Source organism: Gigantopelta aegis, chromosome 10, assembly GCF_016097555.1.
Source record: "Gigantopelta aegis isolate Gae_Host chromosome 10, Gae_host_genome, whole genome shotgun sequence".
Taxonomy (NCBI): domain Eukaryota; kingdom Metazoa; phylum Mollusca; class Gastropoda; order Neomphalida; family Peltospiridae; genus Gigantopelta; species Gigantopelta aegis.
Window position 1 is genome coordinate 71016117 of NC_054708.1, and position 144179 is coordinate 71160295.

Genomic DNA, 144179 nt, shown 5'->3' on the forward strand with positions numbered 1-144179 from the left:
CTAAAAACTGGACTTTTTACTTTCTCATGGGTGTCTGGTTTAGAGGGTTTCACTATACATGATTCTGTTGAAGAATAGCATGAGGCTACTTTATAAACATATTGTTCCATAATATAGCATATGCTACTTGATAAACATATTATTCCATAATATAGCATATGCTACTTGATATATGAAAGCAGTTGTGTGCCATTTTTGGAAGGAAGAAAATGTTTTATTTAACGACACACTCAACACATTTTACTTACGGTTATATGGCATCAGACATTAAGTACCACAGATATTGAGAGAGGAAACCCGCTGTTGTCACTTCATGGGCTACTCTTTTTGATTAGCAGCAAGGGATCTTTTATATATACCATTCCACAGAGAGGGTAGTACATACCACAGCCTTTGATACGCCAGTCGTGGTGCACTGGCTGCAATGAGAAATAGCCAATGGGCCCACTGATGGGGATCGATGGGGATTTTTTTTCAATGCCACTGATAGGGCACATTGAATAATTAATCATTGGCTATTGGATGCCAAACATTTTGGTACTTGTGACACATAGTCTTCAGAGAAAACATATTTTATTAGCATATGCACTTTCCCGCAGACAGGACGGCACATGGGCCTTTGATATATCAGTCATGGGCTCACTGGCTGGAATGGCAAACACATGATCAGAGAAGGTAGAACTGTGCATGCTGTAGTATATATGTGATGATGCAAGAGGGATGAAATAAACTTTGTGGTGGTACTAAGTGGGTAAAATCCCCAGTAAAAGATTCCTCAGGTGTGACTGTCCTCCTTTACATGAAGCATGCACATGTGCAGTTAATTTGGATATTGTAAATGCTACAATAGTAGGCTACTAAAAAACAAAAATAAATCTGTGAAAATAAAACCCAACAACATTTTACCAAAATATACAATGTACTTGGTTATCACATTACAAAGCGTAAAAACATATTTATTGTTTATTGCAATAATATTTGGACGGTTATGTAATCATTTAAGTCTTAGTGTCACTTTAGATCTGATCTGTTATTATTTCATGCAAATCACTTAAAACTAAAACAATACTGACAATGATAATCAATTAACCAACCTTTGTAATACGCCCTGTAGTAATGGAAAATTACATTGTTATTTTTATATGCATGCATATGCTCACGTTAGTGTGAGTTAAAAACTACAAGATAGATTTTTTATTTTGTCCTGGAATAATATAAGCTAATTAAATATGATTCGATCCTTTTTACCATAACATTGAATAGCAATTATCACCAATAAGCCAATGACTTCCAGATTTAAAAAATACAGTCAGTGTCTTCAATACATTTTGAGCTCTATTTTGAGAAGAACCCGGCTCAAAGCCACAGAAGCTGAGTCTGGCGCTGTCAGAATATAGCACATGTTCTGTGTGTTTTGCTGCCACATCTGTAGTTCGCACCAACACAGATGTGGTGTGTTTTGTCACATTCAATTCAGTTTCAGTGTCTTTCTTTTTCAACTGGAATCATACTCGCTACAGCCTAAAATCGATGCTCGCCCAACGGACTACCGTTGTAAAATTCATAGTCGCCCAGACTGCTAGTTTTCAACCCTGTTGTTTTGTCGATACTTGAAGCAAACTATAAATATGTTTGTGAGGGATATCAATGCTGCCACTTGATCTTTAATTTCTTAATTGTTATTTGTCAATCGTACCCAGTCATATGTAACGGCGATTACACCGCTAATAGCCAACCTGGGCATGTGCATATTGCACCAACTATGTTATCAGTCAGGTAATCCAGACAAAGACCATGAACTGACAGTAAACTAAACAATTGGTGGCGCCATAATGATTGATAACGGTCTGATTGTCCAGTTTTCAGAGGTACAATTTTCATGAAATAAAGAGTTTGGTACTGAATTACTCATCCGGTGTGAGAGGTTTCCTGTTTAAACAGGTAAACTTTAGTGTTAAAAGTTACGTAAATCACAGTACCATGGAAACATCCGGTTTTGAGAGAATTCCGGTTCAGAGATGGTCAGGGTCTTGAGGGGTCTCACTGTATATGTTAGAAATACCTGATGATTAATAAATCAATGTGTTCAAGTGGTGTCGTTATACAAAACAAAACAAACTTTAACAAACTTTTTTTATTAATGCATCAGTGACACAGATCTTAATTTTTGTGGTTAACATTAAATTTAGAACATCTTTTACATGGACATAAATAAGGGGAGGTGATCAATCTACTTTTTTTCGGGTACAGGCCAAAATTGTGCATTAAAGTGAAATTCAACCCCACTGAACCACCAAGATTGCCAAAATAGCAATAAATAGGCTTAAATTGACCATATTACCAAAATAGCCCAAAAAGAGAGGTCATATCTAATCATCTAGATATCACATTCAGTGCCTAAATATGAAGAAAAACCCATTAACTTTGTGAATGTGGGGTAGGTTAACCCTTAAAAAAGGTGTCTGAAAATGGCCAAAATAGCAATAAATGCTTAAATTGACCATATTACCAAAACCTTATAATGCAAATTTTTAGTTCTCAGAGACATGTATAAAGCATCCCCCCCCCCCCCCCCCACCACCACCACCACCATGTTTTTACATGTAATCTACAAAGCAATCGGGACTAGTGTACATTAACTAAAGATTGTACTTTTTGTACCAGTAATACCTGCAACCGGAAAGAGAATCTTAGACAGTTTATAACTTAAGCATTTACATGTAGCTTGCCTGTCTGTGGGATGATGCATATAAAAGATCTCTTGCTACTAATGGAAAAATATCACAGATTTCCTCTCTAAGACTATATGTCAAAATTACCAAATGTTTGACATCCAATAGCCGATGATTAATAAAATCACTGTGCTCTAGTGGTGCCGTAAAATAAAACAAACTTTTTTTTCCTTTTTTTATATGAAAGCTATACAGTATTTAAAAAAAAACCCCCAAACATTACAATTTCTTGTTGAATGGTAAAATCGCTCACTTTTACTTTGTTTATATGAAAGCCATGCAGTATTAAAAAAAAAAACCCATGATAATACAATTTCTTGTGGAATGGTAATATTGCTTATACTTAAAGGGCTATTATGGGTATATAAGTATTACTAAACTGTCACTGAACAAATGCTCATTGTGCATAGACTACAAAGTAGATCTATAGTGCACCTGCACAAACAAAGATCTGTGTATTATATGTTGTTTTGGAAGAGCATTCATTTGGAATGGTTAGTTTCAACTTGGTTTGTCTATAGTAAGTCCGTATTAATTACATATAATCAAGGTGGGGGAGGGGGTGTCTATAGTAAGTCCGTATTAATTACATATAATCAAGGTGGGGGGAGGGAGTGTCTATAGTAAGTCCGTATTAATTACATATAATCAAGGTGGGGGGGGGGTGTCTATAGTAACTCCGTATTAATTACATATAATCAAGGTGGGGGAGGGGGTGTCTATAGTAACTCCGTATTAATTACATATAATCAAGGTGGGGGGGGTGTCTATAGTAAGTCCGTATTAATTACATATAATCAAGGTGGGGGAGGGGGTGTAGCCTAGTGGTAAAGTGCTCGCCTGATGCACGGTCAGTCCAGGATTGATCCCATTGATCGTCCATTGGGTTATTTTTCATTTCAGCCAGTGCATTGCGACTGGTATATTCCCTTGCTACTAATGGACAAATATAGCGGGTTTCCTCTCTAAGACGATATGTCAAAATTACAAAATGTTTGACATCCAATAGGTGATAGTGATGGTGTTGTTAAAGAAAAACAACCATTAACTCTGGAATTGTTGGTTTGAAACTAGTTTGTCTCTAATAACACCGTTTAATTGCATATATACAAGGTAGCATATGCAGCCATTTTTTGTGTCTTGCTAGGTATTCAGTAAATAAACATATATTTTAATTGTGTGTTGGATTTCTTTACTAATGTTTTTAAAATTCATGTGAATTTAAACATTTACACTTCAGTGTTCATTTCTTTTAGTATCCCCAGTTTATCTGATGTTGTGAGTTGATTATATATATATATATATATATATTAGTTTTGATTAATTTTTGTTTCACTTTTACGAAGTAAAAAAGCGAGACACCAGTGTTACTTTTTTGAAGGTTACGATGGCATCAACTTTTGTGTTAGGTCTCACTACACAGATCACTTCTGGGTGACATGGGCAATCTTCGCTTGAAGTTGGGCAGTTTAACATGGGTTTCAATGGCAGATGACATCTGTGTAGTGAGTCCATAATGTAAAACATGAAATTACTGTTTATCCCAAAATATATAAGTTTAGCAAGCCAAAATGAAAATGTACTAGTGTAGCATCCTTATAAAAGGTAATTACATCGATGTGGATTTCAGCCAAGTGTATGGGGGCCCTATTTGGGTAAATATTGCAAACGTCAATTTTATTTATTTTATTTTTTTTCTTTTTCTTTTCTTTTTATTTTTTAGGGGAGTGTGTGTCAAAATATATATTCTAGTATACTTACATGTAATAAATAAATTGATCTGAGTGTCTAACACTGAGTTTCTCATTGTAAAAGGTCAAAATTCAAGGTCACAAGGTCAATATCCAAATTCACCCTAATTTCTGTGATTTTGTGCATAATGAATTTTTTCGAATGTACAGTCATAATGACACACAGTTTTGATGGTATTGTGAATATATAACATAGTATTCTACTATGAAAGTAAAATTTGTATCTGCCATTAATAATATCTGGATCTTCATACTGAAATATACAGAAAAAAAACAGGATTTCAACACTTCATTATGAAACAATTATTGCCCATAGCAACAATTGATGGAAACTAATATTTTTAATGAACTAACTAGATAATTAGCTTCTTTGTGTGTTCCCCATATCAGAACTACCAACAAGGTCATACATTACCATAGAGTGGCTGCTTGTTTGATGACCATCTATTGTGTGGATGACCAAGGAGTAACAATGTGATATGAATTTTATTGGATGGTATGGTGCATCTATCTTTTGGTGTATTGGTTAGAGTTCATAAGTTACATGGCTCTAGTATAGCTTTTCATGGTGTAAATGACCCAAATTATCAAACTGACTTCAAACCAAGTTTGACAAAATCGGTCACTAAACTTTAAGGTCTCACTACACAGATCACTTCCGGGTGACAGTTCATTCATCACGGTCCACTATAGTTCCTAATTGGGACACATGTTATGGGTCACATATTCACTTCTAGCAAATGGTGAAGAATTAAAACAATATATATGTTTAATGGTAAGCCTTCTGGCTGTATTTTGCCCATGTTATTTTGTAATATTGTGCATCGACCTTTTGGGACATGGGTATATAGCGCAAGTGACAGCCGGAGTGAATCGGTTAATTAACCACCTATTCGGACCGGTACTACAGCCAGATGCGGTCATATAGCAAAAAACTGAGACGGAAATGTTCTCAATTTTGGAGTGAAAATAAATGCTTATATAATGTATGTTTGCAATGGTGTATGTTGTTAGTGCCAACAAGAACCCGTTCTATGGGCAATCTTTGCTTGAAGTTGGGCAGTTTAACATGGGTTTCAATGGCAGATGACATCTGTGTAGTGAGACCTTAAAGTTTAACGCAAACTACATGTATAAATTCTAGGTCAGTGAAAATTGATTTATAGGTGCACATATGTGTCTTCGTAACAGTACAAAAAAAAGAAAAGAAAAAAGAGAGAAATATTTTAAATTAAAATACTAAAAATAAAGTTTGTTTTGTTTAACGACACCACTAGAGCACATTGATTTGTAACCATCAGCTATTGGATTTTGACGTATAGTCTTAGAGAGGAAACCCACTACATTTTTCTATTTGTAGCAAAGGATCTTTTATATGCCCCATCCCACAGACAAGATAGCACATACCACAGCCTTTGATACCACCAGTCGTGGTGCACTGGCTGGAAAATTAAAATACTTAAATGTATTTAGCTTAACATTAATGTTTTGTATTTAGCTCCATTTTTCACAAACTATAAGTCACAGTTCAATAAAACTTGTTTTATAGTTGTTTCCATGGATTTTCATCACAATGCATGTAAAAATAATCAAAAATTAATTAATGAAACATTTTTAATTAAAATATATTTGCTTTTTGCTCAATAATGAAGTTTTGCGTTAACGTTTTGTGTTTATATATCTGTTCCTCACAAACTATAAGTCCTGCATCAATGAAACTTGGTTTATATGGACGTTCCTAACAGAGCATGTGAAAATAATTTAAACTTTAATTAACTGAACCTTTTTAACTGAAATATATTTGGTTTTTGCTTAGCTTTAAAATTTCGCATTTTGGTCCGAATGAATGAATGTTTCATGACACAAAAATACACATCACCTATTTGATGTTAAATAAAGGTTTAGAGCTGTTCCTTAAACACTATAGCTCCTACATCAATGTAACTTGGTATATAGTTGCACCTACCGATATTCATCAGAGCATTGTAAGAAGAATAAAAAATTAATTAAACAGTTTTAATTAAAATACTTATGTGTTTAGCTGAGCATTAAAGTTTTGTATTGAGCTCATTTTCACACAATCTGTAAGTCCTAGATCGATGAAAGTTGTTGTTTGATAGTTGATCCTATGAATGCTTGTGAAAAAAATTTATATAATTTTTTTAACATCTTATACATTTAACTATCAGTGACACCAAATAAGTTTATGGTAGACGAGACCTTTAATTCTGCAGAATTCTTGTTCTAATATTACATATAGCAAACTGAAGAATTGATACTTGATTTTTAGCTCACCTGGTCTAAAGGGCCATAGGATATTATATGATGCGGCATCCATTGTCCATCAACTTTTCACATTTTAGACTTCTTCTCCAGTTCCACTAAGCAGATTTTAACTAAACTTGGTTCAACTGATCCTTTCATGGCCCTGACCAAGTAGTGTTATATTTTGTGCTGTTTCAAAATCCAAGATGACCGCCCTGGCCTTTGATTGGCTGAGACATATTCAACATCTTCTCAAGTCCACCAGACAGGTTTCAACCAAACGTAGTCCAAATGATCCTCTCATGGCCCTGATCAAGTGTTGTTATTTTTCGGACCATTCCAAGTCCAAGATGGCCACCTAGGCCTCTGACTGAGACATTTATTTTACTTCTCAAGTTCCATCAGCAAATTTCAACAAAATTTAAAACAAATGATCATAACATGGACCTGAACAAGTGGTGTTATTTTTTGGGCTGATTCTAAATCCAAGATGGCCACCCTGACCTCTGATTGCCTGAAACATTTTTGACTTTTCAAGTTCCACCAAGCAGATTTCAACCAAATGTGGTCCAAATGATCTTCTCATGACCCTGCATGTGTTATTTTTGAGGCCAATTCAAAATGGCTGTCATGTTTATCCATGCAAATGATTCTCTTATGAATTGCCTTAACTAAGTGTTGTTGTCTTTTTTGAGACAATTCGAAATTTAATATGGCTGCCCTAGCCTCTGATTTGCTTAGAGAAGTTCCACAATGTAGATTTCAACCAAAGCTGATACAAATGATAATCTGATGACTGACCATCACCAGTTTACATCTTCATTTATTCTCTAATTACAGTGTATGTCATTAGTGAAATTAGAATTCACAAAAGTTTAAGACATATGCTGTAATAAAAATTGATCATTTAGTGGTTTTGGTTACAATACATACATATGCTCATCTTTATTTGTTCGTTTGCTATCTTAATGCCAAATTAGTAGTCACCAAATGACCATTTTTGTTAAATCATTATTAAAATGATTCACTTTTTAAGGTACATGTATAGTTAGTTTAATACCAGATGACATGGGCCTCTTGTTAATCATTTGTGTAAACTTTTTTTTTCTATGTGTAACTAGCATTATTTATTGCTCTGAAATGAAACTGAATTGAATGAAATAGTACAGTGATGCACATAATTCACCACCAGTGTAAATATATTGTATATTCTTACAGCCACTTTTCAAAACAGACAATGGTGTGAAGACCAAGTTGTCACAAGGCACTCGCCGAAAAGTCAGTCGATTAGGTAAGGTGGTGTTTTTGTAGTTACTGTGAGGAGTTAAAGCTTGAGTTTATATTAACTACATGTACATGTATCTATAAAAATTATGATTGGAAAGGAAAGAAATATTTCTTTAAATTCACCTCAGCATATATATATATATTTTAAAGACAGCCATTTTGTTGTGTAACATAAGCTTGCAGGCCTCTGGAAATTGGGAGAACGGTTGTTTAGTTTGCGCGTTGTTCGCACAAATTTTAATTTTGTGTCACCTATTTTTTTTCACACTAAATTTCGAATACCATTTACATGGATATAACAGATTATGCAAAAAATGAAATGGGTTACATGGATTTATTTCTGTGTAACCAATAAATGGGTCACAGATTTTCAGTTCTCGGAGGCCTGGCTTATTTTATACTTGGGGAGGGAGCGGGAGGGAGGGAGGGAGAGAGAGAGAGAGAGATAGAGGGGGGGGGGGGGCTTTGGAAGAAATAATGAAATGAGAGATTGATTGATTTTGCCACCACAGAGGCTACCATTGCCTAAAAACCAGTAAGGATTCTTTTATATGCACTTTATCACAGGCATGACAGTACATACCATAGCTGTTCATGTACTACTGTAATCTAAGGATGGACCCCACACCAAAGTACATCAAGGACAATTGAACTGTCAGCTTATAGCACCTCAAGCAATTGCTGTACCATCAAGCTACATCCCAACATTATGAATGGAGTGAGAATGAAATATGTATCTATGTACGTCTGTATGTATGTATGTATGTATCTATGTATGTATGTAGGTATGTATGTATGTATGTATCTATGTATCTATCTATGTATCTATGTATGTATGCATATATTGAATTAAGGGATTTCTTTTTGATCACCAGAATTTATTAATTATCTATATATTTTGGGATTCTGTCTCACAATCTTACACTTTTGACCCAAAATCTGGGATTTTTGTAAAACAGAATCCTTCTATATTCGCAGCCTGGTAATACACATTTCTGGGAGTGTTATTAAATATTTCAAATTTTTGTAGCGATCATACATTTTAAAGATTAATTATAACCTGTTTGACTAATGATACAATTCTGAAATAGTTATGGGGGAAACAAACAAGACATAATTTTGTGCATTATACTCTTATCTTCCTAAGATGCAAAATACACAGAAGACGAGCCCAGTAGTGCCAGATGGGTGACCTCAAAGAAAGGAATTGACAAAAAAGACCATGCTAGATCAAGAAACCGAAATGGTTACGACCACAGACTGGAATTCCAGCAGAGGCATTCACATGGGGCCAGTGCAAAACGTGTTGATTTTCTGCCAAACTTCCAACTGCGGGAGGTCAACAACGATGGAACTTACTTAGACAGTGTTAACAACCCAGTGGATTCACCTTACACCCTGTGTGGCCTGCAGTCCAAACAATTGGACAGCCATCGTGAAAAGTTTAAACATTTTGCTGGTGGTGACACTGTTGGAAATACATTCGATTTTGTTAATGGGCAAAGGACGTCTTATGGCCTTGCTCAGGTGCCCAGTTTAGGTAACTACAATGACAGTTTGCTAATGGATTCTCCAGGGAGTATGGGTTTTGAGCCAGCCATTATGGGTAGAAGAGAAGGTGATGCTGCCTCCAAAAGAGGAGCTGCTATGTTCACTGATGGAAAATGTAAATCACGACCTCTGAAGAAAAATTTAACAGATCTTCCAGAACAAAGCGGTCAGTTTTTTTTTTTTTTTTCTTTCTTTCTTTTTTATTGAATGTTTTTGAGTGTTTTTTCGTAGAGTGAAACCTGTCCCAAATTTTCTAAATTTAAAAAAGTGACCCTCTAAATACCAGATAGGTTTACACAGGTTTCACTGTATCAGGGGTGGGAATTCTAGGATCAGCTGTTTTCCTCTCATGGAACATTCCGTTTCCTCATCCTTTCCCATGAAATGTGTCAAATGGCACAGATTTTAACCTAGGATTTCAAGAATTCTCCTAGATGTCCTCTTTTTTACAGTTCACCAATTCCCACCCCTGATGTATTTGTACAATAGACTCTTTCCCACACTGAGTTTTAGTGAATTGTTGTGAGGTGGGTTTTTTTTTTACTAAGCACAGTCTTTGAATATACTGTTATAGGTGATGTTTTTTTTGTTGTCAAATAAACATGTTTAAATTTTAAACAAAACTACTGCTTTGCTTTTTTATGTCTTTTACAATGATTGTACAGAACTAATTATATCTTATTAAAATATTTCCTTTTTCAGAAATCCTTGCAAAGCTAAAAGGCAAAATTAGACAGCAACGGTTAAATCATTCTTTGTCTGGTAAGAAAATCAATAGATACCTTTTAGTGATTTACATACCAGTTTGAATCATACATACATGGAGAATAACTGGTTACTGCCTTAAGATATCGGGCTTTATCCTGTGAAAGTTAGAATGGCTACAGTCGACGACAGTCACTATTCGCACCCATGTTTTGGCTTCGTACACAATAAATACAACATATCCAAAGGTTATATTTTGATGTGCTATTTTTGACGAAAGGCACTTTTTATTTCTTTCATCTTTTAAAATTTAAGCTTAATATTTTGTCCAGAATTATGAAAAATAAAAACATACTGACCTGTAAACTGCGTTGTCAGCTCGTTATATAGATTTGTATCTTAATGTGGCGAAACATTTTAATAATACAGCTAGTTCAAGCAGCATTCGCCATTAGACCTGAACAGGACAAAGACTATATCTTATATCTTAAGGCAGTAACTGTTTGTTTTATTTATCCTACAATCCAAGAGGAATAGTCAGGAAATCACTGTCTATTCAGTATAGCAATGCTTTTACAGTATGAAGTCATACAAGATACATGAGGTCATTCTTTGTAAGACACTAGCTACATTTTGTCATGTTTAAAGGGGATTTCTAAACTCTTAATTCAGAAATAAATCTTTATCAAGACACACTGCACTGAAAAAAAGAAAAAAAAAGAAAAGAAAAGGAAACATTATTTAAGAGTATATTTATTGAAAATCTAGTCTGAAATACTGGTGTCAAGTTGGGCTTCTATTTTTGGTCAGTGACCGAAAATATAGAAATTTATCTAATCATCATATCTTGTTAATGTATATATACATGTAGTAATTGCAGGATAGATAGAGGTTATTACCAGAGGTGGGGTTTTTTGGCATCATCAATATCATATATTAGGAATAAAAATTGTATTATGTGAGCCTCTGGCAAACATAATACATTATTTTTATTCCTAATATATGATATTGATGATACTGAAACACACAAGGATAATAATCTCTTTATCATATAATCTCAAGCTTAATACAACGCGTTTTTGTAAATTGTACACGCAACTTTAATTTCAGTTGACCATTATTATATATTCAAATGATGTAAGAAGCGTCTTTTTGAATGGAAATGACGTCAGACTCGAATGACGTCATTTTGGATGTCCTTACATCAAAATAAACTAGTGCATAACGTTTTTTGTTTTCTAAACGCTGGACATCTTTCAGTGTAAAATTGCTATTGAAATGTTTTTTATTTGATAACTATGAATGCATACGTCAATTGTGGAATGTCACCCAAGTATATTTGCTTAAATGTCAGTAAACATAGTGCTGTGACTTCGATTAATTTACATCTAACTTAAAGTATGTGATCTGAAAAATATCACATACTTTGATTGCACTGAAAATGTATGATATTATATGATAAATGTACATACATCCATATTTTGTTTAATTAGCAGACCAGGCCTGGTGCTTATAAAACCTAGACTCAACTCTAAATTCTAATAGAGTCTGAGACAGTAATGTCATGACAATGCCATATAAATTTTATGCGTGTGACATCATTAGAGATTGAGTCTGGACTCTAAAAGTTTTATAAGCACTGGCCCTGCAAGTGTTGTACCCCAATACAGTTTTTTGTTTTTTAACAGTAAAGGCAACACCACATGATACTAGTGCCTTGTCTGAGAATAGCCGATACCATACCAACCAATGAAAACTTAATGTCTTGTCACACTCTTAGGGGCTATTCTCGAAAAAGCCAAACATTTGACTTCTGCTAAACTACTGCTAAGTATAAAGGCATTTAAAACACAAATGCATGTCTTGGTAAAATGGGTTTTAGCTAAAGCAAACTGATTTTCATCCACACCTGTTGGTGAGAACCTCAATTGTTATTCATGATAAAACCCGTCAAAAATACACATGTGATATCGATTTAAAGACATACCACTGATTGTTCCTAGGCCATCACAGCCATTACATCCAATGGAAAAAAGCATGATCAAAATTGATTGCTTTGTTATGTGTAGGTTAGCCTGAAACCGATTAATCTGTTACGAAAAAGTTAACTACAAGTGCAAAGGCTGTAAATAGGTTTTAATTGGAAATGACTTTTAAACTTTATTTGAAACTTGGTTTTTGAGGAACTTTAAGAAATAAAATACTACACTCTTGTCTTAGATACTATTTATCTTGCAACTTGTTTGTAAAAGTAGCCAACTTGGTTTCACTCCTTAGATACATTTTCAAACAACTTGTACGATAAATGATATCAGACGGACAATCATGTAGTATTCTCTGTTTACCTCATCACGGGGCTCGAACTTAATGATGGTATCTCCGGCAATTTCCGTCATTGAGATATAATTTGCCGTGGGTTGGGAGCATCACCAACAGCACTTCTGTGCCACTGGATTAAAATTACTGTTGTCTGTAAAACTCCTCAAAAACAGCAAAATGAATACTGTAGGCAGTTCTTAAGTTCGAGGCCAGTCATCTTTTTATTTTTGCTGAGGCAATTTTCTGACTGGCAAGGGCTGCCTTCAGGTATGTGGTATGTATTTTTCAGAGTCGAGTCGAGATGAAAGTGTGGTTGCGGCAGTGCCGGCCACAAGAGAGTGTCCTAGTGATTCCAGTCTAGATTTCAACTCGCAGTCATTCTATCACGAACCCATCCACTTGAATCAAACCACCATCAAAGAACGCATCAATGCAACAGAAAAATATCCTAAAGGTCGAAAAGTCGCTTCAGGCCCTCCCGTCCCTGTTTATAAAGGTAAAGTACTTCTAACATTGCCACACATTCTACACACATAGCAAAAATACTGTCTATAGTCCTTCCAACAGGAATCACCTTTTTTCATACTATGGAATTTACTACAAGTTGTTTATTTTCTGAACTGATTGTTTTCTAAATTGCACACAAAAATATATATATATTTTTTTGTTATTTCCAAAACACTTTTACTTTTCTTCATACCGTACTATATATTTATTAATGATTAAAATCAGATATTTTGTCTTTAATGTATTGTATCTCATACAGATATTTCATATTTGCCTGTTTTTCAGGTTTTGCTGAAGTTGACAAGAGAATGTTTCCAGCATACTGCAGTACAAGCAAGTCCAGCGTCAAGAGATCAGGCAAGAAAACGGTGACCAGTAAAGTGAAGTACAAGACGAGTGAAGGTCAGTACGGTAGTCCAGGCATTTTGTTGGCCCGAACATAGGCCCTTTCCAAAAATTTCCAAATTTTAAATTTTAGGCTAAAACTGTCCCATATATATATATCTGCAATATCCTGTTTAGGCCGAATGATAAATTCCGCTTGGCAGAGCCTCACAGGATTCCCCAGGATAAAGCAAATATCCGACGTCATTAACTAATATATATATATATATATATGTGTGTGTGGTCTGCAGGATAAAGATAATAATTAGTTAATGTTGTCTTTGATTTATTTTATCTTTATCTGGGTATCAACCAAAAAACTAAATCCGCAACTTTATGAATTTTTTTTTTTTTCATAAAAGAAATAACAGACAGTCCTTAAATGAACAAGGCTTTTGTATGTATTCCACTTGTATATTTTTAATCTTCATCTTATTTATAAATGCATCAAAGATGTAAATGATATAATTTAAATGGCAACTGTAAGGCTCACAGCTTTCATTAATTTAGGGTTTTATCCAGGCCTTCAGTGGATCTGAACATAACCCCCTTCTCAAAAGCAAATGACACTGAATATGACTGTATCTGCCATGACACTGAAAATTATTAATTTCTATGCTAAAATTCCCAAAACATATTTTAATATGTTCTAATCAATTAATTTAACAGTTCTGTACTGCATTATTCAGTGGCCTGGAATTTTTTTTCCCCACGTGTGATATATTCACATTATTTTTCTCAATCCCATCAGCTGTGGGACTCTGGTGAAAAAAATTCTGGATAAATCCCTGTCATTATTGTAACTGTACAATTTGTTTTTTCAGAACGAGATGAAACTGAAAAAGTTAAAAAAGTAACCAGAGTAATAGCCTCTGAAAACAAATCCTCAAAACAAGGTGCTAAAGGTGGGTGCTCAATTTTACACCTTAACTATCCTCAAAACAAGGTGCTAAAGGTGGGTGCTGAATTTTACATCTTAATTATCCTCAAAACAAGGTGTTAAAGGTGGGTGCTCAATTTTACACCTTAACTATCCTCAAAACAAGGTGCTGAAGGTGGGTGCTGAATTTTACAACTTAACTATACTCAAAACAAGGTGCTGAAGGTGGGTGCTGAATTTTACACCCTAACTATCCTCAAAACAAGGTGCTGAAGGTGGGTGCTGCATTTTATACCTTAACTATCCTCAAAACAAGTGCTGAAGGTGGGTGCTCAATTTTACACCTTAACTATCCTCAAAACAAGGTGCTGAAGGTGGGTGCTGAATTTTACACCTTAGCTATCCTCAAAACAAGGTGCTGAAGGTGGGTGCTGAATTTTACATCTGAACTATCCTCAAAACAAGGTGCTAAAGGTGGGTGCTGAATTTTACACCTGAACTATCCTCAAAACAAGGTGCTGAAGGTGGGTGCTGAATTTTACACCTTAATTATCCTCAAAACAAGGTGCTAAAGGTGGGTGCTGAATTTTACACCTGAACTTTCCTTGAAACAAGGTGTTAAAGGTGGGTGCTGAATTTTACACCTTAACTATTCTCGAAACAAGGTGCTAAAGGTGGGTGCTGAATTTTACACCTTAACTATCCTCAAAACAAGGTGTTAAAGGTGGGTGCTGAATTTTACACCTTAACTATCCTCAAAACAAGGTGCTGAATTTTACACATTAACTATCCTCAAAACAAGGTGCTAAAGGTGGTTGCTGAATTTTACACCTTAACTATCCTCAAAACTAGGTGTTAAAGGTAGGTGCTTCGTGAATGCATTGTTAAATAAAACATTTCTTTCTTTCAATATTTTTCTTGTGTTATTGTGCTTATGTATTTTGTATGTGTGATAATGATTGACTGGTGTATCATTTTATTACGTTACACACAATGTACATGAAATTAGAAGACTTTATAAATTATAATAATGGAGAATTGGTCTTTGCAATATTACCATTCAGGTCCCTGTCTCGCAATATATCGCAATACGCAAATTTCGACAATGTCTGTCGTTAATTATACAGTATATCAACATGCATGATGTTTGTGAAGAAGATATTGTAAGAAATGATTTGACATTAACACCACCTCATCGTATTGGATAATCACAACTTGCACATTAGACATTAAATTGACATGCAGCCCAGTTGTGAAGATGATTTTGTCAGAAATGATTTGACTTGTAAATATTGTCATTGTACAATATATCAAAATACATGCTCTTTGTGACTGTGATTTTGTAAGAAATGATTTGACTTGTAAATATTGTCATTGTACAATATATCAAAATACATGCTCTTTGTGACTGTGATTTTTTAAGAAATGATTTGACTTGTAAATATTGTCATTGTACAATATATCAAAATACATGCTCTTTGTGACTGTGATTTTGTAAGAAATGATTTGACTTGTAGATATTATCATTGTACAATATATCAACATTCATGTTCTTTGTGACAGTGAAATTGTAAGAAATGATTTGACATATATTGTAGATATTATCACCACCTCATCGTGGCGGGTTGGACAGGAACTGGTGCGTCAGAAGTTGGGACCAGCAAGAACCAAGACACAGCCAATGAAGATGGATTTTAACCACGGTATATATATTTTTTATTATACACATCCTCGGTGAGGCAGTTTGGCCGTTATCTTGATCCATTAAGCTTGATATGTTTATAGCTGTTTTGTTGGTGTTGATATGTTAAATTCATGACTTTAATGACATTATTTTGTATATTGCATTGTGTTAAATGTTTAATTGTTGCCCAGAAAGTGACAAAACTATAACACACATACTGCTTGAAGTAAGTCTGTATGATCTTTTAGAGTTAACTGTGTACTGTGAATGTAAAGCTTAGAGTTGTGGTTAACTGAGTTCTGGGTGAATATTTCAGAAGAGACTGAAGCTAGAGATTCGCAGAAGCCTGATGGAGCTGCTAGTGATCCTCCAGATAGTGCCGGCACGTTTGGAATTAATCCTGCAGATGCTAAAAATATTTCTGAAGAAAGCAGAAAGATATTACTTGACTTGCAGCTTGACCACAGTAAGTAATTCTGTTCCTAAATACAAGGTACATTCCTGTCTGTGAAATTATTCTACAATGAATAATACTACTGTATATAACCAATGAATAATACTACTGTATATAACCAATGAATAATACTACTGTATATAACCAGTGAATAATACTACTGTATATAACCAGTGTATATAACCAGTGAATAAACTACTGTATATAACCAGTGTATATAACCAGTGAATAATACTACTGTATATAACCAGTGTATATAACCAGTGAATAATACTACTGTATATAACCAGTGTATATAACCAGTGAATAATACTACTGTATATAACCAATGAATAATACTACTGTATATAACCAATGAATAATACTACTGTATATAACCAGTGTATATAACCAGTGAATAAACTACTGTATATAACCAGTGAATAATACTACTGTATATAACCAGTGAATAATACTACTGTATATAACCAGTGAATAATACTACTGTATATAACCAGTGTATATAACCAGTGAATAATACTACTGTATATAACCAGTGTATATAACCAGTGAATAATACTACTGTATATAACCAGTGAATAATACTACTGTATATAACCAATGAATAATATTACTGTATATAACCAGTGAATAATACTACTGTATTTAACCAGTGAATAATACTACTGTATATAACCAGTGAATAATACTACTGTATATAACCAGTGAATAATACTACTGTATATAACCAGTGAATAATTCTACTGTATATAACCAGTGTATATAACCAGTGAATAATACTACTGTATATAACCAGTGTATATAACCAGTGAATAATACTACTGTATATAACCAGTGAATAATACTACTGTATATAACCAGTGAATAATACTACTGTATATAACCAGTGAATAATACTACTGTATATAACCAGTGAATAATACTACTGTATATAACCAGTGTATATAACCAGTGAATAATACTACTGTATATAACCAATGAATAATACTACTGTATATAACCAATGAATAATATTATTGTATATAACCAACATTCATTATAATTTAATGTCATCCCTTGGTCCAACTGTAGCAATGCAAGTTTGTTAAATTTTTACTTGTAGTGGTATAGAAGACATTACTTATAGTGGTACTTTATCTTATTGAGCATTATTATTTAAAACAAAAACAAAAATTCTAAATAAAATATGAACTTTTAGTGTCATTATTAGTAAGTATGTTTCAAATTTAATTATAAGGATTGTCTGTTATTTATTTTACTTTCATCTGGGTATAAAACACACACAAAATCTGCAAACGTATGCGTGAACGGCTTCGCTGATTCACACAGTTTGTGGATAATTTGTTTTGTTCATATCCTGATGAACATAAAAGAAATACCAGACAATCCTTAAAGGAGACCGGACACCAAAAGACATGTAGTGTGTAATGGATTAAGTTAGTGTCAAAGACCGCATTACTCTAACGCCCGGCTTGCTGTGAGGCACCGGTCAGCTGCGCGTCTTAGGTTTGGGGTAAAAACAGAAGTGGGCGGGATTATGCATAGATCTGAACGAAAGCGAGGCAATATGTCATCGGTGAGTGTTACCAAGCAATACCGGTACCCGTGTTGATTCTTTGGTTGTGCCTTTTAGTCATCTTTCTTTTTCTTTTTCTTTTTTTGTCTCCAGGTTTATCGGAAATTTAATTTACAAGATAATTAGTGTTATTATATACTGTCGACTTAATTATATGATGGTTAACTGCGCAGGTTATGGTACATTTACAATGTGAAAATTAAAACAAGTATGTACTTAAGATATACATTAAATAAAGGTATTGCAATTTGTTCACATACGAATATTTAAACTTCACATTTATTTACCTATAATTACCAAATTAATTTTCACTGACAGCCCATAACGACTCCATACTAACGTCTCTTGATCTAGTTGGTTTGTTAACCTCATAACAAAACACCTTCAAAACGTGAATTATTAACGTTAGTTAACACTGTTTATAATTATAGTCAGTTCAGTATATTGTCATTAAAATTAAAATGCTAACACTTCGGCAAGAACAACATATGTACTCTGGCCAGCAGGAATGATAGTTAATTAGTTTTAAAGCTAATGTCGATTATTAAAGCATAATAAAATTTTACTTTTCAATGCTTTCTGTATGTCATATTAAAAATACTCTACACCAAATAATTGTTTTAATACCTACCCTGGGTTTCTGCTAGAGGGTAAACTTACATGTATGTACTAACAAATCTCAGAAATTAATGTATATATATAATGTTTTATTTTTTCGATGGATTATAGTAACATAATTGCTGTTTAAAATTTATAAAAGTGCATGAAATAAAATGTTCAATAAAAAACATTTCAAACCTATAACCACCCAATATACTCCTTTGAATATATTTAGTTTTTACAGGCCTGAAGGAATGACTTTGGGAGGTGGGGGGGGGGGAGCGCACTGACGGACCGGGTATAAACTCTACATCGTGGGGGGACACCCCTTCTTCTCTCCCCTCCCTCCCTCTTCCCCCCCCCCCCCCCCCGGTTCCTATGGGCCTGTTTTATTACGTACCCTCAAATTATTTTCTGGCAGAAAACCTGGTACCTTTGACAGAAGTTGAAACAATTGGTCGTCTAATTTTTGACTGTTACCATAAAATAATATAATTAATCACTTTTGGCATCTAGCAATTTAAAGCAAAATTAACAATAGTTACCACATGGAATAAGCATTATATATTATTTTGTTTTACCTGTAATATATTTTACTTGTAATATATTTTCATCAGGACTTCCTTCTTCCTCCATGAATGATTAAAGAAAATAACACTGGATATATTGTAATTATTTTTATTTTATTCCAATATATAACAAATGTGTTTTATGTCAGTATGTGGAGCAAACTACCTGAAACAGTTGGCTTGAAATCATGATTACAAAATCCTAAAGATAAAAGGAACTAGTTCCTAACCTCACCCTCTACATATTATCTACGTCTGTACAGGCCTGTAGGAACGATATTTGAAGTGCGTGGGGGAGGGGGGGAGGGGGAATAGAGTCTCTAGTGAGGGATACAAACTAGATTTTTATCTTTATATCATCTTTATTTATGCAGAGTAGTAAAAATTTAAAACATACATTTTCATCCTAGAGTGTGTGATGGAGAACAAGCCCCTAGGCCCGCCCCTCCCCAGTTCCTACGGGCCTGTTGTATTTTATATTAATAAATGCAAAGACCACATAATAATATTGTCGATAAGACATATTAGTTGTAAAGTGATTGTCAGTATGTGGCAACAGTATAATATTTTCCAACATTTCTGTGTTTCTGTACCCGGCTGTGGACAGTTTCGGCAGACTGGTAACACATTTTCTTAATAATTAAAAATACACGGTTTAACCAAACACATTAAAACTTGAAGGATAACTAGTTAAGAGAACAAAGTTTTTTGTTAAATTATTATATCTTGCTTTGGTGAGGAGGGGACGCTTTTTGCAAATTTGTGAAATCGGCCTATGGACATTGACGTGTCATATTTACATCTATGCTGAACAAGATTTATGATGAAATATTATTACGTTTGGTGTTCTTTTATTCTAATTAGGTCCATTTGCTTCAGTTTACATTAAAAATGTCATAACAAATTATGTTTAAAAAAATGCTTGTATGCTAGTCTATGACCGTGTGGCTTCCTCGTCTTCGTCGGCAGTTGATTCATATGAATTTTCATCTAAGACAACATTTCCAGGATTAGGGACACAGTCTTTGATAAGTGGTTCAAACTGATACGGTTTGATGCCATTAGCACAAGCTGGACACAATTCTTCGTCACTTGAATCACTAAGTTCGTCCATGCTGCTTGGTAGTTTCTTCAGTTTTCTTCTCATCGATGACGTCATGGGTCTAGCTCATCAATTGTCGACAGTTTCCGGCAAACATAGGAGATTGGCGAAAAAAGCCCCCAACCAAGACTGGCACGCTGAACTTGGTCATTAAGGGGAGCGTGGTAGTTGCATGTTGTGGTTTATGACGGCAAACAAATTCATTACGCCATATATATAAATAACTAAAACATTTGATTAATGTAAGACACAGAAGAATTGATTTGAAATGTTGGCTTGTATTCAGGTATTTCAACTTTGTAGAATGTGTACAGTTCATTATTAGGCCTACTCAGATTTGTTCCTACATAAATAAAGAATATTATTGACATGTGTGAAATACTCTTGATATATACTGAACAAAAAAAGAAACTTCCAATTTGTACATATAGTATTTGTTGTGTTAAAGAATTCATTGTGTAATGAAATTATATAGGTAGTATTAGCCTTGAGCTGTATTATCAGGATTCATGAATTATATTGATTATTTTTGCACTGTTAATTGTCGACAACGTGAAATTCAATTTGCACATGCATGCATGGTTCGACATGTCCCGTGTAGTATTTGATCAATTTGTTTTACTTGTCTTATTGACATTGTTGTCAAGTGAACGAAAACGCTTCAAAATTTGTAAAAAAATTAAAGTTTTTTTTACATTGTAGCATTTTTAGTATGCCAAGAATACCCAATAATTTACGCGAACGGGCGATTGGCATGCTTGATGCTGGCATGTCGACAGAAGACGTTGCAAGGCATGTTGGGAGTTCTAGTCGAGCGATACGAAATCTTCGCGTAAGATTTCGAACGACTGGAAGCACCAACGACTTGCCACCTCGTGGACGTCCGCGTGTTACAACACGTGGTCAAGACCGTTATATCATGAACACACATTTGTGCAATCGATTCCAAACTGCCACTGCTACTGCTGCTAACACACCTGGGCTTCATAATAACTGAATCAGTGGGCAAACTGTTCGTAATTGTCTGCGGGAGAACAGTTTACATGCACGACGTCCTTACGTCGGATGCGTTTTAATGCAACGTCATCGTCTAAATCGTCTTAATTGGGTACGTGTACACACTTGTTGGATACGGCGACGCTGGAATACCGTTCTTTTTTCGGATGAATCCCGATTTTCTTTACAACGTGGTGATGGCAGGGTGCGCATCTACCATTGGAGAAATGAACGCTATGCTGACTGTTGTGTTCTTGAACGAGATCGTTTCGGGGGTGGGGTTCTGTCATGGTCTGGGTAGCCATTGCCCATGGTTATTGTTCACCACTAGTCGACATTGATGGCAATTTAAATGACCAACGTTACCGCGATGACATTCTCGCTCATCACGTCATTCCTCTGTTCCATAACAACGCCAACATCTCGATTTTTCAGCATGATAATGCCACCTCTCGTACAGCTAGAGACACTGTAAATTTTCTTAGGACAAATAACATTGATTGCATTGATGACTGGCCCACTATCTGATTCTCAATCCCATCGAGCATGCCTGAGATAGTCTGGACAGACGATTGAGGCGTCATCCCAACCCACCCGCTAACGTCAACGAACTTTGTCAAGCGCTCATTCAGGAATGGAACAATATTCCACAGGCAGAAATCAACACTTTAGTCAATTCTATGCACCTACGATGCACTGCAGTGGTCAATTCAAGAGGTGGTCATACCAGTTATTAAGTGGGTGTTTTTATTTTTAACCCCTACCACACTTGGTCAAAATTTCTCCCAGTTTCTGTTAACCTATGGCCATGATTTTTGTACCAAACGATGCATCATGGAACACTCTTTAAACACATATATAACAATTATTCCCCCGGTTATGTTCAAGCAAAGTTAGCGGAAGTTTCTTATTTTGTTCAGTATATATAATAATTGCCCTGGGCCACATTGAACTGGTCTTGGGGAAGTGATGGGGCAGTGAGAGTGGGGTCTGATTAATTTTCACTTTTCCAGAGACCGATGAGTTGAAGAAACCAGAGAGAAAAAGACTTACTGTCAAGAGGAAAGCTCCCAGGCAGACAGGTGTGTGTATATATAGAGAATAACTATAGTTTGTCCCATCCTCCTACGAAATGCTTTTTTTTTGTAAATAATTTATTTCAGTTTGGTTTGTTTAAGAAGAAAAGTAAAAGTGTTTTGGAAATAACAAAAAAGTACTATTTGTGTGTGCAGTTTAGAAAACAGTCGGCTCAGAAATAAATTCCATATTATAAAAAAAGGCGTTTCTTGTGGGATGGACTATAGCTAATGATCAAGAATTTCAATTTTATCCTGTGAAGATAAGAATGGGAATTTCCATTTGGCCTGAACACGATAAAGCCAATATCCTACGTCATTAACTCATTATAATTTTTATCCTGCAATCCATCAAACATTAAGCAAAAAACCCCTATTATTTCTGTTATTTTACCTACATTGTACGATAACTTAGAAGTCAAATGCCGTTGATATTGATGCCTAACAATTGATTTTTCTTAAATAATAACCCCATACCGGGTAATATTAATCAATCCAGGACCAGTTTTTAAATGCATATCGCAAGGGTTCAAAAATATACCAAGCATGTATATTCATTCAACCAGGAAGCATGTACTCTTTTGTAATTCTGTATCCAGGATTTTTTTTTTTTAAATAGGTCTATTAATGACATCCTTAATAACTGACATTTCAGAGTGTGACAAAATGCAGCTGTGCGCAAAGCACCATTCGAACAATGACCAGATAAAGAAGTACATAGCCAAACAGAGGGCTGAGCGGGTACGACGTCAGCGCGAGGAGAAGCGGGCCCAGCAGGTGGCCAATCAGAAACGCAAGCAGCAGCTGGACGAACTGAGGAAGATATCGAGTACGGCTGTCAAGAAAACGTCCAGACACAGAGTGACCGCGGACGAACCCAGTAAGAAACACATTGACCACGGGCTGAAGGAAGACCATGCAAAAACACCAGTAAGTAAAGTTGAAAGTTAAAGTTTGTTTTGTTTAACGTTTGGCAAATTAAATGTATTTCTTGTCATTGTTGGGTTTGCATTTTATGGCTTTAATATTTTTTGTACTTTTTTCTTACTTTTTTCTTACGATGTGGTAATCAGATCATCTTTTAAATTGCATATCTCTGTGCTCATAAATATGATACCAGAGCAAGATATAAAAAACAGTGGAATGTATTACAAAATGAAAACAATCTGGTGTTGGATTTAGACTAATGCTCCCTACGTTCATTTTGAAAAATTGTCTAACAGTTAAATGAATTGATTTATGTTTTAAAATACATCTGCGAAGTCACAGTATTGTCTCAACACTCCATTATTTTTCAGTAATGGAGAGATGAAACCCTACTTAATTAACCCACCAAAATCATTGGTGTTAAACTCCATACTAACATATATTCACATAAAATTATTATTTAGTGGTGTATTTTAAGTATGGGAATATCCTCATAACTCTCCATTCCTGAAAAATATTGGGACTCGGCCCTAGTGGGCCTCGTCTCCGTTAGTTTTCAGGAATGGAGAGTTACCCTTTACTTCACTATTCAGAATATGACATACAAGCCAGCATGTCTTTACCATTCTAGTTATTACCTACAAACCTTCCTTAAAATAAAACTGTAAATTATTTTAATCAAAATGATATGCAGTTTATTAAAGGTGAACTTAAATTGTAATTAACTGATTAAGTTACTTTGTTAACTAACTGTTTACGTGTGTGTATTGAGAGTATTTATTAAGTTACTTTGTCAAGTAACTTTTCTTTTCACATTACCTGTCCTCAAACAAGGGCACCTCCCCCCTACGCAAGTGGTCTGGTCCGAACATCCCAATAGCCAATGGGATGGCCTAAATTCTTCTACTGCATACTGCTCTCTAGTTCCGGTCACATGACTGTAACTTCCTTCTTTTTCTCTTCGCTAAAGGGTCTGGACGTCCTTTTGCTTGGCTCTGTTTGGAGTCAAAATTTATTTTATAAGACCTTTGGTTTTGTATTCGTGTTGGGTGAAATGTTTTTCACCTTCATTTTCGTTAGCTTTCGTATGTCTTTCGCGTATTTCGCTTGACTTTCCAAGCGTTTAATTACATGAAATGTTTATGTTGTCGTGTCGGACACCATTTACAAAATGGCGTCTTTATTTACCGGCTTTGTGTTTGTGTTCACAGATTGAAAAATTATTATTATCATGTCTGATAATGTTCAGCGACTAGTTCGAGCGTGTTTACGCTGCAAGAAGTTCACTGCCGGGGCGACCCTCACGACTTATGTCCGGGTTGTCGTGTTCCGTGTGGCCTCACTTCAAGATGCGACCTTTGTTCGGGGTTGTCTGATGTCGAGTTCGCGGCTTACCTGAAGGTGGTGTCAGCGAGGACCAAGAAAGTGGAATCTTCGCCTTCGATTGCTGACTCCATGGCGGAAGTGTTACGTTCCATTCTACCGACCATGCTCAAAGAAACAACGGCATCAGTGGCGACCTTACCCAAACCGGCGGTTTCGGGGTCAGGTCTGGTTCCAGTCCCCTCTTCAGGGGGTGCGGCTTCTTCACCTCCACCGATACCTAAGACTTCGGATGACAGGCCTGCGGTCTCTACGCAGCCCTCTAAGAAGCCGGCTCATGCAGATAGACGTTCCACGGACTCCAAGGTTCACCGATCTTCGGCGGGGAAGTCATCTTCGGCGCATCGGAGCTGGGACCGTAGCCGTTCCCCATGACCTGCATGGCTCCCTACGGGTTCCATGGATCGTCAGCGCCGACCTTCGATTGATGTGACTTCCAGGGCCTCCGAGGGTTCTTGACGGGATCGTCCACGGTCCGGTTCACCGGCGGCTTCCATTTCGGCAGATCGATTGGCCTGTGCTCGAGTGCTCCGGGACTTTGGGGATGCAGCGCCTACAGCGGTTTCTGTCATTGATGAGCCTGACTGTACTAACCATATGACTATGAGGGATTGCTTGGCGGCCGTTTATGACATGTTGCCGTCCTTGCCACATCCACCAACGCCGGCCAAGAAGGGACCGACACCGATGATAGCGACTGATGTCCCTCCGGAAGATGTGGTTATCCGTTCATTGGCAGCCGGTACACTCATATCCAACGTGGCGACAAATTTAGACCGCACCTTTAAAGAGACAGCGTCCTTTGTCGCCTTCCCGTCTTGGAATCACCGTATGTATCCGGTGTTTGACATGCCATTTAAAGATGGGGCTCCGTCTTTGGATGAAGATGTTCACCGTCTTGGGAAGTCGTCAACTGTGGATTTGACGGACAAACAGGTCCAAGCCATGGATATTACCCAGAGACGTTGCTTGTTTGTGTTGTCTTACTTGGACTTTTTCCTTGCTGTGATGGCCACCCAGGCAAAAGATGCACGGTGCTACGTGCTGTTTCAACAATCAGCGCAGATGCTGGCTTTCCTGACGTCTTCGGTTACCTCTATGTCATCGATGTTGATGCAGTACCATCGCCAGGCTTATCTGAAAAAGTCAACCTTGGATTTCCAGCATAAGAAGGAGCTGTTAGCTCAATCGTGGTCCGCAACAAAGCTGTTTGCAGGCAAGATTTCTGATGTGGTTAAGACCAATGATAAAGACCAGCAGTCGACAGCAACTGTCAAAGCTTTACAACTTATTTCGACGTTGGAATCCACGAAGCGAAAGTCTACGTTCACTGCACAACCACCATCTAAGTGCTGGAGAGGTTCCTTTCGAGGTCAACCTTCTCGGTGGTTTCCGGACAGACGACCATCCGGACCTCCCGCTCGGACCCAGGGGAAGCCTGGCCGACGTTGACGCCAGCCAACCAATCTTGGACTGCTCAGATTGTCTCGACCTACGCCCGCCCCTGATTTTGAACCAGAACAACGACTCTGTTTTGACGCTTCCGGTGTGCAACACACCGGTCAAAATATCCATGGTCGGAAGTCGACTTCGCCGTTATTGGTGAAACTGGGAGACACTTTGCCAAGATCCGTTTGTCACGTCGATCTTGAAGACAGGGTATCATCTGCAATTGTCTTCCATCCCTCCATTGACCACTTCACCTCGAGAACCGCAGCATTCCGTATCACAAGTCACGGTCCCGCAGGAGTCCGTCAACAAACTGGTGGAGAAGGGAGCCATTCGCAGCATTTCGGAAGCAAGCCTAACACCCGGCTTTTGCTTGGACATCTTCCTCATGCCGAAGAAAGATTCACCGGAGCTGCGAATGATCCACAACTTGGCGTTTTTCAACGACCACTACCTGCTTCCTCCTCCGTCCTTCAAGATGTTAACGTTGCGAGATGTCCTTGCCGTGATCAAACCGGGGATTGGCTTGCCTCGCTAGATCTCAAGGACGCCTACCTTCATGTTCCGATGCATGCCGATTGTCATCGCTACCTCCAGTTCGTGCTACAGGGTCGGCATTACGAATGGACAGTCCTGCCCTTTGGGATATCCATAGCGCCATGGCTGTTCACCAGAATCACGACTCCGATGTCCCGCTTCCTGCATCGCAGAGGTATATCCTTTTACCCATACCTCGACGATTGCCTGATGAAGTGCCAGAGCAAGACAGGACTTACTGCACATGTTGCCTTCATCATGGATTTTCTCAAGCATCTGGGTTGGATTATCAACATCGGCAAATCTCGACTGGCTCCCACGCAGTCTACAGTTCATAGGCGCTTGGCTTCGACCCGACCTGGGTCTCGTTCAAGTCCCTCTAGACCGTTGGGAGAAGATCCAGACCATGATTGCCATAGCCCTCACCGCTCCAATGACCTTCCACGGTTGGCAGAGTCTCCTGGGTCTCCTCACTTCCGCCCAGGATTTGACACTCAGAGGTTGTCTCCAGTTGCGGCGCTTGCAGATGTTTCTCAACCCGTTTGTTTGTTTCAACAATCCGGACTTGATCATCTCGCTCCCGAACAATCTACGCTCCAGCCTGCAGTGGTGGCAGCTCCGATCGAACATCTTAGACGGTGTCTCTATGCGGCCCTTCCTAGCCACTCATCACCTGTTCGTCGATGCGTCACTGGAAGGTTGGGGAGCCCATCTCAGCAACCAGACTACTTCAGGGCTGTGGTCTCCCGGTGAACTCGGACTCCACATCAACCTGCTAGAGTTGTTGGCAGTCTACTAAGCTATCCTTCATTGGCGACAGATGTTGACAGGGGCCTCTCTCATGGTGGCCACAGACAGTACCACCGTGGCGGCTTATATTAACCGTCAGGGCGGAACCCACTCCAGCAGTCTGCTGCAGTTGACTTATCGTCTCTACAAGCTGGTCGACGAGATTCCGCTGCAACTTTGGTCTCGCCATATTCCAGGGGTTTACAATGTACTAGCCGACATGCTGTCTCGGCTGTCATCTCCACAGCCGACAGAATGGTTGCTCCATCCTGAAGCGTTTCGATGGGTTTGCGACAGACTTTGGACACCAAACATTGATCTCTTCGCCACATGATTCAACCATCAGCTGAGGGTTTATGTGTCTCCGGTGCCAGATCCCGAAGCTCTGGATCTCGACGCCTTGGCCATCAGCTGGGAACAGATGGACACGTACGCTTTTCCTCTACCAATCCTCCTTCCAAGGGTGCTTCAGAGGTTTCAGCTGTACCATTGTCGCCTGTTGCTCATTGTTCCGATGTGGCCATCCAGGATGTGGTATCCAGATCTAATATGTCTTGCCGATCCACATCCTTTACCACTGCCAGACTGGGATCATCTGTTGCTGCATCCCACGTCAAGACTATACCATCCACGTCCGCGTGGACTTTATCTCCAAGAGTTTGAGGAAGAAAGGCTTTTCTTCGCAGTCCACGGTGGCCATTTTGAAAGCGCACAGATCAACTACTACTGCGGCTTACAACGTCAGATGGCTTTGCTTTCACCGATGGTGTGTCCAGCAAAAACTCAAACCTCAGACGATCCAGATACCTTGTCTCGCTGATTTTTTTACTGTATCTACGGACCGCTTTACGATTGAAGGGGTCTACCATCGCTGGGTACGTTTCGGTCATCGCTACTGTTCGTGATGTCGCTACTGGAACGAAGTTATCGGGTATTCTGGAGATCCATAAGATGATCAAAGGGTTTCGCCTTGAGGATCAAGTACATTGGTTTCGGCCACCAAGATGGGACCTGAATCTGGTGTTACGAGTGTTATCGACCGCACCTTATGAGCCGATCGAATCCTCTTCCCTGCAAGACTTGACGCGGAAGACGGTGTTTTTACTCGGTTTTGCCACGCCTGCCCGTGTCTCAGAACTCCATGCTCTTGATGTGGACTTGGTATGTTTTCACCGAGATCGTCGTGCGGTCAACTTGGGGTTACTCATGAATTTTGTTGCAAAGAATCAGTTACCAGATCAAGCACCTCGTTCGTATGTTGTGCAGGCCCTCTCCTCTATCGTTGGTCCAGCGGACGTTGAGGACTTGGTGTTGTGCCCTGTCAGAGCCCTGCACCAGTACATCGAGAAGACCAGATCTTTTCGACAACATCGCAAGAGACTTTTCCTCTCCTGTAACCAGAGTCGGTTGAGGGATATTACCAAGAACACGGTGGCCACCTGGATCCGGTCTTCTATCCTGACCGCCTATCAGAAGGAGGGTTTACCTGCTTCATCTGCTACTAATCCGCATGAACTCCGTGCCTTGGCTGCCACGATGTCCCTGCACTGCAACACACCCATTCAGCACATTATCACTGGTTGTTTCTGGGATACGGACTCCATCTTCACCAACTATTATCTGAGGGGTTCCATCATCTGGGTCCGGTTGTTGCTGCACAGACTCTGTTGAATACAAGCCGTCCTCGTCGCCGTTGATGTCTGTCTGATTCTGGGCTGCATACCGAGATGTCCATCGAATCGACAGGTGAGGATTGCTTAGATTTTTGTTCTTTTGCACAGTTCACGCACTGGTGCCGGAACTTTGTCTCGATAACCTTTACCCTGCACTGCATGTGGTTATTTGTTGTTGTTATTGAACTAACAGTTCTTTGGTGTACTAGACAGAAAACTCTCGGGGGTCTTGTTCTGTTCAATGTTCTGATGGATGCACCTCATTAGGTTGTCGCTTGTTATTACTAACACTTCAATACGTGAGGGGTTACCTAACACCTGCATCCCTGGTGGCTACGTCTTCCCACCCTGTCAGAACCGGCATGAGATGTGGCTACCGCCTCCTAGTCCTTTGTTCTAGGAGCCGCACCTGCCACTGCTGACGGATGCCACCATTCTGGTTGTTATTACTAACATTACCTGCATTGGTCTGTGACGGGCATTCCTAGGAGGAGAGCTTACCAAGGTTGGCCTTATTCTTCCACTAGTCAGCCTCTTTCCAGTTTGGGGAGTTATCACAAGCATCTACGGATCTCGGCACCCACCACCATCTGTTGAATGCTGCCCTTGTTTGAGGACAGGTAATGTGAAAAGAAATGGAGAAAACTTGGAGTGTTTTCTCTTTTATAGATACATTACCTGTCCTCAAGATTTCATCCCGCCCGGGCCTCCCCGCTTCCTGTTCTCCGTGCGATGCGCTCAGGGAAAAAGAAGGAAGTTACAGTCATGTGACCGGAACTAGAGAGCAGTATGCAGTAGAAGAATTTAGGCCATCCCATTGGCTGTTGGGATGTTCGGACCAGACCACTTGCGTTGGGGGGGGGGGGGGGGGGGGGGTGCCCTTGTTTGAGGACAGGTAATGTATCTATAAAAGAGAAAACACTCCAAGTTTTCTCCAGTTTATGTGTGTGTATTGAGAGTGTTTATTAAGTTACTTTGTCAAGTTACTGTTTACATGTGTGTATTGAGAGTGTTTATTAAGTGCACAGTATAACTCTTTCAGATGAGTACCAAGTACATGAAACTTGTGATTGGTGAGGAAAGTCTCGTACAGATGGAGCTGGATGATGAGAGTTCCACCCTGACGGGGGACACTGAAGATGACCTGACGCCGGTGCCCACTCCAAGGTAAGATATCTCCAGCTGTGATCTCGGCACCTTAACATTGTCAGTGACAGTGATCTTTGCACATTAACTTTATCATTGGTCTCAACACATTAACTTATCAATGATCACAGCATTTTAGCATTATCAGTGATCTCGGCACCATAACATTATCAGTGATCTCGGCACCTTAACATTATCAGTGACAGTGATCTTTGCACATTAACTTCATCAATAATTTCAACTCATTAACTTTATCAGTGGTCTCAACACATTAACTTATCAGTGATCACGGCACCTTAACATTATCAATGATCTCGGCACCATAACATTATCAGTTAACACCGGACTGTAACATTATCAGTGATCACGGCACCTTAACATCAGTGATCTTGGCACCATAACATTATCAGTGACAGTGATCTTTGCACATTAACTTCATTAATAATTTACCGGCGTCGTGGCAGGCCATCGGTCTACAGGCTGGTAGGTACTGGGTTCGGATCCCAGTCGAGGCATGGGAATTTTAATCCAGATACCGACTCCAAACCCTGAGTGAGTGCTCCGCAAGGCTCAATGGGTAGGTGTAAACCACTTGCACCGACCAGTGATCCATAACTGGTTCAATAAAGGCCATGGTTTGTGCTATCCTGCCTGTGGGAAGCGCAAATAAAAGATCCCTTGCTGCTAATCGGAAGAGTAGCCCATGTAGTGGCGACAGCGGGTTTCCTCTCAAAATCTGTGTGGTCCTTAACCATATGTCTGACGCCATATAACCGTAAATAAAATGTGTTGAGTGCGTCGTTAAATAAAACACTTCTTTCTTTCATTAATAATTTCAACTCATTAACTTCAGTGATCTCAACAGATTAATTTCATCAGCGATCTCAACTCATTAATTTCAACAGTGATCTCAACTCATTAACTTCATCAGTGATCTCAACACATTAAACTTCATCGGTGATCTTGTTATATTAACTTCATTAGTAATCTTAACATTTTAACTTCATCAGTGAACTCGGCACATTGACTTCAGTGATCTTGACACATTAACTTCATTAGTCATCTTGACACATTAACTTCATTAGTGATTTTATCATATTAATTTCATCAGTGATTTTGGCACTTTAACTTCATCAATGATATCAACCCATTCGCTTCATCGGTGTTTCCAACACATTCATTTCATCAGTGACCTTGGCATCTTAACTTCATCAGTCATCTTGGCACCTCAACTCCGTCAGTAATCTTGACACATTAATGTCAGTAAAAGATTCCAGAGAGTGAATAGTTTAGTTTTGTCCTATCAAATGAATACACCACATTGAGAGTCGACTCACAATCGGTTATCAGTATCTGGTTCAGATCAGCTTAGTCAATATTTTTTTATTGGTGAAACATTCATGATTTGAACATTTTGAAACAAACGTTGACAATCTTTTTTCTTTCTTTCTTTTTTTTTTTTTTTTTTTAAGGGATGAGAACTGGAAGCTTGATGAAGGACATAATAAAGACGAAACATTTGTGTCTGGTGCAGTGGATGTGAAGAAGGTGACAGTGCAGGATGAGCCCATGAAGAAGGTCATAGTTCAAGGCAAGAAGCTGGACATCGATGTTGACAGTGTATTGTCTGTGTTCTCCAAGTACAAACAGTTGGTGACGGGAGCCGCCGCCGCCAGACCCGACCATGTGGCCAGTGTGCCGAGTCGAACTCACGGCACCGCCGACCTCAAGGCTATTTACGAAGCTTCCGCATCACTGCGTAGTCGACTGCAGTCTGAACGTAAGTCTGGCCTCACTGGTAATATAATATGCCATTTTAAAGATTGTTTTGTTTAACGACATCATTAGAGCACATTGATTTAATCATTGGCTATTGGGTGTGAAACATTTGGTAGTCATCAGAGGGAACCTACATTTCTTCATTAGCAGCAAGGGATCTTTTATGTGCACTATCCCACAGACAGGACAGCACACACCACAACCTTTGTTATACGAGAAATAACCCAAATATGTCATGTTGTGCCACATTTATTTGAAAGATGCATTTTGATTCTGTTTTATTTTTAAATGTTTAAAATATTAAAAATAACTAGTAAATAGTGAATCTTTTTTAGAAAAGTACTTTGTTAGCTTTAAACAAATTCATATGTTTTCTACGAAACAAAACAAGACACCCCCCTCAAAAAAAAAGAATCCCCCAAAAATAAACCCAAATTGATGTCTGCCTCTGTTACATGTGATGTTTATTTTGAACAGGAGTGCAGAAACCAATGATCATGTCCACTGGTGGTCAGCTGTATGACAGGATTACTGGACGGCCAACTGCAGTGAATGAGTTTGGTGGATCATTACCAGGTTTAACCTCTAACAATTATTTACAAATTGTTTCTCACATTGTGGGTTAATGAAAATACCACATTTTAAGATATTCATTAGCAAAAGGCAAAAACAAATCTGAGATTCTTGTTTTAGCATACCTGTCAGAAACAAAGCAGCAACTGTTGTGTTTTTTTCAATTAAAAAAACCCCAACCCCCTAAAAAAAACCCACACCCTCAACAACAACCCTTTGAAATAACTGTATATTTATTTGGATAAATACTACAAATAATGGTAACCATGGTATTGTATGTGATCATTATGAACCCTTTTTCTAAACTCTATACCACATTGCATTTGCTATTAAAAGTAAATGTTTTGAAATATTCATTTAAACTATGTTTACATTAAACACTGATTTCAGAAAAACTTGTACAGGAGGTGAATGTTTTAAATTGTTATTTAAATAATTTTACAGTAACTTGAGTGAGTTATTATCATGTATTCAATAATTATAATTACCACTTGAACTTGCAGGGACTACGGACTGGAAGATGAAATACATGGCCCACGATCCAGTTGCTGACCTGGTTGGTTCCAGTATACAGACAGTTCATCGTGAGCGCATTGGTCCCAGTCTGACTTCACACCTCGTTACAGAACACAAACACGAAGGTTTGGTAGGTAAACAAGCAAATGTAGGATTCAATTTGTAGTGTGATAGAGAAAAAACTGAGAAATTAAGTAATCACCTGTGTCAGGTTTTTGTTTTTTTAAGAAGAAATATAATTGAATATTGTTAGTTAGATTAGCACCAAGGTTGTCATCCGCCTATCAACCATCACTAAGATGGAAATGACTGTTTTCCGGATTTATCTGGAATTCTGGATTTTTATTGATCTGTTCTGCGGTTGAAATTTTAAGAAACACTATTTCTTAAGAGAATGTACTATCCCATTAAAGAAATATTGTATAGGCATGTACAGTGCTACTCGCCTAACCAGCTACCTTGTTAAGTTACTCTATGCAAAACAGCACCACGATCAAGTTTTGATGGCATAGATTTTGCATTTTGTTCATGAGATAAGTTGATTAATTCCCTATCTGTCGCACCGGAGGGGACTATAGGTTTCATCTACGTCCTTCTGTCTGTCTGTTTGTCTATCCATCCGTCTGTCTGTCCCACATATAGTTTTCAGACATTTTTTTCACACATTGCCTCAAGATATTGAGCTGAAATTTTGTATATAGCTTTGTTGTAGATCAAGTTTGACTTTCATAGCTATTAACCCATTTTTCACAGTTTTGGCCCTTGAACTTAGGAGGCAAGAAAATGTGTTGGGACATGTATTGCTTTAACGGTACTACTGAAATGCTTGCTTTAATTGTTTTAATTTCTTTTCCATTTAGGAAAAGGCAGAAGAGTCATCATTGTCGGAAACCTCAACATTTGAGGATGTTACAGAGGCTTCTGAAAGTGACTTCGACAACAGCAGGCCTGCCAAGGTACACTTTCAAACTGGTTCTCGACATTTTATCGCTTACCTTTATCAAACAGTGTTTAGCAAATTAGTATTGACTTTAAAAAAATCTCAGTGGGTTCGACAAATCCACCAGCCCTCGGTCCCAACAGGTAAATATTTGGTCTGGGCTTGTTGAAATTATCAATTTTATTATTATGATATATAGAGCACTAGCAATAGCTTCTGTGAGGACTAGTGACTTTCTCAAACAATTGTTGAACACTGGCCAATTACGTTGTTAAAATTACTTCAGTGCGCTATATATTGACCTCATATTGACAGAGGTGTGGGACATAGCTCAGTGGTTAAAATGACTTCAGTGCGCTATATATTGACCTCATATTGACAGAGGTGTGGGACATAGCTCAGTGGTTAAAATGACTTCAGTGCACTATATATTGACCTCATGTTGACAGAGGTGTGGGACATAGCTCAGTGGTTAAGCAGTTGCTTGATGCGCAGTTGGGTTTTTTATTGATCCCCGTCGGTGGGCCCATTGGGCTATTTATTGTTCCAGCCAGTGCACCACAACTGGTATATCCAAGGCCGTGGTATGTGCTATCCTGTGATGATGAATATAAAAGACCCCTTGCTACTAATGTAGCGGATTTCCTCTTTAAGACTATATGTCAAAATTATCAAATATTTGACATCTAGTAGCCAATGATAAATAAATCAATGTGCTCTAGTGATGTCGTTAAACAAAACAAACTAGTTCATATTGACAGCCAAAATGTGGCTGATATATTAATGGCTATGTCATGAAAAATTGTTATTATAAAAAAAAATAGAGAATAACAAGTTAATGTAGCTATTCTGTGAAGAAAAACATGGGGAAACTTTGCAAAGCTTGATAAGTGGAAATCCCTGTTTGTCTTGAACAGAATAAATGTGATAAACTATGTCATTAACGTTATTTTTATCCTGTTTTTCATCCAGAAGAGCTTTTTGCAATGTGACATATGAATTAAAATTCACGACTTTATTCTTGTAAGATGTAAAAATTGTCATGTCAAGGGGGCGGAATCAAGCTCAATCGGTAGAGTGCTTGTGTCGTTGGATCGATACACCGAGGACCTATTATCTATTTGAGATTTTCCTGTCCCAACCACGACTGATATATTGAAGGCTGTGGTATGTGCTGTCTTGTCTGTGGGAAAATACATGTAAAATATCCTTGCTGCTAATGGAAAAAAGTAATGAGTTTCCACTAAGACTAGGAGTAAAAAATTAACAAATGTTTGATATCCAATAGTTGATGATTAATAAAATCAATGTGTTCTAATGGTGTCGTTAAACAAAACTAACTTTTGTAACTTTGTTATATAAAAAAATTGTCATGTTTTGTTTTATTTACTGCAACACAAAACTTTATTTCTATATGTATTGTGATTAATGATGTCAAGCATATGAATTGAATCATGTAACAAGTGACAGCTAGTAACAGGTTATCCCGTCATTAATGTCGAGATAAAATACACAACACGAAGGAATCATATTACATATTTATTACAGACTTCAATTTTATATACATGTTACCTACTACATATTACTTGCCCTCATATTTACTTTATGTACAGGTGAAAACACCCCCCCAAACCCCTTAATGTTTTGGATAAACCCTCGCCGCAGCTATTACCCATAACAGAACCCCCTGGGGACATACTGACTGCCCTCACTAGAGAGTATGTGGCAAGTCAGCGAGCCAAGGTTCCCAATCTGTTAACTGCCCCCCCTAATTAACCTGCCCCCTCGGCAAACGTAGGTGGGCTAAACTCGCCTTCGGCCCCAAAGGTCGAGCGTATCTAATTAACCTGCCCCCTCGGCAATCGTAGGTGGGCTGAAAAAACTCCCCTTCGGCCCCGAAGGTGGAGCGGATCCCTCAGGCAGTCTCGAGTGAATCCTTTATATTGACCTGTCCCCCTACTGTCCAGTAGGTAGGACCTAACCCTGGGCCAGATGAACCTTAGCTCTGTAGCTGTCCCCCGAGGGTCCCGCCACAGGAGTGAGTCTATATCCACTCCACCCATACCCGCAATAGCTCAGTTATGGAAAAACCTTTCCCCCTCCCAAGAGCAACGCTTTCACGGCACCCCGCATTCCATCCAGGTACACCCCATTTCCTTTGCTCGACAGATGCACTCCATCATTCCTGAACAACTCCAACTCTTTTACGGTCACAGCGGGGTGCCCAATCACTGCCCCCCCCTCTGCAAGGACCAGTGCTTTTACTGCACCGTTTACCCTTTTCCGAGCTTTGTCCACCTGCTTTGGATGTTCCGCTCCATGCCAGTAGAGGCACGGCAACATATTCGACCAAATGATCCTTACAGAGGGAAGTAGTGACCTCAGTCGCAAAACTGAACAAGTAATCTCCTGGATAAGGACCCTGTTTTTTACCGTAACCATATCATTGGACCCCAGTTGCAAGATCATGGAATTAGGTGGGGTTTGATGTTGCAACTTGCCCAAGATAAACTGATCCAACTGCGACCACCGCATTCCCCTATTCCCATACCATTTTATGCATATACCCGCCTGTTGTAACCCTAGGTTACCTCCACCTGGTCTGGTTTGCGCCTGGATTCCCGCCCAATGTACAATTGACGATCCTATAATCCACACTTCATGCCTACCTACAATCAATAAATTTACATTGATAAATTACTTATGTGGAAAACCGAATATACCTTTTGTAAGCCCCTGAACGCCAACGGCCCCACAGCTTGATGGTTTCCTCGGGTACACCCCTTGCCGCCGCCTCCGTTGCCGCTCCTATTCTAAAACTATGTGATTTGTAACATTGGCCGTTGCTATTTATAAACTGTAATGTCCGTTTGAGAATGGAGTTAAACTGGTATCTGGTTACAGATACCCCATTGTAATGGGTCAGCAGCTGGGGAGAACCGGTCTTATTTCTTGACTGCAAATATTTGTATACCCCAAGAACTGGACAGATGTTCTCATTTTTGAATCTTTCCAGATACAGTAAATAGCCGTTACCCCTTTGGTCATTCTTAGATTTTCTTATGAGAAGCTTTACCCGATATGGCAGTTGTTCCCCCAGTCTGAAAATTAAACTAACATCATGTACCCCAACAGCCCTGTTTGAATTGTCACCTCGTGTAGCAGATGTTATTTCCCCCACACGTAGGAATGCGAAAAAGGCCAACTTAAAAGCTGTTGCAAAGAGCTCAGTCTCGAACTGAGACGAACAAATATGTGATAATGCTGCCACGATCTTCTCTAAGACTGGCAAAGTGATGGGGCTTCGTACATCCAGTCTAGTATTCCCCCTACTAAATCCCTCCAGGAGCTTTGAAATTACAAAGTGCTTTGTCGGGTCCCCACACCCATTTAATCTATGCCAGTTACTTAATCCGCTAATGTAGGTTCGAATGGTAGATGGTGATAATTGTTCCAGAGACAGATAAGCAATAAAGTGGATTAAGTGTTCTAAAGGTACTGGCCATAATGGAGACAAATTAAATTGCAGTCGAAACTTTTCTAGCCGCTTCTCTGCAGTTTTGTAGGTGTTCCATGTCTGACTTGCCATAGAATTTTTTAAAAGCCTATTTGCCTCTGCTGTCAAAGTTGCCAAACCTGTGGAGGTATCTTGGCGGGAATCCAGTCGGCTTCTGGTGTCAGCTTCCGGAACTTGTCCCACTGACAACGAGAAATAGCATCTGCTATTACATTCTTTTTTCCCGCAATGTGTACGGCTTTTAACAAAATGTTCTTTTGCAAAGTTATCAGGACCAATTTCCTTAATAATGTCATTACCATGGCACATTTAGACGTTTTCTTATTGATCACAACTACTACTGCCTCATTGTCAATGTGAAATAGCAACTTTTTGTTCTGCAGCCTGTTGCCCCAAATTGTTACTGCTACAACCACTGGGAAGAGTTCCAAAAATGTTATGTTTCGAAGCAGCCCCATTTTCCACCATTCCGTAGGCCAAGATCCATATGCCCAATGACCCCGGAAGTAAACACCAAATCCCTTTTCTCTCCCTCCCGCACTATCAGTGAAAAATTCCAGCGAGTCACTACTTGTCCAGAACAAATCAGGCATGACAGTGACCCCATTGTAGTATTTCAAGAAGCCTAACCATAGGTCCAAGTCAGCCTTGATACCTTGAGTAACCCGGATATTGTGGTGTGGTTTTGTAACCCCTCTTGTTGCATCAATCATGCGCCTAATAAAAGCCCGACCTGGTTTTACCACTTGGCATGCGAAGTTCAATGACCCAATTAATGACTGTAATGTTTTTAATGTGATTTTCTTTTTCTGTAAAATAGCAGTTATGAGTTGTGTCAAATCCCATAGTTTTCTCTCTGGTAGTCGTAAGACCATATTTTGTGTGTCTATTTCGATGCCCAGAAAAACCAAGAGTGTACTGGGGCCTTCAGTTTTCTCTACCGCGATTGGAACACCTAACCTGGAACATGCATTCTGAAAACTTTTCATTACCATGTGACATTCATTTGATCCCCTCCTGCCCGCAAAAAGAAAATCATCTAGGTAATGTAAAACCACTGGCGACTTGTGCACACACTGCTTTTCAACCTCCCACTGAATAAAGGTAGAAAATTTCTCAAATATTGCGCAGCTGATTGACGCCCCCATAGGCAGACATTTGTCAAAGTAATATCTGCCGTCTATTTTAAAACCGAGAAGCTCAAAATCTCCTGGACTTACTGGTAGTAGCCGAAATGCAGATTTTATATCAGATTTTCCTAGCAAGGCTCCCTTTCCTAGCATCTGAATTTTTTGCACTGCCTCATCGATGTTTGCATAATGCACAGAACAAAATTTAGGGTCGATGTAGTCGTTTACTGATGCTGCATTGGGATATGACAGGTGGTGGATAACTCTAAAATCTCCATCATTTTTTGGAACTAACCCCAGAGGTGAAATTCTCAAAGTTTTTATTGGACGCTCTGGAAATGGTCCTGCCACCCTACCTAATGAAATCTCTTTTTCAATTTTTACCCTAAGTATGTCAGGGGCCTGCGTTACACTTTTTAAATTATTTGCCTCTGTTGCCTCCCTTGGCCCCTGATATTTTAATGTAAAACCCTCTGTAAAGCCTTCTATCAATTCCTGTGCTGCTATCTTATCTGGATAATCTTGTAACTGCTGAGCCAAATTATTTGTGTGAATCGGGGATTTTCCTAAGGTGTAAAGGTCCTTACAGCTTACAATGCATAGCTGGGTGGCGTCCACCACATTTTCCGCATAAGTGCATGAACTTGCACCTGGCAAAGGAACATTTTCCTTTGTTGAACCCCCAGCATGTTTTGACCCCACTCCCGACGGGGCTAGTCCCTTGGGTTGCCCGAAAGGGCTGGTTGGACTGCCCGCTGGTGCTTGCCTGGCCCACTCCCATTTGCCTAACACCCCCGACACCTGACATGCATAGAAGCCACAGCTCGTTATCAATAACCCCCCATGAATTTTCTGGGTGTCTAGCCTTTTTTATCCGAAATTGTTCGTCGTACCACGGCCAAGACGAACTTCTATTAGCCAACATCATTACGTCCCTCATGTATTTCAACAACTGTTGAGCCTCCTGGGAGCTCCGTTCCAACAGCACACTCATGAAAATCATGAATGCCGATATCCATGCAATTATGGACGTAAATGACCTGGTTTTAGCCTGGTTCTTTATGACCAGCTTCCCCCCCTCAAAAACAAGCTCGCCTACACCCCCTTGACTGGCATCCATTGCCTGAGTGGACTTGTTAAACAAGCACAAATCTACATATTGCCCTTCCCAAATTTTTTCCCTTAATTTTTGGGGAATGTGTATCCCGATCCCTTCAAATACACTTACATGGGGGACAACCTCGATCGCAGGAACCTCAACATGGGGCAAAAAAACAGACTCACCCTTTGTCCCATGTCGGCCGGCGCCAGTTTCAAACTGGATGGAAGTTTCCCCGCCCCGGGCTCTTCGATCCACCTCGATCCGTTCTTCCTCTCTCATGCTTTGCCCGTCATCTCGTTGTTCTTCCCGAAACCTTGGTGCGCCGTCATCTTTTTCTGTCCTCCTTTGTCCCTCAATTTCGATCCGTGCTTCACGTGGCTGCGGCTCCGAAGTCGATCGATATCGCGCCGGCTGGGCGATCCTCCTCTTCGCTCTCCCGGTAGTTGCTTGAACAGCCACTTTTCTTTTCTTATTACCTGGCATGATGCTAGATGGTCTTGTTTTCACTCTGGATGGCGTTCGATTAATTCGTGATAAATTTTAAAAACTAGCTGTCGTGATGGCTGATCGATGGGAGAGACTGATATTTCTATGTGTTGCGCTTATATAGCTAGTATCAATCTATGCATTTAAAGTTATCTCCCTTAGTTTGAAAAGGGGGCGCTTTTTATTGGGTCTCAACCCCTAGTTAACTTTAACGTAGATATATTTTTCTGCCATTAAATGGGATTATTTGGTATTACAAATAATCTGTCTTATAAACAGTGGCTGCAGAATAAATGATATTGGTCTTTTATCAAATATTGTTGTGAACATAAAAACATATGTACCAAATGCTATGTTTATTGGAAGTCGTGAATATCATATTTCCCAGTTCACAAGTGAAGAGTGTTCATTTGGTGAAATAACCTGTGAGCACAACTTGTGAACCGGGGTAGGATTTTCTGTCTCAATCTTCACAACTCATGTAAAAAAAAATGTTGGAACAAACACAAATCATTAGTGCAATTATGAGTTGGGGTGTGTGAGATTGGAGTCACAATGCATATTATCTATTAATTGCCTGAACGTTCTTCACTTGGTGAAATCATGTTGACAGTTTGGAACTTATGAAGTCATACTATTCACAAGCCTCAAATGAATGCAGCAAGTGACATATGACATGTTTAAGTGAGCGGGATGTTGCCCAGTGGTAAAGTGCTTCTTGATGCACAGTCTGTTTAGGATCGATCCTCATTTGGGCTATTTTTTGCTCCAGCCAGTGCACTATGATTGGTATATCAAATGCCGTGGTATGTGTTATCCTGTATAGGATGGTGCATATAAAAATCTCTTGCTACTAATGCAAAAATGTAGTGGGTTTCCTCTCAAAGACTATATGTCAAAATTACCAAATGTTTGACATCCAGTAGCCGATGATTAATAAATCAGTGTGCTCTAGTGGTGTCATTAAACAAAACAAACCTTCTTTTTTTGTTGACATCTTTTAGATGTGCAAACAGCTGAAAGACCGTAAATTGATCAACAACAAGCGTCACCAGCCGCCTGTAGCCATGTACAAGCCGTCTCCGATCCCTGGCTGTGACAAGCCTACTGCTGACCATTACAGCGTTCTCAATGTGTTCAACCGCAAAATGAAACTACTGGGGAAAGGTCAGTGAGCTTATCGGAAACTGAATAAAATAAAGAATGCAAAGGTCCGATTTTACTAAACTTTTTTTTTTTAAGCGCAGGTGTTTAATCATTGTAAATGTATGTGTTTACATGCTTGTAAGACATAAACAGGATTTGTGAATTCGGCCTAATATGTTTTGAGTTCTTAGTTAATATTTCTAAGGTTTAACAAATCCACAAGTCCTTGGTTCCGGCTAGTGGATTTTTGGTCTGGGCTAGTGCAAATTATCAACTGTATTTCTGTAATGCATGGGACACTTGCCAAAGCTTCTGTGAAGGCTATAGTGACTTTATCAAACATTTGTTGAATATTGATATTTATTAACATTTGTTGAATGTTGGTATTTATTATAATTTTCGAACAGCCTGTCTCTATTAGTCCACTGAACCAAATGGCTGTAGTTTAAAATGGCCCGAGGTATTATTAAACAAACATTCTTTTCCTGTTGGTCTTGTTTAAGTAGAACTTAAACCACACCAAATAGCCACAGCAGAGGTATTGTAAAATAAAATGCAAACAGGCTCTTGGGGAAACTCGTAAATTTCCATCACATTAATGCTGGTTTTAGTGTCGCAATTGGGTTTCTCCTTATATACAATGTAAATTATAATACGTATTCAATATCTGTATTATTTACGTACACATGAACACAAACCCAGCATATTTACAGTTCTGCCTAGATTGACAAATATTTGGGAAAACTCGTAAATTTCCATCATATTAATGCTGATTTTATTGTTGCAATTGGATTTCGTCTTATATGCAGTGTAAATTATAATACATATTCAATATCTGTTTTATTTATGTACACATGAACACAAACCCAAACCCAGCATATTTACAGTTCTGCCTGGATTGAAAAATATTTGTTTAACAATACCTCTGCACATTTAAAGCTGTGGCTATTTGGTGTGGTTTAAGTTCTGCCTAGATGGACCAACAAGAAAAGAATGATCTCCGCTTCGTGTCACCAGTAAAATTCAATTTGCGACAGTAAAACCAGCATTACCATTCACAAATGGTCAAATATAATATAGTTATTCCCTAATTAAAGGTAAAATTTGAAATTTGTATGTTAACATTCCTGTAAGTGGATAGTCCCAATAATAGAAATATGTGTCTAGTTCATAAAACTCTCACTGATTGTATAATTGAAAATAGATAAGTTGTTACAGATTATAACTGAATATCGTTGATAAAATTCCAGCTGATTTCCAACACTAATATTTAGTGACAAATACGACAACTTTAAAAGACTTTATAATTTAATAGTACCAAGATCATCCTGTTTATAATTATCAAAGAAACATTTAGGAAGACAATTCTGTATTTATATCCTTTTTTTTTAATAAAGACCTATGTTCTAAACCAGACAATATTTTGTGGATACAAGTAGTAATGACACAAGGAATAATGCTGTGGGGCCTTCTAACATTGGAAATAAGTCATAAAATGTAAATTCTGTTTAACATGAGTGAAGTTTTTCACTGATTGTTATTGTAATAATGCCACTTGCTCAAATACTTCGCTAGTAAATTTGATGCTTCTGTAATAAGTATGACATTGTTATTTTGATAGATTGTTATGCCAAATTTTAGGTTTTTGCTTTAATTTTCAGAAAATATTCGAAACAAATCGTCTGAATCCGAGAGAAGGTCCATGCTAAGTTCTCCAATACTTTCTGATGTTATTGAGCCTGTGCCATCATCGATAAAAAACTTTTCATCAAATACTGCCGAATCAAACTTGTTACTTTCGGCCAAGGGAAGCAACTTCATAGCATCAGGTGCAGCATCGTACAATGTTGGCAGTCATTTGGTACAGGCGGCAGAACCTAGTCGAATAAACATGGCTAGTTCGGTTCAACCAGCGTTTCACCTCACGAGCCGGGACAGCAACCTTATTAGACCAGACATGCCGCGGTTTGGTGAAAATAAGTTGTGGTCTAATGAGCTTAAGGAAAGAGAAATCTCCCACAGTGAGAGACTTCAAGCAACAGGCATTAGGTTGGTTTACTTTTCCTTCTCCTTTCTGCACAGTTTGTCTTTGTTTCACGATCGTAGAGCTTGGTGCATGTACAGACATTTCCTTTCGGTTTCCACGCTAATACTTATGCATAGCTTCTGTACTCTGACTTCAGTGGACTTGGTTTGAGTTTTCCTCCACCACGTCAAGGAATGGACCATGAGATAGAGTTTGTCCTTCAACTTTGGACAGTGTGATGTTTTAATAAACATGTTTCTTGTAAGTTATGCTACATTTAGTTATCTGCAGGACTCAATTGAATGTATTTGAAAGTGTGAGGGGAAGGGGGTTGGCCACACTAAGTGCATTTGCCCTGGGGATTGAAATTTATAGCCCCAAAGGGACTGAACCTGTCACAGGGAGGGTTGGGAAAATTATGCCCCTGAGAAAACGTTTGAATTTAGGTGTTTAAATATTGTATTTCCAGCCTTCAGTTCATAAGTATGCCAACAACTGCTGCCCCTTGTCTGTTTGGTTTAAAATAAGCTGAATCATAACATGAGCTAAAACATGACTTGTGAGTGTTATATTATCTAGTCTAATGCGTTGGGTTCTAAACTACTGTTTTCAGTCGATAAGAAGAATGATGAATGTAGCTAAGATAAAAATCTCAAAATATATGAATGCAATTTATTTCAGGAAGGATAAAGACGACGATTTATACCGTCCTGTACTAGAAAGCATGACAGATGATTCAGGGGCACCATCAGTAGAAAGGTATGTTCTTAGAAATGAACAATTTAACACAGTCAAGTAGATACAAACACATATATAGGGAATAACTGGTTACTGTCTTGAGATATTGGCTTTATCCTGCGAAGGTTAGAATGATGATTGCAGTGAGGCTCTGCCGAGCTGCATTCACCATTCGACATGAGCAGGATAAAGCTGATATCTTAAGACAGTAACAAGTTATTTCTTTTATCCTGCAATCCTACGGGAATAGTTATTCTGTTTTTGTGTACGCAAATTGAGTATCATCAGCCTAGCAAGGGTTTTGCCATATGATGTAATTTTTTGTAAGACACTAGCTACATTCTGTCACATTCAAAAAGCATTTCTAAACTCTTAATTCATAAATAAATAGATTTTGTTTTTATTGTTATTGCAAAAGTAAAAGTTATTTGTATTTACTGTACTTAAACATGTTTTAAAGAGTATGTTTATTGAAAATATAGTCTGAAATACTAGTCGAGTTGGGCCTATATTTTTAGTCAGTGACCAAAAATATAGAGATTTATCTAGTCATCATATCTTGCCAATGTATACAGTGATTGCGGGATAAAAAAACTTCACACAGTCAAGATGCAAATAGGTACCATACAAAGGCATGTAAAAACTTCACACAGTCAAGATGCAAATAGGTACCATACAAAGGCATGTAAAAACTTCACACAGTCAAGTAAATGCAAATAGGTACCATACAAAGGCATGTAAAAACTTCACACAGTCAAGTAAATGCAAACAGGAACAAACTTTGATTAGAAGAATACAGTATCAAACTTGATCATAAATAATTGATATGAAAATGACTAGCTACTGAATTGCAAAATGAAATAAAACCTGATTATCAAATGGTGTCAAATTTACGTAACTCCGTTTGGGTCACACCTTAAACTCATGAAACCAGATTTAAAAGCTTTCTAGATTTATCCGGAATTCCAGATTTTTAATTGGCTACAGTTTTTCAAGTTTTTTTGCTGTTTGTCAAACATTTTCCATATTCTTCGTACAAAACTTACGATATGGTTTTGATTGATACTTTGCATACATTGATTTATTAATCATCGGCTAATGGATGTCAAACATTTGGTAATTTTGACATATAGTGTTAAAGAGGAAACCCGCTACATTTTTCTATTAATAACAAGAAATCTATTGTATGCACCATCCCAAACAGGATAGCACATACCACATGGTGCACTGGTTAGAACGAGAAATAGCCTAATGGACTTAACTAATGGGGATCGATCCTGGAAAAGCATTTTACCAGTGGGCTATATCCCGCCCTCATATCGGATAGATGACAAGATATCTACTGACAATGAAATGGCATATTACCAGTGGGATGGGGGAAGCAACTAAGTTATAGCAGTTGACCCCATAAGTATGTGTGTGTGGGGGGGGGGGGGGACGTAGCCCAGTGGTACAGCGCTTGCTCGATGCGCGGTCGGTGTGAGATTGATCCCTGTCGGTGGTCCCATTGTGCTATTTCTCGTTCCAGCCAGTGTACCACGACTGGTATATCAAAGGCCGTGGTATGTACTACCCAGTCTGGGATGATGCATATAAAAGATCCCTTGCTGCTAATCGAAAAGAGTAGCCCATGAAGTGGCGACAGCGGGTTTCCTCTCTTAATATCTGTATGGTCCTCAACCATATGTCTGACGCCATATAACCGTCAATAAAATGTGTTGAGTGCGTTGTTAAATAAAACATTTCTTTCTTTCCATAAGTATGCGGGGCGGAATGTAGCCCAGTGTTAAAGTGCTCGCTAGATGCGCGGTTGCTTTAGAATTAATCTATGTTGGTGACCCCATTGGGCTATTTCTCATTACAGCCAGTGCTCCACAACTGGTGTAACAAAAGGCTGTGGTATGTACTATCTTGTCTGTGGGATGGTGCATATAAAAGATCCCTTGTTGCTAATTGAAAAGAGTAGCCCATGAAGTGGTGACAGCGGCTTTCCTCTCTATATCTGTGTGGTCCTTAACCATATGTCCGATGCCATATAACCGTAAAATAAAATGTGTTGAGTGCGTCGTTAAATAAACCATTTTCCTTCCTTCCATAAGTATGCTAACAGCTGTTGGCACTGATAGTAATTCTAATAATATCTGATTTGATCTTTAACTGTTTATATAGAATTTCTGAAAGTTATTTATTTTGCATTAACTGCAGGGTAAAAGTGTTAATGTCGACTGATTTTTCTTTCTTTCAGTGATGAAGAGAAAATGCCACAAGTTGCTCGACAAGTGAAAAGTTTCCGAACTGGTCTGGCCACCGAGTCAGATTCCTCGCTTGCAAGTGAAGATGAACATTTCAAACACCATTTCTGGGTAAGTTTTTACTTGTTATGTTCAAACGAAAAGTTCAAACACCATTCCTGGGTAAGTTTTTACTTGTCATGTTCAGACGAACCGTTCAAACACCATTCCTGGATAAGTTTTTACTTGACATGTTCAGACGAACAGTTCAAACACCATTCCTGGGTAAGTTTTTTCTTGTTATGTTCAGACAAAAAGTTCAAACACCATTCCTGGGTAAGTTTTTACTTGTCATGTTCAGACGAAAAGTTCAAACACCATTGCTGGATAAGATTTTACTTGTCATGTTCAAATGAAGTTCAAACACAATTCTTGGGTAATTTTTTACTTGTCGTGCTGCAGATAAAAATTTAACAGCTTGAAAACAGAACACAGCTGTTTTATTATCAAATAATTTGTTGCTTGAAGGGGATTAAATACAAAATAGTAGTGTCAACTTCATCGCTTTAAAACAGGTAATGTATCCATGTAACATTTTATTTATTAAAATTTACCTCACCAGGCATTTTACAATCAACAAATTAGTTTTTAGTGTGTCCATATTATATGTTTAAAGACTTTCAATTCGCAAAGCATGTACTAATGTACTATTTCATTAGAACAGTTACTGAACATCATATTATTCCACTGTTTTTAATTCTACATTAATAACCAGGGCCTATATTTTCGAAGCTATCTTAGCACTATGATTTTGGTAAAGCTAAGATAACTTGAAAATATGGGCCCAGGATGTTTGTGACCAAGGATGAGCTATGATTTTGTAAAACCATTGTAGGCTATGATGTTACTAAAATGTTTGCTGTAGTGATGTCATAGCCCATGACAGGTTTATGATTTTGTAACGTAAAAATAGCTTAGAATATATGGGCCATAGATTAATATAATTATAACACTGTGTGTTTCTCAGTACGAGCGAGTTCCGCCAGTTGGTGAAAACTTAGCAGAAGGTGACAGTACGAAATATTCTCCTGGTGGTCTGGAGCAGAAGATGATGGCAGAGCTGAACAAGCTAGAAAGCATGGAGGAGTCGCTCCGTCAGCTGTTGGGCATTGACCGAACGCACGCTGTGTCGCTGGCTCAGCAGGAAACTGTCTCACTCGCTCAGATACTCAAGGTAATAGGCAAACTAGGCAGTTAAAAGTTTGTCTTTGTTTAATGACCGGCCTCTGTGGCGCGTGGTAGACCATCGGTCTACAGGCTGGTAGGTACTGGGTTCGGATCCCAGTCGAGGCATGGGATTTTTAATTCAGATACCGACTCCAAACCCTGGTTGAGTGCTCCGCAAGGCTCAATGTGTAGGTGTAAACCACTTGCACCGACTAGTGATCCATAACTAGTTCAACAAAGGCCATGGTTTGTGCTATCCTGCCTGTGGGAAGCGCAAATAAAAGATCCCTTGCTGCTAATCGGAAGAGTAGCCCATGTAGTGGCGACAGCGGGTTTCCTCTCAAAATCTGTGTGGTCCTTAACCATATGTCTGATGCCATATAACTGTAAATAAAATGTGTTGAGTGCGTCATTAAATAAAACATTTGTTTCTTCTTTTTGTTTTGTTTAACGACACCACTAGAGCACATTGATTTATTAATCATTGGCTATTAGATGTCAAATATTTGGTAATTTTTGACACATAGTCAAATAGCTCAATTGGCCACCAATGAAGATTGATCCTAGATCGACTGCTTTATCACTGGGCTACATCTTGAATTCTGGATTTTTAATCATCTGTACAGTGTTTACGGGTTTTCACGTTGTATAAACATGTTCGTATTCTCCAGCCAAAACTTACGATACGTTTTCGGCTGATGGTATTTTAGACCATTGTGAAACCCTAACCCTAAGACCAATCTTGGTACCCAATCACCAATATTAAAATTTCCTGATTTTTTTTTCATATCCCACTTTCATCTCTGAAAAATATATGACACTTTTAATTTAAATAGTCTTGCTTTGAATGTTAATCCATTTTTATACATTGACATGTGTCTGTCTAATAATATAAACGAATGTAAGCAGATTGAACAATGACATATTTTGTCACTGAAGTCAGCATTAGTTTAGATATATATTTTTATAATGCAGTAGCCCATAGAGTGGTGACAGTTGGTTTTCTCTCTAATTATCTCTTTGGCCTTTAACCTTATGTCTGACACCATATAACCATAATTAAAATTTGTTGAGGGTGTTGTTAAATAAAACATTTCTCTCTTTCTTTTCATAATGCAATAAATAGTAGTGTAATATTTAATAAGTAGTGAATGGCAACATATTGTTTCTTGTGTTTTCATTACCTAATGTTCTATTGTTGCAGTAGTTACTAATAATGTGGATTTTAAATGGAATCCTCACTAGTCTTAAAATGCATTCACTCAAAAGTAATGAAAGAAATCTCCTTTTAGTCGAAACAGCAGGCGTATGAACATGACATGCAGCAGCTGAAAAAGAATGTCCAGAAAGAAACCACTGAAGCTGAAAAAGTTACCTCCATGCACTCAGTGCCGCATGGGTCTTCGACAAATCAGATTGAACTGATAAAAAGACGAGCGATACGCGAGACCGCACGGGCGTGGAAACTGGATCACCGAACCGAGGACGAGACCGCGATGGACCGGCTGTCGGGAGAGGACGTGACCAGCTCAGTGAGTTCACGGTTAAAGAAGAGAACGACATCGCTACCCACCAGTGACAGCAAGATGTCAGATGTATCTAGGTAAGACTGTGATGTCACATTTCAAGCTACATCAGTGGTAAAGAGTTTTTCATCCGATGCACGGTTGGTCTAGGATCAATCTGTGTCAGTCGGCCCAATGGGCTATTTCTCATTCCAGCCTGGAATGTCAAAGGGCGTGGTATATGCTATCTTGTCTGTGGGATGGTGCATATAAAAGATCCCTTGCTGTTAATGGATACAGCTTGCTCTGAATGTGCACGTTAAACCCTATGACCATGACCAATGGAAAAATGTAGCGGGTTTCCTCTCTAAGACTCTTTGTCATAATTACCAAATGTTTGACATCCAATAGCCGATGATTAATAAATCATTGTGCTCTAATGGTGGTGTAAAACAAAAACAAATTTTAACTTAGTTTCAGGGCTTGAACTTAAGAATTGTTTACCTAAGGCCATTTAAAAACATTTTTGCCATAAGCAAAATGCTCACGTAAGGCAGTTTTGAACCTGCCAAACAGCAATTTTAAAATCTGTATCTCTTGCAACAAATAAACAAAAAAAATTATGTGCTCAACCGTCGGCTATTATTTTTATCCAGTGCCAATAAAATTGCCATCAGTAAAGCACCTGACCTGGGACAGTCCGTATTGCAGCTTCGGCAATTGCCATTGTTAAGTTCAAGCCCTGTAGCTATAGGGTAATCGGGTTGTTTTCGTCTGGTAAAGTAACGTTAAAGTTTGTTTTCTTTAACGACACCACTAAAGCATATTGATTAATTAATCATTAGCTATTGGATGTCAAACATTTGGTAATTCTTTGCAAACCCACTACATTTTCACTTATGCAGCAAGGGATCTTTTCTATGCACTTTCCCATAGACAGGAAAGCACATACCACAGTCTTTGACCAGCTGTTCTGCACTGGTAGGAAAAAACACGATCAATTGAATGGATCCACTGATGTGGTTCGATCCTGTGATACAAGCACCTCAAGTGAGCACTCAACCAACTGAGCTAAATCACCCCTGTTTTGATGTTGTAATACATCTGGTCCTATGTATGCCGGACATCAATAATTGTTTTCATGTTGATACATAAACGATATTAATACAGAAATTATTAACCTCCATAACTTAGAATAATTTGTATGAGCAGTTTGTTATTACCTGATAACACATATCAGATGATTGTTCATCCACTTAGATTCATTGTATGAGATAAACTGAGAGTTTTAACAAAGACCAACTGTTAACAAAGTTTGTTTATTTAAAGCAGGAATTCACAGGTGGCCAGCGTGAAGACGGCCGATGACTCCATTAATGACACGGATACAGAATCTTCCATCAGAACTGTGAGTGACGTGGACGGCCTTGACCCTTCCAAGGCAGAGAGTATTTCTGAGGATATTCATGGTGAGGAGGTCACATTGAACAATAAGTAGACTTCCTGATTTCAAACAAACTGTCATAGTGAACAATAAGTAGACTTTTCCTGATTTAAAAACAAACTGTCACATTGAACAACAAGTAGACTTTTCCTGATTTCAAAACAAACTGTCACATTGAACAATAAGTAGACTTTTCCTGATTTCAAACAAACTGTCATAGTGAACAATAAGTAGACTTTTCCTGATTTCAAACAAACTGTCACAGTGAACAATAAGTAGATTTTTCCTGATTTCAAACAAACTGTTATAGTGAACAATAAGTTGACTTTTCCTGATTTTAAACAAATTGTCACATTTAACAATAAGTTGACTTTTCCTGATTTTAAGCAAACTGCCACATTGAACCTTAAGTCGTGTTTTCCTGCTTTTAAACAAACTAATAATTTGTAGTGTGTTTCTAATATTAAACAAATATAATGTACAATAATGTATTTTAGATTTTGAACAAACTTGCATGTCAACTAATGTCATAAAGATCATTGGTAAAAAAAATTTTAATAATGTTTGTGTTTAATAAAGTGTTGAAAGTAACATTCAAATTAAATATAACATTTGCCTTGATATAAAAGTATATGTTGGTTTTGTAAATGGTGTTGACACTGTTTTAGGTGAAGACTTTTCTCCATCAGGTAACGAGGAATCTTTGACAGAGGATGAATCATTCTGGCAAGTTCTTCCGTCGGAAAGTCATCGCAAAGATGTGAAAAAGAGAAAGTCTGAGCAAAGTCTTCCCGCAGATGAATGTAAGATTTCAAAATTGAAGACATTTTTATACACATGTCGAAGATTATTTTTGTTTGAGTGGGGAGAATTCATTAATCTCTAGGTGAGATAAAATTAGAAAAAGCAATGATTTTTGTTTTAGTCGGAGATAATTCACAATGGTAAGTTACAAAAGGCAATGATATTTGTTTAATTTGTGAGAATTCATAGACATAAAGGCACAAAAAGCAATGATTTGTGTTTTAGTCGGGGAGAATTCATTGAGATAAAGTTACAAAAAGCAATGATTTTAATTTAATTGGTGATAATTCATTGATGTAAAAATACAAAAAGCAAATGGTTTTCGCTTTAGTTGGTGAGAATTCATTGATGTAAAGTTACAAAAAGCAATGATTTTTGCTTTAGTTGGTGAGAATTCATTGAAGTTACAAAAAGCAATGATTTAGTTTTTTTGAGGTCAAAGCAATGATTTTTGTTTTAGTCATGGAGAATTAATTCACATAAAATTTAAAAAAAAGCAATCATTTTTCTTTCAGTGTCCGTGAATCAATCTGTGGGTGACATTTCCTCGTTGTTTGTTGGCGAGGACAGCTTTAAGAAGTTCACCGCGGAAATGGTTCGCCAGTTCATGCACGACGACCTGCTGCGGACTGAGCACCAGGCGGCCGTGCTGCGACTGCGGGAGAAGGCGCTGAAAGAGAAGACCAAGGCTGAACTGGCCTGGATCAGGCAGCAGAAACAAAACCACAAGAAGAAGGGTCTTGACGATGCCTATCCCAAAATCCTAAAGCAGGAAAAAATTATAAAGAAGATACAGAAGGAACAAGAGGTTAGTGTAAGGGTGAAAAGATCTGGACACTGTTTTATGAAGAGATCTTACTGCTAAGATGTACTGTAAGCACATAGCTACCTTATGGATGTACAGTGATATTAGCACTAAGATTGCTTTGTAAAACCCTGGCTAGGGATTTTTGAAGTTATCCTAGTTCTAAGTTGTAAGATTATCGTAGGTTATGATGTCACTACAGCAGACAGCATGGTGACGTCATAGCTTATGATTTTATGATTTCATAGCACTAAAATGTTTCCGAAAATATGGACCCTGATTTGTCTTGTCTCTTTTTTTATGGCCTCACTAATTTCGCTAATATTTTATGTTCGCTATCATTTCCTGGGTGTTTAAATTTGACATGTGTGACTTGTTTCAGGCCGAGATTCATAGACTTCAAGAAGCTAACGAACTGGCTAACAAAGAACACCAGCTCATGTTGAAACAGCATGAACAGATGACAAAGAAACACGTTTCCAAACAGGTGAGGCTATTTAATAACACAGGGCTTGCTCTGCCACTCGCCAAATTCGCCAATTGTGAATTTTCAGAACAACTGGTGAATTTTATTTTAATTTTTGGCGAAAATAAATTGTGTAATAATTGACATTTTGTTGGAAAATAGCTATAGGTTTTACTTTTTGGGGGATAATTTGGCAAAATTTTCTGATCACCCAGAGCTAGCCTTGTAACAATTTGTTTTTTCATTTTGAAAATGATCTTGATACTAAATGTGTATTTAAAAAATCCTAGCAAATTTCTGTAAATGGCAGACATGAATCTTGATGACAGATCAGCGATTTATCCACAATTTTTCAATATTGTCCCATGGCTGATGAAATTAAGAAAATTAGTGTAATTTAACAATAATTTGAATTGGTTGTTTTCTTGTCATATTATGTATGTTAATTGACATGCACTATTTTGTTTGTGTGTGTGCAGGACGTGAAGCTGCATGGAACGGTTCCCGCCGGTCGTCTGTCTCGGCCTCAAGAAGTCCACACCGAGGATGAAGTCAGTGCAGTAAGTTGTAAAAACTTCTACTAAAAGAATCCTTCATATGTGTCCATGTGGGACAGGGCTATTCCACCCTCGGGTACATAATTTGTTGTCAGGGATGAGGCTTGTCGAGTCCCTGACATCATATTATGTACCCGAGGGTGGAATAGCCTTGTCCTACATGGATACATAATGGAGGATTATTTTTCTCCCATCCAGTAGGTGAAAAACAAGCATTTTATCAACCGTGATTTGTTACCGTTTGTCTGTTCAAACAATATGGGGTTCAATTTCAGTACATTATCAACTGCAGGAACACTACACTACTTATGAAACAAATTAAAGGGGAAATACATAGCACAGATACACGTGCAAATTAGATGGCCAGCCAAAACCCCTAAAAGTATTGAGGCATGTTCTGTTACAAATTGATGTACACAATATACATGCTTAATGAGGTCTATGATGATTGTAGTTTCTATACAGGGCACAGTATTTCACGTAAACTGTCGTTCTGTTCGTATGGCGGTTATGCAACTTTAAATTCACGCAAACTTCCAATTGGTTACACAGTGAACCTTTACATTCTAATATTAAACGTTACAAACTTCAGGATGATAATATTCTTATTTGCTATGCAAATATAATTTGTGTAACAAAATAATTGGTTAAAATGATGTGAACCAAGTTACAGTTTTCTAAAAATTTGAAATAATTTTGGGTAAAATTAAGTAAAATTAATATCTTTGCATTCTTTTAATATTTGAGTCTTAGGCTCGTAAAAAATATTTATTTAAGGTTCATTCTTCATTAATATTATTATAATAGATCATTACATATAGAGGATTTGACACAAGTATTTTTTAATAATGGAAAATATCAACCGAGTTAATCGGTATTTGTTAGTCTCTACCGAGACAAATACCGATTAACTAGATGAGGTTGATATTTTACATATTAAAAAACACGAGTAGTGAATTCTATTTATTCTATAACACACACAGTAAATTACAGTACTAAAGTCGCCACCATCGGTAATATGAAAACGTTACACTCAGGTACACAGGTCTTGTTTGCTTGTAAGCAAATGACCCATTCACAGCAACACATTACCTAGAGACCTTGCAAATTAGCATACCATTAACCGGGTTAATACACTAAAATTATCACATGGGTTTATGACATGGATATCATGGGTAAGTTATAGGATAAATTATAATATACATTTGTACTATAATATTATGCCACTGATAAAATAGACCTGTAGAAATTTATTATATTAACAAACCAACAACTTATTGATTTTCAGTTTGACGAGGATGTTGGAGAAAACTACATAAAAGGTTTGTATTATTTTCTGTAGTAGAATTCAACGGTTAGTGTTATTTTCTGTAGTAGAATTCAAAGGTTTGTGTTATTTTCTGTAGTAGAATACTACGGTTAGTGTTATTTTCTGTAGTAGAATTCAAAGGTTTGTGTTATTTTCTGTAGTAGAATTCAAATGTTTGTGTTATTTTCTGTAGTAGAATTCAATGGTTAGTTTTATTTTCTGTAGTAGAATTCAAAGGTTTGTGTTATTTTCTGTAGTAGAATTCAAAGGTTTGTGTTATTTTCTGTAGTAGAATTCAAAGGTTAGTGTTATTTTCTGTAGTAGAATTCAAAGGTTTGTGTTATTTTTGGTAATAGAAATGTTTTTTGTGTCAATTCTAGCAATTCTATTTTATTGTTTTAATCCTACATAAATAGAATGCCTGTTTTACCATGTCTTGGCTCTAAATTAATATTTTGTTTCCAGTTTAGAAAAAAGCACGTATCTTGTCTTCTATAGTTACAAGTAATTAATGCATTCATTTTGTAACTATTTGACTGTTCACCTTGTGTTTGTTACTCATTTACCATACCAATTGGGCTATTTCTTGTTGCAGCCAGTGCGGCACAACCGGTATATCAAAAGCCGTGGTATGTGCTATCCTGTCTGTGAGATGGTGTATATAAAAGATCCTTTACTACTAATGGTAGCAGTTTCATCTGTAAAACTACGTCAGAATTACCAACTGTTTGACATCCAATAGCCGATGATAAATAAATCAGTCTGCTCTAGTGGTGTTGTTAAACAAAACAAACTAACTTTTAGTTACATATTTCTTTTTTATTTTCATACTTAAAAAAATATATCTGATATTTTAATATCTATTAATTTGAAATAGATGTTAGAAGATATTAATTATTATATTATTATTCAAGTCTAATTGTGGAATATATTATTTTCTGAAGTATATATATATATATATATATATTTGTTTTCTTACAATGATGTTTTACAGAATGCAAGTCTGACTCGGAAGTGTATAATGATAAGACGTCTGGTCACAAAGTCAGGGGAGACAAACTCAAAATAGCAAAACAACAAAAACTTAGACTTGATCAGAAGTAAGTTTCTTACCATGACATGTATGTCATACTCAGATTGTTTTGCCTGGTTTGGTGTAACCATTTGATAGAATTTACTCATTAAAATATTGATTAGTAATATAATATAGTTGTTATGTAAGCCTTTGTCTGACAGTTATTAGTGTCAGTATTTAGCTTAGTGGTGGAATCCGTGCCTAAGTTATTGTAGGATTAATGCCATTATATGATGTACTGTCAATTAAAATAAATTTTGCCAATTGCTTTTAAAATTCGCAGTTTACAAACTTGGCGAGTGTCAGAGTATCTGTGGTTTATATGAGCTGTCTCATGTTTTACAGATACCTGACCGCCCGTGAACACATTCTCTTCGATCGACGGAAAAATGCGGAGGATCTTTTGGCTTGGAAGAAGAGACTTGACGAGGAAGAACTAAATATTATTGCTCTGGAGCAGAAGGCTGAACACTGGTCTTCAAAAGCTGCTGGTTATGGCCACACTAAGAATCAAGAACGACCACCATCGAGAAGGGCAAGAACCCCCAGAGAAGAGAAGAAAGGTTTGTGTCAGTGTAAACTACATTTGATCAAAGGTTATAAGTTGATTACAAAGTTGATTATTGTAGCAGAATTTCATTGTAATGATGGGGAAGAACCCCCAGAGAACAGAAAAAAGGTTTGTGTCAGTGTAAAGGTTACAAGGAATTGTTGATTGTTGCAGCAGAATTTTATTGTAATGAACTACAAAAGATCAACCAACTATGCTATGTTAGTTTATAAAACTGAATGTAATAATTTTTTACGTTCATGCAAGTATTACACATTGTAAGAACAGTGTAGCGTGTTATTGTGGAAAGTGGTTTATAATTCCAAGTAAATCATAATTTTATTAATTTAAAATACTGTGAAATAATATCAAGCTCTTTCTTCAGGAAATTAATATGCCCAATTAGGGGAACATCCATTCGGCCGTTAGGCTTTTTCTATCAGTAGGTGAATGCGGGAATTTTCACATTCTTTCATACATTAATAGAAACAATTTTAAACAATATACAACATTTACTAATTCAACATTAACAACTAACATACTGAGTGTCCGGTTTTGAGAGGTTCCACTGTATTGATCACAACGTATATCTTTTTACAGTTTCAAAGGATGAAATCTCAGAGCACATTGGTGATTCGTTGTCTAAGCATGGTTCACCATCACGGCTGGGCTCGGAGCTGAACAAGTTGGACGTTTTGAAAACAGATGGGAAGAAGTTGGACTTGGAGTCCCCTGCTACCAGTGTGAGTGACGGATCAATTCCAGAGGAGATATCTAGCAAGTCTAACGAAAGTGAAGACATCTCCATAACAGCAAGTCCGGAGAAGAGGTGAGAGAGATGTTAAAATTGTGTGGTGCTTCTTTAATTTGAAATTTGTATCTCCCAAACTGTTGATAAATACATCTATTGGTTAACTTTTACATTTTGAATCTTGCAATATGTGGTGTATGCCCTTTAAATTGAGTAGTTTTCACTTCATTTGATCAACAGAAATAAATTACGCTGCTCATAATTAAGCTATTCATACAGTATTACAAAATAACTTAGTTTTGTACAAAATAAATTGTTTTACAACTAATCATGTAAAAAAAACATGGAATTCAAATTACATTACATATTCAAAAGTAATACTATGGACTTGATTATGAGCTATCTTCAACCATACATCATACTTCTGTAAATCATAGATTAACTATGACTATGTTTTCGAAATATTTTGGATCAAAATAATTTTGGTCTATACCATATCCACAGTAACTGTTTTTTGCCTTTCTGTAGTAACAATACTGAGATCATTAAAAATACTGAGAGCATTAACAATCCTGAGATCATTAACAATACTGAGAGCATTAACAATACTGAGAGCATTAACAATACTGAGAGCATTCCTGAACTCGGTATACATAATTATATACTTACCTTTTGTGACACCCAATAGCCAATATGTATATTTGTGCTGGGGTGTTGTTAAACAGTCATTCACTCGTTCATTCACTCATTCATTCACTCATTCATTCACTCATTCATTCACTCATTCATTCACTCATTCACTCATTCATTCACTCATTCATTCATTCATTCATTCATTCATTCGCGATCTCATTTAGAATGCCGTTATCTCACGAGGTGACTTCTGTGGCTGCCTCGGTCGATGGGTATGAGAACGACACATTTGAGGGCGACACATCAACCAACGTGAGCCATAAGAAGTCGCCTGTCCGCAGGAAGCTGATGCCGGCAGGAAGTTCACCTTTACCGTCACCATTCTTCCACAAAGCAGGGTCTGAGAGCGAATCTGAGGACTCGATATCCCACACTGGTATACTTACATCTATCTTGTAAAAAATATTAATGAAAACCTTACTAGCAGAGACTGTAGTTAGAATTTTAGTTGAGTTAATCATAGCATTTTCCAAATTCTAATCTTTAATACCTATTCAATTTTACTATAGTGGTAAAGACATTTTCATCATATTTGAAACATTACACAAGGCTGCCGGAGAGTATGATTCTTAACGTTAAATAAATCCATGAAAGGAGTATTGATCATAGATTTAAGAAAGTGTTGTTATGATGTTAAATTAACAACCATTTTTGTAAAACATAAAATAAGGTATGTAATAAATACAGAACTTCACATGCATTGTTTTCACTACATATTTATTGCACTTGTTTATTTTGCACAAGAACATTCCACTCAACCACCACATGGTCTTGTTGTATATATTCTTGCGCAAAATAAACCTATGCAGTAAATAGGAAGCAAAAACAATGTATGTGAAATTCTGTATATGTATCACACTTCAAGCACATGAAAAAAGTTGAATATAGTTGTCTTGAAGACCCTTCTTTACTCACTTTCTTCTCTGTCGCCATTTTACCGGCCTCGGTGGCGTCGTGGCAGGCCATCGGTCTACAGGCTGGTAGGTACTGGGTTCGGATCCCAGTCGAGGCATGGAATTTTTAATCCAGATACCGACTCCAAACCCTGAGTGAGTGCTCCGCAAGGCTCAATGGGTAGGTGTAAACCACTTGCACCGACCAGTGATCCATAACTGGTTCAACAAAGGCCATAGTTTGTGCTATCCTGCCTGTGGGAAGCGCAAATAAAAGATCCCTTGCTGCCTGTCGAAAAAAGAGTAGCCTATGTGGCGACAGCGGGTTTCCTCTTCAAAACAGTGTCAAAATGACCATATGTTTGACGTCCAATAGCCGATGATAAGATAAAAAATCAATGTGCTCTAGTGGCGTCGTTAAATAAAACAAACTTTACTGTCGCCATTTTATATTCCTGCCTTCCTGCTGCTCCTAGCAGGATTTATAAATATATTTATGTGCATGAGGCTATACAGGGGTCAAAATTGGCTAAAAATTTGTGCTGGACATTCAGTCCGCGAAGTTACAAATTCTGCCAGCCCGAAATAAAAAACTGCTGGACCAAACATAATTGACACAAACTAATATGTGAACTTAAACCTAAATATTTGCCGAACCAACCGGACAACAGACAAACAAATCTCCCGGCCTGTGGGGATGTTGACCGAGGGGAAAAAACGTTGGAGCTTCAGTATTTCCACCACTGTATGTATATTTATGTTAATATGCAGCTATTTGTAATGTGTGCTTGTGTTAATCAGCATTTTCTGTCAAAATAAATATGGGATGTGTTTTTTAGACATTTTCTGTTTCCATAATACTTTGTAATATATTCCACACTTCTCCCTCCCTCTTGAGAGACTATTAAGTATTTACCAATTGAATGTAAATAGACTTGTTTTCTTTTTGAAGCCACAGAGTTAAAGAAGTATAGCCATGAATAGCCACCAGTTAAATACAGTTAACTAGGAATTATGGCAAGTGTCATAAAGGATGTGCATCAATAGCTGTGATTGCCTCAGGAATCCGGAAGCCTGATCTAAGAATATATTTTATTATATTTTATCCAGAAACACTGTCTGATGCCAGTGACTACGAGGTACGAATCCGACAACTCAGTGATGAGCTCATTCGAAGAAAGAAAGAAGTTGATATTTTAAAACGTGAGCGCAAGAAGAAACAAAAGGATAAGATGAAAGCTCACGAGGAAGCCTTGAAAAAGCAAATAGAGGTTAGCGTTGTCATGGTTATTATAAACAATATCTATAGTCAGGGATTGCCTTTTTTCATACACTGGAATTTACTACAAGTTATTTATTTCTGAAGCGATTGTTTTCTAAATTGCACACAAAAATATTATTTTTTAATTTTTTTTGGCAAAACACTTTTACTTTTCTTCTTATGTCAAATTAAACTGAAGTTATTTACAAAAAACATTTTGTAGGAGGGTGGAACAGACTAGTTTTAAATGATTAATGACACATGAACTGCATGCTAAAAAACACTAATCACGTGTTAAGCTGAGGTGGTAACTATACTCTGTAACAGCCACCATTACAGATGTTTCATGTCAGTAATTTCAGTATTATTTGATGTAAAAATGAAACAGAAAAGTGTTTTAGAAATAGCAGAGATGTTCTGTTTTTATATACAGTTTGTGAATACATTGGTCGAGTCATAACTAAAACTGCACTCCCCTCTACACTTGTCTAGAACAGTATTAGGAGAGCTGCACATTGATATCCTTGCGATATAATGTTTAATGAATTTCATTTCAAACTTTGTGTGATTGCTCGTCTGACATCATTTAAGAAGAGTCATCTTCAGGTCACCTTCATTTTACTCGGTGTGAAGACTGTGTATGTGACAATGAGGGTGTTCTCCAAATTTCACAATTTTGTTTTTGAAATTGGACTAGGTCCAGAATTTTATGGCAAGTTCGACTTCTCACTACTGCTAATAACCCTGCAACTTGAGCATACTTTCAGCAAAAAAACCCTTCATTTCGCCAGCTAGAATAGGGTCTGACCTATAATCAGAAATAGTTGTCTCTAAAAGGCGTCACAAATTAATGAAGTTTAATTTTATTCTCTATTGGGATAGACATCTTTTTTCACTATAGGTAAGTGTTACTGTTATATTTTTATCTTGACCAGTATTATTGCAAATTACATAAGCAAAACTGAAATTATTGATGTTTATGGGATAGTGCATATAAAAGATCCCTTGCTACTAATGGAAAAATGTAGTGGGTTTCTTTTCTAAGACTAAATATCAAAGTTACCAAATGTTTGACATCCAATAGTCAATGATTAATAAATCAATGTGCTCTAGAAATGTCGTTAAACAAAACAAACTTTTTAACTTCTTTTTTTTTTCATTTGTCATATCTTGATATTTTTTGGCTATCCTCTCTAATTTAGGTCACATAAAAATTTATTATTCTTCATTTTAAAACTCGGAGATGAGGTGCTTTTCCATTCTAAAACTTTAACTAATTTTGTTATGTCCAGGGTTATGACAGCTACATTGGTCAGCTGAAGGTTTTCTGACATGTCATTTTGAAGAGTTTTATTATTACCAAATGTATTTTGTTTATTTACTGTATATATAGTATATACCAAACCCCGTTAACAACAGCATGTTTTACTTGTTATGTTGTGTCCTCAGGCTTACGACAGCTACATTGGTAAGCTGAAGTCTGAACAGTCTGACCTGGAGCAGGACTTTGTCAAGTCGGTGGTAAAGCCGATGATCAAACAGCCGAAGATCCTTGTCAAGACGAGCCGCGTTCAGCCTGATGTCTCACCCACCAAGTCGCAGCTCGATTTAGAGAGTGGCGGGAACTCTTCTGGGTTAGAGGAGACAGACTCGAACCAAACATCACCGGCACTGTTGGACGTCAGAGGTGGGTTATATAGAGAATAGCTAGTTAATGATGTAGGATACCCACTTTATCCTGTGAAGGTAAGAATGGGAAATTCCTATTCGGCTTGAACAGGATAAAGCCGATAGCCTACGTCATTAACTATAGTCCGTCCCGCAAAGAATGCCTTTTATCATGCTATGGAATTTACTACCACTTATTTATTTCTGAGCTGATTGTTTTCTAAATTGGACAATTTTTTGTTATTTCCAAAACACTTTTACTTTTCTTCTTATGTCAAACAAAACTAAAATTATTTACAAAAAATATTTTTGTAGAAAGGATGAGACGGACTATAATTATTATTTTTATCCTTTAGTTCCTAAACATTAAGGGGAAAGGCTGTTATTTCTGTTATTTCAGCTACATTGTATGATGACCTAGAGGTCAAATGATCAATTTTGTAATGTAGCTATGCATGTGAAGTCACATGAGTGACGTCAAAAGTCATAATCTGTGAGTATATGTTTATGACTTTGTTTTAATTGGTTATTATAATCGGCCAATAGAAATAGTGTTTGCAGAATAACAGGGCTTCTAGAATTTTTATAAAATTCACTAGCCATGGGATTGGTGATTTTAAAAATTTACTAGCCATGATTAAAACTTCACGATTAAAACTTCAGCAGCCCAATTTTACTTTTAAGTTATTTTATTAAATAATAGTAATAATCGGATTTGTCACCTAAATAGGCAGATAGAGCTTAACAACACTAACACTGGGGGGTAGGGGTGGGAGCAGGTTATTTATATTTACAAAAATAGACTAAACTCCTACATTTGACCCCAAAATTCACTAGCCATCGGGCATGTCAACAGTAGTTATTTACAAGCCGAACCCTGAATATCACTAGCCATGGGAGTGGGGCTACCATAATCTAGAAGCACTGAGGATAAACTGTTTTATTATTGCTATCGATAGTCAGTGTATGTACAGTATATTGCCATTTTTCGAACTAGCAGTGCAATGTAAAAAAAAGACTTGCACGGTCAATGTGATGTTGCTTAAGAGAGCTTAATAGAGCTTTGCAAAAAGACTTGTAATAACAATGTGATATTGGTTAAGAGAGCTTAATAGAGCTTTGCAAAAAGACTTGTAATAACAATGTGATGTTGCTTAAGAGAGCTTAATAGAGCTTTGCAAAAAGACTTGCAAGAACGATGTGATGTTGCTTAAGAGAGCTTTAGAGAGCTTTGTGAATTAGGCCCCTGATTCTAAACAACCACCTAAATGTACATTCTTACAAAGTAGTGGTAGAAGATATAGCGTTATTTTTTACTGATGGCATCATCCAAGTTCTAATGTGTTTATTATTAAAAAAAATTCTTCTTTTTGCAGAATTGAAGCTTTTTGCTGGTGTGGAAGATAACACCCCTGTGAAATCCTCGTATCTGAATCGCATTTCTGAGGGAAGTGAGTCTGATAAATCACCTGCACCTGAAAAGAAACACGTCTCAAAAGAGGAGAAGACAGAGAACAGTGTGAGCGAAATCATTGAAGAAGTCTCCCAGACTGACAGTGTGCTGTCTGAACACACTCGGTCACAGTCGGTTCAGCTCAGTCTGCATCGGCCAGAAGTAACAACTGCCGTGTCACCTGCTCCAGAGAAGGTTCCACAACATGATGATGAGCATACCGCTGCAAAATCAAAGAGCCTGGATGTAGACACTGACGTGTCTGAAGCTGTAGAACAAACAGTGTCCAAGTCGGTCGAACCACCCAGCGATGCTCCCTTCTTTGATCTTCGGACCACACCAGGTGAAACTGTGGACAAAGTTAGTGAGAAACCTTCTGTAGCAGATGCTGTGGAATCGGACAGTGAAAGCGAATCTCAGGGCAAGGGCACGTTGTCGAGACTGTCGAGTGAGCGGTCAATGGGCAGCAACAATTACAGCGAAATGTTTGAAGATGAACTGTTGAGTCTTGATTCGGAACAGACGCCGCCACCTTCAGCAGCAGCTGTGTCGAAGAAGTCGGCCGGAAATACAGGTTTACCGACAAATGATGATATTAGCGAGCAGATCTCGGCAAGCTTACCGTCTCTTTCTGAAAAGAAATCTTCCAGCATTCAGAAACAGGACATGCTGAGCAAGGACCTGGATGACCTTCTTGGTGGGCTGCTGGGCCAGGAAGAAGACAGTGTTCTGCTGCTCACGGATCCCTTGGCAGACTTCGCCATAGAAGATCGTGTTCTTGTGTGGGGCCAGAAATGTGGACGGTTGCTCTTCAAAGGTAAAGTGGACTTCGCTCCAGGGATTTGGGCTGGAGTGGAGTTGGATGGTGAGGAAGGAGATACTGATGGGTCTAAAGATGGAGTTCAGTATTTCTCCTGTAAACCTCAGCATGGTGTCCTCGTTCCAGGCAGTGATATCTCACACCTCTTACAAGGAAACGACGACAAACATATCGACAACGTATCGGTTAAGAGTCTTGATGATTCAGTGACTGATATTTCTGCTGCCACAGACAGCGACCTTGACAGAGTTATTGAAGGTGCTGCCAAAAATGTGGAATTGTTTGATTCAACAGTTAATGACCTTAGTCCTGAAAAACAGAAGACAAAGCAAGACGAAATAGCAAGAAAGTATAATATTGCTGAAAATATTACAAATGAATTGACAGAATCTCTTTTAAATGAATGCTTTGAAACGTTTGGTAAAATTAATGAAAAAGTGTCTCCTGTTAAAAAGGTCCCTCCACCTACGTTACCCAAGCCAAAAATGCCCAAGCGGGAGATTGTTGAGACCGAGACTGTACAAAGCAAGGAACACGAAGTTGATGCTGTGAAAAGCAAAGAACATGAAGTTGATACGGTGCAAAGCATAGAACCCGAAGTTGATGCTGTGCAAAGCATAAAACCCGAAGTTGATGCTGTGCAAAGCAAGGAATGTGAAGTTGATGCTGTGCAAAGCAAGGAACATAAAGTTGATAACCTATCGAACAAGGTGGCTCACAATTTAATGGATGATGCTATAGGTCACATGATGGAAATACGGCGGAAACAGAGGACACAGATTGATGATGAGAAGAAAGCCAACAGTTGTTTGTTAGCTCGTACTATAAACAATGACCATCAGTTTCCTCATGCTGTCAGTTCAGTGCAGGGCAGTGATGGAAGTGCTTTGTTACCAGTACAAACAAACGAACACTCATCTAGTAATGGCGTTCTGGAGACACCAGTCATAAGACCAGTTTCCCCAGTCCCAGGAGCCTCACCTGAAAACCACCAGGTAAAATATATATCTGAAAACCACCAGGTAAAATATATATCTGACAGCCACCAGGTATAATATATATCTGACAGCCACCAGGTAAAATATATATCTGAAAACCACCAGGTAAAATATATATCTAACAGCCACCAGGTAAGATATATATCTGACAGCCACCAGGTAAAATGTATCTGACAGCCACCAGGTAAAATATATATCTGACAGCCACCAGGTAAGATATATATCTGACGGCCACCAGGTAAAATATATCTGACAGCCACCAGGTAAAATATATATCTGACAGCCACCAGGTAAGATATATATCTGACAGCCACCAGGTAAAATATATCTGACAGCCACCAGGTAAAATATATATCTGACAGCCACCAGGTAAAATATATCTGACAGCCACCAGGTACGATATATATATGACAGCCACCAGGTAAAATGTATATCTGACAGCCACCAGGTAAAATATATATCTGACAGCCACCAGGTAACATATATATCTGACAGCCACCAGGTAAGATATATATCTGACAGCCACCCGGTAAGATATATATCTGACAGCCACCAGGTAAAATATATATGATAGTCATTATTGTTGTAGAAGCTCACCTGAAAACCACCAGGTAAAATATATATCTGACAGCCACCAGGTAAAATATATATCTGACAGTTACCAGGTAAAATATATATCTGACAGTCACCAGGTAAAATATATATCTGACAGTCATTATTGTGTAGAAGCTCACCTGAAAACCACCAGGTAAAATATATATTTGACAGTCGGTATAGTTATAGTTAGGATTTTTTTGTATAATATAGCTTTTCTTTTCAACATCACCTGTCCTCAAACAAGTGCACTCCCTCCATACGGCTAGTAGTCTAGTCCGAACATCCCAACAGCCAATGGGATGGCCTAAATTCTTCTACTGTATACTCCATGTACTTCCTTCTTTTTCTCTGAGTTGTGTATTGGTATCTTGCAATTAAATAAGTCTTAATTGTATATTTGTATTTTATGTGAGGTAACTAATTTAGGTGTGTATTTATAGCTTGTGTAATGTTGCTATTTAATGTTTAGTTGTGTATTAGTATCTTGTATGATGTAAGTTACTATTTAATTCAAGTTGTATATTTGTATTTTATGTGAGGTAACTAATTTAGGTGTGTATTTATAGCTTGTGTAATATTGCTATTTAATGTTTAGTTATGTATTAGTATCTTGTATGATGTAAGTTACTATTTAATTCAAGTTGTATATTTGTATTTTATGTGAGGTAACTAATTTAGATGTGTATTTGTAGCTTGTGTATAATGTAACTATCTTATTTGTAGTATGAACAAGTACAGCTGGGGAAGGACTTGGATGGACTCCTTGGGATAGAAGACGGAGAGTTTTTCGATGATGACCTGGGATTTGACCACAAGCCTCCGCCACCTTACCCTGGCAGTAAGTGGAAGACATGATCATAAAACCAGTCGTAAATCTGTCTCTTATTTGTTGTTCTTCAAAACTTTGACAGTTGAACAAACAGTTTTTTGGGTTGAAATGTACTATAATAGCACTGTTATTCTTTTACCTTGCAGCAGCTTTTTTAGCTTTAGTGTGTGGTATATTTTTATTAGTAAACTAGTAAGAAAGGAGTCTTGACCATCCACATTTTTCTACCATGATTTGCCATTTCTTTCTTTCTTTCTCTCTTTTTTTCTTTCTTTTTCTCTTTTCTTTTTCTTTCTTTCTTTTTCTTTCTTTTCTTTTTCTTTCTTTTCTTTCCTTTTTTTCTTTCAGTAAATACATGAACTATATGGGGGGGGGGGGTTTAACAAGTTTGGTCACTTGGAAGACATAGACTACAGTAACTGTTGATTTGTCACAACAAATGATGACAAACATGTTATAAATAACATTAACAATTTTTTTAGAAATCTGTTTTAATGGTAAGTCTATATTGATTGTTTTTTTTAGCTATATAATCATATAGTGTGCTTAGCAATATTACAGTTTGTATAATTCTAACAATGTAATATTAAAAAAAAAAAAAAAATTAATCACATATTCATATACTTAATGTTAAAAATATTTAATAGTGGTCTATGACCTAAAACTTTTATTTAAACATATCTGTGTACAAGTATCAAATTATCAAATTTATTATTGTAGGTGATGAAAATGACCGGAAGGTGTCCGAGGAAATATTTTATGCTGTTCCCCATGACAGGGCCGAAATTGACGAAATTGTGGCAAGTGCTGTCAGCATATTTTGGAATAGAAGACGTTGTGGTGAATCGATGGACCAGGTTGAACCAACTGATTCTTATTTCTCTACTGAAGACAGTGGGGACACATTGGAGTCGAAGAGTCGGCACGTCTACAAACAGCTGTTGTTCAATTTGACAGGGGAGATCATCCAAGACATTTACAAAGATGAAAATGAGGTCGACCCACCAGCTTGGCAAAAGCCGAAGCAGAAACAGCAGAAATACTACAAAGGCTTGTCTCCACCTACCACAATTGATATTTTACAGCCAGTAGTGCAAAATGCGGTCAGTGAAATCCTTGGCACTCACAAGAGGGACAAGACGCTGAACAAGTGGAACATTCGTAAGAAGAAGGACCACGTGGATAACATTTTGGTTCAGGAACTCCGGGAGGAGGAGGCCAACTGGGTGAACTATGATGAGGACGAGGTGGCCATCAAGATGCAGCTTACCGACACGATATTCGAGTCGTTACTTGGTGAAACCGTCACCACCATCAACGGAATCTGCAACAAACGACGGCATTCACAGTCGGCAACATAAAACACTGAAACAAGTGTCGGCGGCCACCCTTCATACTTAACAGCTGTGATTATTTTGATGAAAGTTATTTATTTATTTATTTATAATCCTGTATGTATTGTTAATTTATTTATTGTTTTAAGAATAATCTGAACTCGTATGTATTCAGGTGTTCAATTGCTTTTTTTTTTGCTTTTTTTTTTTAACTATGAGACAAAGAGGCAACACTAAAAAAAATTACGTTTTTTTTTTTTTTTTTTTGCATAATTTATTTTACTTATGGGTCAGTAGTGAAATATGGACAGTATACGTGTTTATTAAAAGGTAAGATGTTTTTATGGGGATGATTAATAATAGTTATGTAATGCCAAATTTTATGTCCTTCATTACAGTAGTACAAGTGGAAAAAATCAAATAATGCTCACATCATCATCCCACCCCATAAAAATGTCTTCTTTTCAAAATGTTATATTTAAGTGGGGTTTATTCTTAGAACTGTCAACATTAATGAATTAATATAGGTAATATTGCTCACGCTCATGTGTTTGGCATTAGAGCTGGGCGGTATTGAAATTTCAGTTTTGGTATTGGTATTTTTGGGTTGATTTACCTCGGGATCGGTACGATATTCGGTATTGATGCAATACTGATACTGATATCGTGTGGTATTTTCAGTATACTCTGCTTTAAATGCATGCCCGAGTTAAGTCTCAGTCGCTAATTTCATCTAAATAGAATTAAATTCCATACAAGGCCATCATCTCACTCTTCTTTTCAGCTATTTTGTGTTCGTCAGATATATTGTTAGTGCTTTACTAATGGTGTAAAACATTTTTCAATACCACAATTTCTGTATTTTATTATTTGCTTGGTACAGTAAATCAGTATTGACATGATACCTATATATGGTATACCGCCAAGTTCTATTTGGCATTTTAAGAGGAACATTATAATTTATTTTTATCCAATCCTAAAATTAAGACAGTTTCTGTGCTGATGCTTTTTGTAAAAAAATCTTACACATTTAACAAAATGCAGCGTGTGTGTATGCGTGCGTGTGTACATGTGCGTGCGTGTGTGTGTGTGTGTGTGTGTGTGTGCATGTGTATTTAGCATTTTGAGACGGAAATATTTTGGCAGCAATGTTTGTTATGTCACATAGTGTTGGTAACAAAAAAATAAATCTCACTGGTTTTTCATTTAAGAGTGGAGCACACTTAAGCTGATACAGATTAAATTTTATTATTTAGTCTCACGGTAAATATGAAGACCTGTGCCCCATTGTTCAAAGCATAGTTAACTCTAACCCTGGCTCAGTTTAATATTTTTGTTTTAATCATTTGTGCACAAATACAAAATAAACTTTAAATTTTATTATGTATTTATGTGTTTGATTGTTCTAAATCAAGTTTCAATGTCTTCAATTATTATATTTGTATTGATTCAGTCCTTGGTAATGGACATTTCTGTTAACAACTGGTTAAGCTAAATAACGTTTGAACCACTGTCTCCTGAATTATGTATACTCGAAACAATGTTGTTATTTAATATTTTTTAATTTGTGAAGTGTGCCATGATTAATAGTGTTAGAAATATTTGTAATTAAGAGGTTTTTATTTAAATTTATTTTTAAGAGATTGTGCTGACCTAGTTTTCACAAATTACTGGCATTAAAGGGCCATATCTTCTTTATTAATCCATCAGTTGTTGCACACAAGTACAACTTGGGATAATGGTGACCTACTTTTCTAATTTGTTTAGTACTGCAATCAGAAGAAAGTATTTTCCACATATCTTCCATACTAATTCATGCAGGACCTTCAGACCGTGCATGCAAGTACAGCTTGGGATGACAGTATGTTATGTAACAGTCCTAGGTCACGGTGACCTACTTTTCATGGTTCTGTTATTACTTTATCACCCAGACCTACATTTTGTAAGTGTTGGAAATAAACACTTGTCCTTTTGTCACGACAAGAGAAAATGTGCTTGGAGGTTTTCCTACATTTTTCAATACAGTTTCATTTTGAGCAATCAAAAACATTGTCCTTGCACATGAATTAAACAAGCGATTTATTTGGACAAGTCAAAATATTGATGGACAAGTAGATTTCTAGATGTACTAATCTGATTCACTAGTGAAAAATGTTGCTTATTTATTTTCATTGTTCCTCGTTCTAGATAACTGACGTTCACGGATCTAGATAACTGACGTTCACGGATAAATCACATTGCTCAAATTTATAATCCTATTAATGCATTCAACAAATACATTAATGTGTGCTTCTCTGTCAAACTCTTGACAGGCTTAACTTGTGTATAAGGAATTGGATGTGGCTAAAACCCCACACAGTGAAATAACATAAAAGACTGTCCATTTGTCGAGTGTGGAGTGTGGTTCGGCGTACGGCAGTGGATACGTTTTTGCTGACCACATTAATGGACACACACACATAATGTGTCTGCGTCAACATCCATGTCCACACTGCATATGCACAAGTGGAGCTACTGCTGCCACCAGTGCTACTTGTGGATAGCAGCAAGGGATCTTTTATATGCATTTTTCCTTGGATGGGATATCACATACATGTACAACTATCTTTGATGTCCCAGTCCCTCGTTTAAGTGGATGAGATTAATGTCCCAGTCATTGGTCCCTGGTGGATGGGATAGCACATCCATGTACACATTGATGTCCCAGTTATTTTTTTGTTTTTACTATTAACTTGCACATTGTTTACAAGTTTTTGCTTAAAATATTAAATATTCAATGTGTTTCTGATTGTCGCAATGTTTGTACTAGCTCAAAATGCATTTTATGTAACACAGGAAAAATACATGCTTTAAAACAATCGTCTGTGGCTTTAATGGTTTTATTTATCCCAAATAGTTTTTTTTACATAAAAACGAAAATCTGGAACAAATGCCAGACTACATTTTAGGGTTTTATTCTTAAAGTTTAAAAAATGTGTGTTCAGTGAAATTGGAGTTGCTATAAAATGAAAGCGAGTATGGTAGCCATTTTAGTGTTTGTTAGCAGCGACATGGGTGTTGATAATGAAGGTGTTTTTAATCACCAGTCAGTAATCGTGTAGATTGAAGACCAGAGTTGCACCTTGAGACTGCTATAGCATATGATACTGCTACCAAGTGTTTAAACATTTGAACACCTGGCTTGACCTGCTGGGCCCAATTTCACAAAACATCGTAAGCCTAGTTTTGTATGTAAACGTAAATCTACGACTAAACCACAGTAACTCGGGCCTCGACCGTAACGTTTTTTAATGATAGCCTCCTGGGCTACCAGGTTATGAAATCTGGAAGCCCTCAGTAAAAATGGGTAGCCCCATAATTTTAATAAATTTAAAAAAAGAGAGAGAAAAGCAAAATCATTTATTTTTATTTAAATACAGACACGCACATACAGACACATGCACACACATACATACAGAGACACACTCACAAAGACACAAGTGTCTTATTGATTGTGGGGTAACTGGATGTGCAAAAAAGAGAGTTAGTAGCCTGGCAAACTACCAGGTTTAGATATTTGGTAGCCCGAGGGGGAAATGAGTAGCAAAAATACACCGGTCTACCGCTAAGGTCAAGCCCTGCAGTTCTTACTATTAAAAGTACAAGAAATATAGTTTGAAGTACACATATTTAATTTTCTTTTGTCCTTACAGGACTCCATCTTCCGTAATGATGTCATTTTCTGTGTAAAATAGATGCCAAACATATGTAAATTTATGTGTGCCTGATATAACTGCTAATTGCAGATGTAAATGTGTTTTGAGAAATTGGCCTCAGATCTTTAATCAGTATATGTTTGAATATCGGATGACAATTATTCATTTACTAGCTTGATTTGACACACATTTATAGCAATCATATTTGTGTGAATATAATACGTAGTCTTTTTAGATTTGACAGTACCTAACAATACATCCATCATTTTTGTCCAGAACTACTGTGTACATTTGGCAGCATGTTAACTTTTGTTAATGTATATTCTGTGATTATTTATTTTTAACTCATGACATTATTCCATCCATTTTACTTTTTTACTTTTATTGACCAGCATGTAATATTGTATCCATTTTGAAAATCTCATCAAAATGTGTTGATTAGTTTATTCTTGCTATAGTTTAAAATGGCTCCTGTTCGACAGAATGGCATTATCCATCACGATGTCCAGTTGTGTACATGTAATCAACATTTATTTAAAGTCAGTTTAAAATTCATAATATAAATTCATATATTATCAGGTTTGCATTTGTGTTGGAATTTGTAGGGTTTTAAAAATGTATTTAAATTTCTCAAAACTGCATTAATGGATGTTTTTGTTTCATATTTTTGTAACACCAGGACAAGGTCCATGTAATTTGGAACTTTGTTATAATGTTTAGTTAGTTTTTACAGTTGCCTTTAACCCTTGGAATCATTTAATAGATGGCTTTGTTATAATGTTTAGTTAGTTTTTACAGTTGCCTTTAACCCTTGGAATCATTTAATAGATGGCTTTCATATACATGCATTTGGTATCATTGCTCAATGTAAGGTCATTTGGAACTTTGTTATAATGTTTAGTTAGTTTTTACAGTTGCCTTTAACCCTTGGAATCATTTAATAGATGGCTTTCATATACATGCATTTGGTATCATTGCTCAATGTAAGGTCATTTGGAACTTTGTTTAAATTTCTGGAATCCATCATGTGTCCACCTGTATTTGCACCTTTTATAGATGGTTTCCATTTTCACTCAAGGGCAAGATAGAAGGGTGGTAACAAACGAAAAGGAACCTTGTTGTTTGAAACTGGTTTAAGATACTGGGCAAAAACATGACTAGATAACCTAAAACTGTGGTAGTCTGCGACATCACTACAATGCATGCCAGTGATGTCATAGCCTACAATGGTTTTATGGTATCATAGATAGCTTTGAAAATCTTGGTCCTGGCCTTTAAATAATACTAGTATGCGTCAGATTAGTTGATTCATTGTTAATGCAGTATCCAACAACAGTTTGTAGTTTTTAGTTGTTGAATATTATATATTCACATTGCTTTTATTACAACCTACAGGTATTTGCTTTTTAGAAATTTTATTTAACCAAACCTTTTTCATAGGAACATGGACTCCCAATTTTGAGGCAGATGTTTGCCAGAATTAAAATGAAAATGCTGAATCAGGTCAACATTTATTCCTATTTGCATATCTACCAAACAGCTATAGCCTATAGGGTTCAAAAAGAATATCTATACAGTTTTACATGGATGATTACAGCTAACATTGGGAGTAGAATGATGGAATTACACTGAAATATTTTCATGTCAGCTCATTTTGGCAGAATGACTCCATAATGTTTGCCCTGATCTTCCGTCTCACATGCTTATGACTTATTTTCTGTATTAATTAGCCAGTAGTCTGTGTTAATATTGCACTTGGTCATAATGTTTGCAGTGTAAAACATACTTGATAATATTAAAACCCTTCTAGAAAATGTCCGACATCTTTGTACATTAGAGGTTTAAAGTTGAAACACTCCAATTTATGAAGATGGTACATATGTTACCATGTGTGAACAATTATGTTACATATAGTTATTTCACCACAATAAAACATTATAGTTGCATTTCATTTGTAGTACTACAAATGTACAAGTTAAATTTGTTTAATATATTGAATTAAATTTTCAACATTTAAAAAATAATAAAAAATCTTTAGTAGTAATGTTAGGTATAATGTAATATGTACACAATATGAAGAGGAAATTAAAAAAAAAAAAAAAATTCTATCAATATGAAGAAAAACAAGACCTAGTAGGCATGTGATAAATGTAGTCTAGTCATGTGGTGAAATAAATAGATATTTGTAACCAATTCGAGTACAGCTTTTATTCCAGAAGAATATTCCATTGTTAAATAGTGCCTTTGTATTTGATTGCCTACCTGTATATTGCAGTTTGTGTATAATAAATCTTCATCTTAGCTACAAACATTAATCGTTGTAGTCCTCCCGATCAGGGTGTATTGTTATATTAGGATTATTTCAACTTTATATTTGTAAAATATTTTATTTTTATAAATATGTATAAACTGTAAATTAGTCTTATAGACAATGAATATTATGTACTTCCAGATAATTCATGATTGAAAATAAATATGAAATATCATAAAAGTGCTTGAATTGTGTCAGTGTTTTAAATTTTTTAACATGCTATTACTTGTATACTGAAAATGCTGGTCAACCATCATCTTTTACGACAGCCCATACATGTAAGATCAAAGTTCTCCCTCTACCCGACATTTCATGATTTCTTTTTCAAGTTCTTCAACGATGAACTGGTCTATATGACTGCTTGCTTTCTCAAGAGTCGGTAAGCTTACAATTTGGGGATTTTAAAAATGAAATCTCAAAATGTTGAGAAAGCTTAAGTAAGGAAATGCATTTTCCTGCCCCTCCCCCCAAACCAAAACAAATGGAGGGAAAAAAGAAAACAAAAGACTACAGGCTTTGTTAGAAAATGGTGGGCCAATTGGCAGTTGTAGTAGTGTGGAGTAGCTTTTCAATGGAGAGCAGGACCTAGCCCGGTGGGCCAATTGGCAATTATAGTAGTGTGGAGTAGCTTTTCAATGGGGAGCAGGACATAGCCCGGTGGGCCAATTGGCAATTGTAGTAGTGTGGAGTAGCTTTTCAATGGGGAGCAGGACATAGCCCAGTGCTAAAGTGCTCCCTTGTTGTGCAGTCGGTCTAGGATCGATCCCCGTCGGTGGGCTCATTGGGCTATTTCTCATTCCAGCCAGTGCACCACGACTGGTATATCCAAGGCTGTGGTATGTGCTATCCTGTGTCGGATGGTGCATATAAAAGGAAAAATGAAGCAGGTTTCCTCTTAAAGACTGTCGAAATAACCAAATGTTTGACATCCAATAGTCGATGATTAACAAATCAATGTGCTCTAGTAGTGTTGTTAAACAAAACAAACTTCTCAATGGTATTTTATTTTTGATATTAAATTATATATTGTGCATCATTTCAAAATATACCAAATGTTTGACATCCAGTAGCCGATGATTAATCAATGAGGCACCCCAACCCCCACTCAACCTCTGATTCAACTTCCAAACATAAGGCTTTTTTTTTTTTTAGTAACCACCCAATATATACACCATTGTTTTCAAGAGATTTGAGATACTGTAAAATTAACTTACTACAACAAAATACTGCAAGGGCCTTCAAAGTGCAAAACTTTCTCTACACAAAGAAATACACAAAAATATTAGTACTATAAAAAAAAAACCCCGAACATTTATTCAATTATCAGGCATTTATAACAACAAATGCTTTGTCAATAATTGTTGATTTACAAAACACCCACTTGTAAATGTTATTGGTTGCAAGGAGTTACTAAATTCACACCGAGCGAAATGGTGATATGTACTCATTTAACACTGAACACCAGCTTCCCAATTAATTAAAATAACACATGCTCTGAGCGGTCACCTCAGCTCTCGACTACAACATGCTTGTGTCTTGTAAACATTTTTTAACTTATCAGTCAACATCACAATGACTTTGTACATGCTGCAGTGCTCCACAGCTGGTGTCACAAAGGCTGTGGTATGTACTATCTTGTTTGTGGGATGGTGCATATAAAAGATCCCTTGCTGCTAATCGAAAAGAGTAGGCCATGAAGTGGCGACAGCAGGTTTCCACTCTGTATCTGTGTGGTCTGATGCCATATAACCGTAAATAAAATGTTTTGAGTGCGTCGTTAAATAAAACAATTCCGTGTACTGTATTGGCCAGTGTCGGTCACTCGCAATACCTTCATGATGCAATACATGGCATATTTACAGTATTTATATTTGTGTGGCATTGCAAAGTTTTGTGATATACTATAAATAGAATATCTAGGCCCCTTTCCACGAAGCTCACCTTAGGTGCATAACTACCTCATGTACTCGAGGCGATCTTAGTTAAAGGGAGGGACATTCCTGAGTTTGATGCATTGTAAGATGTTTCCGACTAATAAAATATTTCTACGATTAAACTTACATATTAAATATATTTTCTTGTTTAGAATACTGTATCACTGCCTGTACATTCAGTGTGTTTCTGGTCGTCTTAATATTTGTAAGGAGCCCAAACTGGATTCTGTTTTCAAATAATTTCGTACGTACGAAAAAATAATATTTTAGGAAATGAAATCAAATTTAACCTAGTAAAAATATTAGAACGATTAAAAACACGTTTAATATACAGCCACTAATATTTTATTCAGAAAACTATATTTAATATGTAATTACAATTGTTAAAAAGTCTCTGTTAGTCGATAACATCTTAAAAGTTGCAGCAAACTTAGGAATGTCCCTTTAAGATCGCTTCGTGGGATGGGGCCCTGTACATTTGTACAAATAGTTCAGAAGTTTTGTGGACTGGAAAAACTTATTAACCCAAAAGGAGCGGGATTTAGCTCGCTTGAGGTTGCTTGCGTCACAGGATTGAACCACCTCTGTGGATTCAGATGATAAAGGTTTTTTTCATTCCCGCCAGTGCACCACAACTGGTCAAAGGCTGTGGTATGCGTTTTCCTGTCTGTGGGAAAGTGTATATAAAAGATCCCTTGCTCCATTAGAAAAAATGTAGTAGCTTTCCTCTGTCATAATTACCATATGTTTGACATCCAATAGCCCATGATTCATTAATGAATGTGCTCTAATGGTCTCATTAAATAAAACAAACTAACTTTATTAACCCAAAAATGTTTTGTGTATTCGGCATATCATGCACAACCATTCATTACATTAAAAAAAAAAAGATTTAAAAAAAGGGGGAAAAAAAGAAAGAAATCTTTGATAATTTAAAATAATTTATTTTTTAGTCCAGCGAACACCAATACCATGAAAGGATCACAGCTCTGTAAACGATTCTACCACACCTGGCAAACATTCATGACAAACAACAGCACATCACTTTGCATAATAATATATGGTTTGGCAACACACTACCTTCATGGAGAATAAGGTGGTATGGAACTAATCAATCTCCCTGGCCTAAAACCACATCAGTCTGTTACAATACACATCATCTCGCTAAACAGACATAACACACTCAGTTACTGTACACACAACAGCCATAACCTAGTGTAAAAAAAAAAAAAAAATCAACTCTGGGCTGAATTTACAATGTCTGTTTTTGTTAAACCCAGGTGTTATAATTAATATATTACGTAGTTACATGCATGCAAAACAAAAACAGGCTTTGTAAATTTGGCCCTTAAATTTGATAAAATTCTCGTATTCGTCCAGTATCAATAAGTAGAAACTTCCTTACTAAAACCTATACAATAAAAAATAATAATTTAAGATTAGTATAATGATTTTTCTTTTTAAGTTGTATTGTGCTGTGTTTGAAAATCAAGCCTATAAAATAGCAAACTGAAGCAAACAGATGAGAAGTTATGTACCTGCTACACACACCACTGGGACTGTACCAGGTACCTGCTACACACACCACTGGGACTGTACCAGAAACAAAATCTGAGGTTGGCTACTTTGTTAAGCTGCACAGACATGTATGTTTTATAGCAGTAAAACCGATCAATGTACACATGTATATGGAAAGTATCCGTTTCTACCGAGTACATATATACCATACTTCAAGCTCTACCGAGTATATTCTTCACAGTCTACTGTGGTGAATACAACTTGCATGTCCTCGTTGTTTCTGGGACAAGTCGGTCGGTAGATGTTTTTTTCTAACACGAGTTCCAAGAAAATCAATCCTTGGAGAGCTCCATGGATAGTTTTTGAGACAAGAGTCAGGAATACCATCTACAAAATGACAAATCTCAGAACTATTGTTTAGTCAGGCTTTCTGCCAGAAAATAATTTCAGAGTAAGTAACAAAAGCGAGAGATCACACATACTAGCAGCGTTCTATCAGTTGACTGCACTAGATAATACTTTTTTTTTTTTGGCCTGTGAAATGTTTGTTTGTACATGTCTGTGCAGATGCAATGAAATTATGGCCTTGGGCAAAATATACCAGTTATTAAATGCATAAGCAATATTGCAATTAAACTATTGCTGAGTAGCTTTTAAGTATTGTAAATACTTCTTAGTTCATAAGAGTTGCATTCAATAAGTAACACAAACAGATTTTATTATAATGAAAAGATTTAATATTCTGATATAGTATGTTTATTTATGTTGAAGTAGAGATTAAAGAAGGTAAATTCAAAATTTGATTTACAGAAGAATAGTACATTCAAAGGTGCACAATGTGAAATAGCACCTCACGTTTTCAGCCATATATTACCACTGTCATCAGTGGAATTTGTTTCGATGGTATGCACCCCAAAGCCCAAATCTCAGTATTTAAGCATTTACAATGAATCTTCCTGTTGTTGTTTTATGTACAGTGCAGCCTTCTAAAATACCTATGTGCTGTAACCTCTGCAATTAAGAAAATGTCCACAGCTAAAAAACAGTGCTGTGGAGAATGAAAAACTCCATTACAATCTCCAAGGCACTGCCAGTGAGGTATTCACTCGAACTGTTTCAACAAGGCAGGAAGGAAGAAGGAAAAACTGTTTTATTCAATATTTCTCATTTTAGCCAGTGAACCACAAATGGTATATTGAAGGCTGTGGTATGTGCTATCCTGTTTATGGGATGGTGTATAAATTTCATCAAGGCAGGAAGGAAGCAAAAGCTGTTTTATTTCCTGACATTTTTCGTTTTAGTCAGTGCACCACAAATGGTATATCAAAGGCTGTGGTATGTGCTATTCTGTTTGTGGGATAGTGCATAAAAAGATCCCTTGCTACTAAAGGAAAAATGTAGTGGGTTTCCTCTCTAAGACTATATTGTCAAAAATTACCAAATGTTTGACATCTAATAGCTAGTGATTAATATATTAAATGTGATTTAATGCTACATTCAACACATCTGTTTGTATGGTTCTATGGCGTAAGACAGGTTTAAGACTACAGATAATGAGAGGGATCCTGCTGCCACCACTCCATCGGTTACTCTTAAAGTTAAAGGTTTGTTTGTTTCACGATACCTCTAAAGCACATTCATTTATTAATCATCGGCTATGGATGTCAAATGTTTGGTAATTCTCACATAGTCTTAGATAGGAAAAGTTTGGTTTGTTTGGCACCACTAGAGCACATTGATTTATTTTAATCATCGTTACTGGATGTTAAACATTTGTTAATTTCCGACATATGGTCTTAGAGAAGAAGTCGGTTTGTTTTGTTTCACTACACCACTAGAGCACATTGATTTATTAATCATCGGTTACTGGATGTCAAACATTTGGTAATTCTGACATAGTCTTACGAGGAAATATGCTACATTTTTTCATTAGTAACACAGGATCTTTTATATGCACCATCCCACAGATAGGACAGCACATACCACAACCTTTGATATACCAGTGGTGGTGCACTGGCTGGACTGAGAAATAGCCCAATGGGCCCACTGATGTGGATTGACCCTAGACAGACCACACAACAAGTGGGCCCATTACCACTGAGCTAGTCCCGCCCAGCAGCACACAAAGACAGGAAACAAGATCTACAGACTGAGAAAAGAAAAGTTTATTAAAGCTGTACTTCTGTCATGGGGCTTTTAAAATATTCTCATAAATTCGCAAACTGTTTAAAGGCGTCCACACAAATATGGGTTATATTTCAGTAATTATTACAGATGGGGGGTGGGGGGATGTTTGTAAATTATTTCATTTCACTGAGGATAGGATATTTAAGAACAAATAAAACAAACAAAAACAAAAAACACAAACAAAAAACACCAACCCCAATGTGATTTTTCTTCAAGTCCCACCCCTCCCCAATACAACAAAGATGGTCAAGACAAATCAATTATCTTTAAACAAATCTTGCAAAATTAATTCCCTCACCAGGAAAACCCTTACACCATGATAGTAATATATAGTATATTAAACAATTTACAGAAAAATGCATGAAACTAATGATGAAGAAACCAGAAACCTGTTTTAATGGTTATAGAATAGTTTTAAAATGATGTGTCTGATAATATGGCCTGTATTATAACTCTTTCACTGAAAGGTCTTGAGTAAACTGTTGACCATATTCAGCATTAGGGGACATGATGTTAGACACTCTTTCCATTAATACAATTTCACTCGTGATTTCGTGTGTGTTTCCGTGCATGGAAATGTGCTTTTCCACATCTGTTGATTACTATACAAAATTGGACGTCATCGAAGTGTACTTTTTAGGCGAATGTAAATGTTCATATGATGCCAAAACGCTGAAAACTTTACACGCGGTAAAATCAGCATGCTCAATGCTCCCGCACGGAATCGCGTACCAGTACATGAAAAAGGTACGGTTCTTTGTAAATGTACTATATCAATAAACTCGAGCGCGAAATCGTGTTAATGAAAAGTGGGCTTTAGTATGTCAGCCTGACCACAGTCTTCCCATTACACACTTCTAGATATATACAAGTTTGTTAAGAATTTCTCCCTTTAACAACAGTTCATTTCCATGAAAAATGGTTCAAAGTATGTATGGCTTTATACATGATTTACAACAAAATTGGATAACCTAGCTCACTACAAAATAACGTTTTGTTGATGACACAGTTTTGGTATTTAATCTCTAATGTGGAAATGTTGACTAAAATAACTGGCGTAAACATCAGAAATAAACATTTCATTGTTCTTAACAGTAGTTCTATTTAATACAAGTCTAATATGACCATGCATATGCCACATATCTTCTTTTTTTTTTAAACACATCCACTGGAAACAGAATTTAAAAACTATAATATATAAATATATTTTATTTTAACAACTGAATATATTATCAAGATTCAGTTATGTAGTTTTAATTAGAAGTCAAATTTAACCAAACATTAAACACATTATTCAGGTAACTGATTTTTGGTTTATCGACAGCAGCAAATTAAGAAAAAATATAAAGATAAAGATAAAGCAAAAAGAAAAAAAAAGGGAAATATACAAATACGAAAACAAACAGAAAAAATCTACAATAAATACAGCCATGTTAATATCTGTATACATGCACGTACATATCTGTCTACATCGATGTACATAGTATACAAAAGGTAGGCAGTGCTAAATTTGTCATATGCACCTAATACTCTTTAAATCTCTAATTACAAATATTTTTAAAAAAATCAACAAATTATTTACTCATGAACAATATACATTATATAAATATAAGGCAAATAAAACAAAAATGACATATAATACATTTAATTTAAAACAATGCAAAATTTCCATATATACACAAATATGACAAATTTGGCTGTTTGTGTTTTTTTTGGTATTGTATTTACAAAACTCAAATACATAGATACATGTACATCAAAACAATAGGAAATTCTTAACATCTCATTTGCATTATAACATATCAAATGATTATCTATCCTGCTGTATTCATGACCTCACTTGATCTATCTAAATATACAAACTAAAGGATATCAATATATTTTCTTTCCAACAAAAACACCTCTGAGAAAAACAAAATTCGTTATCCCTCACCAACTATCCATGAAATTAATATATATATATATATATATAATTTTTTTTTACCAATTTCTATATACATGGAATTGTAGAATTGAAATATGTGCACCAATGAATATTTTTTTTGCTGACCACTGCATTTAACTGAAAATTAACTATATTAAGGATGTAATACAATAAATTAATTAATATGACCAATTTTATTTCAAACAGATTCTGATAAAGAATGAAACTCGGCCAAATGAAGCAGACAGGCTCACATCTTGTTTTGTAAAATTAAAAGAAAAAGAAACAAAAGAATAGCTACATGTATACAGAATGACTAGAAATTGGGAACATCCAACCATACGTTGTCATGTGATCAGCCAGAGTCACGATTCAAAGATGATAGTCATAGATAACATCTATAAACAGACGGACTGCCATAAAGCAGGGAGTTATTTCAGTGTTAACATGGTTCCTGTAAAACTGTAAGGTATGCCCATAAAATTATTCATGTATTTTAGTCACCAGCAGCGAATCTGGTGGTAGTATCTTGTGAAGTTCAATCAACTTTAGCTTTCTGTCTGCAGGCCTCAACAATTTTATCAATTTAGCAGCTGAAAATTTTATTTCATCATGAGACATCAACTATTTACAAGTTTAACATAAGCAGTTTACTACCCAACAGAAAATGTGGCATGACTAATCAAATAGGAAGAGAGAGAAACAGCAAACAGTTTGGGGAGTCTTGTGTTTATACCGATAGCTGCAGACACTTGTTTGTCCAGTAAGCTACAAGTACACCAGGTAATAGTACACGTTACATACGATGTTCAGAAATAACACAGGTAGATGGAATGAGGATGTTTCAAAGGGTGAAAACATGACAGCTTTGCATGTAACAGAAAGGTTAAAAAAACAAAACAAACATGAAGCAATATATGTCCCCTACCAGGCTGAAACAAAATTTAATCTCTCCTAAATTCAAGGGCCACACCTCTGTGAAAAATGGATTAAACTTGATCTCTAACAGTATGTGACAAGGCTATATACAAAATTTTATCTCAATTTCAGGCATTGCCAAAAAAAAAAGGAGAAAAGCCTAGAAAACAAGTTTTTGTATCTCCTAAGTTCAAGGGCTATAACTCTGTCAAAAATGGGTAAATAGCCATGAAAGTGAAACTTGATCTGTAACAGTACACAATAAAGCTATACACAAAATTTCAGCTCAATATTATTGTGAAAAAGAAACATCTGGAAAACTATATGTGTGACAGACGGACATACGGACAGACAGAAGGATGGAGAGGACTAATAATGTTTTAAATGCCAGCCACACACTATACCAAACTGGTGGGTGAGTGTACCAAAACCATATTTGTTTAAAGGTTGAAGTAAGGTGAGTGTACACACCATAATTATTATCAAACAGTTCTTTCACACCATTTAAATCTTGTTACACCTGCATATAACTGAAACTATAAAATCAAAGACATAATTTGTTCAGACACGAGAAATTACATAAATAGTTAACACCATTTATATTATTTTTGTGGTTTCCTTACAACAGAACACTTTGATGACAGACATTTTAATTCAAATTTCCTTTACACTTTATTCCTAGATAATATTACAGACTTTAACATAAACATATTAGTGGGGAAAAACAATCTACATAAAACATCTCACACAACTATAATATGAACATATTGCAAACATTTACTGTTTATAATGCACAGATACAGTTAAGAAAGGACAAGGATCCCAATTTTGATAGTAAACCACAGTCTCACAGTACTGAATATTATACTTTAATAAAATTATTATCACCTAAACAAAAACAAATCACAGTAGCTAGTTTCCACTTAGGACACTTTTTCTTTTTAGTTGCATATCCACTTGTGTGTATGCAGATACGGACGTGGATGCAGCTACAATCCCACAGAGTGAAATAACATAAGACTGTGTCCATTTGTCCAGTACAGAATGCAGTTTGGCATACAGTTGAGGATATATTTTTTTTCATCTGGACCATAAGCGTACTGCCATCCCCCGTCCTGGAGAAAATTCTCAAATTTGTGCAAAAACAATAGAGATTTCTGTGAAAAATGAGCTGGACTGGACACTTTTGACTATGTATTTTCATTATTCTACCCAAAATATTAGTTGTAACCCATGCGTGGCGATTCGTTTGCAACACTAATGTTAATATGAATAAACATTATAATCCAGATTAGGGCACTTTTGTTTAATTCAGGCAAAAATCAGCCTGTCCCCCCCCCCCCCTTACAAAAATGGGATCCCATACACCTATAGTTCGGACCATGTAGTGGTAGATACAGAAACATGTCTGAAAATGCGCAAGTGGATACAAAACATGGACACACACACATATGTATCCGTGTCACATTCGCACAGGTGGACACGTGACTTTAAGAAAAAGAAGCCTTTATAACTCATTGCTCTGATCTATACTGTAGAAAATCCACTGTCCTGCATGTTGTTTGAGAAGAACTGAATCACTTGGGTAGAAGGTTTTACTTGGGATACTGTCTCCTCTGGCCATACTTCATGCCCGAGCCTGGTTTGCTGGCCGCATGTTGTTGGTTCTGGAACTGAGTAGGGTTGAACAGTACTGGTCCTGATGTGGTTGCTTGAAGTGCTGAATTCTCACTCGTAGGCTGAAAAATGAACACAAAAATGCTGAAATTGACCATCATATATTGCGATATATACTGAAACCTGCCTAAACCGGACCCTGAACAAACCAGATTCCTGTCAAAACTGGCCAAGTTTCATGGTCCCGGTATTTCTAAACTCTAAAATGCAACTGTCTAAACACCGGATCCTGTCTAAATTGGATAAATATAACGTCCCTGGATCAAACAATGCAAAAAGCTTTATTCGTGCTGACATTTAACTTTGATGCTATTTGTGCTAACACTTAAGACACCAAAAACAAAAAACAAAAGCAAACAACAAAAATCAGATTATGAATAGTATATTATGTAAAAAAAAAAAAATTGAAAACCTGATTGAAAAATATGATTTACAATGTAACATCCAGCATGATGAGGCTTTTTGTTTGGTGTTTTCGTGTTAAACTATATATATTAAAAATGACTTTTTATGAGTGTGTCAGAAATAGAATACTACACTCGTACCCATTGGAGATGATTTGTCTTACAACTTGTGGTTACCAAAAGTATCTTACTCACTTTCACTCGTTAAGATACATTTAGATACACTCATAAGAAGATAAAATTGTCTCAAAAAGGGTTCTTGTGTACTATTCTCTATGTCTGTGACACTACCAGTTAAGTCTGTTATGGAGCTCTGGAGCTCTCAACACAAACATTTTGGAGATAATTGTTGTACATCAGAGGGGTCGGAAAATTACCATCTGCTACAGTTGTACTAACTAAAATATCTGCTTGCTGTCGACACAGTTATGCAAACGAATAACTTGGTATCCAAATTATATGGTCTGGAATATTTTCTCTCTAAAATAACCTCCAGCTTCAACATCTCCACACATTTACTATCTAACTAGAGCATCACACACTAAATAAGACTATTACATGCAGTCATACAAATGACTAGTTTCAATCAATATGACTATATAATATATTTACATGCTAATTATTATACTGTGACAAACATACAGCATATAGGAATGTGCACTACATTAATTCAGTACCAAACTACCATGATGTGCTATTACTAAACATAAGGTTAATTTTAGTCACATTAATAAAATATTTATTTTGTAAGTGATTGGCAGTGCTTGAAATCTTTATTAAATATAGAAATTTGTATCTTAAGTTGGGAGAGGAGAGAAATATGATGACTTGATTAATGTTTTCATCAGCACTATTTCATATTAATAATGTGCATACATGCAACATACAAAAGCAAGTCATGCTTAATATTGGCTATATTATTTACTAGAGTTAATAAATATATATAAGATTAGTCCTATCACAATACGACAATATAGGAAAATGAAACTGAGACAAAAAGACTCATGACTGCCAAAATTGGATAATTGAATGGCCGTGTAGCATTTTCCTTTATGTGTAATGTGAAATAGTGACACAAACATATTATATTCTGGTTACTGGTACTAATTTTTCAGCCACTTAGATAAGATAAGTAAGATAACATCATTTATTTCATGTAAACATTCCACATTTGGAAAAACATGAATACAATGACAAAACATGTTTTAAACTTTCTTAACAAAAAACAACAAAAAAACAAAAAACAAAAACAAAAAATGGAAAAAGAAAAGAAAATGTTAATTCTGTGTAACCTGTTTAAACTGGCCTTGAACAAACCGGAATCCTGTCAAAACTGGCTCAGTTTCATGGTCCCAAATTTTCTAAAATCTAAAATGCGACCCTGTCAACACCAGATCCTGTCTAAATCAGATATACATTGGGTCCCAGGCATGATCCGGTTTAGACAGGTTTCACTGAATATTCAACAAATTTAAGTATTTATTCTTATTATTAAATACTCTTCAAAAAAAGTAGGGGAACTCTAATAAGAATTTACAATTGCCAAAATTGTAAGGTATATTAGCTGTAGGGTATGATTATATGATAATAGTGAATTAATTGGGCAAACATTATAACCGGTGATTCAGTATTACAGTAGGTTTTATGACCACCAAAGATCTTGAAGGACGATTGGGGTCAGAAGTGAAATTTGAAAGTTGACGTTTTTTTTATCAGTAAATCGCAAATTCAAACAATAAAAATTACTCAAAACAAAACAATAACAACTGTATGATCAACAGAATGCTGGAAATTGTCAGAATCAAGAATGACACCCCACGCACGTGTATGGGGCAACTGCGTGATGCACGTGCAAACTATGGAATGTGTTTCAGTGTGTTGATAAACAGACCTAACATTCTTTACTAGGATGTCTGTGGTCAAAACATGTTCGTTCTAATAGTTGATATTAACATTAATATTTCAGGTTCCCCTACTTTTTTTTTAATATAATAGTATACTACAATCTATTCAATGAACTGGAAAACCAGCTTAAAAATAGATCATAGAATGTCTCCCTATGAATAATTTATTAAAATCTACACGATATAACAATTACAATAGTTTTAAAGACAGCAGAAAATTTTTAAAACAATTAAATTAAATTTAATTTAAAGATAACAGTAAACTAATCTCTACATTATCACAAATGTAGCTTCAAAATCAAATAAAAGGGTCTGACCACCCCATCCAGGAGAATGAAATACACTATAGTCAACTGTATTAAACCAAAATGAAAATGGGTGATGGAAATATTAAAACAAAATTTAAAAACAGCAAAACTACATGACATTGTGTACTTCTTACAAGCAACTACTTAACTAAAAAAGTCAACAAGGAAAAAAAATCTCAACTAGTAAAAGCCAAAATGTGTAGTTTGAGGAAATACCTTTTTTAACTAACAAGAAACTCTTAAACTTATTTCTAATTTATATTATTTCCAATTATTTCAGAAGCAGTCTGTACTCTGTAGGATGTGTGTTTGTTATAAAATGAATATTTTAACCTTGGAGAGGGACCCCCCCCCATGAAAAATTACTTGACTGAAAATGTATTTGGATTCAAATTTAACACAATATTTATTGTAATTCAATCGGCATACTTTGCATTACTGGCAGAGGCAGATCGGGGGGGGGGGGGCCCTAAAAAATATTTGATATAATTTTAATATATATTATTATTTTTTTTTTTTTAAATCCTTCCAAACATCCCCCCAAAGTTCCTTTGGCATTCTGCCTCATATCATTGGGGACCCCCTAATTGGATTTTCTGGATCTGCCTTTGACTGGGCTTCTACATTATGGTAGCCCCACTCCCATGGCTAGTGATATTCAATGTTGGGCTAGTAAACAACAACTATCGCCGTGCCCGACGGCTAGTGAAAATAAGTTGTCAAATGCTGCATTTAAGTTTATTTTGTAAATTCGAATATCCTGCCCGCACCCCCAAACCCAAATCTTAGTTTTTTAAAGCTTAATCTCCCTCTTTAGGTGACATAATGATCTGATTATTACAATTAGTAAAATTGTATAAACTTAAAAGTAAAGTAGGGCTAGTAAATATTTAATGTTAATGATCCATGGCTAGTAGATTTTGTTAAAATTCTAGAAGCCCTGCATTACAAATAGCATTATTAACATGCCTTAGGTACGCAATAAATATTATTTGTGGTTTCAAATCAAAGGAAACAAACCGAAAAGTAAAAACTATATTTATGTTATACATCTTAATATTTCATGCATACTGAAAAAACTACTTGATGTTCAAAGTGTATCTGTATCACTTTCAAATCTGTATTAATATGCATGCACACGCCTTCAAAAATAAAATTTTTACTGCACCAAATCTGGAAGTGAATCCAAATATTCAGGCAAAACCGTTTTTCTATTTAACCAAGTGATATCATTCATGTTGATTGTTTTCAGTACAATACCAGTACTATCTAAATACATGTACTAATATAACTTCCGCACTAACACAACTTCCATTAAACACAACTACAGAACTATAGGACTTATCTCCAGTAAACTTTGAACTTGGTTGATACATGAGGCCATGACACTACTTCAATGCCCCCTCCCGCTCCAGCTCCCAACATAACCCATTCCCAAGTCTATTACTGTAGATGATAATTAGGAAGATGCAACTATCTATACACAAGGGGTGGGATTTTTAGTTAAAAAGTCTATTAACTTAGACCATGCTTAATTAATGGCAGGTTTTAGGTGCCACCAAATTTGAGACACATCAGTTTTTAACATTAGACATGCTACTCATGCTACACACCATTTAAAGTGATTCAGTTTAAAGACCCTGAAATATAATATTAATTAAGCATGGTCATAACAGAACTGCAACTCAAAGAAAACAGAACAAACAATCATGCAAACTACATGTACAGCAGCAGACGTTCGTTTTTGAAAAACCCAGTACATTAAAAAATGAAAAAATTACATGAAAAAAAAAACGACACTCCTAAAAATTTAGGAAAAAAATTAATTCTCCTCAAAATAATTAATGATTTGATGGGGAAAAAAGACATATAATATTGACTTACAACTACATGTACATATGTAGTTTATTAGATCTATATAATGTATTTTTTCAAAAAACATAATTACACTTAGTTTACTAAAATGGCTGTGACAAGAATTTAAAATATAAAATACTAAATGTGTAATTATATTGTCATAAATACCTGTAAATCATTAAAAACAAATTCTATAACAAAGTCAGTTGTAGGAACCAAACAAACCAGTGCAAGTTTTTAACAATTATTTATTTATTTATTTATTTAATTAATTTGGAACCAAACAAACCAGTGCATGTTTTGGTAACAATAATTTATTTATTAAATTTATTTATTTAAAGTAGGAGTTTGCACCCTTCAGATTGAATTGAAGGCCTCTCAAAAACGAAAGTCTCAAACAGATCTATGTAGCTATAATACACAATTAGACTGTTAGCCAAAGATGAAAAACAAGCATTAATTTCACTGGTGAACAGCCAATCAGAATGAATGACACAGTATCTGGCTTATGTAGCCAAGACCCAGCTCGATTGGCTGGTTACCTGCATAGTGAGTTGCTCTACTTCTCGCGATAGAGAGCTCATAGAGCTGGAACGTGATACATGCTGCAATGAAAATCGCCATGGCAATATCAAATGTGCTCCCCTAAAACTCTGCATCCAGTGCCAGCAACGAATGATCAAAGGTACTCAATAATTAGTTAGTATATGATCACTACATTAACAGATTTCAATGAGTTATAGTTAAAAACAAAATAAAAAATAATTTACAATCTAATGTTTTGTTGTTTTTTCATAATTTTCCGCATCTTACATCCCAAAAATTGTTACTTATTATTGGTCTAGGCTAATGATTAGTAATATATTAACATGAGATATTACAATTAAAATAGTACAATTTACAGTGAAACCTGTATAAACCGGACCCTGAACAAACTGGAATCCTGTTAAAACCGGCCAGGTTTTATGGTACCGAATTATCCAAATACCAAGACATGATCCCCTAAACACTGGATCCTGTCTAAATCAGATAAATATTAGTCCATAAGTGATTCGGTTCAGACAGGTTTTACTGTATTAACTTTATTACCATTAAATTGATATGACTCACTTTAAAAATCATAAATACAATAATAAAGTGGACATTAAACTTCTTTCAACACATGCATTTGAATCAACGTAAGAATACTACTAAAGAATACAGCTGACAAAATAAAACAAAAAATGTGCAAACGCAGGTTAAACTAGCTGAGAGCATGTCGGTGCACAAAAAAACCAAGTCAAAATGAACATGCAGAACAAAGGTGCATTCACACAGTGACACCATCAACAGGTAAGCACCGTCACAGATTCACCTGTTTCCAGGTAAAAAAACACCTCTTGTACTGGGCCCCGTTTTACGAAGCGATCTTAGTGCTACAATCAACTTAAGTACATATCTACCGTAGGCACTTAAGGTGAGTGTAGCGCTAAGATCAAGCTGTGGAACGGGGCCCTGGTTAGTAATACCTAATGTTAAAGCTTAGAGTTAATTATCTCAATTTTTATTTTGAAAACAAAATAAACAGACCGTAATGAAATTAAAATATGAAACTAGGGTCTGTGACATTAAGCTACTGCCTACTTTTCAAGATGTTAATAGAAAGCTATATACTATACTTGGAAGATGACAGTGATCACCCGTAACATAAAACTTCAAAAGATCCACTCTGTGACTAAATCCATAGAAACTGTCCCAATAATTGTTTGGACGATTCATTATCTAAACTTACCATAATTATTTGAATTCTTTGCCAACAATTTGTCACCACAACAAAGTAGGTTTTGGCAATGTGCTTTTCGCACAGGACATGTATCATAAAAACAGAAAAACATGGCACGCTCACACTGAAATAGCATAAGACCTAGTACTAAGACACTTGTGTTAAAACACGAAGTAAGAGAACAGACAACGTGCTGACTCAGAGGCAGTGAGTCTGTTCCAAGTTCCTAATACGCTGGATTCTTTGTAGGTTAAATAACTGTGCTATCCTGTCTATGGGATGGTACTTATAAAAGAACCCTTGCTACTAATGGAAAAATGTAGTGGGTTTCTGAACTCCCCTCCCCCTCCTGCCCCGGAATTGGTCATTGGCAATGCCAGAGATGAAGTCTGGAAGTGGCCGTACCTGAACCTTCGGGATATGGGCACGTAAAAAGAGTTCCCTTCTCTCTTCCCCTTGTAGTGGGTTTCCTCTCTAAGACTATAAAGTCAAAATTACCAAATGTTTGACATGCAATAACTGATGGTTAATAAAATCAATATGTTCTAGTGGTTTCGTTAAACAAAACAAACTTTGTTATTAATGTATTGATAGATTCACAATAAACTTATATAATGGCTCTTCTTTGTACTTGTAAACAAATTAAAGTTTGTCTTGTTTCGTCTTCTTCTTCTGCGATCCAAAGCGATGCTCAGACTTCCAGTCCTATTCTCACCAAAATGTCTGCTGTCTGTTGAAGGGACGTCGCCGGTCCTTTTTGTTTAACAACACCACTAGAGCACACTGATTTCTTAATCATCTGCTATTGGACGTCAACATTAGGTATTTCTGACATATAATTTTTTCCATTAGTAGCAAGGGATCTTTTATACCCACCATCCCACAGACAAGATAATATATACCACGACCTTTGATATACCAGTCGTGGTGCACTGGCTGGAACAAGAAATAGCCCACTGTGCCACTGATAATGATCGATTTATAGACTGACCATGCATCAGGCCAGTGCTTTCCCACTGGGTTACATCCCGCCCCTGTATCTAGGTTAATCAGTGTGTTACTAGTCGTGTCCATGTTTTAATTACCTCATCTTGAGCAGGTGGCTCCAGACGACTGGACGCGTGAGGCTGGACAGTTGATGGCACTGTAGACTGACTAGAGGTGGAGGACGCTATCAAAGACAAAACAACAAGATTATTACAGGCTGAACAGTTGATGGCACTGTAGACTGACTAGAGGTGGAGGATGCTATCAAAGACAAAACAACAAGATTATTACAGGCTGAACAGTTGATGGCACTGTAGACTGACTAGAGGTGGAGGATGCTATCAAAGACAAAACAACAAGATTATTACAGGCTGAACAGTTGATGGCACTGTAGACTGACTAGAGGTGGAGGATGCTATCAAAGACAAAACAACAAGATTATTACAGGCTGAACAGTTGTTGGCACTGTAGGCTGACTTGAGGTGCAGGATGCTATCAAAGACAAAACACGATTTTTAGTGTTAGGGAGTGATAGGGAGCTTGAACTAGTAAGGGAGTGATGGAGAGCTTGAACTAGTAAGGGAGTGATGGGGAGCTTGAACTAGTGTAAGAGAGTGATGGGGAGCTTGAACTAGTGTAAGGGAGTGATGGGGAGCTTGAACTAGTAAGGGAGTGATGGAGAGCTTGAACTAGTAAGGGAGTGATGGGGAGCTTGAACTAGTAAGGGAGTGATGGAGAGCTTGAACTAGTTTAAGGGAATGATGGGGAGCTTGAACTAGTGTAAGAGAGTGATGGGGACCTTGAACTAGTGTAAGGGAGTGATGGGGAGCTTGAACTAGTGTAAGAGAGTGATGGGGAGCTTGAACTAGTGTAAGGGAGTGATGGGGAGCTTGAACTAGTGTAAGGGAGTGATGGGGAGCTTGAACTAGTGTAAGGGAGTGATGGGGAGCTTGAACTAGTGTAAGGGAGAGATGGGGAGCTTGAACTAGTGTAAGGGAGTGATGGGGAGCTTGAACTAGTGTAAGGAAGTGATGGGGAGCCTGTGTGATAGCTCCCCTCAAATGGCAGTCTTTATTATTAAACATTCTCCAAAACTGTAATTTTTGTTAATAATCAATCTCAAGTTGGTTATTCCGATGTTACAAACTGTTAACAATAATAATTGTTCTTCCAATTTAGATAATAAAATATATGTAAATATGTTGGGGTTGATGTTTGTTTTCATGTGTATGTAAAGAAAAATGATATTAAATAGTTATTAAAGGTAAAATCAGTGATTTGTAGGGTCTATCTTGGTGAACACAATAGGTGCACTCAACGTATAATTTAAATCGTTCTGATGTTCATATAACTAATCGAATGGTGTCATCAAAAGTCAATTTAGGGGACAATACTTCAAAATCTTAGGTGACTGGAAGTCAGTTCACGTGAGTTTTATTTAGGTAACCAATTGTTCGGTTACATAAATATAGTTCTCATAACTGACGAGTTAGGTCTACCTAATCCTAAAACCAAGGGTGGAGATTGGTGAACTGTAAAAAAGAGAAAATCTAGAAGGGTCCCAGAAATTCTTGAAATCCTAGGTTAAAATCTGTGCCATCTGACACATTTTGGAGGAAAGGACAATTAAAATGCAAGGAAACTCAATGTTCCATCAGAGGAAAACCGCTGATTTGAGGAGAATTCCCACCCCTGTAAAACATTTGAACTATGGTTCTGTGCTATACTGATTTTCACTTTCATTACTCATATATGGTACTTTTAATTTTAGAGTGTAATTGTTCAACACATAACTAATTGGCGGTTCTTGTGATTTTAAAGTTGCGTAACCGACATGCAAACAGAGCAACGTTTCTTGTGAAATATTGTGCCCCGTTGATTGGTTGGTGCAAATCGATTACAACCGATGATCGATGATGAAATTCTAACCGATTCCCAACACAAGTTTTAACAGAATCCTGACGCATGTACATCAAGCTCAGCTACACTGGTTACAATTTAAACCAACAATATATTGCTAGTGTTTCGGACAACAATGTGTGTACTTCAAATTAAACACCATGTACTTACCATTCAAAGGGTTAAATATTTGAGCAGGTGGGGGAGTATCACCAGATGGCATCACATTAAACAAGCTGCTTGGCACTTTGACTGAACTACCTGATGACTTGGGATTCAGGACATCCACGTACTGGTTTCTGGCACCTGATCATAGAGACGAAGAGCAGTTTAATCCACTGTACAAACATATATCCGGCTCACTGAATATACTGACATGTGGAGAGTCGTTAACATGATTAACCAAATGTTGCAAACAAGCTACACTGAAACATTCAGTGACATTTATGATTATGCAGAAAAAACCCTCAAATACACTCTCTTTAAATTAAAGTAGCCCAGTGGTAAAGCACTTGGTTTTATGCATGGTAGGTCTAGGAACGATCCCCAACAGTGGACCCATTGAGCTATTTCTCGTTCCAGCCAGTGCACCATGACTGGTACATCAACGGCTGTGGTATGCACTATCCTGTCTGTGGGATGATTCATATAAAAGACCCTTGCTACTAAATGGAAAAATGTAGCAGGTTTCCTCTCTAAGACTATATGTCAGAAATACCAAATGTTTGACATCCAATAGCTGATTTTTAATAAATCAATGTGCTCTAGTGCAGTCATTAAACAAAATAAACAAACTTTATTTGAACCAGTATTTCCTCAAAATCGGGTAACTGGACTTTTGATTTGATCCCGAGGGTGTCTCGTTTAGAGGGGTTTCCCTGTTCACCTGTTCAGCTCTTTGTATGGATTTTATACTGTATGAAACAAATGACAATCATAATACGTACAACTTTAACAACTTTAAATAACAACATGACAAAATGGCAATGTTTATAACTACAGCATTTCTGTGTTGGATAAAAGACACATAGTTTTCAACATGAAACAAATAATTTATTACATATTTTATTGAGCATATTTTGCACTTTTTAGCTGTCACTATTGTTTCTATGTCAACCATATTATATACAACAAGAGGGCCGAGGTTTACTGAGGCCCTAACAAAAACATTTTGTCCCAAGGGTTAGAATTGCCATATCTATACCTCACAATGGTGATTGATTCTTTTTCTTCCCCATTTAATTGCAGTAACAAAACATTAATTTTGTAAGCTATGGTATATGTAATGTTCAACTTACAAATAAATATAAAGTTGAAAATATTTTTAAAACAATGATACAATGTGAAATGGCAAACAGAATTTTGAAAACCATGAGTTATGATGTCAACTGTCGTAAAACACGAGTTATGACGTCACGCGTATGTAGAAATCGTCTAGCCCTCAGGTCGGACAGATTTATCTAGCCCTCGGGTCAGACAGATTTATCTAGCACCGTGCAAAAGCTGGATAACCCTGTCCAGTGGGCAAGAATTGTGTGTCTACTTCAAAACAGAGATTGACGATTACAGTGAAAGTCTTTTTCATTACAGGCTGGATATCACAATTTGATCATTACCATGACTTATTGTGTGTGGTTTGACACCCAATAACCGATGTAGTTTCCGCTTACAAGTGAAGATATATGGTATGTGAGCCATCTTGCAGTAAGTGGTTGGATATCACAGAGACTAGAGAATGATGCTACCAGAATGGGTAAATTCAGCTATCATGTCAACCATTTTAAGAGACAAAGGTTAAAGTCCAAATAAAATTAAACTTTACTGTGCAAATTTTAATTTCATTATTCCAAAAATGTACAAATGTAACAATGACTAAGAAAACAAGCATTCTGAGAGTACTGCTAAAGCAATACATGTCCCCTACCAGACTTAAATTTTTTTTGTATCTTCTACGTTCAAGGGCCATAACTCAAGTCAAAAATGGTTAAATTACCATGGAAGTCAAACCTGATCTGTAACAGTACATGATAAAACTATAAAAAAAAATTCAGCTAAATATCTCAAGGCTTTCTCAAAAAGAAAAGTCCGTAAACACATTTTCATATCTCCTAAGTTCAAGAGCCACAACTCTGTCAAAAATGTTTAAATTGCCATAAAGTCAAACTTAATCTGTAACAGTACATGATAAAGCTATACACAAAATTTCAGCTCAATATCTCGAGGCATTAAAAAAACAAAAACATCCGGAAAACTATACGTGAGACAGATGGACAAACAGACTGACTGACAGACGGAAGGACAGAGATGAAACCTATAGTCCCCTCCCGTTGGACCAGTAGGGGACTAGTAACAAGAACAAAATGTAAATTGTCTACATAATACCAAATACACTGATACAAGTAAGACAGTAGGTGATGTTTGAAATCCAGAATAAGAGAAAATAACAAGGTACAGTGAAATGTAGGAAGAGATACATGGCCAAAATCACCACAGAGTGCTATACTCATGATTTTGTTACAGAATTTACATGAGCTTTTTTGAAGGATTTTCAATGTTTTCAGTCATCATCACTATTTTCATGCAAATTGTCAATTCTTTCTTCAGTTATTTTAATGGGGGTGAGGGGGGATTATTAACCATTTTTAATTTTTTTCGGACATTTCCATGATGCAAAACAAATATCCATGACTTTTGAAGCCTAAAAATGACATTTACAAATTTCACGACCTTCCCAAATGTATTTAACCCTGTAGTATTTACTGAACTGCACATACTACAAAACATCATCAAAACATACATGATCGAAACCACAGCAGGTACAGAGGAGATGGTTGGAAATGAGTACACACAGAACAGTCAGTTTGGCATCAGTAGCTGATGCCAGACATGAAACAAAGCTATCAAAATGACCAACAACCAATGTCTGTATAAAATACAAGTAAATACAACATACCAACATCTGTGAGTGACAGAAGATGTAAAAATGTGAAACAAATCAATTATTGAAATAGTAACAATAAACCTCTATATCTTTATACTGAAACACAATGTGTTTGATAGTAAACTGGGACCCATTTCACAAAACATCTTTAGTTTACATCTGCGACTTGCAGTTATACCGGTCATACGTTTACACAAAGTCAGGTGTTTGGTATCTATATCATGCAGAAAATTATATCATTATGGAAGATGGAATTTGCAGTTTGAAAACCAGCATAAGAGAAAATAAAAAGATAGAGTGAAATGTATGAAAAGATACATGGCCAAAATCACCACAGAGGACTAATTTGTGTTACACAGAATTAAGAACAAAAGAAAATGAAATATGTGTATTTCAAACTACATTAATTGTACTGATAGCAGTAATAAGAATTGTAGTCTTAGTCGTAAATTTACGTTTACGTGCAAAACTAGGCTTACAATGTTTTGTGAAATTGGACCTGTTCTGTATTACACAGTACCTTATATATTTAATTTCAGATGGCTCACTGGCAGTGAGTTTTATTATTATTTATTAAAGACAAGCTCTCAAAAACTGACAGTTGCTGCACACTATTTTAAGGTTAATAAGGAAAACACCACTAGGGTAAGAAATATGCTTAATATCTGGTTACCATCAAGAGGTGGACAGAATTAGCTCTTGTAGATAAAAACACTAAAGTTTACTATATTTCAGTTAAAATAAATGACACTTTAAAAAAAACCCAAACCATTGATTTTGAATTAAGTTCGCTTACCTCTGCGATTCTGCCTGGAAAATCTGTTAGCTGAAGGAGAATTGCTGGTTGCTATAGACGACTCTTCACTGGCTCCATGTAGATTTCCTGAAACACACACAGCTTTACCGTAACAAACAGAACTACTACTCAGGGCTTAAGAGTGCACAAAAATCGAGGCGATAAATGGTGTGCTTAAAATATATATATATTTTTTAAAGACATCACTAGAGCAGATTGATTTATTAATCATTGGATGTTAAACATTTAGTAATTCTGACATAGTCTTAGAGAAAAAACCCACTGCATTTTTCCATTTGTAGCAAGGGATTGTTTTATATGCAACATCCCATAGACAGGAAGACACAAATGACAGCTTTGATATAGCAGTCATGGTGCACTGGCTGGAATGAGAAATAGCACAATGGGCCTACCGATGGGGATCGAAGCCCACAGATTATTCACTTTTGAACAATTTTAAAATTGCTGAATAAGCTTACACCATTTGTTAATAGGAGTATGAAAATGACAAATACAAACATGTTTTTTATAATTCTCTGCTGTGAATCTCTGAGATTCTTATTCTCATACCTAAAAGCTCTGTGTCTTTTGGTGGTTTAACTTCGGGAGCCTGTGTGTCCTCTACAGATGCATCAGTGTTCAGCCAACGCTTCTTGGTCTCATCCCACACAATCTGTTACAGAAGAAGAACTCACTTATAAACACACCATTATTACAGACGTGTTTACTTATCCAACAAACACAAATATTGTCTCACACAATCTGTTACAGAAGAAGAGCTCACTTATAAACACACCATTATTACAGACGTGTTTACTTATCCAACAAACACAAATATTGTCTGACACAATCTGTTACAGAAGAAGAACTCACTTATAAACACATCATTATTACAGACGTGTTTACTTATCCAACAAACACAAATATTGTCTCACACAATCTGTTACAGAAGAAGAGCTCACTTATAAACACACCATTATTACAGACGTGTTTACTTATCCAACAAACACAAATATTGTCTCACACAATCTGTTACAGAAGAAGAGCTCACTTATAAACACATCATTATTACAGACGTGTTTACTTATCCAACAAACACAAATATTGTCTGACACAATCTGTTACAGAAGAAGAGCTCACTTATAAACACATCATTATTACAGACGTGTTTACTTATCCAACAAACACAAATATTGTCTGACACAATCTGTTACAGAAGAAGAGCTCACTTATAAACACACCATTATTACAGACGTGTTTACTTATCCAACAAACACAAATATTGTCTCACACAATCTGTTACAGAAGAGTTCTCTTATAAACACATCATTATTACAGACGTGTTTACTTATCCAACAAACACAAATATTGTCTCACACAATCTGTTACAGAAGAAGAGCTCACTTATAAACACATCATTATTACAGACGTGTTTACTTATCCAACAAACACAAATATTGTCTGACACAATCTGTTACAGAAGAAGAGCTCACTTATAAACACATCATTATTACAGACGTGTTTACTTATCCAACAAACACAAATATTGTCTCACACAATCTGTTACAGAAGAAGAGCTCACTTATAAACACATCATTATTACAGACGTGTTTACTTATCCAACAAACACAAATATTGTCCCACACAATCTGTTACAGAAGAAGAGCTCACTTATAAACACATCATTATTACAGACGTGTTTACTTATCCAACAAACACAAATATTGTCTCACACAATCTGTTACAGAAGAAGAGCTCACTTATAAACACATCATTATTACAGACGTGTTTACTTATCCAACAAACACAAATATTGTCTCACACAATCTGTTACAGAAGAAGAGCTCACTTATAAACACATCATTATTACAGACGTGTTTACTTATCCAACAAACACAAATATTGTCTCACACAATCTGTTACAGAAGAAGAGCTCACTTATAAACACACCATTATTACAGACGTGTTTACTTATCCAACAAACACAAATATTGTCTCACACAATCTGTTACAGAAGAAGAGCTCACTTATAAACACATCATTATTACAGACGTGTTTACTTATCCAACAAACACAAATATTGTCTCACACAATCTGTTACAGAAGAAGAGCTCACTTATAAACACATCATTATTACAGACGTGTTTACTTATCCAACAAACACAAATATTGTCTCACACAATCTGTTACAGAAGAAGAGCTCACTTATAAACACACCATTATTACAGACGTGTTTACTTATCCAACAAACACAAATATTGTCTCACACAATCTGTTACAGAAGAAGAGCTCACTTATAAACACATCATTATTACAGACGTGTTTACTTATCCAACAAACACAAATATTGTCTCACACAATCTGTTACAGAAGAAGAGCTCACTTATAAACACATCATTATTACAGACGTGTTTACTTATCCAACAAACACAAATATTGTCTCACACAATCTGTTACAGAAGAAGAGCTCACTTATAAACACATCATTATTACAGACGTGTTTACTTATCCAACAAACACAAATATTGTCTCACACAATCTGTTACAGAAGAAGAGCTCACTTATAAACACATCATCCTCAAAATCACTCTCACTGGTCAACAGATATTAGAAAAATATCAGAGATTAGTTTCTGCTCTCTTTGTTATTGACCAAATGTCCAAACAGCTATATGTTGGACACAAAATAGCCATAGTTTAAAATAATTCCAAACTAATTTTTAAATTATTCTTCATCAAAGTTTTGACATTAATTAGAAAATTTGTTTCTAATTTTCATTATTATTCATACTTACCTAGTGCTAGCACAACAAATATGCTATTCAACCTGAGTCATACCTACACACTGCAGAATTCTCTCCCTTGCCGGATATGCGCAATGCTATCCTTGCACGGGCTACCTGTAACTTCATTCTCGGTTCAAAGTCCACCCACCGAGGGAAAGCCTCATAGGGGTGGGTGGGAGGTATAGTTTGTTGTGCTAGCACTAGGTAAGTATGAATAATAATGAAAATTAGAAACAAATTTTCTAATAGTCTTATTCAACTTACTGTGCTAGCACAACAAATATGCTATAACGGACGTGCAATGACACCGTTAGAGCACGTGAATTCAACATTAATGGGAGGAGGTAAGAAAATAGAGGACTTACCCGTACCCAAAAAGCTCCTTTGAAGTAATGACATGGAGATAGGACGAACCACGACATACGGTAACAAGGAGTCAAAAAACTTTTGGGAATAAAAAGGGGCTTCCCAAAAGAAAAACTCATCCCCATGAAAAGGAGGAAAACATCTCCCCAGGGAGAGGAAACGGTAGACAACACTACAAAAAACCCCATCCCTCAGAAAAGAGTGGAGTGTTAAACATGTCCGAAGTGTGAAACGATGGCAGTCGGACGGAAAAGAGGTCGACCCCTTTCCGTTGCCCTGCGCACAGACACGACGTGTTGAGCCGCAATGACTGTCTGGATCCTACGCGTACCGTCAGGACCAACCGCCATATCCCGGAAATAGAAACGGTCAAAAGTGTGCCGTCCTTTCCAAACCCCTGCATTCATGACCTTTATAATATCTAAAGAGTCATGAAAATTCAGGGAAGCAGAAATGGCTTGGATCTCATGTGGTTTAACAGAGAAATTCCGTAACACATGATCACCCGCCATCTCATATGCTAGCTTGATGGTAGCTGCTATCCATCGAGACAAAGCATTTTTTTGTGACATCACCCGGCCTAATGGTATAAGAAATAAACAATCTCTTTTTACCCTGCCGCCGGTTTTTCGTACGCTGCAAATAATACTTCAATGCTCTCACCGGGCAAAGAAGTCTATCCGAGTTATCAGATGACAGTGTACGAGATAAACTGTGAATGACAGTAGGTGGAAACTCTTCCCCTGGAGACTGGTTTTTAGCAACAAAGATAGGGTCGGTACGTAAAGTGACAGACCCGTCCGAATTGTAATCAACCAAGTCATGCAAAAAAGCATGTATCTCACTGATCCGACGACAAGCTGCCAGTGAAACCAGAAACAGAGTCTTCCACGTCAAGGCACGAAGACTAGCAAACCTCAACGGCTCGTAAGGCGCACCCTTAAGAGCATGCAACACCAGAAAGACATTCCATTTCGGAATAATGGAAGGTCGTTCAACCGTGGATTGTAATGATTTAAGTAAATCATGCAACACCAAGTTGGTAGAAAAGTCACGACATCCACACTGTTTAAGAGTAGTGAAAATCGCAGCTCTGTGACTTTTCACTGTCATGACTTTAAGTTTCCTTTCTTGGACCAACGCCAGAAAGTACTCCGCTAAATCGTTGACAGTAGGCGATAAGGGATCGAAATCCCGTGCGTTCGCCCAACGAACCCACATACGCCAGTGACACTGATAAACCGACTCGGTAGATTTGCGCTTTGCTGAAGAGACGAGATGCGCAATTCTTGTCGAAAAACCTCTGCGTCGCAAGGAAGCCCTGATAACCTCCACGCGTGAAACCGGAAGACCTCCGGCTTCGGATGCCACACCGTCTGACTCAGTCGCTGGCTGAGTAGATCGGACAACACTGGTAATCGGAACGGGACTGCCACTAACAGTGACAGGAGCTGTGGAAACCAGGGCTGCGCCACCCACAGAGGAGCTATCAACGTCACGTGACAAGGTTCCTGGACCACTTTGGTCAACACCTTGCCGAGTAAGACAGGAGGAGGGAAGGCATAAAAATCCAGTCCCGTCCAATCCATACTTAACGCGTCGTACTCCAACGCCAATGTGTCCGGTACCGGGGACACGAACACCGGCAATTGGTTGTTCAACCGTGTGGCAAACATGTCCACCTGTGGACTGCCCCACACCCGAAGAACCGCTGCGACCACCCCTTTGTTCAACATCCACTCCGTCTGAACAGGGGTATGTCGACTGAGGGCATCTGCTAACACATTCACCGATGAAGGAATGTGTTTCGCCCACAGAGTGGTCCCTAGTTGGTCGCAGAATTCCAAAATCGCAAGAGCTTTGCGACCCAAAGTCTCCGATTTGGTTCCACCCCAACGATTGAGATATTCCACTACCGACGTAATGTCGCATCTCAACAGAATTCGACGGTGTCGAAGAACACACCGGAAATGAAGACAGGCACGATGCACTGCCTCCATCTCCAAACAGTTGATATGAAGCTTCCTCTCGGAGAGATTCCATACCCCTGAAATGTGTTGATCCAACAGATGCGCCCCGTACCCGTGCAGCGACGCATCCGTGAACAGGATCAGATCCGGAGCAGGGGGGTGCAACGGAACCGTTAGGGACATGCACTTGTCCGACAGGCACTCCTGTATCGGATGAGTGAACCATGGGCCCAGAGGCACTATCGTGTCCCAATTGTGACCGTCCCACCGTGGGGACAAATGCCACTGGAGTGGTCGTTTGAATCGTCTGAACCGCACGATCAATGAGGCCAGAGATTCGAGGTGGCCCAACACCACGTGGAGAGATCGTACCGTAGTACTTTGCTCCCCCATCAAACGTCGCGCCGACGTTTGGAAATTGTGGATACGCGCATCGGTGGGACGAACCGACGCTACCACAAGATCGAAGACCACTCCGAGATATGTGAAAATCTGAGCCGGCGTTAACTCCGATTTCACCCAATTGGGAATAAACCCAATTGGAGGACCCAATTGGAGGATCGTGTCCAAAACCAACCCGACATTGGTCTGACACTCCTGTTGCGACGAAGCTGGGATCAACCAATCGTCCAGATAGGTATGCATTCGAACCCCTAACAAATGAACATGACCTACCACCGCTTTTACCACACGTGTAAAAGCATGGGGACTCGTCGCCAAACCGAACGGAAGCACACGAAACTCGTACGCTTTCCCGTCGAACAGGAAGCGCAGAAACTTCCAAAACGCCTTGTGCACCGGGACATGGAGGTATGCGTCTTTCAGATCGATCGACACAGCCCACTCCCCAATTTGAAGCAGGTTCCGGACCGAATGAACCGTTTCCATTTTCATGGAAGGAACATCGACGTAGACGTTCAGTGGCTTCAAATTTAGGATTGGTCTCCATTCCCCATTTTTCTTCCGGGCGAAGAAAAGATGAGAATAAAATCCCGTTGTGTCCAGACTGACTCTCTGGATGGCCCCTTTGTCGAGAAACTCGGCAATCATACTCTCCACTAAAACGCGCCGATCCGCGGACGGTAACGGCGGCATTCTCGGAGTGGAAGTAAGAGGGGGGCTCGAAGAAAAGGGTATTTTGTAACCGTGTCGAACGACCGACAGAACCCAGGGGTCGAGACCAGGCAGCTTGCACCAATTTCGAAGGAAATGGCGGAGCCTGCCCCCCACGGGTATGGTTGCTAACGGTACCTCCGAAAGCAACTGCCGATCGTTCACGTACCCTCACCCCAACCGCTTACCACCCGTAGGCGCAACGCCTTTGGTGGACTAAGAACGGAACGCAGTACGACGTTTGCGTCCTCGCTTAGCGGAAGACGGGTTGTTACCTGGTTGCCTCCTAGTGTCAGGAACCCTAGGGATCTGAGCCGACTGTAAAAAAGCAGCCTTTTTTACAGGAGGAGGCTTGAACCCCGAAAACGTGGACCGACGTTTACCAGAGGTTGAGGGTCGAGTGTTCGGGACTGGTCGCGACAAATCCTTGTCTAGGACAATATTAAAATCGGGACCGAAAAGTAAATTTTCCCGTACCGAACGTGTACGAAAAAACGTCTTCGCAACGTTTGACGCACTCAAACCCGCCAGGTAATGGTCACGCCGTAACAAAAGACTGTTCGCAAACAATCGGCCAGATAACTGAGCGATATGCTTAGAGGCTTTTGACGCAGCCTCCAAACAGCCTTTCGCCATCGCGGGAAGGCTCTCGACAGCCTTATCCAAGCCAAATAGGAACGTACCTAAATGGTTATTAACCTGGAACATCGACTTAGCCAGCCGTTCGAACGATTCCAGATCCGCGATTGGCAATGACACATGCGGCGATGGGGAACAAGCGGCTCGGACACTAGCGGGAACGACCGCCGGATGTTCGAGAAAATCCGCCCCCAACGTCTCATAGGAGTCGGCACGAAAAATGCGCGCTCCCGTTAGGATTTTCCCCGTAGGCAGTGCCGTTGGGTACTCATCAACACCCACTCCCAGGATACGATCACTGCCAGTGATCAACACATCAATGTCACAAAGTGAACTGTGCGCCTCCTGTGCAAGTGGTAAACCCAACTCCTCACGAGGAGTGACCAAATTCAAAGAACGGTTCCCGAAGGAGACACCCTTGAATGTAGGCTGGGCCTCAACCTGAGGTATAGCGTCCCTGCATACCTGTCGGACCTGGTCCCTGACAAAAGCCAGAACCGCCGGATAATCGCACTCCTCCTCTACCTCCGAACCGAAGTGAGAGAGAGCTGGGTCAGCGACAGAATCCGGTCCAACCGACGCTTCCTCTGAAGCCAGGTCACTGTCCACTGGATCCCGAAGATCGATATGGACTCCTCCCCCTAATCGAGACGCCCCTGGGGCAGCGTCTCCCGAGACGGAAACAATAGGAACCGAACGACAATCCCTAACTGCATCGTCAAACTGCTGTCGAGACGCAGTTTCTGCTGGTTTTGGCGGAAAACCGGGGGGGGGGGGGGGGGGGGGGGGGGGAATGGGAGCCGCACCCGTCGGTCCCGTCTGCGAAAGCAATGATCCCAACTGAGGCGAAGCGTTCAAAAATTCCACAAAACTCCGAAACAACGTTTCCTGAAAGCCTAACGGTCGTTCCTGCGCCAAGTGCGGAACGGTCGGAGTTTGCGGCCACAGAGTACCCCCAGCCGAGGGGTATCTGCGCGAACCTCGTCCTCTATCGAGTAAAGTCGAAGAGGTAGGGACCAAAGACGGTGCAAACTGTGAGGAGATGTCCGTTGCTACCGAAGTCACCGGACCCTTGGGGTAAACATATGCAAACGGAGGACCCAAACGGGATGAGTCCTCCACCCAACGGTAAACATCGGTCGGGATGCCATCAGAGACGGATCCCGGCATCGGAACAACTGGCTCAGTTCGAAGCAAACTGGCAGAACTCTCCTCGGGCCTTGAGAATGCTGAGGTGCCGAAGCGACTGTCAGCAATCGAAGGCAAAGTCGGGGCCACCTGCTCTGCGGACGAAGCAGTGGACCTATGCACAACGGAGTGCATGTGCTCGGTAACCGATGAAGTCGTCAAAAACCGGTGCCGCGACGACTCCACCCTGCCCCCCTTCTGTTTGTAAAGGTAACCGTAACGACGATGGCGACGCCCGCGACGAAGCCACACAAACAGAAGAAGGCGCCGTCACTAACGAAGACGGCTCACGTACCACGGTCACAATAGGAGCCCGGGGGAGCGCTCCCGAAGTATCTGTAACTGTACTCGTAACACGGACCGAAGAAGAAACACCCTTGTGTTTCCCCCCTTTCCGGACACTTTTCGAAGTGTCTACAGACTTATGGGACCTACCCACTAAGTCCGACTTGCCGACTACTGCCGAAGCAGACGACAAGATTTTGCTGGTACCCGAAACCTGAGTCTGCGAACCGAACCGAACCCACTGGTCAGGAGACCACGTGGCGCAGATCTCACACTGACGGTCTTGAGAACAAGACCGACAGTCCGGACACAACACGTGTGTGTCTTTACGTCGTAAAGGAAATGGACAACCATCTCGCGCACAAACTTTCCGTGCGCTAGCTGTCAACGAACTCGCGTCGGACATGGTAAATTCAACACAGAATTCCCAACTACCAACCGTATGTCAAGTTCAACCAAAAAAACAAACACAAAATTACAAGTAAAGAAAACTTTTTGCCAAAGCTTAACAGGTGTTAACAGGTGGACTGCAGAATTGAGAATGAAGTTGCAGGTAGCCCGTGCAAGGATATCCGGCAAGGGAGAGAATTCTGCAGTGTGTAGGTATGACTCAGGTTGAATAGCATATTTGTTGTGCTAGCACAGTAAGTTGAATAAGACTATATGCAAATAACAACATACTATTGAAATACATCTGAAAATTTGTCATTCTTAAGTGTATATGATACTCATCCATATGTACTCCAGAATCTAAATTCAACTGTCTTTTCAAAATGTTTTATGGGGGAACATGTCCCCTGGACTATCCTAGCATATTTGCCCCCTGTAGGGGCTCAGTTGACATCAAACTATTTTGCCAATCCTCTGAACTAAAATCCACAGGGAAATGTATTGAATCTGTTCTTGTTTTTGTTCTATTTTAGTACCTTTTATTTTGGATAACAAACTGTCCTACAATACTAACCGGTTTTTTTTATTATCAAAGTTCAGTACCGTTTATTTTGTATAACAAACTGTGGTACAATACTGACAATTTTTTTTTATTTTTTTTTTTATTTTTTTTTTTTAAATCAAACTTCAGTACTATTTATTTTGTATAACAAACTGTGGTACAATACTGACCGTTGGTTTTTTGTCATCTGGTAGGATCATTTCATTCTTCTTGGACTTCCAGCCAAAGATCCCACTGAACCAACCTTTATTGTTCTTGTCATTTGACTTCGACTTTTGTGGCTGGAATAAACATCGATGTAAACAATATGACTAGTTAAATTCTATAACATAAAACTGAAGGAACAGTAACAAACTTAAATAGATCTTAAGTAGTTAAATTCTTTAAAGCGACAAACCCTAATTTTTAAACACTACTCCATATTTGTCACTTTTAAAGCCGTTTTTGTTAATTTAAATTTAGAAATACTTATATTTTATTATTTAGACTATTAATTTTTGTAGACTTGAAGTGCTTCTGGTCATCCAGGTTTTTGTAACACTAATTTAAATCTACAAATCTTTTAAAATCCCACCAAAAAATAGCTCACAAAATTATAACTTTTGTTATACGTTAAGGTACGTTTCTTGGGATCTGGATTGGATTTCTTTACTTTTCAGTATTGAAAGATAAAAATTACTGTTTGTTATGATTTACAATTATGTGATCTTCAAGTTCATTATGAATGACAACTTAAACAATGTAATGATTAAAAACTATAAAGACAAACCGATTTCTCTTCTTTAACAGACTTAGGCACGTCAAAAGCACTTCTTGATTTTGAAGAGTTAGCCGCTTTCACACTACCAGTACTACTGCCTGAGATAGTTCTGCGCCGACCTCCACTGGAAGCATTCACGGAACTACTCTCAGATGTCGTTCTGAATCGGGAAGGAGGAGCAACAATCTGAAAATGATCAGTTTAACATGTTACTGAGGAAATCTGGAACTTGAACAAAACAAAATTAAAGTGTGCGATAGAAAAAAAACCCTCAACTACTGGAATTCAGAAATAATTTAAACACAGTTTACCATCAAATCAAACCCCACAAACGATAACCGGGTCTTTAACTACCTTGATCCCTAATTATGTTGGAGCCCTGGCATGTTGTATTTAAATGTTGGGGACAAGAAACAACTGAAAATATTTTCACTCCTGAACTTTAAGCAAACGCTGATGGTTGGACTGGTAACACATCTGGATGAAAACTTTCATTCTACAGACTTGTACTGCATGCAAGTCAAAACTTAATCACATGCAATATCTGATATGAAGCATCATCTTTGATTTAATTAAAATATTTGTAAATATTGCATTGAAAAACTGATTATTATTTGTTTTGAAGGAAGAAGAAGGAAGGAAATGTTTTATTTAACGATGCACTCAACACATTTTATTGACGGTTATATGGCATCAGACATATGGTTAAAGACCACAGAGATATTGAAAGAGGAAACCCGTTGTCGCCACTTCATGGGCTACTATTTTCGATTAGCAGCAAGGCAGGGTTTCCACCAGAAAAAAAATGATGGGGGGGGGGGGGGGGGGGATCGGACCAGCGGAGGGGGCGAAGCCCCTGACCGCACACCATAGACGCGTCGCGAGTGGGGGTCTGGGGGCAAAACAGCTAGATAATTAACATACTACCTAGCATTTTCTTAGAAAATGTTATGCTAAGAGCTAAAAATGACCTTAAAATACCCCACTGCTCTACATATTGATGGGTGGGATATCCCCCCCCCCATGTTAGAATCATGAGGGGGATAAATTCCCCCCCCCCCCCCCCCCCCCCCCCCCCCCCGGTATGAAACCCTGCAAGGGATCTTTTATATGCACCATGTTCTCATATGTCGAAATGAAATAGATTAAAACTTCTTTTAATCTGTTAACTTGTAACAACTGAGGGGCGGGACGTAGCCCAGTGGTAAAGCGCTCACTCGATGCGCGGTTGGTCTGGGATCGATCCCCGTCAGTGAGCTCATTGGGCTATTTCTTGCTCAACCAGTGAACCACGACTGGTATATCAAAAGCTGTGGTGCGTGATGGTGCATATAAAAGAACCCTTGCTGCTAATCGAAAAGAGTAGCCTATGAAGTGGTGACAACGGGTTTCTCTCTAATATCTGTGTGGTCCTTAACCATATGTCTGACGCCATATAACCATAAACGAAATGTGTTGAGTGCGTTGTTCAATAAAACATTTTTGTTTGTTTGTTTTTTAACAACTGATATTACACACCTTCAGTGACCTTTATTGCAAATGTTTTGGCTTTGACAAACAAAAATGTTAAGTGCAGGGAACATTTTGTTTTCAAAATCTTGATTGGCGATATTTCTAGTCAAGTGAAAATTGATCAGTAACTACTATTTAGTGTTTTAAAAGTGTATATTGATCTCTGAATCCTGCTTAGTGAATTGTGATGCAATACTGAACAAAATGTTCCCAGAGCTTAGTGCCTACCTGCCCAGTAGCAGCAGCAAAGTAATCGAATGCGGATGAATTGCCTTCTTGCGTTGTGGCTTGCGATGGGTCAAGAGCCTCTTCGTTCTGCACGTCCAAGCTGTGAGTGGACACAACGCTACCTCGCTGACTCTGAAGTCGACCAACCCCACTGTACTGGTCAACACTTCCGCGGTGAGTCTGTGACATGCCGTCCTGGCTGTACTGGTCGAAACTGCCACGGTGAGACTGCGTTCCATCAGTCTGATACTGGGACTGAATTGGGTCAGGGTGTGACCCGGTGTTCTCATAACCTGAACGAAAACAACCACCATCATTAGAATGGAGAAAAGGTGGAGTGTTTTCTCTTTTAAGAATACTTAACCTGACGTCAAACAATGGCACATTCCCCTAGGGATAGTAGTCTGGTCTGAACATCAAATGGGATTGGTAAAAATCTTCCAATGAGTCCTCTACTTCCTACATGACTAACACCATTATTTGAGGTCAGGTTAGTAAGAAATGAGAACATTTACTTTTCAAATATCTTCAAGGCACATAACCATACACGCATTACATGATGTCATCGTATAACGGCAATTTTTATACAGCCAAATGTTTACAATTCAAAATAATACAAGCATTAAAAACATTTCCTCTTCATATATCTTCAAGTGGTAACTCAATGAATACTCTATAAATATTGGGACAGCGAGGAATACAGCAAATGTTAAGAAGTATCTTGTAAGAAATTGCAACTTTCAACCATAGGTACTGTACAATGTTTACTACAGAGAACTATACACCTTTATTAGACATTGCATATGCCATGTTTAACAAACAATCTGTCAAAACATGTCTTAATTTCACAAGGAACAACAAACTATTACAGTAAACACGAGAGCACCATTTTATTAAAAAGTGATCAAAGAAGTATTAAGAATAGTAGAATACACACAATAGGCAGATGCAGGCGCATGTACACATTTATGTCCATGTGTGTATGTGCTTATGTGTGTGTGTGTGTGTGTCCATGCATGAAACAAGTACTGAAAAATGCTACCTGTTATAGATGGGTATTCAGACATTCTAGTGTGTGTGTGTGTGTGTGTGTGTGTGTGTGTGTGTGCATGCATGCATGAATGTGTGTGAGCATGTATGTGAAACAGAAGTCCTGAAAAATGCTACCTGTTGTAGAGATGGGTATTCAGACATTCCAGTAAGTGTGTGTGCATTTCCGTATATGTGTGTGTGCATTTCCGTGTGTGTGTGTGCATTTCCGTGTGTGTAAGTGTGTGTGCACATGCATGTGTATATGCATGTATGTGAACCAAGTACTGAACAATGCTACCTGTTGTAGATGGGTATTCGGACATTCCAGTATTGTCAGTCTGTGCAGGTTCATCACTTGGTGCCTGGTAACCGTAAGTAGTGCCTGGAAACAAAATATTTTATCCAGTACTTAATCTGGCAATTTTCATAATTACAAAAATATATTAAAATCATTGATAAACAAAGATTTAATTATTAAATTTGATCCAATTATCAGGTTTTTTGCAAATGTAACTTAAAAAGAAAAGAAAAGAAAAAGTGTAATATTCACTACAGTTGACCCAGGTTGTCCATGATAAAATGTTTTACCAAAGAGGAAATCAAGTACACTGTGATTACATAATTATACAATGCTGATGAAAACTATACTAATAGTAGAAAGTGACAGATCTGTCATGAAGAGCCAACCAACAGCTTCAGAAACCTTGTGCTCCATGGAAGGCAAAAGGCAATTCTTTTTTAAACCCCTCAAAAACAAACATTCTGAGAGTACTGCTAAAGCAATACATGTGCCCTACCGGACCAAACAAATGTTGGTTAAACTGCGATGAAAGTTGAACTTGATCTGTAACAGTACATCTTAAAGCTATAAACAAACATTCAGCTCAATATCTTGAGACACTGAAAAAACAAAGAAGTCCGGAAAAACAAATGTCTGTTTCTCTTAAGTTCAAAGAAAGAAAGAAAGAAATGTTTTATTTAACGACGCACTCAACACATTTTATTTACGGTTATATGGCGTCAGACATGTGGTTAAGGACAACACAGAGTTTTGAGAGAAAACCCGCCGTCGCCACTACATGGGCTACTCTTTCTGATTAGCAGCAAGGGATCTTTTATTTGCGCTTCCCACAGGCAGGATAGCACAAACCATGGCCTTTGTTGAACCAGTTATGGATCACTGGTCGGTGCAAGTGGTTTACACCTACCCATTGAGCCTTGCGAGCACTCACTCAGGGTTTGGAGTCGGTATCTGGATTAAAAATCCCATGCCTCGACTGGGATCTGAAAACCCAGTACCTACCAGCCTGTAGACCGATGGCCTAACCATGATGCCACTGAGGCCGGTCTTCTCTTAAGTTCAAGAGCCATAACTCTGTCAAATAAGGGTAAATCACTATCAGGGTTTCTGCCAGAGGGTAAAATGGGTATGGTGCCATTCCCAAATATTTTTGTAGAATTGTTTTTTAAAGTTAACTTTTTGACAAAATTAATGTACTCTTATCATTACTGTATGATTTCCTTAACCCTAACGCTAAACTTAACCCATTTTCTTTCTGGGGGAGGCCCCCCATACCCCCTGTTGACTGTGGTTGCATTCAATTCCATAGCGCCACACCCAAAAATTTCTTTCTGGCAGAAACACTGACTATGAATGATAAACTCGATCTATAACAGTACATGATAAACTTATACACAAAATTTCAGCTCAATATCTCAAGGCATTGTGAAAAAAACATCCAAAAATCCAGACAGACAGAAGGACAGAGATGAAACCTATAGTCCCCCCCCCCCCCCATTGGACTGGTAGGGGACTAATAAAACAAGGATTACACATAACTGTTAAACAAGTTATGAGCAAACAAGTAATGCCTGTAACTCTGTTGCTTGTAATTGTAATTGCCAGTGCATGCTGTACTCTGTATGTTAAACAAGATATGAGCAAATACGTTACGACTGTAACTGTGTACCATACTGACTTTGCCAGTGCATGCTGTACACTGTATTCTGTATGTTAAACAAGTTACACCTGTAACTGTGTACCGTATTGACTTTGCCAGTGCATGCTATACTCTGTATGTTTAACAACTTATGAGCAAACACGTTACGACTGTAACTGTGTACCTTATTGACTATGCCACTGTGAGCTGTACTCTGTATGTTTAACAACTTATGAGCAAACACGTTACGACTGTAACTGTGTACCATATTGATTCTGTCACTGTGAGCTGTACTCTGTATGTTTAACAAGTTATGAGCAAACATGTTATGACTGTAACTGTGTACCGTACTGACTTTGTCAGTGTGTGCTGTACACTGTATTCTGTATGTTAAACAAGTTACACCTGTAACTGTGTACCGTACTGACTTTGGCAGTGCATGCTATACTCTGTATGTTTAACAAGTTATGAGCAAACACGTTACGACTGTAACTGTGTACCATATTGACTCTGTCAGATTACTGTACTCTGTATGTTAAACAAGTTATGAGCAAACATGTTAAGACTGTAACTGTGTACCATATTGACTCTGCCACTAATTGCTGTACACTGTACTCTGTATGTTAAACAAGTTATGAGCAAACACGTTACGACTGTAACTGTGTACCGTACTGATCTTGTCAGTGCGTGCTGTACACTGTATTCTGTATGTTAAACAAGTTATGAGCAAACATGTTAAGACTGTAACTGTGTACCATATTGACTCTGGCACTAATTGCTGTACACTGTACTCTGTATGTTAAACAAGTTATGAGCAAACACGTTACGACTGTAACTGTGTACCGTACTGACTTTGTCAGTGCATGCTGTACACTGTATTCTGTATGTTAAACAAGTTATGAGCAAACACGTTAAGACTGTAACTGTGTACCGTATTGATTCTGCCACTGTGAGCTGTACTCTGTATGTTAAACAAGTTATGAGCAAACACGTTAAGACTGTAACTGTGTACCGTACTGACTCTGCCACTGTGAGCTGTACTCTGTATGTTAAACAAGTTATGAACAAACACGTTAAGACTGTAACTGTGTACCGTACTGACTCTGCCACTGTGAGCTGTACTCTGTATGTTAAACAAGTTATGAGCAAACACGTTAAGACTGTAACTGTGTACCGTATTGACTCTGCCACTGTGAGCTGTACTCTGTATGTTAAACAAGTTATGAGCAAACACGTTAAGACTGTAACTGTGTACCGTACTGACTCTGCCACTGTGAGCTGTACTCTGTATGTTAAACAAGTTATGAGCAAACACGTTAAGACTGTAACTGTGTACCGTATTGATTCTGCCACTGTGAGCTGTACTCTGTATGTTAAACAAGTTATGAACAAACACGTTAAGACTGTAACTGTGTAACTGACTCTGTACCGTGAGCTGTACTCTGTTAAACAAGTTGTGAGCGTGTACTCTGTATGAGCTGTACTCTGTATGTTAAACAAGTTATGAACAAACACGTTAAGACTGTAACTGTGTACCGTATTGACTCTGCCACTGTGAGCTGTAACCTGTATGTTAAACAAGTTATGAACAAACACGTTAAGACTGTAACTGTGTACCGTACTGACTCTGCCACTGTGAGCTGTACTCTGTATGTTAAACAAGTTATGAGCAAACACGTTAAGACTCTGTGTACCGTACTGACTCTGCCACTGTGAGCTGTACTCTGTATGTTAAACAAGTTATGAACAAACACGTTAAGACTGTAACTGTGTACCGTATTGACTCTGCCACTGTGAGCTGTAACCTGTATGTTAAACAAGTTATGAACAAACACGTTAAGACTCTGTGTACCGTACTGACTCTGCCACTGTGAGCTGTACTCTGTATGTTAAACAAGTTATGAACAAACACGTTAAGACTGTAACTGTGTACCGTACTGACTCTGCCACTGTGAGCTGTACTCTGTATGTTAAACAAGTTATGAGCAAATACGTTAAGACTGTAACTGTGTACCGTACTGACTCTGCCACTGTGAGCTGTACTCTGTATGTTAAACAAGTTATGAGCAAACACGTTACGACTATAACTGTGTACCATATTGACTTTGCCACTGTGAGCTGTACTCTGTATGTTAAACAAGTTATGAGCAAACATCTTAACCCTTATCCTGCCGCATTCTTTTTGCTAAATTTAAAGAATTTTCACCTGTTCTACATTTCTGGTAATTTTATTAAAATCCATGGACATTTTAACATGAAATTACACCCATATATACCATAATGATCCACCTATGTAATGATAGCATTTTGTAGATGGTTATTTTATTTATGTTACAATGGCAACAGCTGCAAATTTCAATATACAATTTTTTCATTAATAATTAAGAAAACATGAATAAAACACTACTATTTTTCTTTTAATTTAAGTGTATGCTGTGATTTATTAAGCATTGTGATTGATTTAAAGAAAAAATTAAGTAGACTGCCATTTTTTTTCAGAATAATAGGGTGCAATGCACATACTGTCATCAACGTTTTTTGGTAAATTATGAAGATAATATCCAACATTAACTATTATACATTTTTGGTAATATTATTAAAATCAGTTGACATTTCAGCATGAAATTACACACATATATACAAAGAATATCCACCTACATAACGCTAACATTTTATAGTCAGTTATATTATTTATGTTGCCATGGCAACACCTGCAAATTTCAATATACCATATTTTCATTAATAATTATGAAAACTTTAATTAAAAACTAATATTTTTCTTTTAATTTAAGTCTAAGCTGTGATTTATTAACCATAATGCTTGATGTAAACAAAAAATTAAGTCGACAACCACGGTTTTTCTGAAAAATAGGGTCAGATGAGCATTCGACTATCAATGCATTTTTGTAAATTATGAACATAATTTCCAACATTAACTATTATACATTTCTGGTAATATTATTAAAATCAGTTGACATTTCAGCATGAAATTATACACATATATACTAAGAATATCCACCTACATAACACTAACATTTTTTAGTCAGTTATATTATTTATGTTACCATGGCAACAGCTGCAACTTTTAATATACCATTTTTTATTAATAATTATGAAAACTTTAATTTAAAACTAATATTTTGCTTTTAATTTAAGTCTGTGGTGTGATCTATTAACCATACTACTCGATTTAGAAAAAGAATTAAGTAGACAGCCAATTTAGTTTTTGAATAATAGGGTCAAATGCACATACTACTATCAACGCATTTTTGTAACTTGTGGACAATGTGTCCAACATTACCTAGACACTAAAAATATGTATACTATCTATATTACTTTATATATCTTTGTCAAATGACACAAGATTTTAAAAAAGGTATATGCCCTTTCACTTCCTGTCATTTTCAAATGAACATTATTAATTCTGTTACCATGGTAACCAATGCAAAAAGAGGAACCGTTTCCCCATATGAAATGTTTTAAATGAATTTATTTGAATACAAATCACTGTATAATGATGTAATAAGCTCCCGGCTGTTTACAAGAGAAGGGTGAAAATTGTGAATTCTATTACCAAGGTAACCAAAGCAAAACAGAAAACAAATTTCTAAAAAAACATATAATTTTCAAGGACTGAGAAAAAAACAATGTACCCCGGTATAGTGACATAATTGTACTATGCCTGTAGAAAAGATATATGAAGCTTATTAATTCTGTTACCATGGTAACCAGTTAAAAACTGTTACCATGGTACCCAGGATCGAAACTGTTACCATGGTAACCAATGCAAACTATTGGTTACCATGGTAAGGTATGTAAAACTGGAAACTATTTGCTGTGTGCATGCAACTTTTGGGTCATAAGGTCAAAAGTAAAGGACACCAGTAATCAATAATTTGAGGGTACTTGAAAACTCCAGATCATAACTGCCGCTACTAGGTTTGGAATATTTTTAAATTGGACACTGCATTTCATGTACAAACTTTAAGCAGCAGCTATCTTACTATAATTGTTCTAAAAATCATTAAAACATATCCATTAATTCCCAAGATTTTAGGGTACATAATTTTACCCTTCATACCCTCTGGCAAAAACCCTGGACACTGATATTAGAATAATAGAAATAGTAAAAAGGATTTTATGCATTTCAGTAATTTATTGTGACACAAGATACTTGCAATAGTGCTTCACACGGTCACAATTGTGAAAAAAAAACGAAAAATGTCCATTCATCTAAAAAATGTTTTAAACCCAAAGAAACAAACATCAACATGTGAGCCCTAATTAAAATTTAATATGTACCGTATACATAATGTGTATTCGGTGTTGAATACTTATGCATGATACAAAATAAATCTAAATGGTCACCTGAGTAAATTGCTGACCACAACTACCAAACACATGGAGTGCGGAGCACCCATTTCCCTAAGGGGATTAAAATGACAAAATTCATAGTTTTGGGTTTTCCAATGGTGAGAGTAACTACCAAATAAATTTGGTTGGAAATGATCTACCGGTAGTATTTTAAATGAATTTGTCTATATAATAGATGGTCTCCTGAGGGGAGGGGGGCAGGGGACATAACATTAACGAAATTCGCAAAATTGATATTTGTACTGGTATTCCTGGACATGACAATTGGCTTAATTTTCCCCTATTTGTGCCCCACCCTTAGGAGAGGGGTAGAATGACCAAATTCACAAGGAAATGGGTCACAGATATGCAATTTTTATATAACTATTGTGAACTCCATCCCCACCTAGGGGACATTCACAAGTTATATACACTGGTCATCTATTTGCCTTTATATATTATTTGAATACTATCCAGGTATAGCATTTCGGGCAAATGAGCTGGCCTAAAACATTTTCACCATGTATTTCCATCATTTTACTCTGACACAATATTAGCTGTAATCCATGTAAAAATATGTAGTGATTCATTTGCAACCCTATATAGCTGTTCAGGGCTGTAACTAGGATTTAAACAATGAACCAATGAGCATGGAAGGTGCAAGACACCATTTTGCTGTCATTTCAGGGAGGTTACATACTTAAAACATCAGTATCAATAAACTATTTTTCTATTATTTTACGTTTGCGTGACGCACAGTAGTCCGAGCGGATGTAGAAAATGTGCTCCCTACCGCAATAGGTCACTTGAGATGTCACACAAGTAAATGTTTGAAACATTATTATCAGAATCATGAATTTATATTTGTGCAACTTCTTCTGACATGTTTATTGACAGAGTGAAAGAAAAAGAGATAACTGGCAGTTGGTCCCGCGAAGTATTGTATCTGGGTCAAGTGTCGATAATATAGGTCAACTACACTTAGAAGTTTTTGCGATTTTTCTTTGATATTTTTATCAACAATATAGGATCGTTTTATGATTTGTGATTATTACATCCTGAATACAACATTTTATTTGCATTAAATAATTTGTTTAACGATTTTTGAGACAAAAACAATGTTTCGGGTTGTTGCCTACACAACAGTGTCCGCCCTGCTAAAGTATGTGGAATTTTTTTCTTTTTAATTGTTATTTAAATTTGTTTAGTTATCACCGTATTTAAAAAATAAAAAACGTGATTACTTACTCTGAATCTATTGCAAACCATTATCCTACTGTAATTTTCACATTTTATATAGGTTCATATAGTTACCGCACGATTTTTGGGGGGTGTTGCATAACACGAAAAAGGACTGTGTCGATGTTCTAAAAAATGGTCGATAACTGTTGTATGGGAAAAAAAATTGGACCTCGCGGTGAAGGTGTGTATACCCCCGATGCATCCACACCAATTGGTACCGTACAGGCCTGATGTACCAATCATAAGCATACGGGATCCCGTTTTGTTTTGTAGGGGTGGGAGAGGGAGAAGGGCAGGCTAATTTGTGCCCGAATTAAACGAAAATACCACAACTAAAAAAAACCCATTTATTAGTTTTAGCATTACTGCAAACCAGCTATATATAATATAGGGTTTCAAACGAAGCACTACACAATTTTACATGGATTTAATTACAACTAGTATTGTGGGAGAAATGTTGGAAATACTAGTACATGATGAAACGGTTTCAGACAAGCTCAATTTGCCCGAATGTCTCTGTCGTATTCGCCTGAATTTTAGATTTTGGTACTAATACATTTATCAAAATACAATAGATCCATCAGTGCAACACAACTACAGTTTACCTCATGATGATTAATTTATATTTATAACATTTGCAGATGTGTGTGCAGGGAATGGGTCGACACCTCCCCCTTTCCGGTCCCTGCTCGAGCAGATTAAAAAAACAAAAGCAAATACAATACATATTCCGGAGGAGCATTACAGAAATCCCCTATATACTTCGCTCTCCAGACACCCCTACCTAAAATCCCAGCACTCATGCCTGATTTAAAAAAAATTGTCATCCACCATACAACATTAATACAAAACATTCACTGCTTATATACGCTTATTCATAAAAAGCCATGCATGCCCCCCCCCCCCACACACACACACACAATCCTTGGATCCACGACTGGTACAGTATAGTACATGCTTTAATCTATTTCAATAATAAAAACAAAAAACTGGTGGCACCACATAATTATGTGTGATACGCAACGAGAATGTTTTGTGATTGGTTATTAAAAATGATGTAGGTCACGATATTCTCCAGACTACTTCAGCAGATATTCGTAACCTATCGTTTGTAATTCATTTTTTAAAAATGAGAACAAATATATATCCACTTCGTAGTGATTAATACCAATGTAAATGTTGAAAAGGAAAAACTGGCAGAAAAACAACACACAACAAAACAACGACGAACACCGAGCACATGTGCATATTCGATCATATAGTGATACTTGTTCTATTTTAATGCAACTGTCATAATGTAGTTAATATATAATAGTATATTATGACAACTTTGTAGAGATAAAAGAAACCACTACCAAAAAAACAAGAAACAATAACAAACAGTTACAATAGCACGTGCCATTCGACAGGTCATTTTTTTTTTTTTTTTAAACATAAGATGTACAACAGCAATTTAGCAAATATTTGGATATGTCATTCTAAGACTATTTATTGACATTTTCTTACTCTGTTTTTGACAAAAATGTCAACAATTAATTTAGAAAACGATTTTTAAATGAAAACAATGCAAAGTGACGTCATTGTGATGACGCTTGATGTGCATACACATCAACGGCAGGAAACGGGTTAAGACTGTAACTGTGTACCATATTAACTCTGCCACTAATTGCTGTACACTGTACTCTGAATGTTAAACAAGTTATGAGCAAACACGTTAAGACTGTAACTGTACCATATTGATTCTGTCACTGTGAGCTGTACTCTGTATGTTAAACAAGTTATGAGCAAACATGTTAAGATTGTAACTGTGTACCATATTAATTCTGCCACTAATTGCTGTACACTGTACTCTGTATGTTAAACAAGTTATGAGCAAACATGTTAAGACTGTAACTGTGTACCATATTGACTTTGCCACTAATTGCTGTACACTGTACTCTGTATGTTAAACAAGTTATGAGCAAACATGTTAAGACTGTAACTGTGTACCATATTGACTCTGCCACTAATTGCTGTACACTGTACTCTGTATGTTAAACAAGTTATGAGCAAACATGTTAAGACTGTAACTGTGTACCATATTGACTCTGCCAATAATTGCTGTACACTGTACTCTGTGTGTTAAACAAGTTATGAGCAAACATGCTATGCCTGTAACTGTGTACCATATTGACTCTGCCACTGACTGCTGTACACTGTATTCTGTATGTCTGGAATCTGACCGGTGTGTCCAGGCTGTCCAGCAGGCTGACTCGCGTACTGACCCGCATCGGTCTGCTGATGACTTCCAAACTGGTAGCCACTGCCCTGCTGCTCCTGCTGATAGGCCGCAGTCGAGTAGTCCTGTGTACCAGTGTAGTTCACGTCACCACTGTCACTGCTGGCCGATGTTCCCACCATGAACGCTGGAGTGGCGTTACCAGACACCGGCTGTATTGACCCATCCTACACGAAGACAAAGTCAGTATTTTACACATGTATGGCTCTATTCTGATTTTTCCAACATGCATTCTGAGAGTACTGTTAAAGCAATATATGTACCCTACCAGGCCGAACAAATCTTCTTAGCTCCTAAATTCAAGGATCATAACCCTGTCAAAAACATGGGTAAATCGCCATAAAAGTTTAACTTGATCTGTAACAGTACATGATAAAATTATATACAAAATTTCAGCTCAATATCTTGAGGCATTACAAAAAACAAGTCTGGAAACACATTTTCGTAGCTCCTAAGTTCAAAGGCTATAACTCTGTGAAAAATGGGTAAATTGCTATGAAAGTCAAAACTGATCTGTAACAGTACATGATAAAGCTATATACAAAATTTAAGAGACCATTGTGAAAAAACATCCAGATAACTAATGGACGGATAACAGACAGACGGACAGACAGATGAAGATGAAACCAATAGTCCCCTTCAGTTGGACCAGTAGAGGACTAATAACAATGCTAATGTATATTTTCTCTTTTACTACACTCATAAATTTAACATATTCGATCTTTTCATTCTTTTCACCGTTTTGGTAAAAAAAAATATTATTAAAATTTACTCACTACACAAATCCTTCCAAGGGTCCCAGGACTAAATACATGGAACAAGTAAACTGTTTCCATTAATTTCTGGTATGCCCATGTCCTATTAGGAGCAAGTGGTTTTGGGAACAATTACTCTATGTAATTATAACAAGTGACATCAAGTCTGATTGCAACTAACAGATAAATATGATACAGTGATGAAAGTGGGTTAAGGGAAAACAAATCTGTAATTTTAATACTGGTTGGTTAGATACAGAGATTGCCCCCAGGGCAAGGGTTGTAAATTAGTCTAAAATGGTGGTCCCCATTTAGATTATAAAGTACAGTATTAGTGAAACAATATTGTAAGTTTAGGACAAAGAATATATAGTTTCTGGACAAACAACAGAAAAACCTCCCAGAAACAGACGAGTAAAATACTGTAACAGCAGATAAACGTGTAAAGTCTGCCTGCGTGAATGACAGGTGAGCGTACCTCGTAGCCGAGACAAATCCTGTGCAGCTGTTGTAACCAGACAGCATCATCGGCATCGTCGCCCTCCTGCAGTCGCTGAGGATCATGGAACTTCAAACGATTGGCCATCTGCCAAACCAAAACACCACTCAGTCCACAGACTACACAATGTTATGTATTTCATGCTTTTTGTCAAACATCATTTTTATAAAGGTTTGCATCAGTGTGTTTTGTGTGCTTGGCACAAAGTTAAAAGTTTGTTTAATTTAATGACACCACCAGAGCAGATTGGATTTATTAATCATCGGCTATTGAATGTCAAACATATAGTAATTCTAAAATATAGTCTTAGAGAGAAAACCTGTTACATGTTTCCATTATATGCACCATCCCACCAACAGGATAGCACATACCACAGCCTTTGAGATACCACAAATATTGCACTGGCTGGAATGAGAAGTAGCCCAATGGGCCCACTGACTGGGATCAACTACAGATAGATTACACATCAAGCAAGCAGTTTTACCACTGGGCTATGTCCTGCTTCAGTGACACCACTAGAGCACATTTAATTTATTAATCATTGGCTACTGAATGTCAAACATTTGGTAACTATGATGTATAGTCTTAGAAAGTAAACCCGCTACATTTTTCCATTAGTAGTAAGGTATCTTTTATATGCACCATCCCACTGACAGGGTAACACATACCACAGCCTTTGACATACCAGCTGAAATGAGAAATAGCCCAATGGGCCCACTGATGGGGATCGATCCTAGACTGACTGCACATTAGGGGCTCCATATGTTCTTACTGATGTTAAACGTATGTTAATAAGTTTTCTGAAAGAATATTTGTACACTAACCTCATACAAGACTTTGACAAAGGCTGGCTGGAACCAGGCTGGTGAGTGCTGCACTGCTGTTGAGATCACTTCACAGTAATGTAGAGCCTTAAATAAGGAATAATCCATGTAAAATAAGCTTTCTTCATCATGTAGGAAGAGGAAGAGTCCACACAATGTCCATGTAGCCAAATGTTAATATAAATGAGAACATGTAAAGCTCTCTTAGACTGTGTAATAATTCATTGGAAAGTGCTGTGAAGTTTAATTGAAAAACAACTTTAGGCATCAGAGAACGCTTACAAGGGCAATATTTCTGTAATAAAAATTTATTCTACTGTGAAGATTAACTTAAAAAATAAACTGTACCGTATAAGAGACTGCAACAAGCACAATATTTCTGAGTTTATGAGTGAAGCTATGTTTCCAGATGTATGTTTTTCCTGTCTGGTTCCGAGAATCAGTGAATAAGTAAATCTGTAAATTATCAAGTAATTTGTCTGCCATGTCTGTGTTTCCATGCAAACTGTGAACGTGAGTGATCTGTGTATATGAATTTGGAATCACTTTTCGAGTGATTTTTCACTGATTTACAATCACTGAACCACAGAATCCCACAAGAAATAACATCATCCAGAAGAAATCAGCAACAATGATATGAGCAGGAAACTGACCAATGTTCTTACCAATTTCTGTCATTATGCCTTCACAGATTGTTATACGTGCAAGGGTATGGAAATGATAAATATGGATATGGATTAGCAGTTTCATACAATAAGTACACGGAAAACGTATATATGGAAACGTAGCTTATATCAGTAAGCTGGGTAATATTCTGCGAATCTAACAGCCTACCTCTTGTGGAAAGCCATACTCTGCCAATCTAGCAGCATATATAAACTTGTACACCTGAAAATGAAAATATATCAGTCACTGAAAGAAGCAATAGACATAAATTCCAATAATAATATTTCTAGAGATATACATTTAGCTGGAAATTGTTCCCAAATACAGAACAGCTGTAATTAATAACTGTTACATCAATTCACACTCACTTACATCCACATGTACCGTGTGCCTAATAACCAATTAACAGTCAGTGACAGAAGAATTACAAAATACAACAGACAAAATACAGACCCAATAACCTATAGGTTACCACACATTTCTATTTCTATTATTGCTACAAAAACCCTTCACAGACACACTAATACTTTGTGATTCATTCATACCATTGTTCTCATTGTACAGATACTGTAATGTGTCTCTAAATAACACTTAGCTGAACAAAATTATGGTTTTAGTTTAATGAGATTTTGTGGAGAACGAAGTACCATTCTTGACTTTCTTGATACGTTGTAACCTCCTGGTAACCTGACCGACCATCCTAGACTATTTTGACACCTGTGAGAATATTGATTTTAGTTTACATGGCTACCCACCTGAAAAAGTGGTAAAAAGAATGTTGGATTGCTGAGTGACTGGGCATACTCATAAACTTCTGTACACTGTATGGCTTCATTGGTTATAAACTGTTCCAGTGGCAAACTGTAATTTTAAAACACGTACACAAATTTAACAGTCTAGTTACAATTTTGTTCCTACAAAACAAATCTAAAATATAATTCGTATAGCCTTTCACAAGAAATTAATAACACAAATGAAGAGTCCAATAAAAGAGTCCACAAGAAAAACTATCAGTCACATACAGATTGGAGAAATATTTATTTTAAAGGTTTATTTATTTGCCTGAAGCATGAAGCATGAATTAAAAACAAATGCTGATATCCTACATCCATTACTCTGGGAATTATTTGTTTTTAAAACTTGATTAGCAAAATTTCTAGTCAATTGAATATTGTTTAATGTTTAAAAATTGTGTAGCATTCTCTGAAAATTGCATAACAAATCGAGATGCGATATTCAACAAAATTTTCCCTGTTACTGTCAGAAACAATGACACTTGATATTTTAACATTTATTTCATAATACCAAAATAAAAATAAATAATATCCAAATATACTATATAGAAATTATTACTGGATGCAATATCAGGTTATGAGCTTACTTATGACTTGCTCCAATCAACACAAGCTTGGATGTTTTCTTGCTGAATGTCCCAAAACCTGTTTGGGCCATGATGTAGCAGAAATGACTGGCATGCAAACATCCCTTAGATGCTGAAAAAGCAACAAACCCACACCAACGTGGCTTTAAAGAAAAGCATTATTAGTTCAGCAGAATTTAAAATGAAGCTGGGATGTTCTACCTCAAATTAATTTCTCAATGGCAATTCTTTACATTAAACATATTGAGTAAAGTTTTTTGAAAAACCTGTGAGGACCTTGGGAGTCACGAGTCAAAGGTCATGTTGAACTGTATGATTATAAGGTTCACCTCTGTGTGTTTGACATATAAAATTGATTTGTGTATTCAAGACTTTTGAAAATTCCTTTGAATTAATTTTTTTATCTGCATCAGTAAGTGAAAATGTTACAATATTTTGGGGTCAAATTTGAAAGATCTGGAGTTCATTTCACAAAACACTGCAAGTTTATGTCTTGGACTAGCAGTTATACCGGTTATACATTTACATGTGTTTAACATCTATTTCACGAAGAAAATTACATCATTACAGAAAGTGGAGCATTTTATGGACAAAAGAAAATGAAATATGCGTATTTCTAACTAGATTTGTTGTGCTATAATATAATAATACGAATTGTGGTTTAGTCGTAGATTTACGTTTACATGCAAAACTAGGCTTATGATGTTTTGTGAAATTGTGCACTGTATCTCAAAGATTACATCAAGATGCAAGTCCACAATTTTGTTTCAGAGGTTTTGTACGGACTACTGTTCGTGAACTAAATTCTACTGAAATCTGTGAAAGTGCCTCCTGAAAGTAACCCATAACTGCCAGAGCAATAGCACCGTTTTAAGTCTATCTTTTCATTATATTTAATGAAGCGATAAATGTTGTGTTATGTAATGATAAAGTATACAGCTATAATCTATGTTGTTATTAAATTAAAACATCACATAAATTATATAATACTATTATTATTATTATGAAAGACTGAATATTATATAACATACCATTATTATGAAAGACTATTACAACATGGTATTCACCAAATTACAACTCCCCAGTAACCGTTTTATTACCACGGCCTCAGAATTATTTATTGTTAATCCAATCAATGTTCTGTCTGAGATTTGTTATTTAATGCTGCATGTCCTACCTAGTGTATCTCCAAGGATAGAGATACATTTCCGATCATGATCTGGCTTGGATGAGTGGTTTGACAGGATCATCGCAAGATGAGGTCTCCAGTCGCCCCACCTCTCATCGGATACACACTGAAATACATCAAAGATGACATAAATCTCTAAACAGAAGCCTAGGCTTCAATATTTCCGCAACGCTCTGAGACCACACACCTACAGACACACACACACCTACAGAGACATACACAAGCCTACACAGACACACACATATCTACACAGACACACATACCTACACATACATAGACACACCTACACCTACACCTACACATCTACACAGACATACCTACACAGACACACACACCTACACAGAAACGCACACCTACAGACATACCTACACAAACACCTACACAAACAAACACACCTATACATACATGCCTACACAGACACCTACACAGACAAACACATACACAAATGATCAAGCTGGTCTTACTGTGACAGCGGCCGGCTGACGTCCAGACATCAGCTGATAGAGAGTTTGCAGAGGATCGTTCATCTTCATAGCACTGTTCGCAAACCTACAGCAGAATATACCATTTACAATTAATGTACAGCAGAATACACCATTGACAATTAATGTACAGCAGAATACACCACTGACAATTAATGTACAGCAGAATATACCATTTACAATTAATGTACAGCAGAATACACCATTCACAATTAATGTACAGCAGAATACACCATTCACAATTAATGTACAGTAGAATATACCATTCACAATTTAGTCTTTGGCTAATAAAATATTCCTTAATTACCCATATTTTAATAATTTTAAGGAAATACTCTATATATCTGTAAATTGGCTCAACCAAAATTCATTCCAGTGTGAGTCCATTATCGAATTTGTTAAATCAAAATATAAAACAAGGAAGGAAGTAAATGGTTTATTTAATGACGCATTTAACACATTTTATTTACGGTTATATGGCATTGGACATATGGTTAAGAACCATACAGATATTGAGATAGGAAACCTGCTGTCGCCACTTCATGGGCTACTCTTTTCGATTAGCAGCAATGGATCTCAGACAGGATAGCACATACCATGGCCTTTGATGTATCAGTCATGGTGCACTGGCTGGAGCCACAAATAGCCCAATGGGCCCACTGATGGGGATCGATCCCAGACCGACTGCACATCAAGCGAGTGCTTTACCACTGGGCTAAGTCTTGCCCACAAATTTAAAACAAATAATATAAATAATGACATAACATACTGGTTTTATCCCATCGCTATGAATGGGCAACTTGTTGAGGCTTGCCATAATTGCCTTCGAATTGTCAAAAAACTTTTTTTAACAATTAGATCTCAAATGAGCATATTGTGCATGTTTATGACAATTCACAAACGATAGAGCCAACGGCTCTTCAAGCAATGGTAGCTAAAACCATTTTATAACATCATTCACTGATGCAAAACACAAACACAACCTCATGTTTAATACACTCAAATGTTTTGTGCTATAAATGGATATTGTCAAACATCTATAAAAATTGACGATTCATGTTACCATCTGTGAACAATTTTGATGCAAAACTGTTTTAAATTTCATACAGTAGGTATGTATGCGTGGATTTGCAATTTTTTAGAGCCATCTAAAACCCCCAATCAAATCGTATTTCAGCAGACTGAGAGAAAAAAAGAAGTTACCTGATCATAACATTAGCATGTGTCCTGGTGTCCATTTTGCTGGCTAGAAACAAGGCATGACCCCATAGGTGATTTTTCATGGCACACTCCAAAGCATCCTGAAATATAAAATGGTAATTGAATATAAAAAATTTCAAAACTGAAAACATGAAGAAAAAAATTAACGACACCACTGGAGCACAATGATTAATGAATCATCGGCTATTGGATGTCAAACATTTGCTAATTCTGACTCGTAGTCATCAGAGGAAACCCGCTACATTTTTCCTAATGCACCAAGGAATCTTGTATACACACTTTCCCACGGCCTTTGTTATATGTCGTGGTGCACTGGCTGGAACGAGAAACAGCCCAATAGGTCCACCGACGGGGATTGATCCTAGACCGACTGTGCATCAGGCAAATGTTTTACCACTGGGTTATGTCTCACCCCTCTAAAAACATGAAGCCTGTTGGCCTTGTCAGCTTTAATATTTTAATTTTTCTAGGATAACAAATAACTAAAGCAATACATTTCTCTACAGAGGCCAACATATTTTCGTATCGCCTAAATTCAAGAGCCACAACTCTGTCAAGAAAGCGTTTTCCACTAGGCTACGATGGTAATCGATTATAAAAAATTTCAAAACTGAAAACATGAAGCATGTTAGCATAGTCAGCTCTACTATTTTAATTTTTCTAGGATAACAAGCATTCTGAGAGTACTGCTAAAGCAATACATGTCTACAGAGCCCAAATTGTTTTGTATCTCCTAAATTCAAGGGCCATAACTCTGTAAAAAATGGATAAATAGCCATAAAAGTCACGATAAGGCTATACACAAAATTTCAGCTCAATATGTTGAGGCACTGCAAAAAAAGTCTGGAGAACTGTATGTGGAACAAACAGAAAGAGAGATGGACAGATGGAGGAAACCTATGTGATCTTCTACAACCACATAACTGAGATCACACCAACAAGTAAAGAGTTCAGGTGTAAAACACGATATATCCATTTTTAATTTTCAGTAAAAATAGGTTTTTTAATTGGCGTATATCGCGTTTTGATAAAAAAAACAGGTTTTATCCAATACAATTTCATAAGGATCAATCACGTTTTTGCAGCAAATCAGCGGGCCTACGATTAGCCCTTACTGACATACAATAATGGCTTTAACTAAAAACTAGAAAGAAAATGATTTATATTGCGTTTTGCGCCTGAACTCTTCAAGTGTACCTTTTTCCTTCCATAAAGCACCAGATTTCTGAAGCGGTCAGTTGCCTCCTCCAGCACAGTGGACCTGGTGACGAGAGATCGGTCAACTTCCAGTTTGTTTTTAGGAGTGCTTTCTTCATCATTGTCATCATCTGGCGTGTCCAGCTCATCCAAACTGCGGGAGATCTTCATCCCGATCATGCTGTACTCGTGTGTGGACGGCTCATGGTCCTCCAGCAGCAAGTCAGCTATATCAGTCCCTATCACAGTCTGAAAACAAAATAAAAACAATATCAGTCCCTATCACAGTCTGAAAACAAAATACCAATATCAGTCCCTATCACAGTCTGAAAACAAAATAAAAACAATATCAGTCCCTATCACAGTCTGAAAACAAAATACCAATATCAGTCCCTATCAGTCTGAAAACAAAATAAAAACAATATCAGTCACAGTCTGAAAACAAAATACCAATATCAGTCCCTAACAGTCTGAAAACAAAATAACAACAATATTGGTCCCTATCAGTCTGAAAACAAAATAACAACAATATCAGTCCCTACCACAGTCTGAAAACAAAATAATAACATTATCACTCCTTATCAGTTTGAAAACAAAATAACAATATCAGTCCCTATCAGTCTGAAAACAAAATAACAACATGTTAGTCTAAAACGAAATCCTAGCAAATCAGCAATATCAGTCCCTATCACACTCTCAAACAAAAACCAAAAATTAATTAACTGTCATATTTACTTACTACAATAATGTCACTAGTAACAAAAGTACTTCACCATCAAACTTAAGGCACAAAAAGACATTTTATCCTGCAACAATTGTTTTGTGTTAACCATCAAAATTGAGCAGTGAACAATAGTTTCCCTTTCTAACCATATTAGACTAAAAGTAATGCAATAATATAGCAGGCATGATCCATTTAAAAAATAAGATTATTAAATTATTTTCCTGTTTTTCTTGTGGTGTTAATGATGGAAATGTGGTTAGTACCCCGTTTTGCTTGATGAGACGTTCCAGTAGTTTCCACATCAGCTGGGCGGACTCCCTGTCTAACATGTTTATATCTTCTGCACACTGTTTGGACTTCTGTTGACAGTAGCATAACACATCGGTCTTGTGGGTGTCGGATCTGAAACACACACCAATAGGTCAAACTGATCAAGTTTTCAAGAATCCAATGAAAGCAAAGCAATATTCATTTACTATTTACTGCAACACATTTTGAACTCAATGTCTATTTGATTTTGTAAAATATTTTGACACATGACAGAGAGAGAGAGAGAGAGAGAGAGAGAGAGAGAGAGAGAGAGAGAGAGAGAGAGAGAGAGAGAGAGAGAGCGAGGGAGGGAGGGAGGGAGGGAGGGAGGGAGGGAGGGAGGAGAGAGAGAGAGAGAGAGAGAGAGAGAGAGAGAGAGAGAGAGAGAGAGAGAGAGAGAGAGAGAGAGAGAGAGAGAGAGAGAGAGAGAGAGAGAGAGAGAGAGAGAGAGAGAGAGAGAGACAGACAGACAGAGACAGACAGGGACAGAGACAACAGACAGAGACAGACATCAAGCAAAGAACCTTTCATATGCATGTTTCTATAGACAGTACAGTGTACACAATAACCTTTGATACACCAGTCAAGAGGCCCTAGATAGGAAGGGTAAAAACCAAAGATGCTAATGAACACAATCATTTGATAACAGTAAATATCACCATAGTGAACATCTTAAAACATTATAAAACAATGTTACAGGCTTGTGCCTGTATATAACACACAAATATAACACAAAAGCACCCATTAAAAATAAATGTGAACAGTTTCATGTTTCAAGAGTCACGTTTGAGTATGATGACCAATTTTTAACAATGAAAATAAGGCATGGCCAGTTTGGCAGTAAGATTCTGTGTAATTTTCAGGGCATTGGAGCATACGACACAGGGCAGTGTGGCAATTTGCTACATGACCACTGTCAAATTGGAACCTGACATAATCAGGGTTCTTACACTTAAAAAACCCCCATAAAATTCAAGGACATTTCCAAGACTTTTCCAGGACATCAATTGTTCAATCAATGAATGTTTATATAACAAATTGTTGTTTTAAATTTAAGACAGGTTATGAAGACAACAAAAGTAAAGATGTAAAAAAAAGTAACCACAAAATTTTTTGCCTAAATTTCCAGTAATGCTTTTTCGAGGACATTCCAGGACTAGATTTTAAAATCACAAAATTCAAAGACACATCAGGATTTCCAGGACGCGTACAAACCCTGATAATGTACACGTGATTAATGCACTGTGTGAGGGGGCCTGGGAATGTTTTTGGAGCCCTGTCACAATGTACACATGATACACGCACTGTGTGAGGGGGGCTGGGAATGTTTTTGGAGCCCTGTCAAAATGTACACATGATACACGCACTGTGTGAGGGGGCCTGGGAATGTTTTTGGAGCCCTGTCACAATGTACACATGATACACGCACTGTGTGAGGGGGGCTGGGAATGTTTTTGGAGCCCTGTCATAATGTACACATGATTCATGCAAAGTGTGAGGGGGGGCGGGGAATGTTTTTGGAGCCCTGTCATAATGTAACATGATTCACGCACTATGTGAGGGGGGCGGGGAATGTTTTTGGAGCCCTGTCATAATGTAACATGATACACGCACTGTATGAGGGGGGCGGGGAATGTTTTTGGAGCCCTGTCATAATGTAACATGATTCACACACTGTGTGAGGGCGTCAGGGAATGTTTCTGAAGCCCTGTCATAATGTAACATGATTCACGCACGGAGTGAGGGGGTCAGGGAATGTTTCTGAAGCCCTGTCATGTACACACGATTCACGCAAAGTGTGAGGGGGCGGGGAATGTTTTTGGAACCCTGTCATAATGTAACATGATTCACGCAAAGTGTGAGGGGGTCAGGGAATGTTTCTGAAGCCCTGTCATAATGTACACATGATTCACGCAAAGTGTGAGAGGGCGGGGAATGTTTTTGGAGCCCTGTCATAATGTACACATAATACACACACTGTGTGAGGGGACCGGGGAATGTTTTTGGAGCCCTGTCATAATGTAAACACGATTCACGCACTGTGTGAGGGGGCCTGGGAATGTTTTTGGAGCCCTGTCATAATGTACACATGATACACGCACTGTGTGAGGGGGCCGGGGAATGTCTTGAGATCATCTGCTTCTCTAGTGTCGGACAACACGAGGCCCAGCTCCTCAACCTGTACCAGCGCAGGCTGCCCATCGGCTGGCCGGTTTGGGAGGACCTTCACCAGCTGACCGTTCGGACCAAAACACGCCCTCACGTGCGGGATGCTGTACTTTGGTGGTGTCAACCTGCCGGTAGGCTTTTCAACTGCAAACAAAACAAATAACAAAAAGTTAAACTTTGTTTTGTTTAACACCACCACTGGAGCACTTTGTATTATTAATCATAGGCTATTGCATGTCAACCTAAGAGAGGAAGCCCGCTAGATTTATCCATTAATAGCAAGGGACCTTTTATATGCACCATCCCACAGAGGATAACAGTGTCCAATATTGCTGAAGAAAATTAAAATGTTTTCTAACAAATAACCTGTAACCCCTAAAATGGTAAGTTGACAGGGTTTGTAAATGATTATTCAATACTATTGATTAAGTACATTGTCCCATCTAAAATCACAGAATTAACCAATCATGTAGTTCCAAAGAAAAGAAAATTATCGCTTGGTTAATTATCTGGGCATTTATGTTGTTTTACAAGTCAGACTGATCAAAGCGAAGTGCCTTCCCTTAAATTACTGCGTTTGTTTACTCAGTGCATACAGCAGTAATAGGTGGTGACATCACTTCTATTTCAAGCCAAAGTACCAGAGGTGACGAAAAAGAAACAAAATGGCGTCCCCACAGTTAGTAGGAACAATCATGTTTGTTTTTTAATGAATTCCAAAATTACACGTTTTTCAATTGTTAAACTGTCAGCATGTGTATATGTAGGTTGTCCAGATATGTATCTTTCCAACACATAAGGCTCATATTTGACCCGATTGTCCCTTTAAGGGTCCATTCAAAATGATCAACATTCATGTGTAGAAAGAGTACTCCTGTTGGCTATTCCCTTGCACCTCCTATAAAGTATAATTTAAAAGTACTGATTTTGCACACATATTTTTTCAAATTTTCATTTTATTAAAAAAAATACACTATCATTAATCCTCTTTCCCCTTCCTCCCCTTCCCAGTTTGCAAAGGTATTCAAAAGTACCAATTTAAAAAGTGATTTGTCAAAATGGTAATCTAGAATGTTTGAAGACCATATATATATATATATTTATCATATAATAGCTAGCATATTAGTGTAGTTAAAGTATACAATATTTTTCAAATCACATATTTTCGGAATTTGATAACTTTGCAAATCAGATGTAAATTAATAGAGGTCATGGCACTAGGTTTATTGACAACTAAGCAAATGTACTACGGTGACACTCCTTAATTGACGTATGCATTCATAGTCATCAAACAAAAATATTTCAATAGCAACTTTACACTAGAAGCTGTCCAGTGTTAGAAAACAAACAACTTAAGAACTAGTTTATTTTTATGTAAGGATATCCAAAATGACGTCATTCAAATTTGACGTCATTTCCATTCAAAGCAACAACATGTCACATATTCTTAAGTACTTTGAATATTGAGTAATGGCTGACTGGAATTAAAGTTGTGTAAGTAGTTTACAAAAACACGCCGTGTGTTTCAGTATCATCAATATTATATATTAGGAATAAAAATATTGTATTATGCTTGCCAGAGGCACCCATAATAAAAATGTTTATTCATAATATATGATATTGACGATACCGAAACACATGAGGGTAATAACCTGTATATGTCACATTATCAGACGATGGTCTTACCTTGTTGATAGTAATCACCTTGGTAGTAGCTACCTTGACCGTAGTAAGAGTCATAGCCGTATGCGTAGTTGTCGTAGCCATAGGACCCGTAACCTTGCTGTGAACGTTCAGGTTCATTGTAACCATGGCGACTTGATGATCGAGAGTGATGGCCATAATAATCAGCACTACAATAAAAATAAATAATTACGGAATATATTTAAATGATAAGCTATAGCATATCAGACATTAGTAATCAATTTTTAATGTAATACATGCAGTTAATCATAATGTAATACAAAAGCAGAGATCAGAGCAATGCTTATACGATGAAACCCATCCAAATCGAACATGGGACCAAACAAAAAGTTTGGTTTTAAAGGATATCTGATTTGGAGAGATTCTTATCTATTTTCTACTGATATATAAAAGATACCATGTAAAACGTCAAGTTTTGGGGCAATTCTGATTTACTAAGGATTCAATTTTGAGGGATTTCCCTGAAGTAAAAAATATCAATAATACTTTGTACATGTATGTGTATGTGTCTAAAAACAATTATTCATATTGCATACTGATTAACATATTATTATATATTATTATTACATATTATTATATATCTTATATAACAACCAGGAAATGAAAACTGAACTAACTAAAGATGGTATAATAACTAACTGATATATGACCTAATTATAATAATTATAATAATGGTTATTAATCTTAGACATACCATTATAAATACTGCATGTTCTACAAGATACAGAGAAGCAGTCAGAGCTAGTTGTGACTTGATATTAACCACACATTGGAAAACTAGTCATGGCCTACTGCCTTGGTTTCGCATGCAGCACACGGTCACTGAAGAAGTGGCTTCCCATGCACATGCTTTTGTAATGAACAATATCAGGGCTTCCAGATTATGGTAGTCCACTCCCATGGCTAGTGATATTCAATGTTGGGCTAGTAAATAACTAATACTGCCATGCCCGACGGCTAGTGAAAAAAAAAACGTCAAATGTTGCAGCTGTCTATTTTGTAAATATAAATATCCCAACCCCCCCAATGTTAGTGTTTTAAGGTCTATCTCCCTCTTTAGGTGACATATTTGATTATTACTATTATTTAGTAAAATTGTATTAACTTAAAGTAGAGCTAGTGAATTTTTAATCATGGCTAGTATATTTTTAAAATCACTGATCCCATGGCTAGTGAATGTTATAAAAATTCTAGAAGCCTGCAATATAAATATATACATATGTACTTGTTTAGTCTTTTCTGAGTGAGTTTTACTTAGAAAAAAATATACTGTTGAATGTTATTATCATATGAATTTTTGTTTACTGACCACATTAAATACTTATTAGCTACTAGAATGTGCCAATAAGTGGAATCTTTCATACAAAATGAGACACACATTAGAAGACTTACTACAAATGTCCATGTCACATATTTCTAACAACTAATCGACATATATTCCATTAAGAATCCTAAAAATGCAATATGAAGCTGATAACCTCTCAACCAAATACAGAAGTTAAAAGAGTTAGTTTGTTTTTGTTTAACGACACCACTAGAGCACATTGATTTATTAATCATTGGCTATTGGATGTCAAACATTTGTTAATTTTGTCATATAGTATTAGAGAAGAAACCACTACACTTTTCCATTAGTTGCAAGAGATCTTTTATATGCACTATCCCTCAGACAGAATAGCACATAAATGTACCGTGCAGCCTTTGATATACGGTACCAGTCGTGGTGCACTGGATGGAATGAGAAATAGCCCAATGGGCCCACCGACCAAATATAGAACAGACCTCTCAACTGTAACTACAAACATCTTGCCATAATCTCTCAACAAATAAATCACTCAATCCAAATAAAACAATTGAAAAATAAATATATTTTTGTGCATTTGCTTTTCTTCAAAAAGAGAGAAAACAAATGATTTACGGAAGTGGATGTATCACAACAGAAGCAATTGAGATGTGACAAAACATTACGTGTTATTATACGGTAGTCTTAAACTGTCATACAAAATCACAAATCTACATGTCTAAAATATTATTAATGCCTAAAACAACCATAATGAATATTCTACTGAAATACATAAATGAGATTCTGCTGTTATTTACAATGTGAATATTTGCCAAGCTGTGATGGTGACTTGTGTTGGTGACTGTCATGGTGGTCAGTAGGTGGTGACGTTTGTAGTGCTCAGGAGCATTATCTAAATGGTATGTTCCAGACCAACCGTGCATCAAGCGAACACTTTACTACTGGGTTACGTCCCCCCCCAATGGTGAAATGTTAACAGACAGTAGATTGTTGTGTGTATATGAGTAACATGAGAGTTGATAAATAAAGTGACGGTCTTAGTACCCAGCCAACCAAATGCTTAAATGTGAAACAAGCAAAACGACAGTGTCATATATACCAACACCTACCTATTAATTATCTTGTTATTACAGGTGTTTGTTTTCTTACCTTTGTCTGCCAGTATCATCTAGAGCAGGGGTGTTTCCCCGAGACTGACTATGAACACTTGCTCTATCATAATCATCAGTAGATGGTGCCCCAAACTGAGAATAATAGTCACTCAATCTGTAATGTTAATGTGTTAAAAACCAGTCCATGCTCACAAGCATGCCAATCAGATGGATCTGTCAGCAAACTTGCAAGAAGCTAAATGCAGCATTATTAAGTACATAGCATGGTGAGGTAAAGTAATATCTTGTGCAGAGCATGTAATATAACCATTATCAGGGTTTTATCAGTCATGTTTCTAGTCTCGATAATTGGCACAATTTCCCACTATTTTCCAAAAGCTATGTCATTTAAAAAAAATTTAAATCCCAATTTCGAAGAAAAAATTCCCAATCTGAATGTGAATAATTCCCATTTTTATTATTATAGAAAGATATTTTTTGAAAATGATACATAACACTTGACAAACACTCCTTCCTTCCCCTATAATGTTTAGTAATAATGCTAAATCGAAATATTAATTTGAATAAATTACAAGTACATGACATGTATAGTATTATTCTTTTAAATTCTAAAATATCTTAATAGACATTTTTGAAATGAAACTGAGATTTCCCATATTTTGGTAAAACAATGCTTAAATTCCTAAAGTCAAAGCAAAGATGACAAGTCAAATTTGAGAAATAAAACCCTGATTATAGGATATTACTATCTAATACTAAATGCCATACATACTGTTTAGGTCACAAATATACAGATACCAGAACCATGTAACGTCACCTCTGAATCGGTGTTCAAGGTTAACTTTATAATAAAGTTATAAAAAAACTAGACAAAAATGTTTTGCCAAGTTGTAGTCAAATATCATTACATATTTTATCATTTCCAATAAAAGTTACAAATTGAATTTTATAAAAATTATTGAAAAGTTGTTTTTAGTTAAAAAGAAAAAGGTCCAAGACATTGGAAACATTATAATGACGTTACATATCATCCTTGTTTTCAGATACATTTTGGAATGTTTTACATAAGTATTTTGTAAGACGCTCTGCAGCTCTTACATGAAAGTGAAAGTAGGAATAACACTTTTTATTTGTTATTAAGATGTGCTGGGGTGTCGTTAAATATTCCTTCATTCGTTATTGGGAATACAAAGAATACAGTGAAACTAAATTTAAACCGTACAGCTTATAGTTCATAATTTTATTATACAGTCAACCTTTAACATTGGTATTCAAAGGAATGTTTGATGCAGATCATCAGTAACAGCAGGACAAAACATACAGTATATATGACAATTTTCAGTTTACTGGAATGAAAAATATAACAACTGCTGAATGACAAAACAATCTTCTCAAGATAATTTTAGTTAGTACTTTTAGCAAAATGTTTTTTTTTTTTAAAATGGTCAAAGACTGTATGTTTTCATCAAGCTAGGGACAGGATTGCATATAAAGCTTGTTTGGGTAAATGTGAAAGGTATTTTCTGTAAAAAAAAACCCCAACAACCCCCAAATCTACTAAAATATAGGAATCTCAATAGAATACTGCAAAATTAAATATTATATAAATATGTAACATACATATGTGTATAAAAAAACATATGCCACGGTTACTGAATATCAGTCACAATATTTAATGATTATTGTTTAACGACACCACTAGAGCATGCTGATTTATTAATCATCAGCTACTGAATATCAAACATTTGCTAATTCTGACAGTCTTATAAAAGAAACCTGCTACATTTTTTTTTCTATTTGTAGCAAGGGATCTTTTATATGCACCACCCCACAGGATAGCACATACCACAACCTTTGATATACCAGTCATGGTGCACTGGCTGGAAGGAGAGATAGACAAATGTGAGCACAAATGGAGATCGATCCTAGACCAACCATGCATCATGTGTGCGCCTTACCACTGGGCTACATCCTGCCCCTATACAGAATTAATAAACACCTGTAGTAGTTGCAACAAAAACATCATGTGTGCGCCTTACCACTGGGCTACGTCCTGCCCCTATACAGAATTAAACACCTGTAGTAGTTGCAACAAAAACATCATGTGTGCGCCTTACCACTGGGCTACGTCCTGCCCCTATACAGAATTAATAAACACCTGTAGTAGTTGCAACAAAAACATCATGTGTGCGCCTTACCACTGGGCTACATCCTGCCCCTATACAGAATTAATAAACACCTGTAGTAGTTGCAACAAAAACATCATGTGTGCGCCTTACCACTGGGCTACGTCCTGCCCCTATACAGAATTAATAAACACCTGTAGTAGTTGCAACAAAAACATCATGTGTGCGCCTTACCACTGGGCTACATCCTGCCCCTATACAGAATTAATAAACACCTGTAGTAGTTGCAACAAAAACATCATGTGTGCGCCTTACCACTGGGCTACGTCCTGCCCCTATACAGAATTAATAAACACCTGTAGTAGTTGCAACAAAAACATCATGTGTGCGCCTTACCACTGGGCTACGTCCTGCCCCTATACAGAATAATAAACACCTGTAGTAGTTGCAACAAAAACATCATGTGTGCGCCTTACCACTGGGCTACATCCTGCCCCTATACAGAATTAATAAACACCTGTAGTAGTTGCAACAAAAACATCATGTGTGCGCCTTACCACTGGGCTACGTCCTGCCCCTATACAGAATTAATAAACACCTGTAGTAGTTGCAACAAAAACATCATGTGTGCGCCTTACCACTGGGCTACATCCTGCCCCTATACAGAATTAATAAACACCTGTAGTAGTTGCAACAAAAACATCATGTGTGCGCCTTACCACTGGGCTACATCCTGCCCCTATACAGCCTTAATTAAACACCTGTAGTAGTTGCAACAAAAACATCATGTGTGCGCCTTACCACTGGGCTACGTCCTGCCCCTATACAGAATTAATAAACACCTGTAGTAGTTGCAACAAAAACATCATGTGTGCTTACCCTTACCACTGGGCTACATCCTGCCCCTATACAGAATTTAAACACCTGTAGTAGTTGCAACAAAAACATCATGTGTGCGCCTTACCACTGGGCTACATCCTGCCCCTATACAGAATTAATAAACACCTGTAGTAGTTGCAACAAAAACATCATGTGTGCGCCTTACAAAAACATCATGTGTGCGCCTTACCACTGGGCTACATCCTGCCCCTATACAGAATTAATAAACACCTGTAGTAGTTGCAACAAAAACATCATGTGTGCGCCTTACCACTGGGCTACATCCTGCCCCTATACAGAATTAATAAACACCTGTAGTAGTTGCAACAAAAACATCATGTGTGCGCCTTACCACTGGGCTACATCCTGCCCCTATACAGAATTAAACACCTGTAGTAGTTGCAACAAAAACATCATGTGTGCGCCTTACCACTGGGCTACATCCTGCCCCTATACAGAATTAATAAACACCTGTAGTAGTTGCAACAAAAACATCATGTGTGCGCCTTACCACTGGGCTACGTCCTGCCCCTATACAGAATTAATAAACACCTGTAGTAGTTGCAACAAAAACATCATGTGTGCGCCTTACCACTGGGCTACATCCTGCCCCTATACAGAATTAAACACCTGTAGTAGTTGCAACAAAAACATCATGTGTGCGCCTTACCACTGGGCTACATCCTGCCCCTATACAGAATTAATAAACACCTGTAGTAGTTGCAACAAAAACATCATGTGTGCGCCTTACCACTGGGCTACGTCCTGCCCCTATACAGAATTAATAAACACCTGTAGTAGTTGCAACAAAAACATCATGTGTGCGCCTTACCACTGGGCTACATCCTGCCCCTATACAGAATTAAACACCTGTAGTAGTTGCAACAAAAACATCATGTGTGCGCCTTACCACTGGGCTACATCCTGCCCCTATACAGAATTAATAAACACCTGTAGTAGTTGCAACAAAAACATCATGTGTGCGCCTTACCACTGGGCTACGTCCTGCCCCTATACAGAATTAATAAACACCTGTAGTAGTTGCAACAAAAACATCATGTGTGCGCCTTACCACTGGGCTACATCCTGCCCCTATACAGAATTAAACACCTGTAGTAGTTGCAACAAAAACATCATGTGTGCGCCTTACCACTGGGCTACATCCTGCCCCTATACAGAATTAATAAACACCTGTAGTAGTTGCAACAAAAACATCATGTGTGCGCCTTACCACTGGGCTACATCCTGCCCCTATACAGAATTAATAAACACCTGTAGTAGTTGCAACAAAAACATCATGTGTGCGCCTTACCACTGGGCTACATCCTGCCCCTATACAGAATTAATAAACACCTGTAGTAGTTGCAACAAAAACATCATGTGTGCGCCTTACCACTGGGCTACATCCTGCCCCTATACAGAATTTAAACACCTGTAGTAGTTGCAACAAAAACATCATGTGTGCGCCTTACCACTGGGCTACGTCCTGCCCCTATACAGAATTAATAAACACCTGTAGTAGTTGCAACAAAAACATCATGTGTGCGCCTTACCACTGGGCTACATCCTGCCCCTATACAGAATTAAACACCTGTAGTAGTTGCAACAAAAACATCATGTGTGCGCCTTACCACTGGGCTACATCCTGCCCCTATACAGAATTAAACACCTGTAGTAGTTGCAACAAAAACATCATGTGTGCGCCTTACCACTGGGCTACATCCTGCCCCTATACAGAATAAACACCTGTAATTGCAACAAAAACATCATGTGTGCGCCTTACCACTGGGCTACGTCCTGCCCCTATACAGAATTAAACACCTGTAGTAGTTGCAACAAAAACATCATGTGTGCGCCTTACCACTGGGCTACGTCCTGCCCCTATACAGAATTAAACACCTGTAGTAGTTGCAACAAAAACATCATGTGTGCGCCTTACCACTGGGCTACATCCTGCCCCTATACAGAATTAATAAACACCTGTAGTAGTTGCAACAAAAACATCATGTGTGCGCCTTACCACTGGGCTACATCCTGCCCCTATACAGAATTAATAAACACCTGTAGTAGTTGCAACAAAAACATCATGTGTGCACCTTACCACTGGGCTACGTCCTGCCCCTATACAGAATTTAAACACCTGTAGTAGTTGCAACAAAAACATCATGTGTGCGCCTTACCACTGGGCTACATCCTGGCTACGTCCTGCCCCTATACAGAATTAAACACCTGTAGTAGTTGCAACAAAAACATCATGTGTGCGCCTTACCACTGGGCTACATCCTGCCCCTATACAGAATTAAACACCTGTAGTAGTTGTAACAAAAACATCATGTGTGCGCCTTACCACTGGGCTACGTCCTGCCCCTATACAGAATTAATAAACACCTGTAGTAGTTGCAACAAAAACATCATGTGTGCGCCTTACCACTGGGCTACATCCTGCCCCTATACAGAATTAATAAACACCTGTAGTAGTTGCAACAAAAACATCATGTGTGCGCCTTACCACTGGGCTACGTCCTGCCCCTATACAGAATTAATAAACACCTGTAGTAGTTGCAACAAAAACATCATGTGTGCGCCTTACCACTGGGCTACACGTCCTGCCCCTATACAGAATTAAACACCTGTAGTAGTTGCAACAAAAACATCATGTGTTCATTACCACTAGGAAAATGCCCCTATACAGAAAATGAAGGTAGTACTGCAACAGATACATCATGTGTGCGCCTTACCACTGGGCAACGTCCTGCCCCTATACAGAATTATACACCTGTAGTAGTTGCAACAAAAACATCATGTGTGCACCTTACCACTGGGCTACTTTTAGCTTTATACTATCTGTATCTGATACAATCATTAAATTATATGATTACATATTTAAAACATCCTGAAATGACACTAGAACACATTAATGTATTGCTCTTAATTAATCTTTGGCAATTAAAAACAAGTTTGTTTTGTTTAACAACACCACTAGAGCACGTTGATTTATTAACCATTGGCTATTGAATGTCAAACATTTGGTAATTCCGATGTATATAGTCTTGCTACATTTTCCCATTAGCAGCAAGAAATCTTTTACATTTATTTTCCCTCAGACAAGAGCACATACTATGGCCATTAATATACCAGTTATAGGGGACTGGTTGGGTCAGGAAAAAACAACTAATTTTAAGCTAAAAAGAAAATTTACTTCTTATGAGTTAAAACTGAAAATATTTTCACAGGTATTTCAGATTGTTGAGTTTGTCGTCTTGAAAATGTTTTATCTTGCTCATCTACACTACAGACTAGATGAAGAAACAGAAGATTCATCAAGTCGTATCAACTTCTTGTAAATATACATTAAGGCTCTAATGGAATTAAATACTAAAAAATATGTAATTTAGCATAGTCGGAAAAAAGATGTCAAAGAAATAGAACATGTTTAAATGCACTAACACAAAAAACAAAATGCATGCATATCAAAATATAGCGGAACAAGATGGTCATTTAAATATTGAATAATTTTTAGAAAAAAAGAGCCAATTCTGCTAATTAAAACAAACACACTGCTAAAGTTAAATAATTATTACATAATTTGCTATAATGTAGTATTATCAATACATTACTCTGCCAAAAATGGGAATATCTCCATAAAATTCAAACTTGATTTGTAACAGTACATGTACATGATAAAGATATACACAAAATTTTAACTCAATATCTTGAGGCATTGTGAAAAAAACCCATCTGGAAAACAAAGTGTCATATCTTCTATGTTTAAGGGTCATAACTCTGTCAAAAATGAGTAAATTGCCATAAAAGTTAAACTTGATCTGTAACAGTATATGATAAAACTACACACAATTTCTCAAGGCATTATGAAAAAAAAACAACGTCTGGAAAATCATAAGTGGGACAGATGGACCGACCTGAAACCTATAGTCCCCTCCAGTTGTACTGGTAGGGGACTAATAACAATAATAATAATAATTATGATACTTTAGTTATCTATAGCAATACATATTGAAGCACGTTTAACTCCATTTGTCATGGTAATCATACTATATGTATACATTTAACTTATTTCTCGTTTTAATCTTTTTAATATCAAAAAGGAACATGCAGAATGTATGAGAAAAAATCTTTTCAAAAAGCCAATCATCCACACGTGATGATGACACACAATGCAATAACATTCAACTGGCTCACAAAATTCAGCTCATCCAAGAACAACTACTGTAGGCAGCTTATATAATAGAAAACATGTCAGAAGCAAAAGCTTCCAATACCTAGTGTCATCATTCTTCATCAATCAGTACAGACATACTGCAATCACCACTGTTGTACAATTTAATGTTTGTAATTAGGAGAGGGCCTCTTAATTGAATAACTTGTATCCAATTCTATTGTAGATCTATATAAATTATGCAGGATCGAACCACCTCGGTGGATCCATTCAACTGATTGTTTTTTCTCTCGTTCCAACCAGTGCACCACAACTGGTCAAAGGCTGTGATATGTGCTTTCCTGTCTGTGAGAAAGTGCATATAGCAAATCCCTTGCTGCATTAAGAAAAATGTAGTCAATTTCCTCTGATAACTATGTGTCGTTAAACAAAACAAACAAACAAAATATATAAAAATATAAATTATATGTAATAAAATATGACTAAAAAAAAAAAAGTTTATTTTAAAAACACCACTATTTAGAGTATGTTGATTAAATAATCATCACCTAGCAGATGTCAAGACATTTGATAATTCTGACCTGTAATATCTTTTCATTAACAGCAAGGGACTTTTTATATATAAACAGATAGGACAGCACATACCATGGCCCTTGATATACAAGTCATAAGGCACTACTTCGGATGGATAGAAAAACAACAATGGGTCTTCTGAAGAGATTCGATCTTAATAACCCAAGCACCTTAGTGCTTAGGCAAATGTTTTACTGACTGAGGTAAATCCCCTTGCAATAAGTAGCAATGCTGGCCCATTATCGTTGATGACAAACCTGGGATCATAGGCCTGTCCGTATCTAGCGTAGCCGAGCTCATCGTAGTATGCAGAATTATAGCGGGCATCGTGCTGCTGGTAGTACCGGTAGTATGCATCATGGTCTTCATGTCTTTGGCCATGGTAGTTGTAGTAGCCTGGCAGAAAACAAATGCGCACACTTTTTTTTATCTATATAGACTGATCCTTGCATGGTCATATGTGTATAAAAGTTATATGAAACAACTCAAGATTCACTTTCCCCCAAAAAGACATATATAAAAAATACTCCAATCAGTGTTTCTGCCAGAAAGACATTTTTGGGTATGGCCAGAGCTTCTAGAATTTTTACAAAATCCACTAGCCATGGGATCAGTGATTTAAAAAATGTACTAGCCATGATTAAAAATTCACTAGCCCTACTTTACTTAATACAATTTTACTAATAGTAATAATCGGATATGTTACCTAAAGAGGAAGATTAAAAACACTAAGATTGAGGGGTAGGGGCAGGATATTCATATTTACCAAATAGACGTAAATGCAGCATTTAACAACTTTTTTTTCACTAGCTATTGGGCAGGCCTATAGTAATTTACTAGCCCAACATTGAATATCACTAGCCATGGGAGTAGGGCTACCATAATCTAAAAGCCCTGATATGGCGCTATGGAACTGAATACAGTATTGGGGGTGGGGGGTGGGGTGGGGTGGGGTGGGGGGGGGGGGTCTCCGCCAGAAAGAAAATGGCTTAAGTTTAGGGTTAGGGTTAAACAAATCATACAGCAATCAGAGTAATTAATTTTGTTAAAAGGTTAACTTCAAAAAAATCTTCTAAAACATGTGGGTACGACACCATAATACACTTTTTACCCTCTGGCAGAAACCCTGCTAATATGAATAAATTTTAAATGACAATAAAGTAAAATATGTCAGTTGTTCTGATGGCTACTGCAGACAAATGTATATGTAGTAATGACTACATGATCACAACCTTCGGTATAATAGTGTAAGACTGGAATTGTAACAAAAAACCCCAAAAAACTGTGCAAACCTTTCTGTGTTAAGAATTGCTAAATCATTTTTATAATAAACATGTGGTTGTTATCATCAATAAAGAATACACATGTAAGCTTAACTAATGAACAAGACTAGAAAACCCACCTAAAACCCCCACCTGAAATCAGTTATTAGTACCAGGGCTAGTTCTGGCATTTACCAAATTCACCAGTTGTGAATTTTAAAACCACTTGGCAAATTTTATTTTAATTTGGTAAAATAATTTCATGTAATTATTGACATTTTGTTACAAAATAACTGGGCTTCTGCTATTTACGAAGTTTAATCCATAATTTGTCGAAAATTAATGTTGTGCTTACCCAGAGCTATCCCTGAGTACATACCTCGATATCTATCCCACT

General features: G+C 37.3%; 2 protein-coding genes and 1 long non-coding RNA gene across 6 annotated transcripts in view; 1 reads left to right on the top strand and 2 right to left on the bottom strand.

The window, feature by feature from the left end:
• The first annotated feature begins 6954 nt into the window (after positions 1-6954).
• LOC121383781 (centrosome-associated protein 350-like) lies at positions 6955-73754 on the top strand. The gene is made up of 36 exons (XM_041513878.1): positions 6955-7017; positions 7967-8039; positions 9183-9752; positions 12900-13106; positions 13403-13519; positions 14326-14406; positions 15980-16084; positions 16382-16531; positions 22376-22444; positions 23094-23368; positions 30239-30363; positions 31815-32122; positions 32599-32697; positions 33198-33340; positions 34071-34166; positions 41390-41552; positions 43193-43580; positions 44239-44316; positions 46541-46658; positions 47554-47760; positions 49046-49356; positions 50591-50727; positions 51371-51505; positions 52022-52314; positions 52694-52798; positions 53257-53337; positions 54623-54656; positions 55638-55743; positions 56064-56281; positions 56869-57097; positions 57877-58088; positions 59716-59876; positions 61316-61553; positions 62911-64802; positions 66126-66240; positions 66952-73754. The coding sequence occupies exons 1-36, from the start codon at positions 6955-6957 to the stop codon at positions 67590-67592; spliced, it is 8343 nt and encodes a 2780-aa protein (XP_041369812.1). The 3' UTR covers positions 67593-73754.
• A 2679-nt stretch (positions 73755-76433) lies between these two features.
• Positions 76434-77638, bottom strand: LOC121383082. Its single transcript, XR_005959254.1, has 2 exons — positions 77078-77638; positions 76434-77043 (listed from the first exon to the last, which is right to left on the bottom strand). It is a non-coding gene; the product is annotated as an uncharacterized LOC121383082 (long non-coding RNA).
• A 5999-nt stretch (positions 77639-83637) lies between these two features.
• The window catches only part of LOC121382790 (protein transport protein Sec16A-like), a 73439-nt gene continuing 12897 nt past the window's right edge, over positions 83638-144179 (bottom strand). Inside the window, exons 3-29 of one of the 4 annotated variants that reach the window (XM_041512393.1) lie at positions 144162-144179; positions 142778-142916; positions 134803-134919; positions 132333-132499; positions 130580-130790; positions 128432-128570; positions 127445-127693; positions 126230-126327; positions 125009-125093; positions 124533-124650; positions 123356-123467; positions 122730-122835; positions 122143-122196; positions 121309-121395; positions 120464-120571; positions 119118-119397; positions 109716-109799; positions 108386-108678; positions 106655-106831; positions 106056-106166; positions 97158-97260; positions 96588-96674; positions 95804-95809; positions 93022-93156; positions 91050-91135; positions 88745-88807; positions 83638-83791 (exon numbers count right to left, since the gene is read on the bottom strand). The exon at positions 144162-144179 is cut by the window's right edge and continues 96 nt beyond it. In XM_041512393.1, coding sequence (XP_041368327.1) covers positions 83648-83791; positions 88745-88807; positions 91050-91135; positions 93022-93156; positions 95804-95809; positions 96588-96674; positions 97158-97260; positions 106056-106166; positions 106655-106831; positions 108386-108678; positions 109716-109799; positions 119118-119397; positions 120464-120571; positions 121309-121395; positions 122143-122196; positions 122730-122835; positions 123356-123467; positions 124533-124650; positions 125009-125093; positions 126230-126327; positions 127445-127693; positions 128432-128570; positions 130580-130790; positions 132333-132499; positions 134803-134919; positions 142778-142916; positions 144162-144179 — 3377 coding nt within the window. In that variant the 3' untranslated portion in view covers positions 83638-83647. The remainder of the gene's footprint in view (positions 83792-88744; positions 88808-91049; positions 91136-93021; positions 93157-95803; positions 95810-96587; positions 96675-97157; positions 97261-106055; positions 106167-106654; positions 106832-108385; positions 108679-109715; positions 109800-119117; positions 119398-120463; positions 120572-121308; positions 121396-122142; positions 122197-122729; positions 122836-123355; positions 123468-124532; positions 124651-125008; positions 125094-126229; positions 126328-127444; positions 127694-128431; positions 128571-130579; positions 130791-132332; positions 132500-134802; positions 134920-142777; positions 142917-144161) is intronic. The other 3 variants (XM_041512396.1, XM_041512394.1, XM_041512395.1) reach the window with 3 other exon arrangements.

Bases quoted from the DNA above. Each gene is read 5' to 3' on its own strand.
- LOC121383781 (XM_041513878.1), top strand. From the start codon at position 6,955: ATGACCGCCCTGGCCTTTGATTGGCTGAGACATATTCAACATCTTCTC. The intron at 7,018-7,966 runs GTTTCAACCAAA...ATATTCTTACAG, and splicing joins TTCTCAAGTCCACCAGACAG to CCACTTTTCAAAACAGACAA. The intron at 32,698-33,197 runs GTTTAACCTCTA...TTGAACTTGCAG, and splicing joins GTTTGGTGGATCATTACCAG to GGACTACGGACTGGAAGATG.